Here is a 144,179-nt window from a genome sequence, read left to right as displayed (position 1 = left end):
CCAGACTCCCTCTTCATTGAGGCAAGCCTGCAATGCTCCAGGGAGGGGGGCTTCACAACTTCCCCATCCCTGTGATTCACAGTGAATCACGGCGATCGGTGGGTTAAACTACAGACCAGTGACCTGGTCTGTCAATCACTCCATCAATCACCCCCCAATCCAGCCTGCCTCTTCATTGAGGCAATTAGGTTTTTTAACTATACACATTTTTTAAAAATACACATTTAACCTCAGTGTATAGTAAAAAAAATTCAAAAAAATAAAAAAAATTTAAAAAATAAAAAAATTATATATATATATATATATATATATATATATATATAGTTACATGTAAAAATAATTACCTGCTGTCACGAAAAAAGTGCAAATAAGTATATATGTATAAGTTTTTTTTATACACAATTAGCGCTACCTACAATTAGCGCTGTATCGTCCCAAAAAATTCCCACACGCAAAGAGTTAAAATATTGGCATTATAAATGCCCATAGGGTGCCTAGTTTTAAAAAATTAAGATGTGATGGGGTAAATTGAATTGGCCGGCTTCAAAGATGTCCCAAGTATGGGACGTGGGCACAGAGTGTCCAAATGGCAAAAAAATACACACCTCACAAAGGTGGCCTTTTACCTCCCAAATAACCCAACAAACCCCTGAATGGGGGGTATCACTGCGCTCAGGAGATGTTACTGAACACATATTGGGGGGGGTGTTTGACAGGGACATATACCAGGAGCGGTAAATTTATACCTGAAGTACAATGTGTGTGAAAAAAATACAAAAAAACTTACTACCATAAAGTTTGACAAAGGCTAGTGGTAGAATTAGTGCATGGAAAGGGTTAAAATACCAGCATTTCAAATACCTTGGGGTGTCTAGTTTTAAAAAATATATGATTTGATGGTGTAAATTTCATTGGCCGGCTTCAAAGATACCCGAAATGGCACATGGGGCAGAATGACCAGCTTTGGGGAAAAAATGGTTTTGAAATAGCAAAACGCTACCTGTACTTATTGCCCCATAACGTGCAGAAAACAGCAAAAAAACATAAAAACATTGGGTATTTCTAATACAAAGTAGAATCTATTTAGCAGGTTTTATCATTAGTTTTTGCAGATCGGTAAAAGTTTTTTTGTTTAAAAATTGAGAGAAAGTAATTTTTTAACAAAAAAATCACCATATTTTATCATTTTTTTTTATAGTAAATTAAATGATATGAAAAAAATAATGGTATCAAGAAAGCCCTGTTTGTCCTGAAAATAACTATATATCATATGTGTGGGAGCGTGAAATGAGAAAGAAGAAAATCACATCTAAACAGTAACACTTAAAAATGTTAAAAAAGCCATTGTCCCACGATATACTATGAGTAATAACCCCTATTGTCCTTAAGGGGTTAAATAAGATCACTTTCTCTTCAGACACTTCATTTACACATTTTACACATGAAAGCTTTTCATGTGTTCGTTGCCCCATCTAATGTATCGGGCTACATCGTGCGTAAGTGCAGACAATTGAGAGACGTCACAGTCATATATTTAACAGATAGTCTCAAAAAATTAAACAGATGATTATATAAATAAGTTAGATAAATAATAAATAATAGTAATAATATTAATGTGCAAATATCCATATTTAAAGTGCTAATAATATTGTGCAAAAAATGGATCTTAGCTTTTCCTCTAAACTTTTCAGCACTTATATTCCAAGTTTAGATACTAGTTATTAAATTAAGATATTAAATCTTATATATCCAGAACTTACATTTCAAATTTTAGATAATAATAAATTAATTAAGATCTAGATACATTACTACTTCTCCAAGCTATCAAGAGTATGTTAAATTATAAGTATTAATACATGCAACTCTAAATAAAGTAAGTTGACAATACTATTAATGTGCAAAACAACCAATAATAAAGTGCATATGTGCGATATTTGTGCAAATATATAATAAGCCTTTTTATCTAGTTGTTCGTTAAATATACTACTAATCTAAAAATAAACCTATTGATAAAGTGCAATTTCTATCATATATAGATATGAAGTGTACCAATCTGCATGAATTAATGTGCAAATCCGCAAGAAAAAAAAATATATCACATATTAATGTGCAAATTCACAAAAAGTGAAGGTATGTCCTAATAGTAGTTGTGTGCAAATCTACGAATATTGTGCAAAATTGCAAAAATAAAGTGACAATATTGTAATCTATTTTATAAGAAAAAAAAATATATATATATTTATAGTGCTAAATTTTAATATAGTGTGCATGTGTCAATACTAATTATAAAGTTATAGAACTAAACTAAGAATAAATTAATTATTAACATACTACCATTTCTCTGAGTAACGACATGGCTAGAATACAAGGCTACTCATAAGAACATACAAGTATACTAATACATAAGTAAATAAATAAATAAATAGGTATAAATATGTATAAAAATAGATAAATACCGTATTGGCTCGAATATAGGCTGCACTCCCCCCCCCCACTTTAAGTCTTTAAAGTGGGGGTGCGGCCTATATTCGGGGTCTAGCGCCTGACACCCGGGACGGGCAGGCAGCAGGGTTAGGATACAGATCCCCCGCAGCGGTGCAGGGGACCTGTATCCTACTCTCTGATACGCTCAGACAGCCTCCCCTGCCAACACTTCCCACTGGGGGGAGTCCCGGCACGGGAGGTTGTCTAAGCGCATAGTGCAGACGTTAACCGGCAATGCGCGTACACAGCCTCCGCTGCCGGCACGTCTGCACGATGTGCTTTAACAATCTCCCTTGCCGGGAATTCCTACGGGGGGAGTCCCGGCAAGGGACATTGTTAAAGCACATCGTGCAGACGTGCCGGCAGCGGAGGTTGTTTACGCGCATCGCCACAGCCGGTGAACGTCCGCACCATGCGTTTTAACTCTGCCCCCAAGACTTACCAGAGCAGACTCCCGGGTGTCTTGCGGGGCCGGCGGGGGACATCTACGCAATACGCGTATACAACTTCCGCTGAGTGCCGGCACCGGAAGTTGTATACACGTATTGCGTAGATGTCCGACTGGTAAGTCGGGGGGGGGCAGAGTGGCAGCATATCTCGGGCGGGAGGAGGAGGACAGTGGCAGCATATCTCGGGGGGGGAGGAGGACAGTGGAAGCATATCTCGGGGGGGGGACAGTGGCAGCATATCTTGGGGGGGACAGAGTGGCAACATATCTTGGGGGGAGGACAGAGTGGCAGCATATCTCGGGGGGAACAGAGTGGCAGCATGTCTATTAAAAAACTTTTTCTTTAAAAAAGCACCCAACTTTTAGGGTGCGGCCTATATACAGGGGCGGCCTATATCCGAGCCAATACGGTATATGATTCAAATATATGTTGGGGTAAATACAAAGTATGTATATTTGTAATTAATATGTGCTTGATTAAGTTTATGTGTGTGTATATAGGTATGTATGATAGCAGCAAGCCACTTAGGGGGGAAGTAACAGGAAAGACAGCTGTAAGAAGATATCACACCTACATACTATGTAGAGAAGGAAGGAAATGCATCACCTGGAGATAGGCATGAGAAACATAGTAAGTCAATAACATCACACGGTGGGGTCTTGGGAACACAGCACAGGGACTTAATTTACACATCAATAGAGAAATCCCTTAAAAAGACATAGAAACACATAGAAGGAGACTAGATGGGTGAGTCTCACCCTTTGCACATCACCCACACAGCATACACACATAGCAGCAGATATTAGATAGATGGGATGTTTGTGAGTGGTATGAATGATTGTCATCTGTATATCACTGTAACTCTGGTTTTGTCTTTGCTGTAACATTAATCTGGGTAGATTCTAATTAAAGCTCTCTCTCTGGTAAGAATCTTGGGTTGGCTGTTTTATTGTAATATCAGGTAGAAAACCTTAGTAGAACTAGACATATATATTATCTGGAAAAGGGGATACGGTTATATGTTAGTTCTTGGAGGAGGTAACAAGGGTATTACATTTATCATTAATACACAACGCAGAGCGGATTATTTTCCACGCATATCAATTGGTGGTATTGGTTTGAGAGAGAAGTATATACAACAATATATTGCAAGGCAGAATGGGTTAGCTGCTTATTCAATCGTCGCCTTTTCCGTTAAGGTTAAAGTGGCTAGGAGATCTTCAAGTTCCACAGGATTATTAATTGTATGCGTCCCACCTTCCTTAAATACAATCAATTTAGAGGGGAAACCCCATTTATATTTAATATTTAAGTCTCGAAGTTTCTTGACGCCTTCAAAAAATTGTTTCCTGAATTTCCGTGTTGCTATAGAGAAGTCGGGAAGCATCTTCAGATCTCTATATTGCTCTTTTTGTGTAGAATTTTTATTAAATTCTATTGTAAAGAGATTCTTAGTGTATAAATTATTAAAGCGAACAATTACGTCTCTTGGTGTGTCAGTATTCAAGTCTTTCGGCTTAGGAATCCTGTGAAAGTTTTCAAACATTTGATGACCCGAACAGTCCTGTTTAATAAAGGCTCGTAAGAGGCTGTTTAAGTAGTCGCCCAAGTTAATAGTATCTTCAGGGATCCCTCTTATCCTGAGATTTTTACGCCTAGATCTGTCCTCCAGATATGTAAGTTTCATTTCTATAGCTTGAAATTTATTTCTGAGATCGTTACTCTCTTTTCTAGCAATTTCCAGTTCAAGCTGCAATGCCTGGATTTAATTTGCTTGAGAGATAAGCTTATCTGAGATGGAGACAATATCATGTTTCAAAGAAGCTGTATTTGATTTCATTTCTGTAGTGAGTTTAAAATATAAGTCGCTTATGTTGTTAATTTTAATAGAGTGTGTTAGGTCAGATTGTATAGGCTCAGGACAAGTATCCAGGGAAGAGTCTACCGAAATGTCCAGTGAATCCTTTAGAGGATGTTTAGATGTGATGTTAGTAGTAGTAGTTGATGATTTGGGAGAATAATATGTCGTTAAAGCTTTAGATTTTTCCAAGCTTAATCTCCTGTCCTTTTCTCGCTCTTTATCTTTTTGGGCGGCATCTTAATGATATAGAGATATAGAGATAGACTTTTTATTTTTAATGTACACTCTACGCCCTTAGCCTTAACTTTAGGGCCTTAGGGCCTACCGTTTATATTTAGGACCACTATGTCCTCCTTTTTTGTTCTTCCCTTTGCTCTTTTTCTTCTCCACTTCTATAGCTCTTTATGATTTTCTTCCACCTTCTACTTCATCTTTATGCCTCCTTCTACTCCACTCCTTCTCATTTCCTCCTTTCAATCGGCCCCCCCTCACAGAGGCTGTTGTCTTATGCCTTGTCCTCCCTTTCTATTGATTTATTTCGCTTATATTTCACTTATCTCCAAAGCAATGGTATTTAAATTGTGATTGTATGTGTAAGCGAATATATCCAGCATGTATGTCGTTCCAAAATCCACAATCAATCGTCGAGTAATACAGATCTCAGTATAAGATAGGTTTATATAAAATGTCACTTATCTTGAGAAGAGGTCCGTAGATGTTAAGATCTTATGGAAAAAATCCATGGAAAATTATGGCAATCTTCAGTTCAATACCACCTACCCTGATTCCCTCAAGCTCGCCGGAACGCTCAATAACACGTATTAGAGGTTCAATCGCCAGCTTAAAAAGAAGAGGGGAGAGGGGACATCCTTGGCGAGTACCCCTGCCTAGGGAGAACCAACGGGAGTTTATATTATTCACCGTAACCTGAGCCAACGGCGAATGGTACAATGCTCGAAACATCTGTATGAAAGGTAAACCAAAATGATGGAATTTAAAAAAAACTAACAAGGTAGGGCCAAGAAATTCTATCAAATGCCTTATCAGCATCACAAATAATCACTATAGAGGCCTTACTATTTGTAAGTTTAGCAGTAAGGATAACTGAGATAAGGCCTCTAAAAACAAAACCCGTTTGAGAGGGGGAAGTGAGTTTCATTAGAATAGGTTGCAGTCGAGAGGCCATAATTTTGGTATATATTTTTAGATCTTGGTTCAATAAGGAAATGGGGCGATAGGAGGAAATCAAGGTAGGGTCCCTGTGAGGCATGGGAAGGACTATGATGCGGGAGGCTGTAAATTCCCTCGGGGGAATCTTCCCTTGCAGAAATCCGTTATAAACATCAGTAAGATGTGTCGGTAGGTATGGAGAAAGAAGTTTATAGTATTCGGCCCCTAGGCCATCTGGGCCTGGGGATTTGCCGTTGGGAAGGGATTTTATAGCAGTGGCAATTTCAGGAGGGGTGAACGGTTTAACCAAACATTCGCGATCTGCAGGCGTCAGTTTTGGAATATCAGCCTGCCGAAACATTTGAAGAATCATGTCAGGGTCATTGGATTCTGAGGAATAAAAATCCTCAAAATAATTAGCAAAGAGTTGCGTAATGTCACTAGGTTCGGTCACAACCGAATGGGAAGTATCCTGGAGCCGAGTTACATTATGACATTTAGATTTAGAGTGACGGATAAGATTGCCCAAAAGCTTGCCCCAGCGGAAAAAAGTATTACGAGTATAACTATAAGAAAGCTGTGCCTTTTCAGTAACCCAGGCATCGTAGAGGGATTTAATTTCTTTATATGTTCTCAGGGTATCTGGGCTGTGATAGATTTTATGGGCAACATATGCCCTGGAGAGATCATCCGTGAGTTGGACAAGTTTGGCTTCGGCCTCTCTCTCCTGCGTCTCACAACATAAGCAATGATATGTCCCCTCAGAACCGGCTTAGAAGCACCCCAAAATAGATCAGGTTCATCGAGATGTTCATGGTTATCATCGACATAGTCATTCCATTTTGCAATTAGGAATTGTTTAAACACCCCCGAAGTATATAAATAGTTAGGAAACCTCCAATTACGGGACACCTGATATGAGGAAGCCAGGCAGATATCCACCCAGATGGGGGCATGGTCAGAGATTACTATTTGACCTATGCGGGCATCTTGTAACCTGTGTAAAAATAACACGGGTATGAACAGGTAGGCCAGCCTGGAAAAGGAGTTATGGGGATGAGAGTAGAATGTATACTGTTTATCCGTCGGGTTAGGAAACCTCCAAGCATCCCGCAAACGGAGGTGATCCAGCACAGGTAGGGAGGTGAGTCCGACAGGGCGAGAGGAGGGGCCAGAGACATCTAAAGAACCGTTGGCCACTAAATTAAAGTCACCCCCCAAAATGACGTTGGAGGCCGAAATTTCCAGCATAAACTGAATAAACTTTGGCCAGAAAAGCAGGCGGAGTAACAGGCACGGAGCCACGGAGCTTTTAGCGCATTTTTGTCAGGGTCACACCAATGGGTTTCTTGGAGATAAATAACATCTGGGCGCATACGTTTGAGATGGGTAAGTACTTTCTTACGCTTAACAGGTGTATTTAAACCCTCTACATTCCATGATACAATACACAACGAGGATGGTGCATCACATCTACTATCTGGTTGTGTCATAACCACAATGACAACAGAGCCAGATTTTCACCCAATGCCCCGCTGAGGAAAAGATAAAGCAAAGAGTGAGCCTGAACATTGTGGTTCAGGGAGGTCCCAGCCAGCCCCCCCAAACACCCAACAGACTATGTAGAGAACGAAACTGTACATCACTAGCTGTAAAGAGCTATGCTTCTCCCATTTTTTGTTTTTTTGTATAAACCAGAACGTGGCTCATTGAATTTTGTGCCTAGAAACACAACAGGATAACCAAAAAAAATAAGTATAACTAAGAACCAACAAAACATTGTATAATGACAAATAAAGGTGATCCGGAAGATACATAACCAGACACCAACGGTTTTCAAGGATCTCGAGCCCTAGGGGAGACAGGCGGTAAAGAACGAGGCAGAGAAGCAGGGCGAGAGCGAGAAGAAGGAGGGGGGAGGCCTCAGGCACTGCTGAACTATCATTCGGAGAGGGAGGAGATCTGGATCCAGCGCGAAGAAATTCTTTGGCCGCCATAGGGGTGTCAAAAAAGTAGGCATGCCCCTCATGGGTAATCCTGAGTTTAGCAGGATAGAGAAGAGCGAATTTCACTCGTTTGTTGTAAAGTTCCGTACAGAGTTCGGAGAACTGGCGTCGCTTGACTGTTACCGCCGCAGAAAAATCCTGAAAAAGTAACAATTTATTTTTGTGATAATAGAGTGATGTAACTTTTCTATAAGCGTCCAGGATCTTGACTTTGTCAGTATAGTGTCTTTGTGAATGAAGAGATTGGTGTCAGGAATAGTGTCTTTGTGAATGAAGAGATTGGTGTCAGGGATAGTGTCTTTGTGTGATACAGACCATTACCAGGAATTACGGGCACCTTTACACTTGCTTAAGTGTAAGTATATTTTCACTTGTTGCGTCTCTAGCGCTATATACAATAATACACTATTGGATCCCTGTCTGGTTTTTCCCCTCGGTACATATCCCGCATGTGGACCCTGAGGCCATTCTTGTGACGCATTGAACAACACTGATACACTGTGAGTGTGAAATCTGCGATACGCAGGGCATAGTACACCTGAGATGTAGTAGAAACTGGTAATTGACTAATACGATGCACTCTTTTGATGATCAGTTCACCCTGAGGAAGCACCAAGCCCAAAGATTGTGGAAGCCATGTCGTTACAAGGTCATGTAGCGCTGTGCCCTTAACCTCCTCAGGTAGTCCAACCAGACGTAAGTTATTGCATCTACTACGATTTTCAAGATCATCAATACGTTCCTGCAATGATGTGATTAAATGATCCTGTGAGCAGAGTGATGCAGCCATGGAGACGTTCCCATCTTCTATGTCAGATACCCTGGATTCCAAAGTAGTGATTCTCTGTCCTTGAGAGACCAGTTCAGCGAGAACGGCATTGATGGAATCAGACAATTTCTCAAGCTTGACATCCAAGAGCGGAGATATGACACCAATAAGGTCTTGAGCCGTCAGTGGATCTTTGGAAGCGTTGGACACGGAGGGCCCCTCCGCTACAATAGAGCCCAACCCAGGAGGTGGCGCTGGTTTGAGGGTCGCTATGGATTTATCTCTTGTCTTGCCGTGACGGGTGGATGTTTTAGGTGGCGGATCCATATATTTTTCCATGTGTAGACAAGAGGCCGTGAGGAACTCACCCCCAAAAGTAGGAAAAAATAGGGTAGCACAAGGAGATATAACACAAAACTATAATCTAGTCACAGATATGTTGATAAGATAAAGTATTCAAGCATATATAGACATGTACAGATATATTACAGATTCAGTGAGCGTATCACAACAATGGGTAAGAAAAATAGACCGAGCCCAATCTATTCCACGGTCTAATTAGAGATAGAAACGTCAAAAAGGCGGGTCAGACGTAGGCACTCTGAGATATGGCCTTGTGCACTTAAAGTGTGTGGTGGACCGGCTGGATGTGATGTGCGCACCCCTTCCAAATCAGGCCCAAACCACCCAACCTAACTAGAGCCCACCCGTGACCCTTACCTAGCTAATGATGAGCCCCCCCCAATTTTTTTTTAAAAGTAAGAAAACGTATAATAAGTGTGAGGAGTATCCAGATAGTCCAGCCGAGTATGTTCACTTGGAGACAAATAAGGGGGGGGTCAGAAGGCACAGCTACAACATCCAGCAACTCGACGAGTAATGGAAGTGAGGATAACAATATGTACCCCCCCAAAAAAAACACCCTTTGTTAACCCTTCCCAACCCTCCCAATCTAACTAAATCCCTCCCGTATCCTTTACTAGCTAATAGTCGATGAAAATAAAGATGAGAAAGTAAAAGAACAAAAGTAAATCATCCCTGCAGGTATACTGCCGGGGCCTACCTGACCGTGTAATGGGGTCAGCCGCAGGATGTGAATTCGTGTAGTGTAAAGTAGTGTAGAGCCGTCGAGCAGCAGCAGATGTAGCACGGTCGTCGGTGCAGATCAGCCGGGGACACGCAGAAGTCCTGAAAGCAGGCCGGTCCACGGGCCAAGACTCACCGCTCCAGGTACAAAAACTCCACTCCTCTGCGGGGGGGGGGTCACAGCCTCGGCGTGTAGATGTCCAGGAGCCAGCCCAGGTGCAGAGCAGGTTGTGAGGCTCCCGGGGAGTAAAGGAAAGAGGGCAGCGGATCCAATGAACCCACGAGCCAATGCTGGGTAGTATGTCCACAGCAGCGGTGATGAGTTGGATCTAAATTTATAAGTGTAATGCGTGGATGGATGTTGATTGCGCTAGCCCTCAAGGAGCTCATCTAAAAAGCGGCCATCTCAAGGGCCCGCCTCCCGGAAGTCCGTGTTACTTATTTTTAATAAGCGTGGTTATTTCTTTTGAAGGTGGGGGGTCATTTTCGGTTTCAGTTTCAACCAATTACACAGAAAAGGAACACAGATCACATGGATAAATTTATATTGGTAATTAACATGATTAAGCAGTTCTAACAGAGAAACAAATAATACTACATATGCTTATATCAAACAATTTGTACCATGATTTATGCAAGAATTTTTAACAATTAGAAAATTATAATGCCATGAGTATATTTATAATTAATCGCTGTGGTAAGTAGTAATATGGATTGTCCAATATTTAATGCAATTAACATAATGATCATAAACCTGTAAGACTATTTTCAAATAGTGATTTTTCAGATTTTGACACTAGGGATGTACCGATATATCGGTGGCCGAAATATATCGGCTGAAAAAGGGCATTATCGGCAAAATGCCGAAATAATAAAAAAAAAACGCCTGAAAATAATCATCCGCAGGGGCCAGGCTGCTTTCCTGTGCGTTGGTCGCACAGTGTGCGAGCAGCGTCTCTTGTACCAGCCCGGAGAACAGGAACCCAGCGGAGTCACGTGAATGCACGTCACATGACTCTGCTCCCTTCCTTCTTCCCCTGGGGGTGGGATAAGAGAAGTTGCAGAGGGAAGAAGCCGGGCCCCTGCATAAGTCTGCGAGTGACAGATTTGCAGTTCAGGTAAGGGGGCAAGTGTATGAGCAAGTATGCATGAATTAATGTTTGTGAATGTGTGTGTGTGATACAATGGATGTGTAAATTGGGGGGTAGCATTGCATGGCTGTAATCCACTCCTATCATGCCCAGGTTCTAGCATGTACTGGCTGCCTGGGCATGATGAGAGTGTGATTGCTGTTAGAATATATATATATATATATATATATATATATATATATAAATATTGTTGATTTTTTTTGTCCAATTTTGATGTGTTTACCACACTTTTATTAAAAGTAAGTAACACACCAAAATTGGACAGAAAGACAGAAAAATTCTAATTCACTAACAATATTAAGATATATATATATATATATTTATAAATATTTTTATTGATTTTTAGAGGGGCACCCAATTTAGATTGCGATTTGACTTCTAGCTTCACTCGACCACTAAAAGACAATCATAATAAACATTTTTTTAACAATCAAAACGTTTTTTTTAAAATGTGGCTACTGCACTACATGCCGTGGTACAGGCTCCAAAAGTAGTGACGCAATTACAAACTTTAAATCTAATGTTACAGGAAAACAGTATAACATCAGACACTTAATAACATGTCATACCAAAGGAGTCATTTACCTATTGCAATGCCCTTGTGGCTTACACAAGAGATTGGACGAGCATGTAAGAGCAATAAAAACAAATAAAACCAATCACTCTGTACCAGTACATTTTGCCAGATGTCATCAAAGTAATCCAAAATGCCTTACATATATAGGAATCCAAATTATTAATAAAAATTGGAGAGGGGGTGACTATGTGAAGAAGATAGGACAGGCAGAGATGAAATTTGATCTTAAAACTTTAAATCCTAAAGGCTTGAATCAAGAATTTGATTTATTTAACTTTTTAGACTGATAGACATTTTAGATTGATAACATTTTTTATACAATTTCTTATACAATTTTTTAATACAATATAATAAGATATTTTTCCCTCTCTTTCATAGGATTTATACTTTCATCAATATACATATGTATCTTATATATTTAATAAATATTTAAATCTTATGGATTTTTATATATATATTTATATGTTTTTATATTTTTATATATATATATATGTAATTTTTATATATTTCTATCTATATATATATATATATATTTATGACCTATTTATTGATATATTTTTTATATACCTTTTATGATAAATGTTTGAGAGAGGGGAATTAATTATTTTTTTAAGTATATATATTGGATATTTATTATATGTATCATATTGATCATTCATTGTGTTTATTTATTTATTCCATATATTGCGATATATATCCATTGTATCTTGTAGTTATTTGTTCATGTATTTATTTCCATGTTTTATTATGCATATATTGTGGAATCATGGGCTAAAATGTATATAAAATCCATAAAATGCACTTTATAATTGATTATATCTATATGTATACTTGTAACCAAACAAATCAATACAAAAAAATCAACGTGTTTTGCCGGCAAATTGAGATCATTTTTAGGCTCCATCTTTCGTACCAATGTTTAAATATACCCATAATTGATTGTTTAATCCATTCTACTTTGTATCGGATTGTTGCCACTTAACTGGTTTTAATGTAATCAGAGATAATTAATCACAACACACACGGAACTGAGCATATAAGGAGGGAGGAGAGAACAAGTCAACACGCCACTGAGGAAGCCTGATTGGGCAAAACGCGTTTGCGTGTTGAACGTCACCGCATTATACCTGCAAGTCGCCCGTTTTGGAGGAAACTGGAGAGACTCAGATACGCGAGAGACAGTTTTTAAATGTAAGCATGCTGCACCTTTTTAAATATTAAAACGTATTTATGCCTTACCTTCCTGCCTCTCTATTTTTATACTCCTTGATCCGTGTTACCGTTGCGTGAACGGAGAAAACGCTTGAGGAAGTGATCCAAGGAGAATCTCTGAATACAATCCGATAAGTGAATACGGAGCTGAAACCCACTTGTTGTGTACTTGCGAAGTCAGAGCAAACTTATTGCTCAGTTACATGTGAGTGAGACATCACTTAGGGGAAACGTTTGATTTGTATACATTTATGGAAAGCACTATGATTTTTTGTCTTTCGTTTTTTGTTCTTACATATTGATACATTACCTTGATACAATGGATGGAGACCTAATTTGACAATTGGAAAGCAAATATAAGTATTATTGTTTTATATCTCCATTTCTACATTTTTTTGGTGAAATATTAATAGTCACTTTCACATTTTGACTTATCAATAATTATTATTTTCTTCGGCGCAACACTTTTCTATCTTTTACAACTTTGGTGTGTTACTTATTTTTAATAAGTGTGGTCATTTTCGGTTTCAGTTTCAACCAAGTGAATGCTGAATTTTTGGTTTCGGTCCAGAATTTTCATTTCGGTGCATCCCTATTTGGTGGTAAAACATAACTCCCATCAATACATTCTGAGCCTGACAGTGGTATACCACAACTTCCACAACCACAACGGTATAACTCTTATAATTATATAGAGTGGTACAGTGTATCTCTTATAATTAAAGCAAGACAGACGCAGATAGTGGTACCACTCATCGCCCATCACTATATACTGTGCCAGACATTGATGGTGATACACCATAACTCAATAAAATGTATTTGCGCCAATATAAGACAAGGTCATCTTTTATTCAAAGTTGTCCTATAATCGGACGTCAAATAAAGGTCTGACTATAAAACTAAGATCCAGATCCCCCGCATTGCTGCAGGGGACATGGATCCTCCTCTCTGGCAACCTCCACTGCTGCCAGCACTTCCTCTGGGGCTTTTATGATGGAGCCCCGGCGTGACATGACCTTCCGCCAGGCCAGACACAATACACGAAAGTGTGGTCAAAATCCAAGCCGAGGTCAAGGTTAGGAGCAAGCAGAAAAGTCAAGCCACTGGTCAATACATGGAGATACACCAGAATGATCACTATAAGCCCAGAGAACAGCAAAGCAACTCTTTAATACGCAATGAATGAACAGCTACTGAGTCCTTAAATAGCCCTCATCAAAGAAACCCCGCTCTACAATTGATTGGCAGGTGGAGAAAGAATAGGCAGTATATCCCTTTAGTTTGCGGCTTGCGCAGCAAGTCATTGACTGTGCCAGGTGACCATCTAGGATGTGGCACACGCATGGGCGTTTGTCAGGGTTCTCACCCTTCCCCTGCTCCACTACTTGCTTCTGCTCAGCACACAGGAGCACCTCAGTTGATACTAACAAGCAGCCTTTCATTCCTACATTTCCCTTATTACCTGCTAATCAGCCAGCCCCTTTCCTGGTGTGATCTGGCTATTTAGCTGCAGAGGCTCAGTTACTCTATGCCCTTGTGTGTTCTCTGATCTCCAATAGTGTGCCTGTTGTTCTTGTTGGATTCCTGTGTTTAACCCTGGCCAATTTCCCACTCCAGTTTCTGATCCTGGTTTGGCTTCTGACTTCGCTGCTCTCCGGTATCCTGACTGGTTTTGTGGTTCCTGACAGTGGTAAGCCACCATATTGGATAGTGGAACGCATGCTTTTGGTTGTGGAAAGCATGCGTCAGCCATTTTGTGTGGCGGAACGCATGGTGGTACGCTGTTTCAGGATTCAGTGTGGAGACTATCCGGACGGGAGGCATTGAAGAGAGGGCTCCTGCGTGGGACCTGGATGTGCCAGGTAAGTTCTGACCTTGGGTACAGCGGGCTTGAGGTCCGAGACACTGTGAAATATTGTTTATAAAGCCCATATTATTTAACATATACTTAATAAGAATTATATTTTGGTAATGTTGTATGAAAACTACAAATTCATTTTTTTATATACTTTTTTTTACTACAAATACTGAACAATTAGATGTGTGGGGGGTGTAACCACAAGGGAAGAGCTTAATCAGAAGGAGGTGTGCCATGATATGGAGGGAAGGACCCATGACATATTGTTGCCTGGGGCCCTGGAAGGTCTTAGTCCGCCCCTGGTACCAATAGATGGCCAAAGAGCTTTCCACTTGAGACTCTACAGAGAAACCATGCGGGGGTCTCTGGTGTCCCCTCTTCCTGATCACACATAATGTGGTTAAGGATGCTTCAGGATTTAGTGCGGAGACTATCCGGCGGGGAGGCATTGAAGAGAGGGCTCCTGCGTGGGACCTGGATGTGCCAGGTAAGTTGTGATCTTTTTCCATATCTCTGCTGTCTTTTCACCCAAACATCATACTTGTACAATCTTTGTCCCCAAACAGCTTGTGTGTGCCATTTTTGGCCCCAATTCCCTCGCCCCCCCGCTTACACATCCACTTCCATGCTATAACACACATATAAAATATATATATATTTATTCATTCACACATATGCATTCACTCATTTACTGTCAGCGTCCATCCAGGCTGCGGAGCTGCATATCTTTGTTTTTCCCTGGCTTGCCTCAGTTCCCATGTTTAGCTGTAATCCATTCCTGGATTTACGTATGTTCTGTCCTGAACCTCTGATTCCTTGATTCCAGTCTTGCTCTTTTCTTCAGCTCCTGTTTCTTTTATAAAGTGTGTCCCACCTGTTTCTTATGTTTGTCTCAGTCTGCAGTCTAAAGGTATGTCCTTCGTTTTGTGTTTAGATTCAATATTTGGTTTCAGCTTATTAGTGATTCAGTGAGTGATTCAGTGTTAGGACCCACCGTCATTGGAGTACTTTGGCGTAGTGGTGGGCTAAGCATACTATGTCCATAAAATGTGACGGAATCTCCAATTGTTATCCATAGTCCTAGGCTAGTCCTGTATCCATGTGCGTCTGTATTTTGTGTACCTTTGCCCTCCTTCCCTGAATCATCTGAGGATTTCGGTTCCTCTCTCCTCTACCCATGTCCCAGTTAAGATGTCCTATGCTTGCTTAAAGGAGAAGCGTCCGAGGATTCCAGCTCCTCACTCCTTCCCCTGTGTTCCCTCCCTTGTTCCCTGTCCTATGTTGTGCCCTGTATCATGTATGTCTTGTCTAGTTATGTTCCTTTCTTGGTCTCCCTGTCCCTTGCTTGCTCTGTCCCCCTTGCTTGCTATGTTTCCACTATACTCTGCTTAGCTTCCCTACTCCCAGCCTGCAGCATCCTGCACATGTTTCATGCCTGCTCCAGGGTGCTTGCAGGATATCTCCAAGTTTTGTTTCGGATTTCCACATCCAGCCAAGTTTAGTTTTGTTTTGTTCCGGACTCTTTCTGCTGCTATGTCAGGGCGCTGGTATGTGGCTGCACAACCCTAGTTGCTCAAACGCCTGGAGAGTGCAGTCATCCTGCATCAGGCCCTGTCCAACTCCTCTACTGCGCAATACCTCCTGAACTCCATTTTTGGGTGCTCTGGGTCTTTATAGTCGTCTGTATGGACCCAGTTCTTGACATTTACACACACATTCACACATACTCATTTATTCATTCACATGGCTGGTAGAGTTGCCACCCAGCCTTTGGCAGCCCTAAAGAGAAAATCTAAATAAAGAAGACAGGAGAAGAAGCACAAGATAGGAAGCAAAGCATTCTGCGGAAGAGGTAGGGAGACATTGAGAGAGTGAGAGTGAGTGAGAAAGCATGAGGGTGTGAGTAAGAGTGAGTGAGAGACTGAGTGAGAGTGTGATAGAGAACATTAGTAAGAGTGTGTGAGAGTGTGAGTGAACGTGTGAGTGAAAAAGCTACAAGATGCAAACAAAGATGATGATGATGATGATGATGATGGAAGCTATGCTGCATTAAAGTTAATGTATTTCTCAGTATATAGTGGTGGAATTTATGCTGTATCGCTATCTGCGTCTGGATTCTACATAATTGTAGGAGTTATGCTGTACCCCCTTTAGTGGCTGGATTACTATATAATAATAGGAGTTTTACTGTACCACCCTCGAAATGCTTTTCAGGTGGAGGGGGCAGGATTTGGTGAGGGACTGGATATAAGGGATGAAGGAGAGAGCAGAGTCAAGGGTGATACCAAGGCAGCGAACCTGGTCTGTTGGTTGTGGAGTTGTCAACACTAATAGAGATGTCAGGAAAAGTGGACAGAGTGGATGGCGGGATTACCATCAGTTTGATCTTAGAGATGTTGAGCTTTAGGTAACGGGACACCATCCATGATGCAATTCCTGACAGTCACTGAGGCGAGTTAAAAGAGAGGGGGGAAGGTCAGGAGCAGAAATATAGATTAGGGTCATCTGCAGGTGGTACTGGAAACCATAGGAAGAAAAGTTGTCCGGGGGAAGAAGTGTAGCTGGAGAATAGCAGAGGCGCAAGAACTGAGCCTTGAGGAACACCAATAGATAGTGGTAGGGGAGAGGAGCAAGTTCCAGCGAATGAGACACTAAAAGTCCTGTTTGAAAGGTATGATTTAAGCCATGAAAGAGCCATGTCATGGATTCCATAAGCATGGTGGGTTTGTAGGAGGAGGGGGTGGTCGACTGTGTCAAAGGCTGCTGAGAGGTCCAAGAGAATAACCAGTGAGAATTGGCCTTTTGTTTTAGCTGCGAGAAGGTCATTAGTAATTTTAGTGAGTGCAGTCTCTGTTGAATGCTGTGGATGGAACCCGGATTGTAGTTTTTTCAGTTTTTTATTTCTCTACAATCCATGTGTTTCTCCGTGTTTTCTCTCTTATTTCTGGATTACCAAGATCAGATTTCTATCCTTTAATCCATAACAGATCAGTCCAGATAAACTGCATTTGACTAACAAAAATCTTATTAAGGGACAAAGCAGCTTTGGTTAAATCCATAAGAATTGGGAGGATTTAGGCAAGCTATTACTTGGCTGGGAAAACATGCATTCACAGGCACATCTGCAGTATGTCAAGTTGCAAACTAATGTCCGGATGTATGTATATATATATATATATATATATATATATATATAATTTTTATTTGCAAGATGCTAAAATGTCAATGTCACAGTCCACCTCGTGGACTTTCATGAGGAAATGGCTACTTAATGTTCAGTTAGAGGGTTCTCACTTGAGTTGTGCATTTGTATTTTGTATTTGTATACCAAAGAAACGAACATGGAGGCGGAAAAACGTATACAAAGACACACAACGCGAAGAATCTTCGTGTTCGTCTTCATTAATATCCCCTGTAACGGGTTCACCAAGAGAGCTGTAGTAACTCACAGAGATCACCCACATGTATCCTCCTGTTGTCCCCGGAATCACTTCCAGCACCAGTCAGCATGCGCACCTTGGAAGCCTGCTATGTGTACCCAATAAGTAGACACAACTACCTTGAACTGAGTACAGCAGGAATGAACAGTTTATTGTAGTAAAACATAGACTCATATAGCCACAGAACTTCATTAACATAAATTAACAGATACATGTATTCAACCCAACCTTTAATCCCCAATCAGCAATCCTATTGATGGGATTAATTAAACAATGGAGTCCCTGCCTGTTTGGCAGCCAGGCTGGAGCCATCTCTGAGTACCTTGGGCCCCTGTATGACAGGTCATTCTGTCACATATCTCCCCTTTTAAAAATAAGACTGAACTGGGGCCAGACCCAAACCGGGTCTGCATCCAGTTCAGTCCGACAGCACAGCTCCGTCGCTCCTGGAGTTGTGGATGCAGGGGGCTGGCAAAAGGCAGGGAGACAGGGTCCATAATCTGCGGGTAGCAGGCTTGCTTTCAGTCCTCTCCAGGGGCCCCAGTGATGGACAGTTCCGTCACACACTCCATCACATATCTCCTTTTTCTGGGGGAGACTGACGTCTGATAAGACCCCACACTGTTTGACTCTGAAGTCAGTCTGTATATCTGGACCATCACTGCCAGCCACAAATTGGTACTCCTCAAAACAATTTAACAAAAGAGCAGTACTCACCCGCCTGCCCTCTGCCTCTCCCGAAAAATATAACTGCCGCTGGAGAGAATTGCCAACTGCACCTTCTCTCTGGAGTCTTCTCAGCCGCTGGGGAGATGACAGGGTGGCGGGGGCCCCTTCAATCAAGGGTTGGGGATCCGAGCCAGCTGCCCAGCAATTCTGGGGACCACAGGTGGCAACCACAGTCTCATCCACCTGTATGGGATACGTGTCCCCAAGTGCTGGTTTCGTACCATCCTCTAGTGGAGGGACGTCTGATGTGGGAGGGCAGAGGCCAGCTGCACTCTGACCTGGAGAAATCTCTTTTATAGGGTTTGCAGGCACCTCCAGCGCTGGTAGAGAGGGGCCGTCCTGCCTCTCTCCTGTTGCCAGTATTTTGGCTGGGGTGGTCTGAGCGAGCACTGCGGGAGCGTCATGGTCAGACTCAGGAACAAGGGGGAGGGGTGGGCAGAGAACAGCAGCACTCTGCCCTGTTGCCAGCGCTTCTGCTGGGGAGCGGGGATCTGGGCTAACTGCCAAACATTCCGGGGACCCAGGTGTGGAAACCGCAGCCCCATCAACTACCACAGTCTCTGGGGCTGCCTGACTGGACCCTACAAGGTTGCTGTGGTCAGGCTCGGGAAACAGGGAAAGGAGCAGGCAGATGCCAGCGGCACTCTGCCCCGATGGCAGCTCTTCTGCTGGGTGGGTGCTTGTGGAGACCGCAGTGCCAGCTACTACACCCACAAAACCTTCTTCCTTTTGCTGGGAAGGGAAGCCAATTGCAAGCCCTCCCGAACCAACATCCTCAGATGTAAAATCAATTAAATCCACAGTCTCTGGATCTGGTTGTGGTGTACAATCACATAGTTCCGCTATCGGATCTGGGTTAGCTGTCCAGTAACCCTGTGACTCAGTCCCATCCACCCCTTCTGGGTCAACATCCTCAGGTGACCACGCAGTAAAATCAATGAAATCCATGGTCACTGGGGCATACTGTTGCACATGGTCAAATAACTCTTGATATGCCTGTTCCAGTTCCCATTCTTGTGTGACCAAATAATCCAGGTCAGCCCACAGCTTAGGCACGTATGGGATATCCTCCTCCCTTCGCTCCTGGATGTCTTCCTCCCGACACTCCGATGCACTACCGAAGTCGGGATCCTTTTCTATAATTTCCAATAATAATCCCGGGCCGCCGAAGCCATAGCCCTCTGTGGGACCTTTATCCTCCAGCCCCAGGCACATCTGTGCTGCGTACCACCGCAGAGCCCGATATCCATCGTCCAACCTCAGCTCTGTCTGGACCAGCACCTCCAGCTCAGCCACCCATTCCTCTTTGGGCTGCTTCCCCAAGAACGGCATCCGCAACTTCCGCTGGAGCCAAAACCTTTCCTCAAAGGTTGGGAGGCTTTTCCCCTTGTACTTAATTTCCAAGTGGAGAACATCCCTCCAGAGCTTCAGGCGTTTACAATTCCTCTTGATCAGCTCTGCGTAGCTGACTTCCATTCTCTTTCCTGGAGATAGATCCCGTTGCAAAGGACGTGTCCCTCAGACTAGGAGGCAATCCCACCGCTGCCACCAATGTAACGGGTTCACCAAGAGAGCTGTAGTAACTCCCAGAGATCACCCACATGTATCCTCCTGTTGTCCCCGGAATCACTTCCAGCACCAGTCAGCATGCGCACCTTGGAAGCCTGCTATGTGTACCCAATAAGTAGACACAACTACCTTGAACTGAGTACAGCAGGAATGAACAGTTTATTGTAGTAAAACATAGACTCATATAGCCACAGAACTTCATTAACATAAATTAACAGATACATGTATTCAACCCAACCTTTAATCCCCAATCAGCAATCCTATTGATGGGATTAATTAAACAATGGAGTCCCTGCCTGTTTGGCAGCCAGGCTGGAGCCATCTCTGAGTACCTTGGGCCCCTGTATGACAGGTCATTCTGTCACATATCTCCCCTTTTAAAAATAAGACTGAACTGGGGCCAGACCCAAACCGGGTCTGCATCCAGTTCAGTCCGACAGCACAGCTCCGTCGCTCCTGGAGTTGTGGATGCAGGGGGCTGGCAAAAGGCAGGGAGACAGGGTCCATAATCTGCGGGTAGCAGGCTTGCTTTCAGTCCTCTCCAGGGGCCCCAGTGATGGACAGTTCCGTCACACACTCCATCACATCCCCTAACTAATCTCCCTGGTCCCTTCCCCATTAGCCTACCTTGTCTACGCAGCATGCCAAAGGAGGCCCCTGCAGGCGACCAATAGAGTTAACTCATTTAACTCCTGGAGCATAGAGAGGCTGATTTTCAAAATCCTCCTCTCTAGAAAGGCACTACAGGAAGTGCATAACACTCTCACCCGGAAGTAAGAGGATTGCCATGGTGGACGCCACCATGGAGCTTGCGCAGGGCTCCAGGCACCAGAGCATCTCAGCAACAATAGAGTACCAGCTGCTCTGACCCCGGTGAAGTAGAGAAGACACCAAGAAAGGTAAGTGGCGCTGGACAGCACGACACCAGCCAACCGGCTATGGTGCAATGGGTATCCCCTGACCAAGGGGGCTTAGCCCAAGAAGATGGCTCAAGCCGTATAAAATAACAAATGGGGCGACAAGTCCTCCCTATCTGAAATAGGGCAGGAAAAACACTGGGGCTATCTGGGAGGGGTGGGGCTTTTAAATGTTTGAGTCCTGCCCTATCTCAGGTACGGAGGTGGAGTCTATCTATAGCATCACCTGGGATGGCAGGGAAAGAGGTTTTTCAGAGGTTTGAGGCTTCCATGGGTACGTCTGAGGGGGTCTCAGGTGGGGACAGCTCCTGCTTGGGTCGGTGAGAGTCCAGCTACTTCTAGGGTTGGTGGCAGAGGGTGCGGATAGTTCTGGTGCGGCTATAGGGGGTGAGGTTGTTTCCGGGTCTGCGGAGCAGTCTGTGGTACAGGTACCAGTCGATGCTACAAAGAAGATGACACTAAGCAGGTGTCTAAGGTGTCTGATTCGGCCCATGGTGAGGTATATATTTGTTTTGAGGGTCCTTTGGGGGCCCATCTTAAGCCGGATGTGAAGGAGAAAATTTGGAGGAGAGAATATGCGGAAATATTCTCGTTGCTTCCGTTGGAGAGATTTAATCCGGATAGGGGATCTAGGAAAAAATCTCAAGGCAAGGCAATGGTAGTGCAGGATCATATGTGAGAAAAAAAAAAAATCAAATCATATTGTAATACGTAAATACTTAAAGTGAGTGTAAATAACTAATAAAATGTACACACAATTGTAGGTGCAATAAAAGCTTCAAACATGGAATAGAGATCCTCTAGGTTCATGAGTTACTTAATCTCTGTATAAAAAGAAGTATACAAAATAGTGCCGCATATCAAGGCAAACACAATGCATGCTGGGGTAAAGCAATTTACAATAAATCAGCAAGTGTATGCATAAAAGTCCAGCCAAACCGGATTAAAATAGAAACTCAAGCCTCTCTCTCTCTGCGTTTTACCGGATGTAGACGTTTCCAGCTTTATCAGGGGTTTCTCCTCTCGGTATAGTTCCCAAAAAAGAGGAGGGTACGTTTCAATTAATCCATCACCTGAATTGGTTAATGATGGGATCGACCGGGATCTCTGTAGAATTTCTTACGCTGCATTTGATAGCGCTTTGCATTGGGTGAGACATTATAGGAAGGGTGCTTTGCTTGCAAAATATGATGTTGAGTCGGCTGTTGCTGGTGCATCTGGAATGCTTCCACTTGTTGGGTTGTTTTTGGGAGGACAAATATTTTTTACACAGGTGCCTCCCCATGGGTTGTTCCATTTCTTGCGCGTATTTAGAATCGTTGTTTCAGATGTTTTTTAGAATGGGTTGTGAAAGAAGAAGCGGGGGTTCCTTCTCTCATTTCTGAGGTTTGTGGGATGTTTCTTACTACATTGTTTTCCAGAAGTTTGAGGTTCCTTTAGCCCCTAAGAAGACTGAGGATCAATTAAAGTTTTTGAGGATTGAAATTGATGTTAGCATAGTTTTTCAGGCTTCCTGGTGACAAGGTGCAGGATTTGCGGCATTTGGTTGGTTTATGGTTTTGCCCAATCAGTGAGGATACGAAATGATAGCACAACACACAGCAATTTGATCAAGCAAAACTTTAATATAGAACTCTTACTACAGCAGATAGAAAATAGTTATGTGTGTAAAATTATACGTATGTATATATGTGTGTGTGTAAAACGAGTTAAGCAATTGATCAATATCACAGCACTCAATGCTATAGTGTCAAATGTCAATGCAGTAATACATCACCGAGACAAGTAGTTATCACTTCTCTAGCTGATTAGTGCCATCTCCAGCTTTTATATATAGGGGACACAAGGGGAGACAGGGACCAAGGGGGCAATTATAAAACGCTACATATAAATGCTATATATACACTATACAATATATATATACTGTATTGGCCCGAATATAGGCTGCACTTTTTTCCCCATACTTTAAGTCTTTAAAGTGGGGGTGCGGCTTATAATCAGGGTTTAACGCAATTCATATCGCCCGACACCCTGTATATCGCCCGACACCCTGTTGCGGGCAATCAGCAGGGTTGGGATCCAGATCCCCCGCAGCGCTGCAGGGGACTTGAATCCTCCTCTCTCGCAGCCGGTGGAAGTCTGCGAGATGAGCATAGACAACCTCCGCTGCCGGCACTTCTATGACGGAGAAACCCCCTGCGGAAGTGGCATTGCGCAGACGTCCACTGGCTGCCCCGCTAGATACCAGGGAGTCTGGGGATACATTGGTAAGCTGGGGGGGGCAGAGTAGCATTTCTAGGGGGCATAAAGCATATCAGGGGGGGCAGACTGGCATATCAGGGGGTATAAGTGATATCAGGGGAGTAAAGTGGCAAATCATGGGGACATAAAGCATATCTGGGGGGCAGAGTGACATATCGGGGGGGCAGAGGGGCATATCCATAAGTTAAGGTGCATTATGAATTAAGAGGGGGGACCTTAAAATGGCTATTGGTTTCCAAATTTCTGTTTGTATATAAACTATGCTGACTAACTGAAAAAAAAAAAATACAGTATTTGCTCGATTATAAGACAAGTTTTTTTAAGACAAATGCTCTGAAAAATACTCCTCGTCTTATAATCGGGGTGGTCTTATAATCAGACCTCAAATAGGTCTGACTATGAGATCCAGATCCCCCACAGTGCTGCAGGGGACACAGATCCTCCTGTCTGGTAACCTCCTCCCCCCAAACTTACCGGTGATTCTGACTCCCTGGTGTGTAGTCGGGGCAGTGGGTAGACGTCTACGCGATTCGCGTAGGCAACGTCCGCTACAGACGGAAGAAGGTGCCGTTACCAGCGGGGGTTGTCTGTGTCCATTCCCCGTCTGTCAGAGAGGAAAGTTCCCCGCACCGCTGTGAGCAATTCTCTCTGACAGCCTGAGGGTGTATGCGAGATGGACGCAGACAACCCCCGCTGCTCTGGCTGTCAGAGATGCAGGTATACATAAATAATGTATGGAAACATAGCATTGCAGGTATAGATCAACAGAACACACAAACCCTGCATTGCAGGTATAGATCAACTGGAAATCACATGTAAACTCAGCACTGAAGATATAGATAAAATAAGCAACATATGAAAACAGCGCTGCAGGTATTGATTGTCACGGACTGGGTCCAAACAGATGACTGAAAGGCCCCAGCGCGCCCAAAGATTGTGTGCAGGAGTTACGGTGCAGTAGTGGAGTTGGACAGGGCCTGGTTGCAGGGTGGCCGCACTCACCTGGGTGTTGAGTATCTAGGGTTGTGCAGCCAAACACCAGTGCCCTGATATAGCAGCGGATGTAGTCCAGAACAAAGTCAAATCCTGCAGGCACCCTAGAACAGGCATGAGACATCACACAGGACTCATGTGCGGGATGCTGCAGGCTGGGAGTATGGAAGCTAAGCAGAGAAATATAGCAGACACATAACAAGCAAGGGACAGGGAGACCAGGCACGAAACATAACCAGACAAGATATACATGTTACAGAGCACAACAGTGAACAAGACAAGGAATAAACATAACCAGACAAGATATACATAATACAGGGCACAACAGCGAACAAGACAGGACACCCCGCTGCCGGGGGTACAGGACAGACTGACACACATAAATACAGAAACTAGCCTAGGACTGTATGATAACTATTGGAGATTCCGTCACATCTTATGGCCATAGTATGCTTAGCCCACCACTATGCCAAAGTACTCCAATGACGGTGGGTCCTAACGCTAATCCCTGCTGACAAAGATACGAAACAAACCAAATATGAAATCCAAACACATAGCACTGAGACATTCCTTTAGACTGCCGACTGGGGAACACATGGGAGGGGCACACCTTATAAAGGAAACAGAGATGAAGCAAAGAGCTGAAGCAGAAGCAAGGAATGGAAGATCAGAACAGAGCAAAAGGAAATCCAGGAATGGATCGAAGCAAAACAAGGAAACTGAAGCAAGAGCGAGATATGCAGCTCCGCAGCCTGGGTGGGACGTGACAGTATCCCCCTCCGAATGAGCGGCCTCTGGACGCGAACAGGAACATCAACAGAAGGAAGGCCCGCTCTCTGATGCATACTCAGGAATATGAAATCACTTAGGAGTCCTTCGATGACCAGCACTGCCGCTTAGCAGACCAATCTCCTCCAAAACAGGAATCAGCATATCTGATCAGGAATGAGGAAGCCGCTTCTTGCGCACTCTCCTCCGAAACAGGAATCAGCATATCTGAACAGGAATGAGGAAGTTGTCTCTAGCGGACTTTTAGGTCCAGGTGAAGGCAAGGTAGATCAGGTAACCCACTTGCTGGGCAGACACGACAGGTAACCCACTTGTTGGGCAGACATGACAGGTAACCCCTTTGGTGGGGTGCACATGACAGGAAACCCCTTTGGTGGGGTGCACATGACAGGAAACCCCTTTGGTGGGGTGCACACGACAGGAAACCCCTTTGGTGGGGTGCACACGACAGGAAACCCCTTTGGTGGGGTGCACACGACAGGAAACCCCTTTGGTGGGGTCCACAGCTGCAGACTCCACTCCGCGAACTCCTGGCCGTTTACCTGCGGCCATGTGTCACGGACTGGGTCCAAACAGATGACTAAAAGAACCCAGCGCGCCCAAAGATTGTGTGCAGGAGTTACGGTGCAGTAGTGGAGTTGAACAGGGCCTGGTTGCAGGGCGACCACACTCACCTAGGTGTTGAGTATCTAGGGATGTGCAGCCAAACACCAGTGCCCTGATATAGCAGCGAATGTAGTCCAGAACAAAGTCAAATCCTGCAGGCACCCTGGAACAGGCATGAGACATCCCACAAGACGGGATGCTGCAGGCTGGGAGTATGGAAGCTAAGCAGAGAAACATAGCAGACAACATAACAAGCAAGGGACAGGGAGACCAGGCACGAAACATAACCAGACAAGATATATATGTTACAGGGCACTACAGTGAACCAGACAAGGAATAAACATTACCAGACAAGATATACATGATACAGGGCACAACAAAGGACAGGGAACAAGGCAGGACACCCCACTGCCGGGGATACAAGACAGCACACCCAACTGCCGGGGATACAAGACAGGACACCGCGCTGCCGGGGATACAAGACAGGACACCCCGCAGGTACATCACAGACTGACACACATAAATACAGAAACTAGCCTAGGACTGTATGATAACTATTGGAGATTCCGTCACATCTTATGGCCATAGTATGCTTAGCCCACCACTACGCCAAAGTACTCCAATGACGGTGGGTCCTAACGCTAATCCCTGCTGACAAAGGTACGAAACAAACCAAACATGAAATCCAAACACATAGCACTGACATACCTTTAGACTGCCGACTGAGACAAACAGAACACACGGGAGGGGCACACCTTATAAAGGAAACAGAGATGAAGCAAAGAGCTGAAGCAGAAGCAAGGAATGGAAGATCAGAACAGAGCAAAAGGAAATCCAGGAATGGATCGAAGCAAAACAAGAAAACTGAAGCAAGAGCGAGATATGCAGCTCCGCAGCCTGGGTAGGACGTGACATTGATCAGCTGAATAAGACATACAAACCCTCTATTTGCAGGTATATATAAATAATGTATGGAAACACAGCATATCAGATATAGATAACAGAATAACACAAAAACCCAGCTTTGCACGTATAGATCAATTTAAATTTACATAAAAACTCAACATTAAAGGTGTAGATAAAACCCCCTAACTTACAGGCATAGATCACAGGTTGCACACCCCAAAGGCCGGTCCTGGCGCCCACATTGCCAACATAGAACCTGACCAGCACCCAAATTACACACATAGGAAATGCTATCTTTGTCCCCAAACAGCCCAGTGTACGACATCTTTGTCCCCAAACAGCCCACTCTGTGCCATCGTTGTCCCATAAACACCCTGCTTGTGCCATCTTGGTCCCCAAGGCTTAAACACCCTGCTTATGCCATCCACAAATCAACCTTGCCCCCTTTTCTCACTATCTTCCCCCTCCCCCCTTTTCTCACTGTCTACCCCTTCTCCCACTATCTACCCCTTCTCACTATCTAACCCCTCGGCCCCTTCTCACTATCTACCCCCTTTCCCCCCTTCTCACTTTCTAACCCCCCTTCTCACTATCTAACCCTCTCCACCCTTTGTAGTTCGCTTACCTTGCAGAAGTCCTCCGGTGAAGATTGAGGGGCGCGCCGAGCCGACTGGCCTTCTATTCTATGATGCTAGCTGGGCACCCTAAACCTAAACAGAGGTCCTACACCATGTTGTTCTTATGTGCTTGAGAGTTTCCTTATCTATTCAGCACAGTGATCTGTACTTGTTGACATCAAGATGCCAAAGTTACAAGTTATATAACTATACTTAGCTAATTAACCCTGTCGTGACCGGAGTCATATAACTGAAATGCACTACATTTGTTTTGGTTGGTCACCCTGAAGCAGATTCCGTCTTTAATCCCCATTGGCCTTTTTTTTTGTTGACGGATAGCTTTGGTGACGGCTGGGGTTAAGGCTCCGCACAGCTTTCTCCAGATAACCAAGGGGTTTAAAGATAATTTGACTGTTTGGGATGTTTTTCCTAGTGACTTTAATGGTTATTCGTTTTTAACGGAGGATGAGGTGCAGAATGAGGAACTCAGTTTATTCACTGATCCTGCAGGTGCAGAAGGTTTTGGGGCCTATTTGCAGGGTAGATGGAGCACGGATAATTGGGTTGACAATGGATTGGTTAGGAATTTAGTTTCCTTGAAAGTATTCCCCATTGTGGTAGCCGTTGAATTATGGGATGAGTTTTTGAGGAACAGGCGTATCAGGTTCAGGTGCGACAACATGGGGTGGTTACTGCCATTAATGACATTTCTGCTTCCTCTGCTTGGTCTTCTTGGTTACCTGGTTTTACAATGTTTGCAGTTAAATATGTGCATCATGGCAGTACACATTCCTGGTGTAGCTAATTGCATTGCCAATGCTTTGTCCCAACAGCAATGAGTGCGTTTTCGTCAGCTGGCTCCGGACGCGGAGGTATGGGGTCACATTTGTCCAACGTGGCTTTGGAACTTCGGGGACATGCAGATCTAGCTCTCTTGTTTTTTTTTTGTTTTTTTTATGTCAGGGTTAAAGGTCATACTGTCTGTTCATTCGGCGATCAATGACTGATCAACTTGATAGGGGTTTTCAACTTCATTTGGAGGCGCTGGATGGCTCACTGGTGTGTCCCTGTAATTGCGTTGATGATTTTTTGCTGGTGAGGTCTTGTGTTACAGGCCCCTTCTTGATTCATGATGATGGTTCTTTCCTTTCTCGTTACCAGTTTACCACAGTTTTTAAAAAATGCCTTGGGTTGTTGTAATTGGATACTAAGGTGGGGCCTGGATGTGGCGGTTATCAAGCGTATTGGTTGGTGGGAGTCCTTGAGATTTCGTTCCTATATTAGGCCCCACTTGGTTTAAAAATTGTTCAATTGCGCTGTAGTGTGGTTCTATATGTATACTTCGGGATCTCTGCGCATATGTTTGGCTGCTAGGATGATGTGTTGATGGGTATTTGCAATGTATGAGAATGCCATGTCTGTTATGAATACCAGGCATATATCTATATATATATATATATATATATGTGTGTGTGTGTGTGTGTGATCTCCCCAACCAGCCCTGCTCATTGGGGGCCCCCGTGGGCAGTGTGCACCCAGGCACCCATGGTCTGGGTAAGAAGTGTCCAATGAGCATGGCTGGTTGGGGAGATCACAATCCCCCTCTAACCGCCCAACATTAGGGAGCACGAGGTGTGTCACTTCAGACACTTCAGACCTTGGCTTCCATGCTCCCTAATCACTATGTGTATGTGCATGTGTGTGTGTCAGGGCAGTGTATGTGTATATGTGTTTATGGTCAGGTGTGTGTAAAGGCAGTGTGTATGGGCAGTCGTGAGTAAGGGCAATATATGTGTATTTATGGGCAGGTATGTGTAAAAGCAGAGTGTGTAGGCAGTCGCGTGTACGGGCAGTGTATGTGTACATGCATGTTGATGGGTTGCTGTTTGTGTAAAGGCAGTGTGTGTGGGCAGTCATTTGTAAGGGCAACCAGTGTATGTGTGTTTATGAGCAGGTATGTGTAAAGGTATCGTATATGAGCAGCCGTGTGTAAGGGCAGTGTATGTGTGTGTTTATGGGCAGGTATGTGTAAATGCAGTGTGTATGGGCAGTCATGTGTAAGGTCGGTGTATGTGTATATGTGTGTTAATGTGCAGGTGTGTGTAAGGGCAGTGTATGTGTATATGTGTGTTTATGGGCAGGTGTATGTAAAGGCAGCAAGTATGGGCACTCATGTGTAAGGGCAGTGTATGTGTATATATGTGTGTAAGGGCAGTATAAATAAAATAACCTCTGTAAAAAAATAACTGAGGGAGGCACAATTTTCCATTCTTGCCTCGGGTAGCTAGCTATGGTTCTACTCTCTACCTCCAAACCAATTTATCCACAAGTATTAAAAATTACAACCTTAGGGTACTATATAAGGGATGGATGTGGCCCTCTAGAACTTAAAATATATAAAGGGTTTTACATACTAGCACTCAATTTCTATTTGTGAATGCTTCTATGGTTTCAAATGAATGCTCTAAAAAAAAAAGGATGTATTATATAGAAAAGGGGAATATTAATTATACCCGCGTATGGTAAACAAATGTACTTATGGTACCCAAAAACACCGGTCGGGAAGGGGTTTATGATTTTTGAGCTGTAGGGTACATAGTTCTAGCCACCTGGCAACTTGCCACTCTACCTGGAACATGTTTAAAGACCTAATATGCTTTACCAGCTGTATCTTGTTTTGGGAATTGAGACTTGATATTATCGCCCTTGCTGTCTGCATTTCACTCAATACTTGGTAGAGGATATATTTCCTTTTTATCAACAAGTGTTGATAGAACTGTTACTGTCAAGCTGTTGATCACGGTAACCTGAGAATTCTGAGATGATAATGTCTCCTTTTGTACCTATGGAAAGCCATTACATTAGCTTCATAAAACATGTAACATAGCATATCTATATATTGGAAACATTTCAGAGGGAGTCAAGCTTGTAAAGTCAAAATCTGGAGTAAAATTTCATTCAAGGTGCTGCAGCATTAGAAACATTGTCCCTTGCACTACTTATTTTTCAGGTCAAGTTAAGATATTTGTAGACACCTAAGAATAGAAACATACTTTTCCCTATAATTTAACCCAAAATCATAACTGTCACACTGTATGACCTTATATTACTTAGCCCACCACCACTGTCAAAGTACTCCACTGATTCAGCTCGTTGTTAAGCAATATAGCCATGTGATGAATTCTTGCTTTGTTTTGTGTGTTTATTTGTGATTATTATTCTAGTAGCAACCCGAGAATCTGCATGTGAATGCCTTTCATGCTTTTTAGGTTGTGTGCTCCCTTTTCTGTGTATTTTTTTGCTACTATTATTATCCATTCAGTGTCATGGGATTTGTGGTCCAAAAAGCTCATGAGATCATTTTTGTAAATCAAAATAACAAATATTTGCCTCTCACAATTATTAAATTATTATGATAAGAGGGTGTGACAGCTGGCCTTTTTTAGATTTTTGGTTTTACAATGGTAGCAAGCATTCATTTTGGCTGCCAACTGTATGGACCTGTTCGTAGACAGTTTTAAAGACTCAAGACTTCCACAGGGTAATGTAGGAAAAGCATAAAATAATTCAATGAACAATTTGTTTTAGACTAGGAGATACACTGATGTTTCCATAGCAAAAACTACCACTTTTCTAGTACCGTATTTCCTTAATTATAAGAAGACCCTGATTATAAGATGACTCCACACAATTTGAATATTAATTTAGGAAAAAAAGAAAAAGCCTGAATATAAGACTACCATATAGGAAAAAATGTTTTACTAATAAATATTAATTCACACGTAAACTATGTTTTCATATTTAATAAAAGCTATGATTTTTGTTGTTTGTATTTCCTTTTATTTGCCATTCTGTCCCAGTTATGCATATCTGCCCCCCAGATATGCCTTATACCCTCTTATATGCCACTCTGCCTTGCAGAAATGCCTTATACCCCTATATGCCACTCTGCCTCCCTGACATGCCTTTTAACCCCCCATTTGCCACCCCCCCAGATATGCCTTACACCCCTATATGCCACTCTGCCTCCCTGACATGCCTTTTAACCCCGTATTTACCACTCTGCCTCCCTGCTATGCATTTTAACCCCCTATATGCCACTCTGCCTCCAGAAAACCATTATACCCCCTATATGCCACTCTTACCCCCCCCCCCCCACTTACCAGTGCATCCCTAGACTTGTCCCTGTGCTTCAGACTCCCTGGTGTCTAGTGGGGCAGCCGGTGGAGGTCTGTTGCTGCTGGCCGGTAGTTCTGCCGGGGCTTCTATGACTGAGCACCGGAAGGTCATGTCACGTCAGTGCTCTGTCGCAGAAGCCCCGGCGGAAGTGCCGGCAGCAGCGGAGGTTGTCTGCGTGCATCGCACAGCCAGCCACCGGCTGCCAGAGAGAAGGATCCAGGTTCCCTCCAGTGCTGCAGGGGATCTGGATCTTAGTCTTGTAATCAGACCTCTATTTGAGGTCTGATTATAAGACGACCTCAAATATAAGATGAGGGATATTTTTCAGAGCAAATATGATATTTACCTTCATTAGTACCGTATTTGCTTGATTATAAGACAAGGTTTTTTCAGAGCAAATGCTTATATTCTTATATTCGAGGTCGTCTTATAATCAGACCTCAAATAGAGGGACCCGGATCTATTGCTTCTGCCAGCACTTCCTCTGGGAGCTTCTATGACGAAGTGCCGGCATCACATGACCTTCCGGTGCTTCACCATAGAAGTCCTGGCGGAAGTTCCAGGGCTTCTATGGTGGAGCACTGGAAGATCATGTGATGCCGGCGCTCAGTCATAAAAGCCCCGGCTGAAGTACTGGCCACCAGCAGCAGAGGTCTGCATTGCACAGACCTCCACCGGCTGCCCCACTAAACACCAGGGTTTAATGGTTTTCTAGAGGCAGAGTGGCATATAGGGGGTATAAGGCGTACCTGGGGGGAGTGGCAAATAGGGGGTTAAAATGCATGTCAGGGAGGCAGAGTGGCATATATGGGTGTATAAGGCATATCTAAGAGGCAGAGTGGAAGATGGGGGGTTAAAAAGCATATCTGGGGCAGAGTGGCAAATAAAAGGAAATAAAAACAAAAACAAATATTTTTTCTCAATCATAGTTTTTATTAAATAGTTTACGTGTGAATTAATATTTGTTAGTTAAAATGTTTTGCTTTATAAATAATAAAATGTACACATTCATGCTCACACACACATCCATGCTAACACACACTTACATTTCCTTGCTGACACATTCACCCATACATACTCATGCTCATACACACATTCATGCTCACATAAATACTTATACATGCTTACACATACATTTATGCTCACACATCCATACTAACACACACTTACATATCCTTGCTGACACATTTACTCATACACATCCAAGCTCCTACACACACTAACACATCCATGCCACCAGGCCCAGACTGGCCATCGAAGCCCGTAAACAGCCTCCGCTGCCGGCACGTCTGCACAATGTGCTTTAACAATCTCCCTTGCCGGGAATTCCCACGGGGGGAGTCCCGGCAAGGGAGATTGTTAAAGCACATCGTGTAGACGTGCCGGCAGCGGAGGTTGTTTATGCGCTTCGCCGCAGCCGGTGAACGTCCGCACAATGCGTTTTACCTCTGCCCCCAAGACTTACCAGAGCAGACTCCCGGGTGTCTTGCGGGGCCGGCGGGGGACATCTACGCAACACGCGTATACAACTTCCGGTGCCAGCACATCCGCTGAGTGCCGGCACCGGAAGTTGTATACGCATATTGCGTAGATGTCCCTGCCGGCCCCGCAAGACACCCGGGAGTCTGCTCTGGTAAGTCGGGGGGGGGGCAGAGTGGCAGCATATCTCGGGGGGGAGGAGGAGGAGGAGGACAGTGGCAGCATATCTCGGGGGGAAGGAGGAGGACAGTGGCAGCATATCTCGGGGGGGACAGTGGCAGCATATCTCGGGGGGGCAGTGGCAGCATATCTCGGGGGGGAGGACAGTGGCAGCATATCTCGGGGGGACAGTGGCAGCATATCTCGGGGGGGACAGTGGCAGCATATCTCGGGGGGGCAGTGGCAGCATATCTCGGGGGGGGACAGAGTGGCAGCATGTCTCTTAAAAAAACCTTTTCTTTTAAAAAGCACCAAACTTTTAGGGTGCGGCCTATATATGGGGGCGGCCTATATCCGAGCCAATACGGTATATATATATATATATATATATATATATATATATATATATATATATATATATATATAGGATCAAGCATCCGAATCAACAACTAATTATTGTGTTAACAATGCAGCACTCACACACCATACAATATGAAGCACTAAAATACATTTATTACACAGATTCATCATTTTCACCAATAAACACAACATATCTTTACTTAGATTATAGCTCTGCTTATAAACACGATTGAAGCAGATAATTCTGGTATAATGCAGTCAACTTATGCCCAGTATAGTACGTTGATGTGCATGATTTCAATTTGAGATGTACTTGTACCAGAATCAGGTTGGAACCCTTTTGCTGCTGCCCTAGAGTTCCCATTGGCAAATGTCACTGTGATCAGGATCTACAGTAAAGGGAAAAATTTGACATGGAAAGAGTGGACAAAGCCAGGGTCATAACGCCAGAATTAGTAGAGATGTGACCAAGGTCAAATCCAAACAAGTGGCAAAGGTTAAATATGCAGCTGGAGCAACAACTGACCACCTAGCAGGAGGCCTCCAGTGTATCAGTACCAGTAATTATGCAAGTCACACTCATAGCAATAGGAGGTAACCACACACATCACTGCCTGTGAAGATGAACACCCCTTGCATATTGTAAGTATTTACAGGGGACCCATTGAGGTGAACATTGAGTCTGTTTGCTGTGGCACCTCTGAAGTGTATGAAATTTTACACTGACAGACATTCAAAATCATGCCAACATATGAACATATGATATATTCATGTGGGCAAATACATCAATTTACACACTTTTGTGTACACAGTTCAATTTCTTATAAATATATATATATATACACTCGCTGGACACTTTATTAGGTATACCTTGCCAATATCAGGTTGGACCCCCTTTTCAGTGGCGTCTCCAGCTTTCATATTTAGGGGGGCACATGGGGGGCCAGGGACCAAAGTAGGGGGGCCGATTATAAAACGGTACATATACACTATATATATATATATATATATATATATATATATTTATATATACAGACACACACGTTAGACGAGCATTTTTAACTACATAATATGTACTTAGTTATTTTTCAATCTGTAATAGTACCCCGTGCTGACAATATATATATATATATATATATATATATATATATATATATTAGACTCTGCTGCCGATATATACAAATATTACACCCTGCTTCCGATATATATTACTATTAACCCCTGCTGCGGATATATATTGATATTATACCCTGCTGCTGATATACATAAAAATTATATCCTGCTTCCGATATATATTAATATTTGACCCTGCTGCCAATATATATTAATATTAGCCCCTACTGCCGATATATATATATATATATATATATTTATATATATATATATATATATATATATATATATATATTAGCCACTACTGCCAATATGAATATAAATACTAGACCCTGCCAATATCTATCTATCTATATATATATATATATATATATATATATATATATATATATTAGCCACTACTGCCAATATGAATATAAATACTAGACCCTGCCAATATCTATCTATATATATATATATATATGTATATATATATATATATATATATATATATATATTAGCCCCTGCTGCCGATATATATCAATATTATCACCTGCTGATATATATTAATATTATCACCTGCTGCCAATATATAAAATATTAGCCCCTGCTGCCAAAACATATATAAATATTTACCCCTGCTGCCAATATATATAAATATTAGACCCTGTTGCCAATATATTTTAGAGTGAAAAAATTGGACCCTATCCAAGCATTTCCTTGGGCCCCGCTCAACGCTCCCTTGCATGCAATCACTCCCTCCGCTACCACACCAAAAAAAAAATATTTGCCACACTGACTGCAGATCAGGGGAAGACTGAGAGTCTGTCCTGCACTGAGAGGTCCTCTCCTCTGTAATCATCCCCAGAGTCCCTTTGTCCCCTCATTCACTAAACCATACCGCTGTTTTACTTACACCCTGTAGTTCAGGTATAGATCAAATAAACAACACATGGAAACAGCACATGCAACTGAATAAGTATGTATTTGCAGGTATACATAAATAATGTATGGAAACATAGCATTGCAGGTATAAACCAACAGAATTGCATTGCAGGTATAGATCAACTGGAAATCACATGTACACTCAGCACTGAAGGTATAGATCAAATAAACAACACATGAAAACAGCACTCCAGGTATTGATCAACTGAATAAGACATACAAATCCTATATTTGGAGGCAAATATAAATAATGTATGGAAACATAGCCGATACAGATCAACAGAATAACACAAAACCCAGCTTTGCAGGTATATATCAATTGGAAATTACATATAAACTCTGCATTAAAAAGGTATAAACCCCCCTAAATTACAGGCATAGATCACTGGTCACACACCCCAAAGCCAACCCTGGCGTCCACATTGCCCACATAGAACCTGACCAGCACCTAAATTACACATACATAGGACGTGCCATCTTTGTCGCCAAACAGCCCAGCATGAGTCAATATTGTCCCCAAACAGCTGAACGTACGCCATGTTTGTCCCATAAACACACTACCTGTGCCATCTTTGTCCCCAGTGCTTAAACACCCTGCTTATACCATCTTTGCTTTTTTGACAAATCAATAATACACCTATGATTCACAAACACTTTTACAGTCACTCACTAATTCACTTTCATTCAATCATTTATTTTTTCACACAAATTATTTACGCATATTCATTAATGCATCCACACATTAATCTATTAATTCTCTCTCTCTCTCTCTCTCTCTCTCATTCTGACTCTTTATTTCAATATTCTTGCCACCCTCCCTTCTCTCCCTCCCTCCCTATCTACCCCATCCCTCCCTCCCTATCTACCCCATCCCTCCCTCCCTATCTACCCCATCCCTCCCTATCTACCCCCTCTCCCTCCCTCCCTCCCTCCCTCCCTCCCTCCCTCCCTCCCATCTAGGGAATTTAGAGTTTACTTCTTAGAATTTAGAGTTTGTATGACCTGCACTAAGGGGCACTAATATTAGCTTCTGCTCTAGTGATACATATATTGTACTTGCTTCAGCAAAAATGGAGTGGAGTAAACCAATATTTAAATGCAGTTGTTGTAATCCAAGAAAGCAACTACACAAACACTAGATAAAGAAGGTCAATAACTAGCACTGGAGGGTCATTACAGCACAGAGGAAAAGTATGACCGACATGTTCAATGTGCACCATCCAACCCTGTACAGAACACATTTACAGAAAATGAATACCGGTACATAGAAAGTCCCCCACAATGGGGCACAGAAAGGATCCAGTCGTGCATGCCTGTCTGGAAACGGCGCAAATGGAAAATGGGTTGGCAACAACCTATCTACCTCTTCTCACTCTCTATCTACCCCCTCCTAACTTTCTACCCTCTCCCCCCTTTGAAGTTCACTTACCTTGTAGAAGTCCAGCGGTGGGATCACGAGGCCTCCGTCTCCCTGTTCTGCCGTGGAGTGCGCGGCTTCACTGCTGAGCGCTGGATATGACATCATATTCTGGCGCCCAGCTTGAAATGCCAGCACCGCGACCAAGGCAGAGGCCTTGCGGGGAACAGTGAGAGGCGCCGAACGGTTGCTGAAAACGTATTCATCAGCGACCTCTCGGCGCCTCTCTCTTCTCCGCGTCCAGGGGAGGGCTGGCAGCCTAAGGCCTGGGGGGCAAGTCTAGTCAACTGGCCCATTGCGCCATCAAAGCGGCTGCGAGCGTCATTGAAAGCGGCTGCCATGCGGCAGTCACTCCACCAGCGCCTAATGAAATTAAAGCGGCCGGCGTGCACTCACCGCGCCGCCCAATGGCTGTGCCTCAGCTCTTCATCCCACCCTTTTTAAATGTGGGACGAAGAGCTGAGGCATGGCCATTGGGTCAGACTGCCGCACGATGCAGGGGCGTACCTAGAGTATTTGGCACTTGTGGTAGATCCTGTATGTGGCACTCCCACACACACTTTAAAACTGCATAATTTCTGGACTGTAACTGAAAATTCAGCATTCACTTGGCCAAAACCGGAAAAAAACTAAAAAAAAAAAGCAAAAAAAACTTTAAAATACTTTATTAAAAGTAACACCAAAATTAGACAAAAAAATCAATAACAATATTAATATATATATATTCATATATATATATGTATATATATATATATATGTATATATATATATATATATATATATATATTGTGACAGAAAGGCCGGTACAATAGTGGATGGGCGGTATATACGCCCTACTCTGGCTAACTTTGTGTGTCCTTATGTGTAAAATTGAAGTCCCAGGGAAAGATGTTGTTTGACTACAAACTGCATTACTGGCAGTTTGCAAAACATGGTAAGGGTCCCTGGGGCGGAGCATCTGGAAGAGCAGGGTGGGCCAGTGCTCCAACAGCACTAATTGCTGTATTGATCCAATCCAGAGTCTGCATTCTGGACAGGAGCTCCACAGGTGTGGACTAAGTAGCAGCTCACCTGTGGTTGATTAATTAGCAGGCAGAGGGTAAAAGGAACTGAGCCTGATTCAGGAAAAAAAGGCCATTGTTATTCCAGCTGGGAGAGCTGAGGAACTGAGGAGTGTGGTTTCTCTCTGAAAAGCCATTTTGATGGAAACTTGTGACTTGTTGGAAGGTGAATGTTTGGAGCTCTTTTATACTAAGGCAGTGCTCAAGCAAAGACTGTTATCCTGTGCTGCTTATAACTGCTGCTGTTTCTTCCTGTAAAATAAACATTGATACTGAGCTGGATGTATCCTGGGCTTCATTTACCCTAGAAGACTGTGGTAACAACCAAGATCCTTGACAAAAATCCCAAGGAAAAGGGAGGCCTGTCGCATATGGTGGAGATTGCGGGCATCCACGTAAGTCTGTGGGTAGAAGCCATTTACAGCTCACCATGGAGGAAGTTATTAAAGCACTGATCCAGTCTACTTCTATATATATACCGTATTTGCTCGATTATAAGACAAGGTTTTTTCAGAGCAAATGCTCTGAAAAATACCCCTCGTCTTCTAATCGGGGTCGTCTTCTAATCAGACCTAAAATAGAGGTCTGATTAGGAAACTAAGATCCAGATCCCCCGCACCGCTGCAGGGGACCTGGATCCTCCTGTCTCACCCCCCCCATCGTACACACACTTACCGGTGCTTCCTGCTATGTTGCCGGGGCAGCGGGTTGACGTCTACGATCCGCGTAGACAACGTCCGCTGCACCCGGAAGGAGGTGTGGCTAGCAGCGGGGGTTGTCTGCGTCCGTCGCGTAGACCTTCCCCGACTGTCCGAGATCAGAGCTCCCCGCACCGGTGCGGGGAACTCTGATCTCTGACAGCCGGGGAAAGTATACGCGACGGACGCATACAAACCCCCGCTGCCAACTCCACCTCCTTCCGGCTGCAGCGGAATGCGACGTCAACCCGCTGCCCTGGCTGGAAGCACCGGTAAGAGAGGGATGAGAGGGGAGAGAGGGGTGAGGGAGGGGTGAGAGAGGGGTGAGAGAGAGTGTGTGTGTGTGTTAGTTAAATGGGGGTATAGGGTGTGTGTGTGTTAAATGGGGGCATAGGGCATTTCTGGAGTGGCGTTAAGGGGGCATTTAATAGAGCACTCTGCCTCCCGAAATGCCTTATACCTCCCTATATGGCACTCTGCCCCATAATATGCCTTTTAACCCCCTAAATGCCAGCGTGGCATATAGGGGTATAAGGCATTTCTGGAGGCAAAGTGGCACATAGGGTGTCAAAAGGCATACCATGGGGCACAGTGGCATATAGAGGGTTAAAAGGCATATCATGGGCCACAGTGCCATATTGGAGTGGCAAGCCTGGGGGCAGATGTGCGTAACTGGGGGACAGGTTGGAAAATACAAGAAATAAAAACAAAAAAAATATTTTTCTCAATCATAGCTTTTATTAAAAAAAATAGTTTACATGAATTAACATTTACTGGTAAAACTTTTTTCCTTTGGGGTCGTCTTATATTCATGCTTTTTCTTTTAAAAAAATAATATTCAGATTTTGGGGGGTCGTCTTATAATCAGGGTCGTCTTATAATCGAGCAAATACGGTATATTCATATACATATATATATATATATATATTCATATACATATATATTCATATACACATATATATATATATATATAACAACAATCACAATCCTATCATACTCAGGTTCTAGCATGTGCTGGCTGACTTAGTATGATAGGAGTGGGATTGCTGTTTGCAGTTATATATATATATATATATATATATATATATATATATATATATTTATACTGTTATTGAATTATTCTGTCCAATAAAAGTGTTAACACACCAAAGTTGGACCAAAAAAATAATCACACTCCTATCATGACTAGGCAGCCACTACATGCTGCGATCTGGGCATGAAAGGAATGTGATTACAGCCTCCCTATGCCATGCTATCCCCCCACACTTACACATCCATGCTATCTGAAACCCTCATTCACAAACATTCAGCATAACACCCATCACTCTCTCACACTCACTAATCCACTCTCCCTGAATCTTGTCCTACCTTTCCTCTGTCACTGTAACTTTTCCTCCTCCTCTTCGTTCTTCCTCTTCTTCTTCTTCTGGGTCCTGTCCTTCCAGTGCACTGGGCACGGAAGACGGTGGGCGTGGCTTCAGTGTTGTGCGCAGGGATTTGACATCAAGTCCCGACGCACAGCCACAGTTGCGGCGCGCATCGTTTCTGGAGGTGTGCCGGCGTGGTGGCACCCCTCTGATTACAAAACGCGTCTATTACAAAACGCGTCTATTACACAAAAAAAAGATGGCGTTTCAACTGGGGGGCACACGGGGGGGCACAACATGGCCCACCCCTGCCGACGCCACTGCCCCTTTTGCCTTCAGAACTGCCTTCATTCTTTGTGGCATACTTTCTACCAGGTGCTGGAAACATTCCTCAGAGATTTTGGTCCATATGGACATGATGGCATTGTGCAGTTGCTGCAGATTTGTCGGTTGCAAATCCATGAAGCGAATCTCCCGTTCCAACACATTGTTGATGCGAGTTGATGCGAGCTTTGTGACATGATACATTATCTAAGGGGCCCAAAGTGTGCCAAGAAAATTTCGCCCACATCATTACACCACCACCACCAGCCTGAACCGTTGATACAAGGCAGGATGGATCCAAATTCTGACCCTACCATCTGAATGTCACAGCTGGAATCGAGACTCATCAGACATTTTTCCACTCTTCCATTGTCCAATTTTGATGAGCCTGTGTGAATTGTAGCCTCAGTTTCCTGTTTTTAGATGACAGGAGCAGCTCCCAGCGTGGTCTTCTGCTGCTGTAGCCCATCTGCTTCAAGGTTTGTTGTGTTGTCTGTTCAGAGATGGTATCCTGACCATTCTCCTCTGATTCAACAAGGCATTTTCATCCAGACAACTGCCGCTCACTGGAGATTTTCTCTTTTTTGGACCATTCTCAATAAACCCCAGAGATGGTTGTGTGTAAAAATCCCAGTAGATCAGCAGTTTCTGAAAAACTCAGACCAGCCCGTCTGGCACCAACAATCATGCCACATTGAAAGTCACTTCAATCCTCTTTCTTCCCCATTTTGATGCTTGGATTAAACTTCAGCAAGTTGTCTTAACTATGTCTACATGCCTAAACGCACCGAGTTGCTTCCATATGATTGCCTGATAAGCTATTTGTGGTGACAAGCAGTTGAACAGGTGTACCTAATAAAGTGGCCAGCGGGTGTATGTGTCATACACAATTTATATGCTTTAAATTCAGAGCCGGCACAGATCTAATGCTCCTGCTACAATGATTTAGTAGTCATAGTGACCATATGGCACTCCTTTATTCATAGATAAAAAGATAAAATTTGACAGCATATAACCATGGGGCCCATCTAGTCTACCTATTTTTGATTTCAAGGACTGAGTCTTGCCTTATCTTAGATTCAGGATAGCTTTAATGCCTATACCATACATGTATTTAATTACCTTACTGTATTAGCCTTGACCACAACCGATGGGAGACAATTCCATTTATCTACCAACTTCTCAGTAAAGTAAAACTTTCTTATATTAGACCTCTGACCTTCTAGTTTTAGACTGTTGCCTCTTGTTCCTACTTTTCTCCTCCTTTGAAATAAACTTCCTGTACTTTGTTAAATCTCTAAGTATTTTAATGTTTCTATCACATCTACTATTTCTCCTTTTTCCTCTAAGCTATACAAATTTTGCTCCCCTAGTCTTTCCTGATATTTTTATCAAAAAATCTAAATTGGCATAAATAGCAAACCAGGAAAACTAACTATAAAAAGAACATAGTCCCACTGAGCAATGTGCCATGGACAGGAGAAAGCAGGAGGACAGACATACATTACATAGTCTAATGAACAATATAATACATTTATTGCATAAAATAAACAGACTTACTCCTAAAAGCAGCAAGAGAGGCCAGCTTACACAGATGGTATTTGCAGAAAAGGGATATATTCCCTGGAACTGGTCCTCCACAGCAAGAAAAAGACAGCAAACTTCCAGTACATTCTCCCAGGCTGATAAGATGTTCTTATCCAGATATACAGCAGCAAGGAAAACCGGGTCCACATTTCACCAATAAATCATAATATAGAGATGGATATAGAGATATAGAAAGGGACCCCTGTAGCCCTTAGCAGGAGGGGTTACATGACCCTGCCTGCATTAATGAAGGTGCTCGTGTCTCACCCCCCCCTTTTGTCAGTATGCGTGGGTTAATGCCCTCTGGGTGACCCCATGTACTGTAAGGGCAATAGGGGTGGGTCCGCTCAATCGCGGGAATATTCCCGCTGGGAAAAAAAGGGGGAATGTTTCTATATAAAGGGGCAGTTTTTTGGCACAGCTTATTCTCTACAGCGAAGACTACAGAGTGTGATTACCTGCTGTGTGAAGACTCCCGCCCACCCCCACCCTGTTGAATATTTTCAAGGATGTCCGTGAGCTGAAGGGTCCCTTATAAGTGCCAGGTGAGAAAACTCATGAGGGTTTAATATCTGGATTTTGGTTAGATGCTAGAGTTAAAGTTGGTTTATGGTGATGACAGTAGGCGTCACGGCTTAAACCTGACCTGCTGTGTTGAAGAATGACCAGCGGTACCTGGCGGGTGGTTGCTGTGGATAACCTTTGTTTACAAAGTTTATAGTAGCATTAGGGGACCCTACAGCAGGGTTAAAATGGTTATGTGGATTTTGACGTTTATCTGCTATTTGTCTGTTTTTCTCAATAAAGTACGTTGTGGCATTTAGGTAAATGAATGCCGCGGCCATGTCAAAATCCAAGCTGGACTGGTGTCATTTATTTGTATGTGTGCTTTCTTTAGTTAGATCAAACTCTGTCACCGCATTGTATAGGCAGTGCAAGGGTCAAGAAAGAGCACTGAAAATATAAAGTATACTCGCAAACCCAACATGTTTCTAATTAAATGCCCTTGATAGATTGATCATGAACAAGTGTGACCACCTTTATAGAAGCCGATGTTTTAGCAGTTTGCTGGGCTGGAGCATTAAGGTCCTGATAGCCCTGACTCTAATTAGCAGACAGGGCGTCATGTGGTTGTGGGGATAAGGGGTCATATAGAGGTCAGGGTTTAGGGTTAGGTCAGGCAGGTTATGTAATTAAAAAAAAAAAGTGTTAAGAACTTTCTGGTTGCGCTCGCGCTGTTTAGTATTGCCGCCTTTTTTAGTGTTTGTGTGCTCGTGGGCGCGCCGCGCCGCTTAGTTACGCCCCCTCTCCTTGCGCGCCTTGCTCTCGCGACTGTCTCGCGCTGCGCTAAGGGCGGGAAGTTGCCCTATAAATAGTGCGTTCCTGAGGTATACCTCACTTACCTGCGGCGAACCGCTAGCTGTTTGCACTGACCTGTTGCATCTAGTGAGCAGCAGCATAACGGGAGAGCCAAGGGCAGAAGATTTTATCTGTATATTTATGTCGTGGCTTTTATTGAGTTAAGGTTGCCCCTTCAAAAAAAAAAAAAAAAAGAGTAATGAAGGGGTGAACCGGTGGTGTATTGTGCTGTCCTGGCTTTAGGGCGGATGGCATTGAAAGAGTTAAATTTTGGTTGCACTCTGGGGCTTGGGCCAGGAGTGCTTTTTATGATTACAATGTTTCAAGGTTATGTGTGTAAGTTGTTGATTACATTGTAAGCTAAATAAAAGACCAAGGCCTGTTTATCCAATCTGAAGTTGTCTGGTGTCTTTATTGGTTACAATCTTTATTTGGTTGTGTGTTTAATATGTATGGTTTACATCCCTTACAATCACATGTTAAAGCAATGCCAAGGAAGAAATACATCAGCAATGTCTTTAGAGAAGCAATTGTTGCTGTCCATCAATCTGGGAAGGGTTATAAGGCCAAACAATTTAAAGTCTAGAACTCTACAGCGCAAAAGATTATTCAAAAGTGGAAAACATTCAACAGCTGCCAATCTTCCCATGAGTGGACATCCCAGCAAATTCACCCCAAGGTCAGACAATGCTAAGAGAAATTGCAAAAAATCACATTAAAGTTACATCTCAGAAAAGCCTCATTTCTCTAAAAAAAAACATGGCAGCATGGCTTGGGTTTGCAAAGTTGCATTTGAACAAACCACAAGACAGGACAGCATTTGAGTACCAACACCTCATACAATCTGTCAAGCATGGTTATGGAGGGGTGAGGATGTAGGCTTCTTTTGCAGCCACAGGACCTGGGAACCTTGCAGTCATTCAGTTGACCATGGACTCCTCTGTATACGAAAGCTTGGCCGAAATTGGGTCATGCAACAAGACAATTATCCCAGGCTGAAAAAAATGAAAGGTGTTGCAATGGCTCAGTCAAAGTCAAGACCTCAACCCGCTGTGGTAGAACCTTACGAAAGTTGTGCATAAGCAAACATCCACAAACCTCAATCAACTGAAGCAACATTGTAAAGAAGAGTGGGTCAAAATTCATCCACAATGATGTGAGAGACTGATACAGACAACGATTACTTCAAGTTATTGTTTCCACAAGCTATTGAATCATACGGTGTACTTCATTTTCCACACATGGCTTCTCAAATTTGGCTTTATTTTTGTTGGATACATTTTTACCTAATTTGTAGACCTGCTAAGGAACAAATGATTGTTATTATGTCATGATATGTAAAACTACAGAGTTCAAAGAGGGTGTATTTTTCATAAGACTATATCTTTTTTGTGATTGCACAATGCTATTTTCTATTATTTAACTTCCTTCCTTTGCACTTACATTACTTAATTCCTAGTTACACTTCAAGTCAGGGACAACTGTTCTTTGCAAACTAGATTTGTAAGTAGAGATACTTCTGTTTTAAAGAATGGTGGAAAAGCCATAACTGCTCTCCTATGTCAGAATTTAGACATAAAATGTAAGGCAAAGGAAAAATAATTCTGATTCCTTTTGATCTTGCTGCCATTATATATATATATATATATATATATATATATATATATATATATATATATAATGAGTGCAGACACAATATGTCCATGCTTGTATTAATGTTATTAATACAATATGTCCCTGCTTGTATTATTGTTATTATTTATTGATTTGTATAGCATCATCATATTCCTGTACAATTATCAAATAGGACATAACATGTAGTGCCTTACAAAGCAAGTTGGACACAAACAAAAGGTGAGGAGGGCACTGCTCAAACAAGCTTACAATCTAGAAGGAGTTAGGGTATTATTATGCTGTCTCTTACCGTGAAAAATGGAGTCTGGTGGCAGGAGAAAGTTCACACACATGTGCAATGGAAACCAAACCTACTCACTGGAGATGGAAACAGTAAGTAGGAAGGTAAACATGTGCACAAGGGCAATAAGGGCAAAAGGGATTTACCCAGTAATACACATCTCCAGGAGATGGTGGATGAGTTATGGACTTTTAATCTTTGTAACAGTGCTGTAGGTGGTTGCGCCTGCTGCTGTGGGATTGGTGAGGTCTGTAAGGGTTGTTGTACAACGGGTAGAAATAGGGGACCTGAGGTATGACAGGTATATTACAAAAGAGGAAAATGTATTTACATAGCAGAGGGCCACCTCTTTTTAAGACGACATAATGCTTTTCTTTTTAGGAAAAAGTGCACTGACTTAGGTTGGAGGGTAAAAAAGGTTCCTCCTCATCTATTTTGAGAGCTGTAAAAGTTAAATGAGTGGGATATATAAAGCCTGCTTGATTTCTTATGACTTTGGAAGCCCAACCATTTTGTCTTGGTTGAGTCATAGTTTATGTCAGTCAGGACTTACTTCTCATGGGTTGCCTTGATGTGGCTACAATACAGTCCTCATCTAAAACCTCATCTTTACTATAAGTATGAAGGGGTAGGTTTGGATTTGAGCGCTGGTACTTTATTCTTCTTTAAATGCTTAAAACTGTACAATTTTGAAATGGTAAGTATGATTTTGGATCCAGTAATGTGCAGTCATTCATGGAAGGTCAACATTTTGGCAAGCGTGTGGGGACTGAATACACCCATAATCACGTGCAAGCATGGAAGTTGCCTTTATCTGCCTCCAGCTATTTGCTGTGCAGGACATGTATTTGTGTCAACTCCATTCATTCTGTCTCATTCTTCCAAAAACTTGATACACTATATGACCAAAAGTATGTGGACACCTGACCATCACACCTATATGAGCTTATTGGACATCCATTCCAAAAATGATGGGCATTTATATGGAGCTGGCCCCTTAGATCTGTTCTGATCTGTCCAGTTTCACCACACCAAACTTGTCAAATGATGTATTTATGGAACTTACTTTGTGCAGAGGTACAGTCATGCTGCCCTAGCCCTAGACCATTATCACTTCACCAAACTTTACTTTACATTCCGGTTGATAGCACTCCAGATTCATCCATCAGACTTCCAGATAGTGAAGCATGATTCATCACTCCAGAGAATCCACTTCCGCTGCTTTACACCACCCTAGCCAATACTTTCCATTGCCCATAGTTCAGCTTGTGCGCAGCTCAGCCATGGAAATCCATTTCACGATGCTCCCGACACACACTGCTTGTGTTGATGTTGCTTCCAGAGGCAGTTTGGAACTTTGTAGTGAAGCCTTAGGACTAGAAGCTAGAGGACAGGCAATTTTGCTCTTCGGTGCTCAGTAGCCCCACTCTACGAGTGTGCATGGTCTCCCGCTTAGTGGCTGCCAATGTTTGTCTAAGAAGACGGCATTCCGTGTGGCTAAAACACCTAAACTCAATAATTAGGAAAGGATGTCCACATTCTTTTGGTCATATAGTGTATTTTAGACACTCTGCTTCTGAAGATGAGTAGAACTCACCAACTTTTGGAACAGTTGATATCCTGTAGCAACAAATTGGCAGTTTCACTCCACAACATCACAGTTTCCTCTTCTAAGATATGTCAACAACTTTATTATAAAACCATAGCTCCTGGAAACCGACCATATATATAGTCCTGAAACATGGCATTAGATATGCCTATGCTCATCTGTAATGACACATTTGTATTGTCCACAACATTGTAACCTCCTTCCTGGGAAGTAGCCAAAACTATGCCTCCTAATATTAAGGCACTTAAACCATCACTTCTTCTGTAACCACATATTTCCACATAATGGTGCCCAGCCAGCTTTGTCTGATTATCATACAATCTAGAGTATGTGACCTTCCCTGGAATCGGTAATATTTTTCAGTGGTCTTTTCATTATTGTATGTTGTTTTGCAATACAATATTCACTACTGCTGTGCTGTGTTACAATTAGTTACACAGAGAAACAGAAACTGGGAAATTATAACACACTGGCAGTACCACAAGCATCCCCATGTATGTAGCTAAAGTGTCTACAGCAGTATTTATTTAAGCTACGTGAGATGCTGTTATGTCTTAAATACTGGTGTCTTATACTACATTGCAGTTCTTTTAAAGACCACTAGCTCTAGGTTGGCAGTGATACTCCATAGATTGTGTTTTCACTTTGGTTTTTAACCTCACTTGGATACATGGAGATTCTAAAATCCTGCCACTCTAGATTATACCTTTTTGATTTAATAGGTGCCTTTTTTCTTAAAATAGATATTTTTTGCTCTTCAACTGTTTATAACTAGATTGTGTAATGTGTATTAACCTCCTCATGTTATTCAGCCATGAATATTTTTATAACTCTATCATTTCATAATCTGGTGGGATAATCATGCTCTGTAAGGGTATGAAAATATTTTTGATTATACTGAGCAAGACAGTAGTATATAAAATCTTTTTGGAGGAAGAGATTCCTAGTGTCAGAGGGAGTATATCTTCCTCGGGTGTTTCGATTTTCCTTCATTGTGTATTTGCATTCTGCCATATTGGATGGTGGAATGCAGGCTTTTGCTTGTGGAACGCATGCATCCTCTGCTATTTTGTGTGGTGGAACGCATGGTGGAACGCACGCGTCAGCCATCTTGGACGGTGTATCACATGTGTCTGATGCTTCAGGATTCAATGTGGAGACTATCTGGGCGGGAGGCATTGAAGAGATGGCTCCTGCGTGGGACCTGGACATGCCAGGTAAGTTCTGACCTCAGGTATATCGGGCTCGAGGTCCACGACACTGTGAAATACTGTTTCAGCCCATATTATTTAACATATACTTAATTAAAATATAATTCTTAAGTGTTAAAAACTTTGAAAACTTTAAAAACTTTGAAACTAACACTTTGAAAAAGCCTTTGTAAAGGCCTTTGTAGACACCTGCTTTTCCAATATCCTTGGTGGGGATACCAACCTTCAAATTGCTCTTAACCACGATTTTAACCAACACCTGCGTACTACATCATTGCTGCTATTTCATCCTTAGGATTGTATTGCCCATAGCTCCACAATATGTGAGTACCACATTTTGATCTCTTTTTATATATATACCTGGAGTACAAACATACTACACCATTTTGCTGCTTTTCTTTTTTCTATTTGATATTGTTGAAGCGCAACCACTACCCCCCTTTTGTGAATTTCTACTATCAATCAAGCCAAGAAGAGGAAACCTTGGCAAGTGGGCTGCTGCTCTATTTTATGAAGTTTTAAGGACTTTCAAGAATATGTTTTATACGTTTTTTAAACAAAGAATTACCTTTAGAAAGTCCTGTCTAGCCCTTTTCCACCCCCCTTGTTTTATACTACACATAAAGCCACCTTCCAAAATGCAGCTACACCACATCTGTGTCCCAACAGACCCGTTGTACCCACCCCCCCCAAGAACAGAACCCCTTCCAAGGCCAGGGCCCATAGTCTGTAGGGGAGGAGGCTGGCCCCTGGCCCCTCCCCTCTAGGAGCGCAGGGCACAGAGAGATTAGGCAGACCAACTTCAGCCCACCCTGAGTACTTTGGCACATGGGATCAGTCTTTAAGTCTTTCATTTTTTTTGTTTTCATTACATGCACGAAAACCTTCAATAGACTAGGGCAATGTTAGGAAAGGAACATGAACAGGAAGAAAGTGAATACTTTTATTTGATGGGTGAGTGTTTAGTTAGGGTTAGTTCTGGTTTAAGCTTTTTGTCTTAAGGTTAGAAATAAAAAAAGTTTAGTGAGGACATATGTTAGTTTGGTACATTTTGTAACTATTGTGAGATTTTTGGGTAGGTGGGAGATTTTATTAATTTTATTTCGTAAGATTATTTGGTGGGTGATAACATGGGTGGATAGTGCTGTCCCAAGGATGAGGAGACCACAGACTGAATTAACGCTTTAAAGCAGCAAAAGCAAGCCAACTAGTTCGGCAAACAGGGATGATCGATCTGTTGGCAGATTCAATGTTTCTATGTTTGGTCAGGCATTTTAAGATATCGCACAGATTTTACTACATAGCATGTATAATAGACTTGATAACCCCTCATTAATTCTGTTCATTTTAAATGTAAACTTTATAAGCCCCCAAAAATGAGTGGAATAGTCTCTGATAAAAATTCCTAGCTTGAAATCTGAAATATGCATGACTCCATAATTTCCCATAAGTATGACAAACCTATGCATGTAGGATGTTGCTGAACTCAGGGAATGTTGCTGAATGCATTTTTTTGTATGGGCACATGTCCAGTCTAAAATAAATGGTGAAATTTCATTTTTTTGTGTGAAAACAGCTCCATAAAACATGGCAATATGCCCCCAGATAAATATCCTAGTTGTCTAGTTTTCAAAAATAGTTAAGTTAAAATGTGGGACCACCACACAGCTTTAAATGGGACATGGCCCGGTAAATTTATTGGTAAAAATTATGTTTGAATAACAGATTTCAATTTAGACCCCAGAAGAAAGCCTAATTGTCCTGAAAAAAACACTATATGGTTTGTGTGCAAAAATAAGAGAGGGGGAAATCCTAATTAAAAAAAAAGTTATAGCAAAAAGGATAATACAATTTGCATCCTCAAGTGTAAAGTAGTGTAAAATACTTGCGGGGTACATTTTGTTTCAATAAAGTTCCTTTATCTGCAGTCCTGAAAGCTGCTATTGTTTTTAGTCAATAAAGATGGATTCACAGAGAAAGAGAACCATTTCTGCACCTCTCTCCTCAAATTGGTCTCCATTAATCTGGCCTATTGGGACACTTCCGTAAAAGGGTGGAGCCACAAGGACAGCTTCTCCCCATTCCTCCAATTGAGAGAGAGGGTGTTCCCATGGTCTCCGTCCTTTTGGGGAGGTGCACCGGGAGGCCTGGATCACTGAGAAGCAGACTGTGACGGGACCGACCCATACCCTGACTGGGTACACCCGCCAGACACTGCTTTCTTCTCCCAATAGCCACCAGGAATACAAGACTTCAACTGGAGCTAGTGTTGAAGACAACAGGAAACACTGTTCCTCAGGAACCACAGTTGCACTGTTGCATAGCAAAACAGTGCTTTTGTCAGGGTCCACCCTGCCTGCCAAGACTATACAATAATTATTTCCAGTCATGTCTACCTGCAGACCTCTAGTGGCCACCCTTCTTTCACTGGAGCACCCATATCCAATTACTTGGGACAGCTGAGCCTTGTTACCTGAGTTTAACCCTGCCTTTATACCCCTGTTCTGCCCTTCAGACTGGGCCTTTGCATTTGTTTGCCTTGGGTCCCCGTTAGTCTGCTTGCAGCTAAAGATCTGTGTTCCTGTTCTGATTTCCTGTGTATGACCTTGGCTACATTCTCGATCCTGATTTGTGTACCAGACCCCGGCGTTTCCCAGACTTACCTATCTTCCAAGCCGTGTGCCCTGCCTGAGGGCTTTCAAGCAGTGTGCCCTGCCTGAGGGCATCCTTGCTACAGTTCCCCTGTCCTTGCTACAGTTCCCCTGCCTGTGGGCTTCCTGCCATCTGCCCTGCCAGTGGGCTTCCTGCTGCCTGCCCTGCCAGTGGGTCTCCAGTTCCAGGCCTGCCCGACAAGACTTTCTAGTCCATGTGTTATGATTAACAGAATCCTGTTTATGCTTTACTCCACTGTATATACCAGTCCTGTTCCTGTTCATCAATACAATCTATTCTTGTATATCAGCCTGGTGTGAGACTGTTATCTCTTGTCTGTACCTACCTGTCTGTCGATATGCATCTCGGAGTACAGACAGAGATTCAGATATCCCCTGCATTTGGGCTCCTACCTGACCAGCTGGCCAGGGTCCTGACAGCTTTACTGTTCTCACAAGGACAGCACCAAGACTTATTCCAATAACAAGACAGAACTTGTATTGCGGTAAAACAGGAACTGACTTTATTGGGAACAGCACAGATATTTATGGACACAACATAATTGGATCAGGAGCATAATCCTATCCTAACTACCAGACCAACTACCAGACCGCCCAGCAAGCAATGCCCACCCGACAAAAAGGTGTCAATCCCAGGGTACCAGTGGAGAGCTCAGGGATGTCCATAGCAACGCAGTTCCAATTGTCGACAGGCATTGCCGCAGGTTCCTAGGCACCATACAGTTCCATGGATTTGCGGCTAGGTCCCGATCAGGCTCATGGAGCGTTTCCGGACATGTAGAGCCCCCATAGCCGGCTAGTCCATGAGAATCTGGTTAAGGCAGACCAGACAGGGTTTTCCGGTCACCCTAAGACATAATGACATTTGTTGTCCGAAAACGAATAGACCAAAAATGAAACAAAAAAAAGGTGTCCAAATTGTCTACTACTATAGGCTGATCCTTTATTGCTGTTTGTACAACAAAATCCTTTTCTCCGTAGACTTAGTCAATGTTATGCTGGGTGATTAAAGTCGTACACTGTCATGGAAATTGAATTTGTGTTCATTTTTATAGATAATTAACTTTCTCCTATATGTTGTGCTGGTAGAATTGCACAACATATTTTAAATATGTGTTTTAAGATATCGTGCTAAATATTTGGTGGTCAGTAATTCCACCACTTCAAGCTCTGTGCCCATTCCTTTCTGCATGAGAAATCCCTCCTGTAGACAGTTCTGTAGTTCTGATTCCCCTCCCACTTTCCCTGACATCAAGCCCAGCATGCACGTAGGAGCAAAGCAATGCAGCTATCCCTGTTTGATTTTGTTATTTGGATGGCTGTAATTGTAATTTTTTTCCAATGTTACTTTCCACATCCTGCAGTGTTACAATTATACAACTACATGGACAATACGCTTTCATAGATACATATAAATATAAACACATTTGTTTGACTGTTTAGAAAAAAACATAAATGCAAACATACAGTTATTCAGTTATATACAGTTTTGAGCTTCCCATTCAGGGTTATGAAGGAGATGTTGAAATGCCAATCAAACACAAGATGGCTGCTTACATCAGCCAAACATGGAATGGTAAGTTTCTTCATAAAATACACTTTTTTCTTTTTAAAAGGAACTGTATGTCTGAGACTGTTGAACTGAATATGGAAATTTTAAAATGTTAATTTGACAAGACAGATTTGCTGTAAAGGGACACTCATATCCACTTGCAGATCATGCATGGAAACATGTTAACAAGTGTGAAAAAACAAGTGCACCAGTTTAATAGTAGAATGTACCGTATTTGCTCGATTATAAGACGAGGTTTTTTTCAGAGCAAATGCTCTGAAAAATACCCCTCGTCTTATAATCGGGGTCGTCTTCTAATCAGACCTCAAATAGAGGTCTGATTAGGAGACTAAGATCCAGATCCCCCGCACCGCTGCAGGGGACCTGGATCCTCCTGTCGTCGCCTCCCCCCTCCCCACACACTTACCGGTGCTTCCGGAGGTGAAGTTGGCAGCGGGGGTTTGTATGCGTCCGTCGCAAATACCTTCCCCGACTGTCAGAGTTCCAGAGTTCCTGATCTCTGACAGCCGGGGAAGGTATTTGCGACGGACGCATACAAACCCCCGCTGCCAACTCCACCTCCTTCCGGCTGCCGCGGAATGAGACGTCAACCCGCTGCCCCGGCAATCCAGCAGGAAATTGGAAGCACCGGTAAGTAAGTAAGTGTGTGTGTGTGTGTGTGTGTGTGTGTGTGTGTCATTTCTTGAATGCCTTACACCCCTATATGCCACTCTGGCACTTAGGGGGTTAAAAGGCATATTATGGGGCAGAGTGGCATATAGGGAGGTATAAGGCATTTCAGGAGGCAGAGTGGCGTTAAGGGGGCATTTAATAGTGCACTCTGCCTCCTGAAATGCCTTATACCTCCCTATATGCCACTCTGCCCCATAATATGCCTTTTAACCCCCTAAATGCCAGAGTGGCATATAGGGGTATAAGGCATTTCTGGAGGCAGAGTGCTCTATATAATGCCTTTTAACTCCCTTAATGCCACTCTGCCTCCTGGAATGCCTTATACCTCCCTATATGCCACTCTGCCCCATAATATGCATTTTAACCCCCTAAATGCCAGAATGGGATATAGGGGTATAAGGCATTTCTGGAGGCAGAGTGGCACATAGGGGGTCAAAAGGCATACCATGGGGCACAGTGGCATATAGAGGGTTAAAAGGCATATCATGGGCCACAGTGCCATATTGGTGTGGCAAGCCTGGGGGCAGATGTGCGTAACTGGGGGACAGGTTGGAAAATACAAGAAATAAAAACAAAAAAAATATTTTTCTCAATCATAGCTTTTATTAAAAAAAATAGTTTACATGAATTAACATTTACTGGTAAAACTTTTTTCCTTTAGGGTCGTCTTATATTCAGGCTTTTTCTTTTTTTCCTAAGTTAATATTCAGATTTTGGGGGGTCGTCTTATAATCAGGGTCGTCTTATAATCGAGCAAATACGGTAACTTTTAATGAAATCACCCCTATCTATCACTGTCAAATATTCATAGGCATGCATAGTATGTTAGCTACACTTATATATTTTTAATTCGAAAGAGTATATTGGATGAATTAGAGATATTGTTACTAGGAATTCTGTTACTATGTTCATTTTTTAAATTATAATCTGATATATTCCGTGAATAGTTGGCAGTGATTTATAAGGATGATTTTGCATGTTTTGCTTATATTTTATTTCCTACTTTTGGCTTTTAAATATATTTTCTTTTTAGTTTTTCCATATACATTTTCAATTTTGTAGCAATAGATTGATTTATTTTATTGAATATTACCCATACAAATTACATTGAGATAAAAAGAAAAGTTGTGTTTTATTTTGTCCTTGACCGGTATACATTTTCCTCACTTTAATAGGTCACAGCACAGAAACAAATAGAAAGCATGGCTAATATATCACCTCCCTCTTATTTGTTCTACATATTGTGCACCACTAGAAAATGTAGCTGCTAGAGGTTTGCTCTAGTAGTAGATTATACTAATTTAAGTGTATTTAAGGATAGTTGGGCTTCATATGCACATAGACAGTAGTGTATTCCACCCCTGGACCAGTTTGGAGCCAACAAGGCCAAATTAAGGCACTTGGGACCCTGGAGCAATTAGACTAAAAAGGCCTCTTTTCATTGCTCCTTTTCACACAAGGTCCTTTCCACATCCACTGCTTACTTCCCAAATGTCCTTCATAGCCAGTCCTTCACACTCCCTCACTGTAAGTACTGCTCCATGTGCTACGTGGTTAATCTGGCACAGGGAGCCAATCACCCTATTGACTGATTTGTAAATAGGTATATGAATACATGAATTAATTAATGAGTGAGTGTTTGGGGTCAAAACTAGATGGCACAGACAGGCTGTTTAAGGAGCAGAGGTGGCACAGGAGGCTGTTAAGATATGGGGCAGCTATGGCCCAGACAGGTTGTTTGGGGCCCAGCCATTCTGTTTGGTGGAAAAGATGGCTCAGACAAGCTTTTGGGGTGCAAAGGTGACACATACAAGCTGTTTGGGGGAAAGTTGGCACTGTGAAACATAATAAATAATATTAATAAATAATAAATTAATATTTATGATCTTCGTGTGACATGTGGCACTAAAATATATGGGGCTGGTGTTCAAATATTTCCAGGGCTGATTTTCATTCCCAGTCTTGCCCTGATGTATTTTGTTATGTATGTATGTATGTAGGTATGTATGTATGTATATATGTATATGTATATATATATATATATATATATATATATATATATATATATATACACATACACAGTATCTCACAAAAGTGAGTACACCTCACATTTTTGTAAATATTTTATTATATCTTTTCATGTGACAACACTGAAGAAATGTACAGCCTGTATTGGTTTTCCCATCAAAATAACTCAACACACAGCCATTAATGTCTAACCCTTGGGAACAAAAGTGAGTACACCCCTAAATTGAAATGTCCAGATTGGGCCCAAAGTGTTAATATGTTGTGTGGCCACCATTATTTTTCAGCTCTGCCTTAATCGTCTTGGGCATGGAGTTCACCAGAGAACTCACTACTTTACATTGAAGCAAAGTGTTATTTCTTCAGTGTTGTGACATGAAAAGATATAATAAGGGTGTACTCACTTTTGTGAGATGCTGTATATATACTGATGCGATGTAGCTTCCTTTTAATGTAGGCATGGAGTTTACTATTTTGGGTGGTGGTAACATTTAGGTGACACATTCATACACAAGTACCACACTGAGCTGATGGTTTATGCCAATGCTAAGTCATGTTCACCTAACAACGTTCTTCACTCTATAGACATTATTCAGATATTTCTTGAAGGTGATTAACCGCTAGAGTGCAAGCTACACAGGTGACACGTAGCTGGCAAAGTGGGCTCTCTCCCACTCACATTACATTTCTATACTATAGTGTTTTCCTACCTCCCATACATAAGTCTAGCATGTTTAAGAGACTTCTCTTGAAGAGAGTTAACCTAAGACAGATGCCAGAGTAAATGCAAGGCTCTGTCTGGAGAGAAGAGACACTACTGATCTGTCTGCAACCTGTAAAATAAGTCTGATCGCTGCCTTTGCACTTGGCTCCATAGAGCTGGCAGCCAATGTAGCTTTTTGCTACCATGATAACCATGGTTACCAAATGATGTAATGTGAAATGTTAAAGAGCATTCTGCAAGTTGATACAAAAGACCCCCTCCTTAACAAAATGATATAAACATTTCATTGAAACATTTAATAAAATACAAATTAAATAACAGAGAACTGTATTTTCAGGTAAACAAAAAAATGGGCTGTGCGCTCAGACCAGAATACACAAGAATGATGAGAGTTATACCCAACAAAAGCTGGTGAAAAACATGTTTATTCAATGGTGTTTCCTTGGTATGATTTGTTATTTACCCCAACATGATTATGGGCTTCACCCCACTTCCTATGTATGCCTACTCTGCGGTATTGTATTTACTGTGACCTACACGGCTGTATGTACAACCATTGGGGTCCTGGAAGACTTTTAAGAAAATTACTGAAAGAAAAAACTGCCAAACCTGTCCCAGCCTCCCAGAAGAAAAAATGTGTACCAATCTCTTGCACTCTAAGGATTCTTAGTTATTGTCCTGTGATTGTTAGTTATATGTATATATTATGCAAAAAAGTATAAATTGTAACTATCATTAATTTTTGTTTAACACAAACACATGATCCTCGGGTATTTGAAAAGGAAGCTCTTGTGACATGGAATCCTCTTGAAAAACACAACTAATTGTATCATCAGATGCAATTTAATTATCTAAATATGCTCCAAATCATCAAACTTTGTTATGCAGGCTGCGTATTGTACAAACAAAATGCGAAATGGATTCTGTACAGTGCTTTAGACAGCTTAGGCTAATACCACCGCTTAGTGTCCAGCTAGCAAAGGTGACACACAACTTTAGCAAACACTGGATGTACTGTATGTAAATCATGCTGTGGAAAAGAGGAACCAAAGAAATCCCCTTAATGGCAATTAAAGGGGCCTGGCACAACATGGGGTTAAACGGGCTTTGATCAAAGATCGCTTTCTTCTATCACACAGTGCTGCTGTAATGCCCCAATATCGAGGAATTCAGCAAGACAAAAAAATGCTCCAGTGGACAACGACATGTACTATATATAATATGGTGGCAGTCGTCTGCTTTAAAAGCTCGAAAGGTGCTCTTAAAATGCTTTCATACTGAGGCATTTAGTGACACGAAAAACCCACACCATGACGCACTGTGACCGCTCTGGAGAGTGACCACAAGAGAGGTAGATTTTGCCTCTTGCAAGATTGGTGATTCCCAAGAGGGTTTGTCAACCCCTGCAGGTTGAATACAGGTACTGCATTCAACCATGCAAGTCAATGGAGCACAGTTTACTAATCACAATTAATAAAATAATAGATAAATAAAAATAGTTAAAATAAAAATGGGTTAACATGTAAAAATAATTCTCCAGTGATATCACTATCAAGAGAACCATCCACCAAACGTGGACCTCACAAACAACCTAACAAACCTATGGTGGTTTCACTGTACCCAGGAGATGTCACTGAATATATATTGGGGTGTTATTTGGCTGTGACATACCAGGAGCTGTAAATTCATACCTGAGGTACAATGTGTGTGGAGAAAAAACGCAAATAAAAATACTTCCCCAAACTGTGATAAAGGCTGGTAGTAGAATTAATGCACTCTAGTGCCCATGTCAAAATATTTTTTTGGTGGAGTCGCTAATTGTGATTGTAATTATGTTGAGATATCACACTAGCTGAATAATATACAGTATATCCTTACAAGTTATTTTTGTGCCTGTAAATGGCTAAAGGTAATGGCAGTTGTAGTCAAGGACCTGTATGCCTTCCATACCTAATGTAATTTAAAAGGACATTTTTAACCACCTTTTGTAAAAGGGAAACAGTAACAATAATTCTTAAAAACGGTAATTAACAATGCAAAAATATAAGATATAGAAGAATATAGAAGAATATGTGGGTATATAGATATTGAAATAACATATAATATTAATATGTCAGTATGGGCATAAACTAAAAGATTTCTGCTCTGCATTCATAACATCCGGAGTGACCAATGCACTTGAATGAAATGAAGACACAAAGTATGCTGCTTTTTGATTCCTAACCCACTGGGCTGCCTCAGTTGCATAGGCCATCTGCTTTATACTTAGCTTTCAGCATAGCACAGGATAACAATTAAGAATGCACAGAATTAAATGCAACAAAAGGACCAGAGCAGGTGTGCACAAAAAGAACTGGCACTTGCCCCATTATTGAAAGACAGTGGTATTAATTTGTTGAAAAATAATATTATAAAAGTGCTCGTTTCCCCTGGTGCAATGTGGCGTTACATAATACAAACTAATTCAAACAAATACATATTCATACTTTAATAAGGAAATCTGTATATTATATACATATATACATGTTCCCTCTCTAAGGGCTGAACAATTATTTTATATGACCTATCAATATAAGGCTCTTTACTTCTAGCACATCTCTGCTTTTTATCCTATCTCTAAAAAATGAGAAAGTACACTGTCTCCAAATTATCTGGACATATGCTGAGCGTGCTGAACACATCTTGCCAGAGAAATTGCTGACAGGCTGAATTTGTGCTCATCTTTAGGCTCCCCTAAAGGTGTTCCAGTAATGGATTAGTGTCTTAATGCATCTATGCAGCACTTCCCCTTCCCCCTACTTTCCAAGGAGGAAGCCTGGCAGTGAAATCCATTAGCTGCACCTTTGGGACCAAGAACACAATATTGGTAAATTCCTCTCCTCCTGCACTTGCACAAATACTAACTGCCAAAGCTCCATTAAATTTTAGCACTCCGTCCTTTTTTTCTGTTTACTGAGCTATACGTCTTTGTTAGTTTAAAATATAATAATCATTTTTTTATGTAGTTGATTAACACTACTTTCAAATGCTGCATAAAATTAAATTATCTGCATACCTGGGGGTTGGTACTGTAAAATGCATTTTCTAAATATATTTGGATTTGACTGTATTGAATGTGTTTACTAGACTTGGGCGTCGGCCAACTCTTCGTGTTCGTCTTCGAGGGGGAAAAATCCTTGTATTCCACAAATATTCGTATACATTCTTCATGTTCATTTTTTTCTTTGTTTTTTGTAGAAGGGGTTAATACAGGGTTAACGTGGTACGCACTACGCACAGCTTTGGAGGCAGGATTTTAAACTCTTACAGCGGGGAGACAGGCCAAATTTCCTGTTAGAAGTTAAAGGGCCGTACAAGCAACTCTATTGGTCGCCGACAGGGGCCTCCTCTGCCATCAACCAATGAAGTGCACCTGTACTTTATTGGTTGATGCCAGAGGAGGCCCCTGCAGACGACCAATAGAGTTGCCTGTCTCCCCGGTGTAAGAGTTAAAGGTCTTTTACTCCTGAAGGCAAACCTACGGATTTCTGCTCCGTTATCTACGCAGCACCGCAGGGGAGCGGAAATCCGTAGGTTTGCCATCAGGAGTTAAAGGGCCATAAGAATGAATCTGCCTCCTCTGCCATCAACCAATGAAGTGCACCTGTACTTCATTGGTTGATGCCAGAGGAGGCCCCTGCAGGCGACCAATAGAGTTGGTTGCATGGCCCTTTAACTCCTGACCCAGAACTTGACCATTGGTCTCAAGAGTAATGGTCTGTACGAGCGACTTTATTGGTCGCTGGCAGGGAGCAATGCTGCACTGCTGCGATGCTACGTAGATAAGGTAGGCTAGATGGAGAAGGGACCAAGGAGATTAGTAAACAAAGATGAACACTAAGATTCTTTGTGTTGTGTGTGTTCGTCTTCGTATACGTTTTGCCGCCACCATGTTCGTATGTTCGGTATTCGGGCTGAACAACGGAAACGCACCATTCGTGTTCATTTGCATGTTTGCCCGAATACAAATCTAGTGTTTACACTATATTTTCATTGGCTATAACAAATGATTTATCCTATGGATTAGTTGGGTTTTTTTTTTTTTTACATCTATTAACTAATCAAGTTTCATACTGTTTGTGCAACAAAGATCTCCACTGAAACTGGCCCATTTTGCAGAAGGACACTGGGGAGGGGGCTTGATCACTCAAGAGGGTGATCCCTCCACCAGTTTTTTTTAATAGTGGGACTAGACCTAGACCTGCTGCCCTAGTTCTGGTCCTAGTCTACCTAGGCCAGGAAACATCACTGACAGGTGAAGTGAATAACACTGATAATCTTGTTATCATGGCGCCTGTCAGTGGGTGAGATATATATATATATATATTTGGCAGCATGAACATTTAATCCTCAGAGTTTATGTGTTAGAAGCAGGAAAAATGGGCAAGCGTAAGAATCTGAGTAACTTTAACAAGGGCCAAATTGTGACGGCTAGATGACTGGGTCAGAGCATTTCCAAAACTGCAGGTCTTGTGGGGTGTTCCAGGTCTGCAGTGGTCAGCACCTGTCGAAAGTGATCCAAGGAAGGAGAAGAGATGAACTGGTGACAGGGTCATGGGTGGCCAAGTCTGACTGATGCATGTGGGGGGGGAGGCAGGCCCGTGTGGTCAAATCCAGCAGGCGAGCTACTGTAGCTCGTCTGCTGTTAATGCTGGTTCTGATAGAAAGGTCCAGTCAGGATCCCCCATGCTGACTCCTGCCCATTGTCCAAAGTGCCTACAAAAGGCACTTGAACATAAGAACTGGACCAATGGAACAAGGTGGCCTGGTCTGATGAATCGCATTTTTTTTACATCACGTGGATGGCCGTGCATGCACCACTTACATGGAGAACACATAGCACCAGGAGGCACTCATGGAGGCCCCACCTCGAAACTTTAAGGACTTTAAGGATCACAGCACACCTTCAGAGGTCTAACCTGTCGATGCCTCGACAGGTCAGCTACACAATATTCGGCAGAGGGTCATAATGTTGTCCCATTAATGACCAATGATGTGCCATGTGCCATGTCACTGGTCGCTAAGTGACTGGTTTTCAGTGACGTGCCTGGCAAGCTTACAACCGATTTCTTCACTTTAACAGTGTTGCTGTATTCAGTGGCATTCAATGGCCATGTGTGGCCCCTCGCCAGGGCTTCAACATCCGCCTTGCTAAAGAAGCTGAGGGTAAAGGTGATGGACTGGCCAAGCATGTCTCCAGACCTAAACCCTATTGAGAATCTGTGGGGCATCCTCAAACAAGGTCTCTAACATCCACCAGCTCCGTGATGTCGTCATGGAGTAGTGGAAGAGGACTCCAGTGGCAACCTGTGAAGCTCTGGTGAACTCCATGCCCAAGAGGGTTGACCCCTTAAAGACAAAGCCCGTAAATGTATGGGCTTGCAGTACAACGTGATAACGACAAAGCCCATAAATGTACGGGCTGCTGTTAAACAGCTGCATCGCTGCGATCGGCAGCTTTGCGGCGCCCAGCTTAAACAGCTTAGGAAGCGATCAGAATCGCTTACTACCCAATTTTGGTTCATCAGTTGACAAATACCTCATGACTGCAGGTTTCGTACTATGTAGCTCCATATTGTCTATGCTAACCCCACCCCTGCTCTCACCAACCAGTAGCATAAGAAAAATAAATCCCTAAAACTCTAACCCACCGCTCGTTTCACCAAGATGCACCTCGGCTTCATCAGGGCGAGGAATCACTAAGGAGAAAACCCAGCTTTGGGGCCAGGATTTAACCCGGACAGGGAGAGGTTCCCGCCATGTTATGTCTGCAGAGATGGGGATGAAATTAGAAGATTGAAGAGAGAACCGAAGAGAGAAGATAAATGAGTGAGTGAGTGAATGTGGGTACTGGGCAACAAATTCCCTTCCCAAATTAAAAATGCTGCCGAATTTTCAGCCAAACCGAATGGGCAGGGAACATAATTTGTTTCCTGAAAATGAACCAAAAAATTAATCCAAATAATTTTTGGCTCACTTGCACATGTCTAAAATATTTCCTGGTATTAAAGAAATGTTTCTATGATCTAAAGAAAATACATTTAGAGACTTTGAGTAAAAGCTGAATCACCTTGATTCCTTTTCATTTATCCGTTACATTGTACCTGTTGTGCTGAAATAGAATGGCAAATGAGAGGGAATGTCTTGAGGGAATATAATTATTGAAGGGAATTTTGTTTTGCTCAATTTTCTTCAGCAGCATATAAAGTATGTTGTGCCCAATAAAGTTTTTGAGGGGTTTCTTCCTGTCATATAGGTATTTGTTTTTACATTAGAGAAAGAAATTACAAATGTTAAATGTTTATGCAATTCTTGCCCTCAGGTAAGCAGATTTTAGAAATTTTAGATTTTAGTCTAGACTGCCTCTGAGTGACAAACAGGTTACAGAATCCCTATTTAAGAATGTATGATTGGACCCTCATTTAAAATAAGGTTTTCACTAGTATCATTACTAATTTTTCAAAGTTACACATTGTTGTGTATTATATTTGTTTACAATAACCTTACTGAAGTAAAAAAGACTACTAATTGAGTGTGTAATGACACTGAGTGAAGGGTAGACAGAAAACAACCACCTATCATCTAAAAACTAACCCAGTATGCAGTTAAATGGATTAAGTCCTAATCTGCTGTGCACTAATTGGATCAAGTACTAATCCAGTTAGTATGGATCCAGTAGACACCAGTATTTGGTCCTGTATACACATAGGGCGGATGCAAGGATTTTTGCCACCTTATGCAAAACCACATTTTGATGCCACCTTGGGGCCACCTGCTCCTTGTATCCTGCCCCCTCTGTTTAATGCCCACTTATACCCCACTTCTATTACACTTGGAGCTGAGTCAGGGGACAGCATCATACACATGACCCCCTTGTGTTGACAAGGCCTAAATTTACAGTCTGCCACAAAATGGATGAGCTGGAGCCAGGTGGATTTATATATAAATATATATTAAAAAAGCAGACTCCTGACACACTTGGGCAGCAGGATGTTTTCTAGATGCTCAATCATTTAAAGTAGCTCCTCGCTTTCCTCCTTGTCGGGACACAGCAGCTAGGTGCTAGGGTGACCACATTTCCTAACTGCTATTCAGCAATACTCACTTTCTTACTTACTCTCACAAGTGCATTACCACAGACAGTGACACAGCATGACTCATTTCAATATAACATTAGTCTGACACAGATGGTGGTACAGCATGACTCCTATCATTATATAGTGATCCAAACACAGAGGCTGGTACAGCATAACTTCCATCACTTTATACTGAGTCAGGCACTGATGGAGGTACAGCATGACTCCCATCAGCCATACATTGACGGTGGTATAACATTACTCCCATCGCTATATACTGAGCCAGACATTAGGATGTTAAACATCCAGGTCTTGAAGGGGTTAAAATTATCACATGACACAGACATTTGATATAATGTATCTGCGCACCACTGATATAATCTGATATAATGTATAATGCATCTGCGCACCACTTCCGCTGGGGCCTCTATGACGGAGAGCCAGCATGACATGACCATCCGGTGCTCAGTCACAGACGCCCTAGCGAAAGTGGCCGGCAGCAGCACAGGTTGTCTACACCAAACACACAGATGTCCATCAGCTTTCCCCACTAGACACCAGGGAGTCTGGAGCATGAGGGACAAGTCTGGGGATGTATTGGCAAGTCTGGGGGGCAGAGTGGCATATCTGAGGGGAATAAGGCATATCTGGGGGGTAAAAGGCATATTTGGGGGGCAGAGTGGCATATCAGGGAGGCAGAGTGGCATATAGGCGAGTATAAGCCATATCTGGGGGCAGAGTGGCATATAGGGGTATATCGGGGGGCAGTGGCAAGCCTGGGGCAGAAATGCATAACTGGGGGTCAGGTTGGCAAATAAAAGGAAATAAAGACAAGAAATGCATAGAACTATAGACTGGTCCATTTGAAACTTTGTTTGAAGTGAAAGCTTAAACACACAATGAAGTATGTATTGACATTACCATCAAAATTCCTTTGATGTTTTTTGTTTGTTTGGTCAGAGTATTTCAGAAACTGCTGATCTACTGTAATTTGCACGCACAACCATCTCAAGTGTTTACAGAGAATAGTCTGAAAAAGAGAAAGTATCCAGTGAGCAGCAGTTGTATGGACGAAAATCTCTTGTTGATGTCAGAGGTAAGAGGAGAATGGGCAGACTGGTTTGAGATGACAGAAAGGCAGCAGTAACTCAAATAACCACTTGTTACAACCAAGGTATGCATGATACCATCTCTGAATGCACAACACGTTGATCCTTGAAGCATATGGGCTACAGCAGTAGAAGACCAGTGCCACTCCTGTAAGCTAAGAACAGGAAACTGAGGCTACAATTTAGACAGGCTGGCCAAAATTGGACAATGGAAGACTGGAAGAACGTTGTCTGGTCTGATGAGGCTCGATTCCAGCTACGACATTCAGGGTCAGACTTTGGCGTAAAAAACATGAAAGCATGGAACCATCCTGCCTTGTATCAACGGTTGATGGTGGTGATGTAATGGTGTGGGGGACATTTTCTTGGCACACTTTGGGCCCATTTGTACCAATTGAGCATTGTTTAAGTGTCATAGCCTACCTGAGTATTGTTGCTGACCATGTCCATCCCTTTATGACCACAGTGCACCCATCTTCTGATTGCTACTTCCAGCAGGACAATGCACCTTGTCACAAAGCTCACATAATCTCAAACTGGTTTCTTGAACATGACAATGAGTCCACTGTATTCCAATGGCCTCCACAGTTACCAGATCTGAATCCAATAGAGCACCTTTGGGATCTGGTGGAACGGGAGATTTGCATCGTGGATGTGCAGCTGACAAATCTGCAGCAACTACGTGATGCCATCATATCCATATGGACCAAAATCTCTGAGGAATGTTTCTTGTAGAAATGTTGCCATGAAGAATGAAGGCAGTTCTGAAGGCAAAAGGGGGTCCAACACGATACCAGCAAGGTGTACCTAATAAAGTGGCCAGTGAGTGTAAACCTGCCTTTTCTTGTGATTTAATGTTTTGTTTACTGTTTTACATAATTATCTTAATTTGTGAAATTTGTTTATAACTAATATTTCTTCTACTTTCCTGTATTTGTCTGAAAAACATTGGAGAAAAAATGTGTATAGTTTTTGTTGACAGTTATTCAACATTTGAATTGGCTCTATGTGCAAATTGTGAATTATAATGAATTGTAATATATAATAATATAATTATAATGTATTAATAATAATAATAACATAGACAGCATCTCCCCTCTATGAACTCAGGCGGTAGTAGAACCTGTTCATTTACTTGGTCTGCTTTATACTGATAGCAGACTTTATAGAAGTCTTTATAGAAGAAGAGTATAAGAGTATGTATCATATCCCTTAAGGGGAGAGGAGAGCGTTAAGAGAGGGGCTTATACCTGTGTAAAGCTCTATATTTATTCTGTATAACTACACACTACAGATTATGTTTCAGTTCAGTTGTCAGATCATGTCCATATTCAGATTGAAGTTGGAAGCTTAGAATATGTTTGGTAAAGATTTACATATTTCTGTTGAAACGGTCTTCTCTATCTGTTGCTGGGCTACATCCCACATAGTCCCTATCACTCTGTGTGAGGAGTGTTTCAGTCCTTTACATGGAGGACTGCAAGGGCAAGAAAAGAAGTGGAGTTGCAGGGAAGAAGGTGACCTTGAGAGAGAGAGAATTTCCAGAAGAATTGGAACTTTTGTGTGCTTGTGGGGGTGGAACCATTACCACCCCCCCTTTTAGGACACCATTGCGTTTGATGTATTTATATGGTTACAAAAGAAGGCACTACTTGTCCTGACAAAATAATATGTAAAAGCTGGCTGGGCAACCTGCTTATCATTGTGTCCAATGAAACAGCATATTAAGCACAATTCAGTTTATTTAGCAAACAACCTGACAAACCCATGGATGTATGCTATCACTGTACTCAGGAGATGTTGCTGAACACAAATTGAGGTGATGTGTGAAAGTGACATATACAGGTATTCATACTAAAGTACTATTTGAGTGAAAAAATACTATTGCTAGAATTTGTGCATGGAAAGGGTTAAAATACCAGCACTTGAAATACCTTGAGGTGTCTAGGGGGTAAGATGAATTGGCCAGCTTCAAAGATGTCCCAAATAGCACATGGGAGCACAATGACCAGGTTTGGAAAAATTATTTTGAAATAGCAAACCGCTACTTATACTTGTTGCCTTATAACTTGCAAAAAAAGAAAAAAAATCTAAATATTGGGTTCTTGTTTTGAAAAAAAAAATATAGCTTCTGTGGGTGCACTAAATGAGAGAGAAGAAAGTTACAGCAAAAACAAGCACCGCAAATGTGTTAAAACATCCTTGGTCAGGAAGGGTACAAAAAGAAAAAAAAGCAGCCTGGTCCTTAAGGGGTCAACAAACTATTGCATGCTTTTGTGTCACGCAAAGTGTTCCTGGCAAAAATTCTGAACGAGACAAAAATCTTGTTTTATGAGTTATTTCTGGGCAGGGTGTGTCTACTCAAGAGCAGCAATAATGATGTTTCCATTTAGTTTCAAAAGTGTCAATTCAGCATAACAGATGAAACAGCACCATTGACCCTTTCAATGTTAATGTACAGACATAGTGTACTGGGGCTCCTGAAGAGAAGTGGATGCTGCAAACTGGCCAAAAACTATTTGACAGTTTACATGACCCCATTAATGTAAAAAAATACACGCATTTATTTATGTATACATAGATATATACAGTGTATATATTGCATTGCATTTTTGTAAATATTTTACACTCTTATTACACTCTGCTACAATGTAAAGTAGTGAGTAAAGTAGTGAGTGTACAGCCTGTATAACAGTGTAAATTTGCTGTCCCCTCACAATAACTCAACACACAGCCATTAATCGAAGGGAGTCCAACCTGCGGCCCTCCAGCTGCTGCAGGACTACATCTCCCATACTCCTCTGCCAGCCTCTTAGCTGAAAGAGCATTGTGGGAGATGTAGTACTGCAGCAGCTGGAAGGCCGCAGGTTGGACACCCCTGCATTAATGTCTAAACATTGGCAACAAAAGTGAGTACACCCCTAAGTGGAAATGTCCAAATTGGGCCCAATTAGCCATTTCCCCTCGCCGGTGTCATGTGACTCGTTAGTGTTACAAGGTCTCAGGTGTGAATGGGGAGCAGGTGTGTTAAATTTGGTGTTAAAGCTCTCACACTCTCTCATACTGGTCACTGGAAATTCAACATGGCATCTCATGGCATCACAGGCCTCACCATGGTCGACCAAAGAAGTTGAGTGCACATGCTCAGTGTCATATCCAGAGGTTGTCTTTGGGAAATAGACATATGAGTGATGCCATCATTACTGCAGAGGTTTAAGGGGTGGGGGGTCAGCCTGTCAGTGCTCAGACCATACGCCGCACACTGCATCAAATTGGTCATCCCAGAAGGAAGCCCCGTCTAAAGATGATGCACAAGAAAGACCGCAGTTTGCTGAAGACAAGCAGACTAAGCACATGGATTACTGGACCCATGTCCTGTGGTCCGATGAGACCAAGATAAACTTATTTGGTTCAGATGGTGTCAAGCGTGTGTGGCTGCTACCAGGTGCAGAGTACAAAGACAAGAGTATCTTGCCTACAGTCAAGCATGGTTATGGGAGTGTCATGGTCTGGGCCTGCATGAGTGCTGCCGGCACTGGGGAGCTACAGTTCATTGAGGGAACCATGAATGCCAACATGTACTGTGACATACTGACGCAGAGCATGATCCCCTCCCTTTCGGAGACTGGGCTGCAGGGCAGTATTCCAACATCATAACGACCCCAAACACACCTCCAAGACGATGACTGCCTTGTTAAAGAAGCGGAGGATAAAGGTGATGGACTGAACAAGCATGTCTCCAGACCTAAACCCTATTAAGCATCTGTGGGGCATCCTCAAACGGAAGGTGGGGGAGCGCAATGTCTCTAACATCCACCAGCTCCATGATGTCAACATGGAGGAGTGGAAGAGGACTCCAGTGGCAACCTGTGAAGCTCTGGTGAACTCCATGCCCAAGAGGGTTAAGGCAGTGCTGGAAAATAATGGTGGCCACATTAAATATTGACACTTTGGGCCTTATTTGGACATTTCCACTTAGGTGTGTACTCACCTTTGTTGCCAAGTTTTAGACATTAATGGCTGTGTGTTGAGTTAATTTGAGGGGACAGCACATTTACACTGTTATACAGGCTGTACACTCACTGCTTTACATTGTAGCAGAGTGTCATTTCTTAAGTGTTGTCACATGAAAAAATATAATAAAGTATTCACAAAAATGTGAGGGGTGTACTCACTCTTGTGAGATACTGTATATATATAAACACACACTTCCATAATGTAGTATTTTAAAGTAAAGTGTGGGTTGGTGAGTGATTGTGGACTAACCCTGTCACCATACCTGGAAACTCTCCAGGTTTCGCTCAGAGACACCAGAGTGGTAAGGGTGATGGAAGTTGAAGTCCTCAAAAGAGGTGCACCATGTATAGCAAAAAATATATACTTGTGGAAATATGCATTTTCTTCTTACATCTTGTTTCTTTCACTTAATTAATGAATTTAACCCCTTCTTTTATGTGCCTATGCTGTTATATTCCTATTAGGTACTATTAACCATATGGGCTTTGTTGCAGCCTACAGGCATGTATCACTAAGTAAATTTATAAAATGGTGTAATCAGATGTACAGTTTGCTTTAAACTAGGTGTCTCTGAATATCGTAACTTGTCCTGAAAAAACTATAGTTTTCCTTGGTAAAGTGTAAATTGCTTATATGGTTGTCACCTAAATCTAATTATAGAAAAACGAAAAAATGATCCCACAAGGAGACAATGAATGTTTATTTATTCAGCCGGTTGTGAGAACCATTTGGTTGACATGATTAGGGAGTCACTAAAATGTGCACCTCCTCCTTTGTTGTCTTATTTGTGCACAGGCTGCAGCTGCTTAAAGTAGCCAATCACTGACAGGGTGATTTCTGTGCATGGGTACAGGGGGGGGGGTTGCTGAACCCCTTGGAACTCTCATGCAAGTCAGCACAGGCAAGTAGGACATGTGTTTGGCTGAAAACGTCTCCTGCAAACCAAAGAACTGGGGGGATCTGGGTAAAGACTTTCTTGTGTTAGATTAGTTAACATAAAACTCTGTATTAGGATTTACATAGTTCTAGTACAATGCAATACAACTTCTGCTATAACTCATATGTCCTTTAGAATAATGTAATTTTAGCACAATGTAAGGCTTAATAATATTTTTACACGTCCAGTAGACTCAAACATCTTTTACTCTTAGGTAAGTATACAAAAGCTCAATCTGGGTATTTTGTCTCCCCACACAAATGTAATAAATATTTTGGCTTAAAAAGAAAAGAATATGAATTGGAAGGGTCTGTGACAAATAAAACACTTTGTATGTCCACCTCCCTACCCAAGAAATAATAGGTGTTTTCCAATCTACCAGTTCTTATGTACCTTCATTAACAGTGGCCTAAAATTCAAGGAATAATGTTGTTACATCAGAGTAAAACTGTACCCCTAAATATTTCAGCGATATTAAAATGGCATAGCCATCTGCAATGACCAGAGCAGCTCTGTGAGTTTTAGACTTTCTAAAATTAATTTTAAAATAAGAGATTCCTTCATATAACTAGGTAATGAAAGTTGTAGATTAGTCACAAAAAAGTCATATGCATAGGCAGCAATGTTGTGGTTCCAACATTGAGTTGAAATGTTGTGATTTGCTGTTCTTTTGTATATATTGAATATTCTAGTCTTTTTTTACATGTATTATATGTATGTTGCCAAAAAAACCCTTTCCTGTTTTCCCTCCCCTTTTCTTTTGATTTATTCAGACTATTCTGTTCAAGTATGCTTTTGTATTTACTATGTATAATTTTGTATTTGTTATGTTACAATTTTTTTTTCCCTATTTCCTAATGGATCCTATCAATGGTTAAAAGACAGTACAAAAAACAAGGGAGTAAGGGGCGCCCATGTCTTGTCCCTTTCAATTTTGTCAATGAAACAGAGAGAAAGCCATTCACCCTAACACTACAGTATAGGGTGGAAATCCAAGTTGTCATTTGGGGACCAAACCTATACCAGGCTATCCTCAAAAGTCTTTTTTCATCAGTGAGCAGCAAAACAACCTGGCACGACCTAGAGCCCCTAGTCCTAGTGGTATTATCCCATGCATTTCTACCACACACACAAAGCCCACTTGGTGTCCTTGCCAATATTTGGACCTTAGTCAATTACCACTACATGGTACATCAGCCCCATCCTCCTTCAAGCATGCTACTATAACTCCTATCCTCAAAAAGACCTTCCTGGACCTGACTGATCAAATTACCATCCTATCTCTCTCTCTCTTGATTCCACCTCCTTACTTGACCCTGTTCAATCTGGTCTTTGCCCTGGATATTCTACTGAGACCCCCCCTTACTAAAGTTACTAATGACCTACTCACTGCTAAATCAAAGGGCCACTACTCCATTAAACTCTTCATGATCTTGGTCTCTGTGACACTGCTCTCTTCTGCTGCACATCCTACCTTTCTGATCATACCTTAAGCATCTCTGTCTCTAGTAACACTTCCCCTCCTCCTCTCAGTCGGGGTACCCCAAGGCTCAGTTCTAGGACCCCTTCTGTTCTCCTTTTACATTACCTCAGTTGGCAAACTAATCTCAACTTTTTGCTTTCAATACCATATCTACCTATCCTCTCCTGATCTCTTTCCCTCTGTCTTAGACTGTGTAACTAACTGCTTTGCATCTGTCTTTAACTGGATGTCCGCATGCTTCCTAAAACTCAATCTCACCAAAACCGAACTCCGGATATTTCCTCACTCCAATGCAAGCATTCCCTCATCCTTGATGTCACATTCAGTCTCTCAAAAAACAGCTGTTTCCATTTTAAAAACATTGCCAGCATTAATCCCTTCCTAACACAAGATGCCACCAAGGCTTTTTTCCATGCCGCTTGCGAGCAGGGCTCTCTCCACCTAATGTACCAGTTTGTCTTAGTCTGTCAATCCTAGTCTTGTCATACCCCTTGAATATATGAATTGTATTAATTGCTGCGTAATTTGTTGGCGCTATATGAATATCTTCATTATCTTCCACCTTGGCTGTTGTAATCCTGTCTCCCTCTTACAAGTCTCGCTCCTCTACAATCCACCATCAACCATCAAGGTTGAAAAGACTCCTACTTTAAACATGCTGCTAGAACAGTAGGATCTCGTTTGGTAGGGTGGAGGCCAATGGGTCTGTATCTAAATCCACCCTACAAGAACTGAAAAGCCATCTTGCAATAGTGTGCCAATCTTCAGTACAAAACACCATTTCACTGTTCTCAGGGCTGGTGTTTTTGACCCACGAGAGGGTCCTGGGGTCACTGCACATCTCTTGGAGGGTAGCCCATAGTGGAAGTAACATCCCATGTTGAGTATAGGGCGTAGAGTGGGAGCATGGCCTTTGTAACCAATAAAAAAAATCAGGTGCAATTCTGTTTGATGATGAAAGTTGTATGGGGATCGCATGGGCAGGGCACAGCTCTATACAATTTTTTTTTTTTTCATTTCAGACTTATCCTCTAATTCAGGATTTCGGTCCTTGCAAGTATCAGTATGTTTGTAAGGGAGTCTCCACCGGCCAGCTTATCCCTCTGTAATTTGGGAGGGCACAAAGAAAGTGAATAGATTCTATCCTCACTCAGAGGTTCAGAAATCTTACTTAATAATCAATATTGTGGTCATACACCTACAATGATCTGCTATAAGAGTAGTCTGCTATAGACTAGGTAGAATCGGGGCCGGACTGGGAATGAAAAGCAGCCCTGGAAACATTGTGAGACCAGCCCCATATAGTTTATCTCGCGGTCAAGCTCTTATACCCACACGCACCCCTTATACATAACCGAGTCACACTATTTGCCATACAAATAAGTATAAAAAATTATTTTTATCTCATTATTTGTATTAAAATGCCAGAAAGCGAAAGTGTTAAAAGGCCCTAATAAATTAAATACATTAGACATAATGGAATCAAAACATTTGCTACTGCTAAAATTTTTAGATTTTATTCAGTGTAACAAAACAGTGATCACATTATTCTTCACGGTATTCTTGCAAGAAACTTGTATTTCTTTATTAATTCATGTAAACTATTATTTCATGTTTAATAAAAGCTATGATTGAAGTTAATATTTTTTTGTTTTTATTTCCTTTTATTTGCCATCCTGCCCCCCCCCCAGTTATGCACATCTGCCCCCAGGCTTGCCACTCTGCCCCCTTTTTTGAATGTTGATGTGCCAGCCGCCCCCACCCCACCAGGAAATTTCCCGGTATCCCGGTGGGCCAGTCCGGCCCTGGGTAGAATGCTAGATAGCATTTAATAAATATATATGGTCTTGAGTACTCTTTCTTTTGAATACTATTGGACATACATAAAAATAGTATTGATTCTGATGTCTGTATTTATTACACTCTCATTGCAGTACACTCTTAGCAGAACACAATGGTCAAGATTTATAACCTGTTATGATATAATTTTCTTTATTCTTTGCTGGAAGGATCATGCAAAACTACTTCATTTTCCCACTATCATGAAATAATCTTTTGTTGTATATTCTATGAATTCTTTAAATCATGGTAATATTTGAATGTACTAGATTTTATTTATTATTAATTTAATTCTCTCCTAAATCTGGATTTTCTTTTTATAGCATGTGTAACTTCAGGGTTGCTTCAGACACACAGACGTTTGTTCACTAAAGTCTTGAGACTTTGCAAGAAAGTTGAGGTTTCATTGACTTGACTATACATCATGAAGTGCCAATCTCACTGTATTATGCATGGTTAAATCAGTGAAGTTTTACACATTATGCAGAGACACGCAAGTTATTCTTTAGTGGTGTATTTTGGCTGATCTAAACATAACCCTGGGCAGCATACCAGCCACTCGAAGCACTTATCTCGGTATATGACGCTTCAGTGCCGAGTAAGGTTGTATGGAGGTTATGGATATCTGATATCCCCAACTGTAATGCACCAGGGGAGGCTAGTCGCCCAATAGGGTGATCTTCCCTCAGTTATGTGGCAGAGGGTCTGCTCTCCTGTTAGCCAAGGCATGATTATGCCAGTGCCCTTCTTGCTGGAGAAACCTGCCATTGTTGGTCCTTCATAATGAAAAGTGAAGTAAGGGAGTTGAAATAACAAATCACATTGTGATCTTGAGGTTTGAGTTTATAATGTGACTCGTCACAATGGTTTGCATCTTTATAGGCAAGGTATTCCACTTTTAAAACATAATTTTTAGAGCAGGAAAATTAACCAGGGGTGGACAAATCTATGCAGAAGCTCGGAGGCAGACACACAATTTTAGGAATATACCTATGGAATATACCTAAGGCCGGTCTTAGTGGTTTGCAACCTGTGTGGCCACACTTCAGAGGGCGACACTCCAGAGGGCTCCTTGGGGAGATCATCAAAAGATCTCCCCTCACCAGACCTTTCTCTGTGGGGCAGCCAGGCAGATGCACGCAGGTGTCCGCCACCCTGCCAGCACTGGAGTTAGAGAGCCGCTTGGGGATTTAATGAATCTCCCTCTAACCGGTATAAAATAAAGGGAGAGATAGCATAGAATATGTAGTAAAAATGGAGTGATAAAGAGAAAGATATAGGGGAGAGATAATGAGAAGAAGAGAGAAAGGGGAGAGAAAGAAGGAGAAGATAATGAGAGAGGAAAGTTAGGGAAAGGGGAGGACATTTAAATAATGAGGAGGAGAAAAGGGGACAAATGGGAGATAAATAGAAAGAAGAGAGATAGAAATAAAAAGGAGGAGAGATAGAAAATTTTAATGGAGAGATGATATATAGAGAAAGGAGAAATATGGGGAGAGATAACGAGAGGGGGGAGATGAGGAGAAAATTAAGAGCTAAAATGGAAAGAGGAGAAGCAAGAAAGAGACAGAGGAGGACATAAACAGAAATGGTAATTGGTGAGGTATAGAGAAAGAGGAGGGGAGATAAAGGGAAATGTGGGGAGATAATGAGAATAAAGTGAAACAAGAAAAGGGGAGAGACATAAAGGAGAGATAATGAGTACACGCATTGGCGTGCACTTTAAACAATAGGCTAAACACAACTTTATTAAAGTAAAGGAATGGTTATATATAAAATTATATGTAATATTATGTTATAAGAATTTTGGATCAATAAGCTGCTATTTAAGCTAGGAAAACAATGTAACCACTATCAAGATTAAGGAGGAAACAAAGGGGCAAATGCGGATTAAATAATAATGTATTGTCCTGCTTTATGTATTTATATATTATGTAGTGTATGTATTTATATATTTTATAAAATAAATAAAAAATAAATAAAATAAAAACAAAAAGAAGAGAGGGGTAGGAAGAAATGGGAGAGATAATGGGCAGTAAAGAGAAAGGGTAGAAATGGACAGAAAGGCAGAGATAATGAGAAAGAAGAGAGAGTGTGTTTGTATGCAAGTAGATATAAGGGCAAGATATAAGGGCAAGCAAGTGTGTATGCAATCTGGGTGCTGGGCCAAGCCATGTGGATGCAATACTGGTACTGAGCAAGCCCTATGGACGCAATCCAGGTGCTTGGGCAAGTTCTAAGTGAGCAATGTAGATGCTGTTCATATGCTAACCTTTTGGGTGTGCAAACCTGGATCTATGCCTGCAATTTATGGTTTCCATGCATTATTTATTCAATCTATACATTCAATGCATGTTTGCATGTGATTTTTTAATTGATCTATACATGCAACATAATGTTTTCATGTAATTTAATTTAATTAATTTAATTAAATTCCATTTTATTACTCTTTACTCGCAACACTGTCTTTCCTTGTGTTGTGAGAGAGGCGTGGTACAGTGAAGGAGGGGACAAATATTCTCTGGGTGTGATGATGAAGGGACGTCACAGGGTACCCGAAAACCTAAGGCTGGCCCTGGATACACCAATGCAGAGTAATAAAAAATAGCTAGCTCTAAAACTGTAGGAGCTATGGCTACTTGGCACCTGTGTTCACTCAGCATTTTGGAATATAAGCTATAGAATTTACCTAATGAACCCATATATAAAGCTAGGTTGGGTGCTTTTGGTACACTTGTTGGGTCTAGGCCAACCAACCTGAATTTTAGATTTGACATTATTACCTTCTGCACCAAGGCACTGCATTTTTTGCCATATAATTGATTGTGTTTTCACTAAAATGAACAATGTGCATACTAATACAAGCAAATGTGGCGCTGATCCACATAAAACAAAATAAATCATGCACATCAAAATGTTCAAACGGTCATTGGTGTTCTTAGTGTCCCAAAATGTTATAACTGCAGTTGTCACTTGAATTCTGCTGGTGTCTGAATTGGACCCTTTTATTGCTGGAACGACTTAAACAGTCTTTGCTTCAGTGTTCGTTCGTAAAGTCGCTGACTTATTTACTTTTCTTGTGACAAGCAAGCATCTCACCTGTTCCTGTCCATCATCCAGATTCCTTCCACCCCTACCTCCCCCCACCTCGTATAACGTCCGGTCATGCTTAATTCTAGGGAGTATGACTAGAACAGCTGATGGGGGAGGGGGAGGAATCAGTTCTGTTCCTTTTGTCACCCCAATGCCCCTAACAGCTGTCAAAGGGGGGGTTGGGGTATGGAGCAGGAGGCAAGGAGTTGAAGCTGTGATTGAATGTAAGAGTTGTAAGCCCTACAGAAGGTATCACACTGCAAATAGCAGAGCTCCTGTTCTCCTCCACCCCCTATCCTCCCTCCCTTCATGTCCCTCTCAGGCACACGCATGGCCAAAGGGGCTTCTCTTCTCTGATCAAGCCACCTGTCTCCCTTACCACCCCCATCCCACACCCATCCTGGACCCCCTCCTCTCTCCTAGCCCAGCTGTCCCGTATAGACTCACAGATCCAGGCTGCCCCGGTGTCTTCATATCTCTCTGCTACTCCTCTTGGCAGACGCTGCTACTAAAGAGCACTCCCTGCCCCATATTTATATCTATTCCCCATTCATGTCCCAGCTTCCCCTGTGATTAGTGAGATACCTTCTGATATCCTTCCTCCCTTCCCCTACAAAAGTGGACCCCACAACAAGGGTTGCTGCTCACAGGGTGAGCTCTGACAGGAGCATGTTTGGTGTATACTGCATGGAATATCCTTATCCAGTTGTACAGGTAAGGCCTCTTTATTATACTCATTACCTCTAACTTCGTATACTATTTTAGATATTTCCTCTGATTGTTTTCTTCTTCTTCTAAATAAATCCAGTTATATTAAAGTTCCCTCAACCTCCAGTACAATTTCCTATCATTAGACATTCATGACCTATATGAGGATATTATTTTCCAAATTTCTTCCCCTTACATGTAAACAGAAAAAGGTTCAACGTTTTCTTTATTCTACACTAATGTTAATTCTTGATCCAACTACCATGTCTCTGACACCTCAGTCGTGTATAAAGGGAATCCCCTCCTCTACTAAAGCTCACATGGCTAAATCTGGATTCTACTCTGGGATGCATGGATTCTCCTTGAAGACCAACTTATAGTACAGCCTTGAGCATTACTACTCATTTTTGTAAATCTCAGTTCATCTTATTTTAGGTACACTTCATAAAACATAATATTTATGAGTGAAAATGTGCTTTCGACAACTGAAAGAAAACTTGTCAAAGTAAACTGTTCATCTGAAAGTCCTCACACTTGTCCTGTATGTGTCCCTAAGGTTTTGAGATTCTTGCTGATCTTATTTCATCGCTGAGCTTTTTTAAGCATGATTATATAAGGCAAACTGAATATTTGTTTACAATCTTGTTGCATTTCTTTAGATGTGCAAACCATTAATTTCTTTTCATATTAATGGATACTATACTTTTTAGTCTGCATTAATATAAACTATATTAAGTTAGACAAATATATATTTGTATATATTTGTGTGTGGATGTTGAGTGATTGTAGCACCTGTGAAAGCGTACTAGTGACCTCTCTTTCATTGGCCTAATGGTAACCTAACTCTGGAGAATGTCCTGTGGCATGAGATTTGACGCTATAGAACTGCACCATGAGTAACTTGTCCTTGAAAAACATTGCCCTTGGATATTTGAAGAAGCACCAGTAAAAAGTTATAGGGAGATCCCTTCTTCAGATCTTCTTCAGTTATTTGAACAGGCCGCTTCACAAAAATGTGAAAAATCCCTATTCTTTTATATATATGAATTTAGGATTACCTTAAATGTGTGATTTTGGCTATAAAAAAAAACACTATCTTAAATGTATTTGTTTAAAAAAAAAAGAAAAAAAAATTGTGGCCTACGAGTAGCAGTTACATAATCTCAAATTCAATAACTAATTAATAATTTATGGGATCAGTTGAGGGATGGCAACATTCAACCAAGGTGGCAAATCCAGCCAGGTGGCTCAGTAATAAAAACAATGAAAAACACAAGCTCTCTCCAGTACTGTTAAAAAAATGTATTTTCAGATTGAATAGAAAAACCTATAAATGGAACTTAAAATTATCCATTCGTCAGTATCTAAAATCTTAATTAATCTTGGCACCCTGGTGGATATTTGTAGAATTTAAAAAAAAAACCACAATGTTTCATGTAGTGGCACACATTCTTTACAACAGAGCAGTCAATGGAGGCAACTGTCCACTGGCCAGCCCTGCCTCATATTATGTGTTCTGCATGAAGACAATAAGTAAAGAATAGTGAATAACAAACACTGTGGATGGGTACTTATACCTAATGGGGTTTCAAAGTAGGATTGAATTTGAGGAGCTCACTCCAGAAAACAGATGCAGGCAGTGCGCTGTGATCAAAACAGCAGTGGGCTAGACAGAGACTGGTTCTCTGCATTAATGTACAGACTGATCTACTTTGATTGCAGACCTTTTTTCCTATACCAAAGCATGGAAAGTTTCTCATTCCATGGCTTGAATATAGAGATAATGGGGGACCCCTGTCTACAGCTAGTGGAAACTCCACCCTGGTAAACAACCTTTCATCTTGGATCTGGGGTAAGCAGGAAACACTGAACTTAGACTTGGGGTCTATTAACTAAGGGGAGACAGTTTCATCACCTTGACTTCACTATACATTATTAAGGCCCATGCCCAATAAGCTTCTGCTGTAGTAAGAACTTGACTGGCCCTGTATAATCCACAGTCGAATCAGTGAGATTTCTCCAAAGTCTCCTCACCCATTATTGTATTCGTCATGCAGGGCCAGCTTAGCTATTGTAGCTTCAGGAACCGACCAATGTTGATGCTTTCTAATTAATAGTGAAACGCATTATACCAGACCAGCCAAGCTCTTCATACAGCAGGAGCTTTTGAGGACCTTCATAATATACACCGATCAGCCACATTATGACCACTGACAAGTGAAGTTAATAACACTGATAATCTTGTTATCATGGCACCTGTCAGTGGGTGGGATATATTAGGCAGCAAGTGAACATTTCATCTTCAAAGTTGATGTGTTAGAAGTAGGAAAAATGGCCAAGCAAAAGGATCTGAGACTGACAAGGGCCAAATTGTGATGGCTAAACGACCGGGTCAGAACATCTACAAAACTGCAGGTCATGTGGGGTGTTCCATGTCTGCAGTGGTCAGTACCTATCAAAAATAGTCCAAGGAAGGAAAAGCAGTTAACTGGCGACAGGATCATGGGTGGACATGACTCATTGATACACGTGGGGGGAAGGCTGGCCCGTCTGGTCAAATCCAACAGACGAGTCACTCTAGCTCAAATTGCTTAAAAATGTAATGCTGGTTCTGATAGAAAGGTGTCTGATGCCCATGTTGACCCCTGTCCACTGCCAAAAGTACCTACAATGGACACATGAGCATATGAACTGGACCACAGAGCAAAGGTGGCTTGGTCTGATGAATCACATTTTCTTTTACATCACGTGAATGGGCGGGTGCGTGCGTCGCTTACCTGGAGAACACATGGCACCAGGAAGCATTCATGGAGGCCCACCTCATAGCTTACAGTACTTAAAGGATCTGCTGCTAATGTTTCAATGCCAGACACCACAGCACACCTTCAGAGGTCTAGTGGGGTCCATGCCTTGATGGAGCAGGGCTGTTTTGGTGGCAAAAGTGTGATCTACATAATACATGGCTGGTAGTCATAATGTTATGGTTGACCGATGTATAATGAAGTCAAGGAGCTTTAACCACACCTATTTTAATGAATAGACCTCATTGTGTTTAAAGGAAAAAAGTTTAAATATTCTATGACCCTATAAATGACGATTAGCTGATCTTACAAGACTGAAATAACTATTAAGGTGGAACTATCTGCCCTATTCAAATCTGCCCTCTGCTACGCTCAAAGTAGCATACATTTGAAATCAAGGGGCCCTGTGCAAAATTGAGATAGAAATCAAAATGGGGTATACCTTGAACCTTTATTTGTATGTCTTCTCCAGTAATCCTAAAATTGCATTGGAAACTTTGCATGTTCTGGATTCACAGGAAGGAATGTTTTTAGACATGTCCGTATTGATATAGGTTTAGTTGGTATCTGACTGTCTGATAATTGCAGTGCTCATTGACAGTGTACTTTAAATGCCACAGAACACAACGTTTATCATGTTCAATCTAAGCATAATGGAATCAGAGGAGCTGAAGTGTCCTCAGACACAATCGTGAAGTTAATTACTGTTATGCAAGCTGCTAGGACCATTTCACATGTCCATGGTGATTGCAGTGTGGCCTCTAAAACAGCTCCTGTAAGAACACACCAGGTTTCATAAATCTTAATATGTACAAGTTTACAAATTGGCAAATCCACAAATGGAGGTAGCCACTACTTTACTAAAAGAAGAGAAGTCTTAAAATAAAGATACATAAAGAAATACTTAAAATTAAGTAAAATAAGCGTGGCATTAGCAACTGTCACATTCTGCATTATTAAGCACTTATAAAATGTTTCTCCTGTGGTTCTTTATAGAACTGCCAAGTGAACATATTTTAAAATAATAATATTAACACTACAAGCTTTGCAGGTAAATCTCACAGTAAATTGCAAATTGTGTTTTTATTACACTAAACATACAATGTGCTTTGAAATGTGTTAATTACAAATTCAGTTGTACATTGGTATCAAACTGTTATCTTGTTGGTCACAAAAATATATATTCATGTTTGCTATCAATGTAATCTGTATATAAGGCACAATTTTATATTGTTACTTTTCTTTATACTGATTTTGCTTGTTTACGGCATTATACAAACATTGTTATGTTCCACACTGGGATAATGATGCGATGTCACGTGTGGGCAAGGGTGCTTCACCTACATAAAGTGCCATTTCTCCTTTCCTTTTGCAACATTCCGTTCCTGATGCAGGCACTGTACCTGCTAAGCTGTCATGGCCATTATACCGTATTTGCTTGATTATAAGACGACCCCCCAAATCTGAATATTAATTTAGGAAAAAAAGAAAAAGCCTGAATATAAGACGACCCTATAGGGAAAAAGTTTTACCAGTAAATGTTAATTCATCTAAACTATTTTTTTTTAATAAAAACTATGACTGAGAAAAATATTTTGGTTTTATTTCCTTCTATTTTCCAACCTGCCCCCAGTTATGCACATCTGCCCCAGAAATGCCTTATACCCCCTATATGCCACTGTGCCCCATGATATGCCTTTTAACCCTCTAAATGCCACTGTGCCCCATGATATGCCTTTTAACCCTATATGCCACTGTGCCCCATCATATGCCTTTTGACCCCCTATGTGCCACTCTGCCTCCAGAAATGCCTTATACCCCTATATGCCACTCTGGCATTTAGAGGGTTAAAAGGCATATTATGGGGAAGAATGGCATATAGGGAGGTTTAAGGCATTCAGGAGGCAGAGTGGCATATAGAGGGTTAAAAAGGCATTTCTGGAGGCAGAGTGGCATTAAGGGGGTTAAAAGGCATTTCACAGAGCACTCTGCCTCCAGAAATGCCTTATGACCCCATTTGACACTCCCCCGGCCCCTCCCCAACTTACTGGTGCTTCTGACTTCCCTGTCATGTAGCCGGGGCAGCGTGTAGATCCCACGCACTTACGCTGCAGCCGGAAGGAGGCGTGGCTAGCAGCGGGGGTTGTCTGCGTCCATCGCGCAGACCTTCCCCGACTGTCAGAGATCAGAGTTCCCCGCACCGGTGCGGCACCGGCACCAGTGCGGGGAACTCTGATCTCTGACAGCCGGGGAAGGTCTGCGCGATGGACGCAGACAACACCCGCTGCTAGCCACACCTCCTTCATGCTGCAGCGGAAGTTGTCTACGCGAATCGCGTAGACATCTACACGCTGCCCCAGCTACACACCGGGGACTCAGAAGTACCGGTAAGTGGGGCGGGGGGGGGGATTAGACAGGAGGATCCAGGTCCCCTGCAGCTGCGGGGGATCTGGATCTTAGTAGTCTCATAGTCAGACCTGTTTGAGGTCTGATTATAGGACGACCCCGATTATAAGACGAGGGGTATTTTTCAGAGCATTTGCTCTGAAAAAAACCTCGTCTTATAATCGAGCAAATACGGTAAATGGCTGCAACATTTTGCCTAGCTTAATTTGGGACTGTTGTGAAATGGGTCAAACCCACTCATTTATATGAGGACATCAGCCAGTGAAATTAAGTATAAAGTATAAAATATAACACCTTATATTTTGAACTATATGCTTATTGGTATTTTCCTGATGCATTAATGGCTTTTTGCCGTCTCTATAAAGCAAGCTAGCCATGTGCAAAATAGTTTTTGAGGGTGCTACAGGAGACAAATGGAGGAGCAGCATTACCCAAAGCTTCCTTTTTCTTATTTCTACCTTTTCATATTCATGTTTAATACATTTTAAGCATGCCTCGCCAAGGTGTGTGTACTGTGTGCGTGGCAGCAAAGTCTACTAATACTTTTGGCTGCTACTGCCAATAGTCATATAAGTTATTTTGCAAAATAATAATGTAGATTACCCTTTTCTGTTTGTCTTGACACAAAAAGGTGTCAGTGCTGACAAACTAGGAGTAGCTTGTGGCAAGGCATGGGACACTTCAAGTGTTTATTTTTGCCTGATGTCATTGCCCTGATTCTGCACCAGTGTCCCTATGCAGCCGAATGCTGCTGATGTCATGCAAGGGCTCTAGACAGTGGATGTGCCAGCTCTAGCACCACGCACATGTTCCTTTGCACCTCTTTAGGAGAAGCCATGTGCCTCACCATAGTTTAAGCTCCACCTTCCAAGCATTTTTATGTTTTTCCCTTAAGTGTGTGGGGGACCAGTACTACTTATTAAATATGGTGCAAACAGGGTCTCTGTGTAGGTCATGCATGTGTATTCAATTATATATTTCATGTCAATGCTTATGGAGGTTTTTTTTGCATCAATTAAGACATAATTCATTCTTTAAAATATGTGTTTATTATGTACAGCTATTTGGGTCCGGCGTTCTGGAAAATTACCAGTGGTCATTGATTCAATTTTGTTATTTCTCCTTCGAAATGTGCAACATGGGCTTACACATTGTGTATTTTCACAAGTACAGTCACGGATCATCCATCTCACAAAAACCATCTATATATTTGAACTATGAGCAGAGATCGGTGCATACAGTCCCCTTTGTTTGTGCTCATAATGCTTATTATAAATATAGCACTGGATGTTTCATTGCTGAGTTTTCATAGTGTCTTTTGGCCTGCTAATGGAACTCCTCCTCCTTCTATGCTGTGAAACAGCTTCCAGTCAAACTGAATGCAGCTCATATCTGTCTCAGCTCTGCTGCATTATCCTCTGTTGGAGGCTTGGCTAAGACATAAAAACTGCTGCTCCATGAATAATTTACCTCTGCGTCTAAATTAAAATTGTGTATTCCTGGCCCTCAAGGCAGATCTTTATCAGCAGCACATTGTAGTGCTGAACATCTGTGACCTGGCCCTCCCCTTGAAAAAGTGATATTTCTGGAAAAAATGGATACTGCAGGGCTGCATTAAAATTTCTGATACAAGACTTGAGAGCTGATTGTATAAAATAAAATGTACCAGATTTCCCACGTGTTCACTAATCTCCCATGCTCACTTAAGTCTTATGCGTGCTTGCTGTGATCCTTGCTATGTCATCCATAAAAGAAACCGCTTTAGCAGGCCAGTTACCCTTCTAATCAGCACTGATGTCTAAACATCTTTAAGGTATGTGAAAACTAGGTATCATTTTAAGATTTAATAGCTTTTCTGTGTACTTAGGAAGAGGTTAATGCAAATAAAATGTTACTGTTCATCTTCTTGCCAGGGCTGTTGCTTTGGAACAGTTTTGTGCTGGAGGTCCTTGAACTGTTTGTATTTTGTGTGTGAAGCACCTGTATAAAACTATTGAGGAAAGAGTGCCCGTCGGGTATTTCTATTTTTAGTCTTTGAGGCCTGCATCATAAATTATAGAATTACTGGCTTCACCACAGATCTATCGTATTAATACTCAGTATTGCATAATTAGTTCTTAAAAGCAGCTTGTGTTTGTTTTTAGTGAGGTATACAGGCCTAGGGCAGCAGGTCCAGGAGGCAGTAGTCCCCCCCAGAGCAAAACTTGGGAACAGATTGCCTTATAGTGAGATCACACCCCAGCTGCTGCAGCTGCTGAACGGGCTGCAGTGTTGGTCATTCCATTTTTCAGTAAGGATAAGGCAAGCACATTGTTCTGCAGTGAGAATTGGTGAGAATAATCAGCCCGCCTCACCTTTGGATGGAACCGGCTCTTGTGCCAGATGGCCAGTCCGGCCCAGCTCTTGGCCCAACATAACAGAAAGCTTACCTGTTTTATCTACACAGGTGGCCGGAATATGCAAAAAAAACAAAAAACAAAAACAGTACCTCTCACTTTACCAAAACTTACATTTTACAGTTCAATAGACTTGTACACATGTAATACTAATACTATATATATATATATATATATATATATATATATATATATATATATATATATTTTCACACAAATGTAAATATTTTTATTTGATGCTACATTGGTGAAATTAACATGAGATGTTGCAAAATAAAAACAGAAAACTTGATTAGTAAATGCCCCCCCCCGTTTTTTTTTGTTAATCTTGTGGAAGTGGTCTAAATCTTGTTAAAAGATCTAAAGATCTTAGTTAAACTGCTTTAATGCAAACTCATGTCCTTACATTACAATCGCCCTACTATAAAGACAGACTAGAGCACACCTAGTTGTCTTTTCCGCAACCAATGCAACACCTGTCCTATGAAATAATTTAACTCTGACACTTTACCGTATTTGCTCAAATATAAAACAAGTTTTTTTCAGAGCAAATGCTTTAAAAAAATAAAAATAGCCCTTGTCTTATATTCGAGGTCATCTTATAATCGGACCTCAAATATAGATCTGACTGTAAGAATAAGATCCAGACCTGGATCCTTCTCTCTGGCAGACGTCCGCTGGCTGCCCCCAATAGACACCAGGGAGTATGAAGCATGGGGGACAAGGCTGGGGATGCATTGGTAAATCAGGAGTGGGGGCAGAGTGGTGTATAAGACATATCAGGGGGGCAAAGTGGCAAGCCTGGGGGCAGATGTGCATAAGTAGGGGGCAAGTTGGCAAAGGAAATAAAAACCAAAAAAATTCTCTTTTCGCAATCAGTTTTTATTAAATATAAAAGAGTTAACATGTGAATTAATATTTACAAGTAAAACTTTTTCCTATAGGGTAGTCTTATATTCAGGCTTTTTCTTTATTTTCTCAATATTCAAATTTTGGGGGGGTGGTCGAGCAAATACGCTAGAGGTGCGGTCTCGGATTATTCCTTCTTTAGCTAGTCCAACATAATATCACAAAAGCAATGCTTATTCTATTTTCTGTGTGATCAGAGTGTGAAAAGGGTCGTAGGGTATGAGAGCATCTGTCCCTTTAATTGACTTTGCATGTGTGGTATTGGTGTACTCTGAGAAGTTACTAAACAGATATAGCTCTTTCAATTATGTTTAACAGTCACATCTAAAGAAATCCAAGGGTTGTTAGAAAAATGCACATTTTCATGTTTGCACACACTTTAGAATATATTTGTGAGGAATGAGGTAGTGAGCTAAAGTTTGAGACTCTCCCAAGCAGGGAGTTAACATTAGACAAGCTATTAAAGCATTGTGTGCTCTACACTTAGATGGTATTTTATTATTATTATTATTTATTGGTCAGGAAATGGCTGCATATTATTTATTGTTTTATAGTGCGCCGTCATATACCACATAGCTGTACGATGGACGTAATGAGTAGTATAACAAAACATAACAATTTCACTTATGTAAACAACAATTGATGAGGGACCTCTAGCGAAATGTCCATTGTTACCCCATGAAGAGCCAATACCCTCACCAAGGGTTCAAGAATTGAACAAGTCTGTGCGACCCAACCTACAGATCCAATTGATGTAGTGCCAGATAGGAACATCCCTGACCCTACAGGTAAATCTGAGCATGATGGTCAGATTTACTCCTCTTATAGGGAGGAGGGATAAGGCCTTCACTACGCAGCAAGCAAAGTAAAATACTAAAAGTCCACGTGTGTGTATATTTAAGACCTGTTCTGTTGGATGCCCGTCACCGCATGCATCATTGCATGGAGCTATGGCCAAATTTAACGTAACAGCACAGCAGAAACCTTTCATATAAATTATTTTATTACATTCAATACAGACTTTGTTGTTTACCTTATGCAATGCCCATGCGTATTCGATGAACATGTCGACCCCTAAAATATAGAATACTGGAACATCAAGCAAATATAAAAAGAAGATATACTAATCATACCGTTCACTATAATAGCTGTCCACTGTTCAGTGAAAGATGTTTGTTTCAAAAGAATATTATTCATGTTAAAATGCATCAGTTATATAAACAAATCAAATGAATCATGATCTTTTTCAATATTAACCCTTTCAAATCAGAACATTAAAAAAAATATTTGTTTACTATAGCACCATATTATATTGTGCAGCACCGTACAATGGTAAACAGGACTTGACAAGTAGTATATAACATAACAATTAGGATTGCAGAAACGGGCGAGGAAGGCCCTGCTCAATGAAGCTTACATTTAACTATGTCAAAGCAATAATCATGTATATAAAAATACAGTATTCTAATTTGATAATACAACAAATTAAATTGTAAAACTTTTATCAATCACATTTTTCATGATCAAGCAACATTTGACTTAAATAGGACATAACACTCTTTACTGGCTATTGTATAATTTATATCTCTACGACTGGATACTTTTTTGTGCAAGTTAGATAGGGTGGTAGTTACATTGTAATGAGTTTTATCTTATTGGTCTGAACAATGTGACCATTACTTAAACATTATTAGCCCCTGCAGTTGGTTTGCAAAGAAACATAAAGGGCTATTTTTTCTTCTACTGATACTTTGCATATTCTGGCATCAACAGAATAACGCGTCCTCACTCCACGTCTGGGCTGCCTCCATTACATCTACGAACATATTCCATCTGTCCACTTGGCTTGAATGGCATTGCTCCCACATTAGGATCCCCTGTAGGCACTTCATTACTACATCTTACCAGTCCACATAAGGAGAAACCTGGCTAGGAATAACTTGTTTTACAAGTGTTGATGCTGTAGATTAAGTATTTTGTGTGGTTTTTCTTTTTATAATTTATTATATATAAGAACCATTTCCACTTTCTGTGAGTTTTCTATACATGCTGATATCGTGGTACCTTTCAAACAGAAATATTGCATGCAGAAGCCAGTGGACTATGGCAGTCTACCACCATTTTTTACACTTGCACTTAACTTGAATAAAAAAATGCTACGCAAAACCAAAGCGCTTTTGAGAAAACAAAACAAAAGCAGTCGACTCTTGCTGGTGCTTTGTTGTTTTAATATGTTAAGGGATAGAAACGCCTCTTTGTGCACCATCATGTGCATATGAAAGCAGAGTATTTCCTTTAGTTTTTCTTTCCTCCTTACAAATGCATAGAAGGATTCATCAGAATCCTCCCTGCGCTTGTGCTCTCTCTCTCTCTCTCCCTACCTTCTTCCCTGCTCCTTGGCTTGCAGGAGACAGTTCAGCCAAACGCATATCTTGCTTCCCAGTGTGCACATGGCCTATGCTCAGAGACTGTTTTCCAGAGGGCTTTAAACAACCAAAGATGACAGAAGGTTGCAACTTCTTCTTAAAGTGCTTTTATTCTTTCAGTTAAAGAATGCATAGTAAGCCATTTTAAAGGCATCCTCACCCACAAAGAATGCAGGTACTTAGAATGCGGAAGAAGAAAGAGTGACCTGCCTTTAGGGTGCATTGCTTGAAGGAGCCAATTAATGACAGGGCCACTAGTGATTAAACCAAATGGTAGGGGAGCGAAAAAGAAAAGAAAGATGAGAGCGGAAAAGGAAAGAGAATATGTTTGCATAAGGAATAAAATAACAACATTAGGACATCTGTGTGCATCTTGATAGTTTGTCCATTGCTCTTTTGTTGTGGGCCTTTGTGAAGGGAATAGAATGATTAATTCCAACACATTTTAACCATGGGGAACTATTTAGTATTAATTAAAAGTTTTTAAAAAAAATAAATTCAAGCGGCTTTAAAACAGGTGTAGGTACCGACATGGTTAATGGCCGACATGTTTTAAAGTGGAAACAGCTATCACATGCAGTGAAGTGTATCGGTTAGTGGAGTGCCCGTTTAACGCTTTGGACATCTTTAGGTCATACACTAACAGACTCCGAGTTGGTAATACGTACAATATATCCTTACAGCCTTTACACAAGTGTCTTCCGTTTCTTGCTTCCTGGGGTTTTCTGCTTTCGTGGACTCTCTGTTCTCGTGGATTTGTAGAAGTAATACATTTACTACGATTTATGTATTTCGATGTCTTACGCCGACCTGTTCTCTTTCTATCTCCTCTTCTAATACGTGCGTTACGTAGTTAAACTTTGTCCAGTTCATCACTCGCTGCCATGTGAATTTAGACACATACCTTTTTCCAGTCGCTCAGCCAGCTAAGCAAACGATAAGGGGGAGGGGAAAGGAAAAGACGCGAGAGGGAGAGCTGGGAGGGGAGGAAGGAGTGGTAAAGCAGTGATAAATTACCCCTGGTGTCAGAAGGAGGAGCTTGATCCAGAGAGGGAGAGAGAAGGGTGCAAAAAAAAAAAAAAAAAAAAAAGATAGGAAGAAAGAAAGGAAAAAGACGTACACAAGGACAAAGCATTGTCCGGGATCATAAGCAGTACCCCGTCTATAGCACAGCGAGAGGTGATCAGATTGCCAGCGCGGCCCATCAAGGTCTTTTTGCCCCTCTCCACTTCTGCTGGTTTATGGAGAAGAATAAAATGGTTTCGCAGGTAAGGGTGATGTATGTTTTTTTTTTCCTGTGTCTGTATTCCTCTCTTCTTGGTTTGCGGGTTTCCCACCCCCTTCTTCCTCTCCATTTCTCACCATCCTTTGTTTTTTATGTCTTTGTTTCTCCTGGTAATTAGTACCATGCGGATGTTTTCTGGCGATGTGTCCCAATTTTAGATCTTAATGTTAATAGGGAAAGTAATATGAGCTCATTACCCTATGTCTTCTAACCCATTTTTGCATTCAGTAATTTCCAGTGGGGCTTTTCACTCCATTCTGTCAGCGCTCTCCGTGACCAATGTTAAAATGAACAATATGGTAATGGGCTGCATAGATAGACGGTACCAAATATGAATCCGAACGAGCGGTGATGCATTGTAAAATGCACACTTCCCAGCTTTGAATTATTGCGTGTGTTCACTGCAGTCGGATGCAGTTCGATAAATAACACAGATGGCTGTATAGAGGGTATATGTGTGTGTGTGTTGTTTGTTTCTTTCTTTACCATATAAATTACAACGGCAAGCGATCGATTTAGATATCAAAAGATATGCTTTCCATTATTCTAGATAGTGCTAAATATTTAAGGATGTCCTGTTTGCGGCGGCTAAGATGGTACATTATAGCAGTCCTAGTAATAACATGGCTTTGCATATTCAAGGCTCCATATAAGGTGCCTCGCGCATAGGTTTGCTTACACTGGGGCATTCCCAGGATATTGCAGAACATGCAGGGAATCCTGCAGAGGGCCCCATAGCAGGCTAATTCGGTTTGAGAATGCTTTTATATATACCTTACAGGGACGGAAGCGGGAGGAGTAAATCAGGGGTGACTTCTGTGATCGAGCAGCAGACCAAATGAATGCCTTGTTTGATTTGGAGGCAACAGACATATTTTACTTTTCGGGTTTTCCTCCTGCTGCATGACTCGTTTAAATGAGAATGAGGGCTGTGTGTCTGTTCATTTGCAGATTAGCCTCTCACAGAACTGTTACTAATTCTGATTGAGTCAGTGAAATGTATCTATACCTGGGCACAACGTGGGTTTGTTGTCCATGGCCGTTAGTATCTGTATTCGGTTCAGTGTTTTGTGGACATTTTTGTGTTTTGGTAAAATGTATTCAATCAGCGATTTAAAATCAAATAATATATACTAAATCTGAATGTAAATGTTGTGTTTAGCGCACGATGCAGAATTGCTTTTTTATGTGTAAATTGATGCATGTATCTAGACTAATTCTTCACGATAATGCTAGTCTGGCATCTACCTTTTGTGTTAGTATATGTGTCCAAAAAGTGTAGCTATTTATTAATAATAATATTATTATTATTATGTGCAGGAAGAGGTTGGTATTTCAGTCTGTAGCCCAGATTTACCAAACTATGCATATATCTTCTGTGTACTTATACATAGTATTTTCCTTTCAGTCATCAGGTATACCTGTAGACCCCCTGCTTGAATAACCACTCATATCTTGCAAGGCGGAGATGCTTACAGACTGCAGATTTTTCAGCTTAAAGTCCCTTTGACCTTACCTTGCTTGTTCTCTTAATGCAGCCACCAAAAAAAGAGATGATGTATGCTTTACATAGGGGCTTACTGAACTAAAACAAAAGAGCATTGAAAAACAAGAGAATGATTTTAAATGTGCCAGGGAAGAGGCGAGCAATATTAAGATTTGGGTCCTAGATACATTAAGAAAAAATTCCAATAATTTTTTTTTCTTTCTTTCTTGTAACGCTTCATATTTATCTTTGTATGCGTTCTGGGCCTGTGGGTAGATTATCTTTCACCTTTAGTTTACCATACAGAGTAGCCTTTGTAATGTTAAGGCATAGGTGGAGTTATGTATATGTGCATCTAATACAATTTTGTTAAAAAAATAAATATCCTAACAACATAGTAATTTAATGAGGATACAACTGTGTTCTTTTCAGACGAGCGTTCCTATTTTGAACGGCTTGCTTGCACATGTATTCAAAATCCTTGTACATTAGTATATCATGATTAGCCCTCTTCGTGGGTTTTTGAGGTAGAGAAGTTGATTTTTATTACATTTATTTGTATTGCAGCAGATTCTCTAGCGTTGTTGCAATAGGGGGCAGTGACAATTTAGAAATGTTTGAAAATAAAAAATGTTAACTGTTTTCAGGCCTACATTTTTTTTCAAAATTATGTAGCCACATTTCATTATTTAGAACTATATGATGGTAACTTGTGAAGAGCATCTGGACTCCTGTATAAGGGGTTTCTCTTGAGCTAAAGGACTGCAAGATTAATCTGCCTTGCCATATAAGTGAAATGGAGTGAAAAATAATTTTTAAGCTACACATGAACACTTTGTCAGTCTTGCATTGGACAATTTAAACAAACCAAAATCTTATATATGCTAAATTGAGCAAAGACTGGAAAATCAGAGTTCCTTGTCAGTTTGTGCACTTGAGGCATAGAGGTCGACAAGCCTGCCCTAGCAAGATCATTTACATGTCTATGTATGTATGTTCAAAATCAATAAAACCTAGATTGTGTTTATACATGATGAACTGATGTGGCCTAATATATATATATATATATATATATATATATATATATATATATATATATATATATATATATGCTATATAAATATAGCATATTTTATAAGGAGATTGAGACATATTAAGCTGTATTATCAAAGTAAATAATGTAATTATTCAAGTACAAACATTCCAGTGGTTGGCATGTTTATTGCTCCAAATTCATTACTTTTGGGTTTATTCACTTAAAAGAGAGTTGGCAGGAGAGATGTAGTTTAACTCTCTCCATTATTCATTATGAAGAGGCAAAACCTGACAAGTTTCTCTGGTGTGAAGGGCTGAGCTGGCCCTGCATAGTGCACAATTCAACATGTAAGGAGACTTCACACATTTAACTGTATATTATATAGTTATTTCTGTAGCAGAAGCTCACTGGGGTATTTTAACTAAACAGCTGAAACACAACTCTACCTCACTCTCGTGTGAGCTCCCCCTTTAGTGAATAAGAATAGCTTTTTAATAGTTTTTCTCACCTTCCATTTTTTATTAGTAGCTGGTCAATAGTTCTTTCTAGTAATGAAGGCAAGCTTGTCTATGTACAAATACAGACTGAATCAGCTACATTTTGGTCTTTTATTTCTTTGAAAGTGTCAATCACTATAAGTGGTTACATTTTTCAAAATTGTAGGATGTGACCATAGTGCTTTAAATCATTGTGAATAAGTAGAAATTCAGTTTCAATTTTAATTTAGTTCCCATGTAGTTTTCGGACGAGAGTTCTAAAAGTACTAATGTGCTTGGGGTGGAAAAATAAATCTTGCTTGGCTCTATACTTGCATCTTTCCCTTTTCACTCTGTTTTATCTGCTCTTCCAGGCAGGCCTGTTTCCAATCTCAAACCGGAAAGGGAGGGGGTAGGTGGAGAGAGGAGAGCTGTGGAGGAGGGGTGATGAGGTGAAGAAAGACAGAGCTGTAGGGGGAAGGGAGAACTGGATCAAATTAGCTGTTGTCACTTTAAGGACATATTGGCTAGGAGGGGGATCCTTTTCTAAAAGGGTCAGATACTTTGTTTTTCAGTGACCCTCCTTTTGTCCCTAATGTAGAGGGGAAACGCTGTGGGCACACGTCTTCATCTGCGGTGGCTTTTTATGTCTGCCTGGAGTCTTACACGTGGGTTGCAATGTGTGTGGAAACCACAGGAATTCCAATCAAAGTTTCATACATTGGCAGACTGTTTCAGGTTATATTAAATTTGAAAATCCATTTATATAGTGATATACTGAAAGACTATGCGGCACACATCAATTAAGTTTGGTTGTCCAATAAAAGTTACATTACTCCAATATTATTAGGGGAGAAATGTGAAAGACAGTCTGTTTCGGCTGTTACTAAATGTTGCTTAGATTTTTTGGCCGTTTTGTGAGTCACCGGAGTTGGTTTATGAAGCTTGTCGCAGAAATTAAAGAAATGTAAAAAGCGAGAGACTGTGATTCCACCAATGTATGAATGTTTATCGTTTTGTTATTAAACTATTACTGGAGCCGCTGATCATCATCATCATCATAATGATAATAACAATGAAAAGACATATAATCACGCCATAAGCAGTTGCCCATACCATCCGTAAATATTTGTCTGGTTTGTGTTACAAAAATGATATTAACCTTCATATCTGAGCATGCCATGAACAACAAATGTTATGGCACAACCAGAATTCTTACATTTTTATTCCTATAATATTACGCGTCTTGCCCTTGATGTGTCTTGAGAAATAATGTGTATATATATATATATATATATATATATATATATATATATATATATATATATATACCTCCTAAACACCAAAATAATTGGCTACAGAAGTTTTCACCAGTTCAGATTATTTTACAACCCTACCTGCTCGTCAATTAAAAACTTGTAACATACTGTAGTGTCACTTTAATAACGTGGACATCTAATGTAGAAAGCAGACATTTGCTTTATGACAAATTTGTCCCTCTGAGCAAGGGTGGGTTCCAATTGAAAGTTGTTGGGGTTTTTTTTGGGGGGGGGGTTGTACTGCTCCAAGACCAGCATTAGCTGTGTACTTGCACAGAAGGATTGGAGGAGGATGAGGGGGGAGACTGGGAACACACAGTGCATCACACAGACTCGTGGCAAGAAGAGAGATGTGGGGGAGGGGTCTGTCTTAGAAGAGAAAATATAGCTGATTGGAATGCAGAGGTGCAGTTGAATCAGAAAATGAAAAAACAAAGCGGTCAGACGTATAACTACTCAGGCATATATTCACTCCTTTTGTTAGGTTACGTTCAGTTTCTTCCATATAAATGTAAAAGGGGATCTGTCTAACTTCACGTCATTTAGTACAAGAAAATTAATTTGTGTATACTTAACCATGGCTTACACTTAAAAATAGCATCAAATGGATCAGAAATACAGTTTTTTGTTTTAAATGACTATTGTGGCTGGAAACGGCTGATTTTTTAATGGAATATATTTATAGGCGTACAGAGACCCTTTACCAGCAACCATCACTATTCCAATGGCATGTTGTGTTCACTAATCCAGTTTAAGTTTAAAAGGCTTATTGATCGTTAGAAAACCCTCTGGCAATTATGTTGGCACAGCTACAAATTTCACCGTTTTCCACAAAAACGGCTAAGTGACCCCAGACTTTTTTGCTATATATATATATTGCTTTTGCAACACCATTTGGCACAGAAGGCACATGGTATATGTAATTTTATTGAAGGTTTTGACTAAACATATTCATTGCTCTCTCTTAATTTAGTCAAATAAACCTTAACGCAGAGGTGCACAGACCCAGGGCTGCATGTCAGAATGGACATAACACCTCTGTCTCCTGCCCTGATCGGTTTTTTGGTGTCTGATGGAATAAAGGTTCTTCAGATTTTACCCCGCTCTTTAGTTCTATGTAGTTTTATACAAAGAATTCCAGACCTGTTTGCTGGCCAAAGACTGGAGCTGTTGCATCACATGACTAGGTCATGTGTGTGTTGAATTCACATATTTCAATAGTTCTAAAAGTGGTTATAGTGATAATTCCCATTGAACCTCTAGCAACCTTGGATGAACATAGCCATCGCAGTGGGTTGAGAAGGCCAGTTATGTATCTCTTATGGGATTTTCAGTTTGAGGGCATCCATGGATCAGAGTCTGTAATGTCACAAGCGTAGCCCCAATGTAAAATTATGCTTTATATAAATATATTAAATGTTTTTAATAACTAAAATCTGACAAGCTTTTAGGACCAAAACTCCCAGTGCTGTTCTTGTGAACATATCTATGTTGTTATATTTTGATCGACACAGTTTATCAAATTGAACCTCTTATGTGTTCCTAAACTGTATTTCTGTCACCAATGTGGGCTGCATATGCAACTAATCTACATATATGTATAAGCATAGATAAGTTTAACGAGAGTTTGCGCTTTTAAGAAAATTATTTAATTTCCATCGCTGTTACAATTGGTTTTGGAATTTGTCACATTTTTCTTATTTTTAACTAATATATAAAATGTGATGTACGGTTTTCAATAGCCTTACTTGACTATTTTCTATTGTAACCTTAATGTAAGGATAGTAAAAATACGAAAATTGGCCTGGCCTCTCATGGAAAAAATGTCAACCGCACTCAAAGGGTCAATCTGCTTAGTATGTAATAGAGTTTTATATGTTACCGCTACACTACAATTTATTGCATTTTCATTGTTGCGGTGGTGAAGTAATGGCAATATAGTACACCAGTAAATCCTTTTTTCTCTACTGTTATATCAATTAAAAATGGGTGTGTAAACTCGCCAATCTTCGTATAATAAAGCATTTAGATTATGTCCCAGTGAGAAAAATTGTCTGTTAATTACTTTTCCCCCTATAAATTAGTGTCCATTCTTATTAGACCTATCATGTGATAATCCATATTTTGATTGTAACATTAGTTGTTCTGCTAAGAAATAGAAACTGCAGTACATAATTTGTATACAAGAAAGAACCTCTGGGATTAGGAAACGCAAAGCGATTCTTTCTTACCCAATCTCGATCCACTAAATTTATTTGGAATATCATCTGTGGGCAAGATCTATTAACTGCAATGCAGATGAAAACATTGTTTGTTTTATGTAGGACCCATTTCATTTTTTTTCTGCTTTCCCTTTGCTTTTTTTTCTTGATTTAGTTCTCAATTCATTTATTCTTTTTCCAAAATGAAATCTATATTTTGTCTCAATAAAGGAACGGATAAATGTCCCAAACAGTCTCAGCAATAATATATTAAAGTGCTTTATAATATGCATTATTTATCCAATAACACCCTCTGTGCTCTGCTATTAATGTCAGTTTTAACTGCTGCAGCCAGTCAAGGGTGGGAAGTACTCTAGTTGAATTGCTTTCTGTCCATGTGCACAAGTGGTCTCATTAGACCGCTGGGAAATCACATGCAAACCCTTGCTGGAGCATCCACGTATGCACTCTATGGCACCAGGTATGAGGTTCACCGAATACAAATCCCACAAAGCATATAACTGAGGTGCAGGAAAACTAAATCCATGGGGGTAGTTCTGATAAATCCCTCCATACATTTGTAAGGGGGGAAAAAACATTAACTTAAAGATGACACTTGGCCATAGCTAACTTTCTCCTTTACTCCCAAGTAGTCCTTTGCTTTGTTACCCTATTATCAGAAGACATTTAGTTTTTTTATTCTTTCTGTCAGGCCTAGCTGACTAGTTCTGATAGACAAAAATAAAATGTTTTCTCTTTGCTGTTGGAAGCTAATAATATAAACTATTCAGAACCAATTTGACACTAGATCATCCATAGTGATATCACTTGGTTGTGGAAAATGTAGTGGCCTTGTTTACATCATGATTATATCATATCTTACATGTTCTTCCTTTGTGTCTTTCAGGTGACTTATTTTGCATGTTGCTTTTCCACATTTTTTTTTAATCTCTTTATTTTCATACACTTTTTGTTGAAAGCTAGATTCTGCCTTTTGCCAGCTGGTCTCACTTCTGCCCTTTTTCATTCACCTGTCAAAAATCAGAGATGTGTTTTTTATTATTTTTGCTCAAGGTCAAGTGCTCCAGATGAAGCAAATTAAGATTTGAAATGTTTGTATATATCGGTCTGTGTCCTATATTTAGATAACGCTCATACACATTCATTGAAAACTTTCCATAACCCTTTAGTTCCTAACAGGTATAATTACCCTTTCTTTCATGAAGTGATGAAGCAGCTTATGATTACATTCACTTTCTAATACCCAATACTATTGCATTATCTTCCACAGTGACCTTATTTATTTTCAGTGATGTGATTTCTATGTGTGTTTATATATATATATATATATATATATATATATATATATATATATATATATATATATATATAACAACACATACGCCTGTCTACTTCTATCCATTGCACATATCTGTGGAAGTCGCACACATACAGCCGTGTGAAAAAAAACATAGAATTCAATCATCTGCTCCTTAGCAGGTCAAAAAATTAGGTAACTACAACTTCAGATGAACACGACAACATGATATATTACACATGATTTATTCAACAAAAATAAAGCTAAAATGGAGAAGCCATATGTGAAACCTAAGTACACCCATACTCCTTCCATTAAGACAGGTTCTGCTGATAAAATGCCCTTGATTAATTAATCATGAGCAAGTGTGGCCACCTTAATATAAACCTAAGATTTAGCAGTTTACTGGTCTGGACCATTCAGATGTGTGTAAATGCAAAGCCAAGGAGGAAGGACATCAGCAATGATCTTAGAGGAGCAATCGTTGTTCCCCATGAATCTGGGAATGGTTATAAGTCCATCATTCTACAGTGAGAAAGATTGTTCAAAAGTGGGTAACACTCAACACAATTGCCAATCCAGGGGTGGACGTCCCAGCAAATTCACCCTACGGTCAGAGCGTGCTACGCTCAGAGAAATTGCAAAAAACCCAAGTGTTAGATCTCCGACTACAGGCCTCAGTTAGCATGTTAAGTATGGTTTGTTTTGGAAGGGTTGCCATGAGAAAGCGCCTTTTTTCTAAAACCGCTCACGTTTGCAAAGTTGCATCTAAACAAACCACAAGACTTCTGGAACAATGCCCTTTGGACAGACTAGCACAAACACCTCATAACAACTGTTACGCAAGGTGGAAGGAGCCACAGGACCTGGGAACCTTGCAGTCATTGAGTCGACCATGAACTCCTCTGTATACCAAAGTAGTTTAGAGTCTAATGTGAGGCCACCTCTCTGACTGCTTGACCAAAATTGGATGAAGAAACAGGATAATGATCCCAAGCACACCAACAAATCTACAACAGAATGGCTGAAAAAGAATGAAGGTGTTGCAATGGCCCAATCACACTCCAGACCTCAACCCGATTAAAGTGCTGTGGTGGGACCTTATGAGAGTTGTGCATAAACAAATGCCCACAAATCTCACTGAATTCAAGCAATGTTGTAAAGAAGAATGGGCCAAAAGTCCCCCACAATGACTTTCATACAGAAAACTATTACTTCAAGTTATTGCTGCTAAAGTTGGCGCTACAAGCTATCGAATCATGGGGTGTAGTTTATCACGCATGGCTTCTCTACTTTGGCTTTATTTTTGTTCAATAAATCATGATACAGTATATTATGTCATGTGTTGTTGTTCATCTGAAGTTGTATTTGCCTGCTTTTTAGACCTGCTAAGGAACAGGTAATTGTCCTGATATGTAAAACCATAGAATTCAAAGAATTCTTCACAAAAAAATAAAAAATTATATAATGCCTTTAAAAAATTGAAATTTCCCAGAAAGGGTATCTTTTCTGAGAAGGGAATATTGCTTTATCATTATGTTGGTGCCTGATGTCTGTTTATCTGACAGATCATTGCAGAGAGATGGTCACTTGATACTGGGGGTGAAGTACAATATGCTCAGAATATTCTTTCTTTGTGCTTGCATTTTTTAAAAAGAAATTGATCATAGCAATTGGATGAGTTCGCTGCACTGACAAAACATATCCAGACTAAAATGCTTTTTATAACTGATAACTAGACAGTGTAAGTAGTGCCTGCACAGTATCTGATCTTTCATCACATTTTGCTTTTATTTGCAGACCATACATGCATTATTTGTCTTAATATATTTTGCAGCCTGTTACATTAAATAAACAAAATAACTATTCTCTAAGTAATGGTGTTCTAAGGTTAAAAATAACTATATCTACATATTTAAAGGTGGCAGTCTAATGTTCCTGGCATCCCTACTATAGAAATATTTTTTATATGCGTTCTTCCAAAATAGAGAAAGAAAACACTTACTTGATACAGAATTTGCACCCCTGGTACAAAATCTGAATTTCCCTTCTCCTCAATCAATGACAGTGAAGTACTTCCAATAAAATCAGTGGGCGGTTTCCTGTTGCTGATTGACAGTATGAGAAGCCAGTCAGTGGCAGGAAAGTGCTTCATTGAAATCCATAGCACTGCTTTAGACCTTTGCACTGGGCTCTGCATGTAGCGTTCAGCAGAGCCAGCACTGGTTCTGACAGGGGGTGAGTACATCATGTGCAGGGAGATGCATTCAGCTTAATGTGTCTACTGCAGAGAAATTAGCTTGGGGGGAGGGGCAAATGTGTTTGGGTGGGATTCTGAAATTTTTGGTTGTTGCAAAGGCTCAGAAACTTAATGGACCATTTGAATTGCCTTAGGTTTAAGATGCACCTATTCTATTCCTTTCCAAGTTTCTCTTTTTCATAAAAGTTGATCTGTACATTTTCATAAGCACCTATAAATACATTTATATTCTCTTAACCCCTTCCCACATTTATGAGGAATTATGTGAATGTGAAAGGGTTAATGGAAAAACCAACCCACCAGCTCATTTGCTACGCTCCCCACAGGGCCCAGAGCCACTTTGCCTTAACACCAAACCTGTTCACCCCACGACTCAAAAACCTTTATCGCTGCCGCTATTATTATTCTTTTATATAGCGCCATCAAACTCCGTAGCTCTGTACAATGGGTTGACAGGACATAACAAGTAGTATGTAACATAACAATTTGATTTACAGAGACAACAGGTGAGGAGGGCCCTGCTCAAACGAGCTTACAGTCTACCTAGTTCTACCTCTATAAAACCACAATTTGTTAAAGATAAGCATTTTTACTTCTAAGCAGTAAAGTGTTAACTCCAAAAGCTGAGTTCAAAATTAGAGCACAAATACAAAACTGGTTAATTTTATATTGAATCTGAACAGAATATCACAGTGCTTATACAAAAATAATGGTAGTAGAGAACATACAAAATGAATACAAAACAGTTAAAATAGGGATAAAACACAAAGTTCCCAAACTTAAAGTAAAATAATGTGGGGGAATCTCTCAGTGTTACTGTTGCTTATACAAATATAAAGGAATCTCTCCCTTTGCCTCCAGGAGATGCCCATTTGTCATCATGTGGGGAGGGGTATGTGTTGCCCAGGAACTTTATGACACTCCTAATGTGCTGGGTCATAAACCCTTGTAACAAACTTGTGCTTGATATTTGAATACATATATTGTTGTGATGGTATCTTGTACTCTAATAACATTGGGTTGATCACATTCCCCATGTTATTGCCAGTGTATACACCCACTATCTATCTGTCAGCTATTCACTCATTGCTATTTCTTAACCCCCTCCTGCCATGTTTCCTATTATTCTGGAGGTCACACAGAACTTCTCAATTTTATTAAACATATCCATATTTCTCAAATCACAACTCTGAAGATGCCAGTTGCGACATCTCCTGTGTGGCCCCAGTGTCTGATTCCCTGTAAGATTTTATGGGACCCAGGACAGGTCGTCTGTCGTCTTTGAAGATGCCCTGCTTGGATGTCGTATATATATGTGTGTGTATATGTATGTGTGTATATATATATATAATGTCATGAGCTCCATGTCTTAAAGACGCGCAGCACCATGTAATCCAGGCTATGGAGCTCTGCTGAGTCGGCATAGCCTCCATAGCATAAACCCACATGGCTTGCCTTCCCCTGGACCTTTTAAATCCAAAGGATTTAGGGAACAATATGTATAACACAAAATCCAAGTAGATCCTTAAAACAGAAGCATAGGCTCAGCCATAGAAGAATTAGTCTGCCTTCAGCCAGTCCAAGTTATGTGTTATTCTACTGCAGTATACAACATAAAGGGTTATGGTTATAGAAATATAGAATTTGACCTAACCTTAATTGATCCTTGGGCTTAGTATTAGGAATAGCCAAACGCCTATCCCATGCATGTTTAACCCATTCAGCACTGGGGGGGGGTTATACCCTAATGCAGGCATGTCCAACCTTTTTTCGAAGAGTGCCAGATTTGATGAAGTGAACATGTGCGAGGGCCGTCCATTTTGCCTGACATTCTTTGAACCATTAAAATTAAATGCAAATTAACTATTTTATGCAAAGTTTATTGAAAACGGCATACTTTTAATTTTGTGACTTGGATGACAAATCTAAACAGGTGTTAAATCACTCTGCCTTTAATATCAAAAAACAGATCTATATTTGGGCAACTTATCTGTGGGGCCTTATCATGTCCGGAATTTGGACATGCCTGCCCTAATGACTAGACTTGCATACATATTTTTTTGTTCTAAAGGGCCACATGCTTTCTTTACTGATTACCCTATATTTTTATTGTTAATTATACTGTGTTTGGTGGAATTTTTTTTCCCACCATTCCTAGGGCAAAATGGAATAGACACTTCTTTGGGATCACCACTATACTTGATCTATAGGCAGTAAAATGGTTATGATGGCTTCTGCTGACTGGGGAGAGTCAGCAGCTGCAGGCAGATTTACCTGTGCATCAACAGAGGTGTTAAGCGGTTACTGTATTAACCTTTTCTCCTCGGACACTTTTCCTCATACTTTACTGAGAGAAGGGTAGATAAAACTTTCTTACATGTAAGCCTTTGACCCTCTTTTCGTAATATTTATCTTCCTTTTCAATATACTTCTCTCCTGTGCTTTTTAAATCCCTATATGTCGTAAATAACATGACAGTGGAACCATCTGATACCCTCCAAAATGAATGTATATTGTATATTGATCAATTTCACAGAGACAAAGCATTTTACTTCATGCAAATTGGAACATGCACCCATTAGTTATGTGAGTTACGTGTAAGTTCTTGCACATGCTTATTATTGCTCACATTGAAGTCATTGATTCCTCTTCCAGCTGCCTCTACTGAAAGCAGGGGGCTTTGGAAATAATGGCAGCAACAGCAGCCAGCCGAATGTATGTTATCAGAACACTGATGTTTTGCTAATATACATGTGGTGATTTCAGTGGAAGGTTAGCCCTTATCTGCATCCCTCTAGCCTGTGAAAGACACCCAAAATATCACTGACAAACACTACGCTGAGGTGATTCGTTATTGCTGCGCTAATGAAGTGTGTTCCACCATAGACTTTAGTGAGTGTCCATTTCAATGTTTATCACAGGCAATCTCGTAGGGGGTCAATGTGTTTGCCTAGAAGATTAGGCTAAAATAACAGCTAGAATTTCTACACAATAACTTGTATGCAGTAGTCAGGCAATAATATTAGAGCGGTTTTAAAAGAAAATTGCACATGGCATTTTTGAAAACATATTTTGAATCTGATACTCCTAAAACAAAAGCACTGACTTGTTGTTAAACCACTTTATTCATTTTGGCTTTATACCCTTTTTTTTTTTTTTTTTAATTTATTTGATTTTTCCGAAGAAAAAATGTTTCACCTTCTGACTCTGCAGCTCATCGTTCTAGGACTCCGTGTGTGTGATAAGGTAGGGTCTCCCACTACTTAGTGTTTCCAGAGGTAAATTCTTTTTCTGGCTCTGACTCATGCAGAGGAGAATGCCTGACTGGGAGTTTGGCCATTCTGGTAGTAAAGTGCGCTATCATTGAGTTCTATTATACTCGATAAGCCAGCACAGAGCATTCAAATACGGTATGTTAAAGAAAACATATGAATTGATTTTGAAAAAAGTTGGATTAAAACTAAATACAACCACACACAATTATTAACCAGCTAGTGAAAATGGGAAAAGATACCAAAATATTTTTGATTTGGAAACCACCCAAGTCTGTATATGATTTTCATTTTTTTTTTCTACTATGGAATTGTAGAATATGGGATTTGGGAAAAGTGAAAACTGCTGCTTGGCGTTGGTGCATAGACTGATTAGACAACAAATCCCGCATAAGCTTTTTCGTTTTTACAATAATCTGATCAAGTTAATCATGATCTGCTGTAATCTTTTACACCATGATTAAACTCTGAGCCGGGTAACACGGGCAATACAGCACATATAAATTGGATTTTTTCAATACAAGCTTTCCTTTTGTCTTCTGCTCTTTAAAAGTGTATATTTTTATTTTGTAGAACATGCACAGCGTTGATATTCTTTAATGCTCTGGTAATGGGAGATTTATCTGTTAGATATTTAGAGCCAAGGCACGCAAGTTCACCTCTCACTAGTAATACAAACAGTTTGATCGGGTGAGGGGTAAAGAGAGACTGGAATAAAATACCTTTGAGTGTATCCTCTTGACACTCTTCTCTATTTACCTAGTGTTCACCCTGTAAATGAAGAACATGCTACGCATCCACTTTTCCAGCATCATAACATCATTAGTGACATTCATCATCTATATAGAGCTATTTATTTCTTTTAATTATATTACATGTTGGCTGCTTAGATTTTACTCATAGGGAAATGCCCAAAGAGATAATAAACTCCAAATGAAACATCAAGGTTCAAGGACGTATCTAGAGTATTTGGCACCCAGGGCGGATCCTGTATGTGCCCCCCCCACACACACACACACAAAATTAACGTTGGCAAGAATATTTATTTCACAAATTGTCAAACTGTTTGTCAACTGAAAAAAATTAAATCTGGAAAAATAAATTAGTTTAAACAAAATTTACTGAACACCACTATATACTAAGGTGACGTGGTAGGCCTCTGCCCCATAAACAGCCTGCCTGTGCCACTGCTGCCCTTGAAGCAGCCTAACTGTGCCACCACTTACCCTAAAGCAGCCTGCCTGGGCCAAGTCTGTCCCCCAAATCAGCCTGCTTGTGTTGGGAAAAGGTGCTATCATACCTGGGAATTTCCAGGCTCTCACATTGTGATCAGATTGGCCATATTATAATTGTAGACACTAGATATGTAGTGCTGTTTCCAAAGTGAAAATAAACAATATGTTATATTCTCCCTTTCTTTCCCTCTTCATGTCGCCCCCCCCCCCAATATTTTATCTCTGGCCTCTTTGCTTCTGTTTGCTGTAAAGTTCTGCTCACCTTACAGGAAATTGTAAAATAATGCTTGCTTTGTTACCCAGAGACTCGGATATCAGGAGGTGACTTTTTAAAGGTACACTCTGCTATTAGCACTTTAATGCTTGAAGCAGCGAATCCGCGCCACATAGACATTAGTGATTATTCAAGTACTCAGAAAGTAGTTTAATGTTCCAGGCATCTCTAAAGAAGAATGTGTATTAAACTATCCTTTTAAAGGATGATATATGAAATACTTTGCTGTGCAGTTAAAGGTTAAAGAGCTGGCTTATCTCCTTCACAACCAGAGATATAGTATCTTCATAGGACCAGTGACGTACTTGGTACATCAAGAGTACAAGAATGCTCCCATGTTGCCACAATCTTGGCATTCTCAGGGCAATGCTGCTTTTTGACGAAGGCCAAGCGGAGCAGCAACAGAGCCCCTCGACCATTTGATCACTTCTACAGGAGTAATCATGCAGACTCAGCGATTGTGTAAACCGGCAATCTGGTCCCAGCTGCCACAGGACCTTCAGTTCAGGCTTGACACTCCCCTGCTGTCTGATTGCTTAATGAGAGTGATAGTACAGCATTAAACCCTTCAATGCTTGGCAGACCGGCTATAGCAAGAAAGAGCCCCCTTGAGCCTTGATTGTTTTCACGGGATTGATCATGCAGGCTCAATGCTGAAAATGTTTTTTTTTTTTATTTTAACATATATAATTTTTAACATTTTCAACCTTATAAAATGCTCGGTGACCGCTGATTGCATAATAGCAACTACATCACATATTTAGAACTCAGGCTCTGTGCATTCACTCAATTCTCCGGCCGCACAAAAAGAAAATACATACAAACCTATGGCCACACCTTGTTGTGTTTCTTGGATTTCTATTTTGTTTTAATGATAACATTAACTGCCATGAACAAGGGTGGTCCTGCAGCGCAGTGATCAATTACAGAGACCTGCTTGTCTTAATTGCATTTTTAATTTTATGTGAGTATATTAGTATATGTTATTTTGACCTGTAAACAGAACACTCATACTGCCTGCAGACAAGAAGCTCTTCTTACCCTTTTTAATCTAACTGCTTTTATCACCAGCCTGCAATATTTATGCCTCTGCTGAATGATTTATAGTGTGTCCAGGAAGGGGAGATGGGGGTGTCATTCTGTCACCTGGAATCAGATGGGACTGAAAGAGAAAGTAAGGGGAGAGGTCAATAGAGACAAGAGAGCAAAATGTAACCATCTACACAGTGTACAACAAATTAGCATTTTTTTAAGTGGGAAAACATTTGCAAGAAATAAGTCTATGAGCATTATGTACCTTGATCAAACTGTATGACATATGTCCAACTTTTTTAATAACACTGACTTTTATGTGCAGCAATAACTGTAAAAAGAGAGTGATACTTAATTTTCTAGGTAAAACAATGACTTACCACCTATAAAGTTTAAGTATTTTTTATTTTTTATTTATTTTTTTTATTTTTTATTTTATTTAAATACAATCCTTGATAGACTTGATTCCATCTATGGTAAATATGTATACACACGATAAAATTAGTTAATTTAGTTCAATAATATGTAATCTCTAGAGAGAACACACAGGGCTGGGGATTTTCATACCCAAATGGCCATCCTAAAACAAAGCTTTTGTGTGAAATTTATTGACTTAAATGATAAATTGCAATTAATTGTGCTATGTATGTTTTGATTGAATTTATTATGAAAAAAGCACTTTTGCTGCCTTGTACGATTGGCATGTGGTTGTGGGGATAAATAGGTCAGTGAACGGTCATTATGTAAGGGAATATAAAGGTCACAAGGCAATAGTTTTTAATATTAATATATATATATATATATATATATATAATATATATATATATATATATAATTAGTAGGTAACTTCTAGTTTACATTCATGCTGCCCCCAAAGTGGCAGGGATATATGCTGTAAACATATTTACATGTGTTATGTGGTGGCAATGCAGTGCCCAAGGCAAATTGCTAGCTGTCTGTACTGACCTTAAGTGTCTGGTGAACGGCATTGAGGCACGAGAGCGCCGAGTGGCAGCACGGAAGAGCTGCTGAACAGGTGTCCGTCCTCCCAGCCCTTTTATTAATCAATATATAACATTAAAAAAGGGAGAGTTAAAATAATATGTTGTGGCTTTTATCGGGGTTAAAGTTACCTCCCTAATATGAAGGTGTGAACTGGTTAATAGATAAATTATGCCAGCTGGCTTCTTTGGGTAGTTGTCTGGGTTTACATTTTGAAGTTGTTTATTAAGCGTTATTGGTGTGTTGACGTTTTTATGTGTTTGTCATTTGGGTTGCTATTGGTGAGGGCAAGCCCGGTTGGTTTTTGCATCCACTTCAATTTAGTTCATCCTAGAACATCATTGCACACTGCTGTGGACACCTGTCTATTGTAGGACATTTCAGTCATTGTGTGGAACAGGATATTATCAAATGCAGCAACAAGGGCTGGGGCTTCTTCAGAAGTAGATACTGGAATATCCTGACTCAATCTGTTAGAGAATTGTAACCCTAATTATGCTTGAATAACTGTGTATTTTAAAGCATTGTGGACCAGTGTGATGGGAGTCAGACTACTAGACAGTGACCTCAAGTGGTATGATGATGGGGAACAAATCTCCAGGATTTAACATTCCACTCTTCACCTGATGATGTGTCCAGCTGGGGAGAGTTGTTGATGGGTGTGTTGGGCCCATTTATTGTCCCCTGTCCAATAATACATTTAAAAGGCAACTCCCACCATTTATTTACTAGTAAGAGACTGAACAAAAAGTAGTCTTTTGAAATGTTATCTTTGAGTTCATTTTTGCATAATGTTTTCAGGCAGCTGCATATTAGCCATTTGTTGTGCTGTGTTATCGGCCAATCTACTAAATAAACACCTCTAATCCCATCGCATTGCCCGTGGTAAACAATACAATGGCTCAACCAACCAGACACAGACTAATTAAAGTCTGTAGAGGGACTGACTTCATTAGCAATGCAATAAAGAAGCTGCTCAGTGGGGTGTTTTTAGAAGGAAAAGTCACTCAAAATATCGCATCACCAACACCAATGGCCTCCAGGTCTGCAAATAAGATATTTTGCAAGATATTGGAACACAATGAGATAAAATCATTTTTTGTCAATGCTAACCTAAATTACTGTAAACACTATTTTATGCTCAAGTACAAAAAAATTTCCATGGCACTGTAAGCAAACATGCAACTAAAATCCTTGCGTTTGTATATTCCAGGAATTTAAATACATCTGAAAATGGAAGGGGTATGAAATGTAAACAAGCAAATCTAACGTACAGTTAAGATAATGGAATTTGACTCTATGTAGAAATATTAAAAATATGCATTTACTAAATATGCACAAAAAGAAATTACAAAAAAATACGCAAAAACCCTAAATATCCCTTTTTTCAGCCATTCTGATGTAGATTGCCTGGTGTGCTTGGGATCAGTGTCTTGTTGTATGACCCAATATCTGCCAAGTTTTTACTGTCAAACAGGTGGCCTCACTCTACAATACTTTTGGTATACAGAGGAGTTACATATAGTTCATAAGGTTGAAAAAAGACCTAAGTCCATCAAGTTCAACCCTTCTACCTAACCTTCCTATTCCTCATCCAAAAGAAGGCAAAAAAAACCCCTAATTAAGCTCATTTGAATTCTGCCATCAGGGGAAAAAATTCCATCTTGACTCATGATCATTATCAAGGTTCTCAAATCCTGTGGCTGAAAAACAAGGCCAAATCATGACCCCTCCAACAGATTGCTGTAAAAATCTCACTATCGCGAAACTCAGCAGAACTCTCAGAATGCAGTTTACGTTCTGTGTGGACTGTAGATTGCTCATAGATTTTTTCCATGTGTTAGCATACATGCTCCTATTGACTTCAATTATAACGCTACAGCTCATTTGCAGGAAGTATGCTTCCTGTTTACCAGGGCCGGACTGGTGATCATAGATGGATATGTGCGGCCACACACTGCATTATTATGCTCGTGTAGTGTGCAGACTGGCCTCCCCAGTCACTGGATCTGGAGTAACAGGCTGATCGCCAGTCCAGGCTTACTGTTTACCCTTCCGGATTTCAGTAGGGAGCCTACCAGAAAAGTTAAATTAGACAAGAAATGCCTGAACCAATTTGCATGCAGTATTATGCAATTACGTCCATGGAAACTTCAATATATTATGCATTATTTATTTACAGGTTTTAGACTGTTCCTTAACCCTTAGAGGACAGAGTGTAGAAAGTGATCTAAGGCAGTTCTTTCGGCAACACTGAAAGCTGCAGTAGGGGCCCCAGAGCGTCAATGTGCAGCATATTAACTATGGTGCCGTCCACTTTAAAAGAAGTTAGGAGGTATTCAGCGACACCAAAAACCCACCCCAGGACGCACTGAAACCCCTCCGGAGAGTGGTCACAAGCACCATAGCAAGAGACTTTGCCTCTCACAAGATGGTGATGGCCATTAAAAAAAAAAAAAAAAAAAAGTTCCCAAGACCTTTCCAAGAACTTTGCATGCTGAGTACAGGTACTACATACCTACATTAAATTAAAAAAAAATAATTCCCACTAATGTCAAAGTACCACCAAAATGTAACAACCCCCCCCCGTCAAAAAAAAAACATAGTCCTGAATTTACCGCTTAATACAAAAATCCTGGCATTTGAAATGCTCATGAAGTGTCTTGTTTTCAAAAATGTATGGTTTGACAAAGATGTCCAGATAACACAGGAGGCAGGATGACCACATCTCAAAATTAAAAACAAAATGCACCTCCTAACTGTGGCCCTGTAGCCCCCAAGCAATCTGACAAACCTATGCATCAGGAGATGTTGCTGAACATATTGGGGTTTTGTTGGACAGCGACACATTAGGAGCTGTAAATTCATACCTGCATTCTGTTTACTGAATATTTTGCTTATTCCGTTACCCAAATATACAGCAATTTCTTTTTTTTTCAATAATTACTTGCTCATGTTTTCTGTTAACATCTTTAGCCATGGATCGTTGTTCCAATCATCTCCACATGCTGCAGTTCTCTTGGCTCTGCACCTCTTCCCACTCCTCTCCCTTGTCTTGGTTCTCCCCCAATCATTCTCAATTGTGTTGATGATATTTTGCTCTCTACTTCCTATCCACACAAGGGAGCATAGTACATATCTCCATATTCAAATGCTAGTCTTCATTCTTCATCATAACATTGTTCTTCTCATTTTACAGGGTAACCAGGAGCCAACTGCTACTCCTGACACAATGGTTCAGCCTTTTGCTGCTATCCCTTTCCCCCCTCCACCACCCCAAAATGGTCTAGCCACAGATTATGGGAGCCAGCATGCAGAATATGCTGCCACATCCACTGACCATGGGCTTCCTCTGTATGGAGGTGGGCAAAGCCACACAGAGCACAATGCTCCTGCAACCAGCACAGCCAACGCTTCCAGTACGGTATGTGACCTACTTGCACGTGTGTACTTTTTTTCCCCCTTGGGTTCCGTTCTGTTTGTTCCCCACTCTTCCGTGATCATCTCAGTTTTCACTTTTACTGTAATATCACAAGTGTTGCATTGTTTTGTCCCTGTTGTAGTATATTGTCTCTTCGGCAGAATCACTTCACCCAGGCAAGCCCCTGTGTACATCTTAAAGGTAGTCTGAAAAGAATGGTTGAGCTGATCCTGAATAATGCATTGTGTAATTGAAGAAACTAAACTCCGTAAATTCAGCACCCTTAAGCCAGGAAGTCTTCCCTATGACAGTTAGTATTATCCCCAATGTCAGGGGTGTATTTGTCAGAGCTAGGTTACTCATCTGAGGGTTCAGTCTCAATCATAGCATGCTGTGTTACCTATATTTGCTTTCAAAGGGTACTGAATTTGCTACTCTTACATATCTTCCCATAGCAGACAGATGGAGCTCAAGCAGAAGGACAGCAACCTCAAACACAAAACAGTGATAATGCTGAATCCAAACCAACTCCAAAAAGGCTTCACGTCTCAAACATCCCCTTTCGTTTCCGGGACCCCGACCTTCGTCAAATGTTTGGGGTGAGTATGCCTATCTGTATATTAGTCTTCCAGGCATTGCAGTTGGCTTTCCAGATGACTAAATATGTACTTAACGATTGATTGGAAAGTTTGCTAAATACTTGGTCGAATATAAGACAAGTCTTTTTCAGAGGTCGTCTTATAATCCGACCTCAAATAGAGGTCTCACTATAAGACGAAGATCCAGATCCCCCGTGGCGCTGCAGGGGACCTCCTTCCTGGCAGCCGCTGAACGCCTGCGCAGATAACCTTTGCTTCTGCCCAGCATTTCTGCTGGGGCTTCAATGACGGAGCACCGCTGTGACATGACCTTCCGGTCATAGAAGCCCAGCCAAAGTGCCGGGTAGCAGCAGAGGTTGTCTCTGTGCATCATGCAGATGTTCACCGGCTGCCCCCACTAGACACCAGGGAGTCGGGGGGTAGTCTTATATTAAGGCTTTTTCTTTTTTTCCCTAAATTAATATTCAAATTTTGGAGGGTCGTCTTATAATCAGGGTCATCTTAAAATCGAGCAAACATGGTAATACTTTACAAATCCATGAAAATGTACTTGTGTGAAGATAACTGTTTTTTTGCATGCTTGAATATGTTCTGTTTTCTTAGCTACATATAGATACTTTGGGCAGTTTCATCTTGGCAATATTCCAAAAGCACAAGTGCTTCCTTGCAACTACTGTAAATGCAGGACTTTATACACACACACAAAACGTTTGAGCATTTTTTCCGTACACTGTTTACATGTTTAAAAATATAAGTGGGGTGTTTTTCTTTTGGGTTGATAATAATTGTTTTAATGTTTACCTTCCTCTTATAGCAATTTGGCAAGATACTCGATGTGGAAATTATATTTAATGAACGTGGATCCAAGGTAAGCGTATATTGGTTTTATTTTAATTTTATCACAAGCATACAAGTAAAACTAATAGTTCAGGATTTTCTTGCTCAAATACTGGATACAGGCATCCTATGAAAGTTTGACAGGATGGTTCTTTACTCATGAAATAACTTCACTCTAGAATCATCATTACCTGTTTTTTTTGTGTGGTAATCTTGTACAACATTTGTACATGTTATTTTCTTTAATTTTAACCCAAACATTTCATGGTTAATGCTATAATCAACCTTTCATAAGATGCTGTTTCATAAATTTAAAGAAATCTTGAAGCTGAGTGTTTGGGGAGGTCAGAACAAACCATATTTTAAACTGGCTGAGGTCAGTGGTTCACAGGTCTCAGTTATTGTGTTGATGTTTGTGAATACGTGTCTTGGTAAATGCATCTATATTTTCCATATATGAGATTAAGTGCACCTTAATTATTTTATCCATCTCACCTCGAGATTTGTGTTTGTAGGAACCTTGATACAATAGTTGCCTTGAGAACACCACTGAATAGATGATCTGCATAGAAGTACCAGCAGATTCAGAAATGAAATCTTAAACGTAACATTGTTTAGTTATAAATGAAAATGTTTTTAGTCAAAACACTGCTAAAAAAAACCCAAGTAAATTTAATTCTTCTATTTAACTCTAATTTTATTCATATTGTTTTGTTTTAAATTTAATTTCCTGCAATAATTCACAAACAAAATTAGAATATTTTTTATATATGTGTTTTACAATACCAGTATGTACATACTTTGTATTGTCTGGTAATCTTTAATAAAACATAATAATCATCACTGTCAATGTTTGAATATTGAGTTCCCTGGGGCTATTCAATGAAAGATTCCCATTTTACAAGTGAGTTTCAGCTCCTTCACTCCATACATCAGAAAAGGAGAACCTCATATAGCCTCTGCTCCAGCAACAGCTCCACAGGGCCGGTCTAATGCAAAGTAAAGCAGTGTAATTTCTTCAGTCTCCTCGCACATTTTATAATGCCTTATTCATGGCCAGCTCAGTCTTGGTAGCTGGTGGAACCTCATGGTGTTGGCCACAACTCCTCTGCAAACTCTCAAGGACTGGGCAAAGAAATAGTTGTGATATATTTTTCTAATAGAACACTGGAGGTTTTTTTTGTTTGTGTTTTTTTTTAAGAAAAAAAATACATTTAATGTTGAATATTTTTTCACATTTGATCTTAATATTTTTCTCATCTGCATTCATCTTGTTTGAGACATTTTCTCTTGACCCCACACTGTAGAGATTTTTTTTTAGCATTATAGAGTCTGGTTTCCATTTCCCCACAGAATATAGAAACCAAAGGAAATTGTGGCTTCCCATGCATTTTCAGCAGTGTTAGATAGCTGCGGACCACATCATTAACCAAAAAAAACAACCAATAATAAAGAACTAGTGATCAGATATGAAGCCATATTATATTTGGCATCTATTTTGAAGACAAATTGCACTAGCTTGTTTTACAACTAAACAACTATTTTAATTGTAGTTTTGTTGTTTTAGCATCTGTTCAGCAGTTTAATGCATATGATAGCTGTGTGGTCCCTTTAACCTTTTGATGTGTTCCTTATGCATATATATATTGGGGATTCTGTAGAATCCTGCCATATGCATCTGTGCTTTCCCCCACCCCAGCTATTTTCCATGCATGAGGAATGTCCAGCTAGTCCTCTTCTGCACTAAATTGTTGAATGCTGTGGGTGGAAAAAGCACATAGAAGGTGCTGCCATTGATTTCAATGTGAGCCCCTTCTTGCCACTCCTTAAGCAGCCAATCAGTGGCAAGAATTGTTGGACCATGCAGGAGGAGGGCAGCTGCAAAGCTGCGGCTACTACACCTGGTAAGCGATTTCCTGTTTCTTCTTCATTTTTGAAGAATACGTACACCCACAGAGTACTTTAGTATTAATTCTTCTTTAGCGAGGCTGAAGAGGACAGTAAATTGTCCATTTAACAATATTATAACCTGTGATGCTTAAAACATAATCTGCAAAGGAAAAGTGAGCCACAAAGGATAGAAACTTCATGTGTAAGATCTGACAATGTTGAATTCACTTGTGAAGTGAAAAACACAACAGGCAGTTGAAAAGGGGTGCCAAGGAGGCTGTAGGAATGGAGAAACCTAAGTTCTAACAAGGATAAAATATTTATTCTCATGTGACCAGCTTTATTTTTTTATTTATTTTACTCTCCTTTTGTAATTTTAAACTACATCCAATGATAGTGGGCTGCACATTTCTAAAGCATGGCAACTTTAAAGACACTGGAAAAAATGATTCATGCTTTTTATTATTTTCCTTGTGTTGTGTTTTATTAATGATGCAAACATATTGGGATAGTTTAGTAACTGTCCTGGCACTTCCCCATAATACCGGTATATACTTGATAGAAATTATGTATGCGGTGTGTGTATAATATTAGCCACCTTCAGGTAAGATCCAGGGACTTTGTTTTACTTTTAGATTCTGAAAGCATTGATATTTATATGTACCTTCTTTTAGCTCCTGGCTTCTGACCTCCTCAGACCTTCTTCAGCTTTCTATTCCTAACTAAGTTGAGGGGCACTTAAAAATACATGTAAAGACTTGGAATAATTTAAAGCATAGCTTTAGCCCTAATGTAAAAGGCAATGTGTTCTGTGGTTAACAAAAAAAAATAAATAAATCTTTTTTTCCATCCACATCTGTTTTAATTTAACAGGTTTAATACTGAGCTTTCCCTACTTTTTTTTTTTAACCCTTTTGGATTTGTGAAAAAGAATGTGATACGTGGCAGTTTGATACTTTTAACATTCTTTTCCGTTTAAGCATTCAGCACTTTTTAGACTCTGGAACTAATCAAATTGTTTCATAAAGTAATACTCTAACCCAAGGGATCACATTACTCCAAAGAGGAACCACACATTGTAATAACTTAATGCTGTCTACGGTGTATTTTCCTTTCTGAACAGACGGCTAGGCAAAGTCATTTGTCTGTATAACTTAAGTTTGGAAGATATAGAAAAAACACAAAAAAAAGTTCAATACATAGATTTTAGCATTATTAAATTAATAAGTTAAACATACTGACTGAAGGTTTCTTGTATACACTTTTATTCTACCAGCCTGGAATTATTAGAAATTGATTTGTATAGTTCCACCATATTCCACTGCACTGTGGGAATAAACCTCCAATTTCTGTGGTTAACTTCTACTAAATGGAAGCAAAAGTCACTTAAATATCAACAACAAATTACCTTTTAAACCGCATAGTAGTATAGGCATAAGGTGGATTTCTGTTATAACACATTGTTTGTTTGCATATAAGTTTACTGTAAAATGAAGCGTTTGGGAAAGTGATATCTGCTTTTTCAAACTACATCAGCATTGCTATCCTATTTAGATACTGGCTGTTTTTTATGTTTCCTTATATGTTTTCAGAATATTAAGAAATGTGGTAAATGCCACACTTGACCTATAATTTATGCACAGGAAACCTTTTTTTCAATTCCCAAAAGGGTTAAAAAAAAAATACCTATTTGAATCAAATTGAAAAACATTTTTTTTGGTGTTGTAACCCAATGCATTTTGACTCTTACAGTGTTCATTTTCCCTACTTTAATTGGTGCTTGGATTAGTTCCCAATCCGCACTGACTTGACTATAAAAGGTTATTACATTCAACTCTGCTGCTTATTATTTTGTTCTGTTGTGAAAGAGATTGGGTGCTTTTCCAAGGCATAAGGGATTCATATTTTTTTCTTCTTCAAAGATTGGAACATTGATTTAAAAATGTTTTTAGTTTCGCATTTTTGGGGAAAATGCAATACAGGAATGAAAATCTAAAATACTTGTCTGAAATTAAACCTATTATTACAACCTGTGAAAATGTGCCAAGAGCAAATGCCCTATAAACGGTTGCTGATTTTTTAACTATTTGTTTATTATATCTTTGAGTATGCTATGGTAACAAAACATTTATAGACGTGTGTATTTATATATATATATATATATATATATATATATATGTATGTTAAATGTAGGCCAAGTTACATGGCTGCTTACTGGTATCAGATTATTTTTTCTTATTGTTTTTGCTGTATTTTTTAGAAGTGAAAAAAGTGTTAACTGTTAACTCTTGTTGTTTCTTTATGTTCTTATGTTTTTTGATAACATTTTGTGTTCTGAACAGTCCATAGGAGGCGGCAAACCCTTGTCGGTTATAAATTAACATGTACAGTTTCATGGTAAATTTTTACTTTCTCGGACAGGGAACGTACACACCCCTCATTTGTTTTGTTTTGTTTTGTTTTTTTTTTTTGTTTCCTTTCACATTTATATTTTAATTTTTATATAAGATTTCATTATTATTCATGAAACCTATCCATAAAACCCTAATTTGCAGCTGTAATTTGATAACTAAGGCTGCACTCAATAAGATTAATGCTGGTGATGGGTATTTCAACTGGCAAAGAGAGCGTGGTCTTGTGTATTGGCATGTGGTTTCAGCATTTACATAGCAGGTGATGTAAATAGTAAACTGCTGGTGGAAGGTAGGGGATCTGAATGCTAACTACTGTTCTCTAAGGGAATACCTGCTTAACAGTAAAAAATCAACAGCCGTTAATTAGTACATCACTTGACACCTTGTCATAAAAGTGTCCATTTGGATAGTTGCTTTGCCTTTAACTGTAGGTGGTGGAAAGTGGTATATCCTGCAAATGTTATATTTCTCTTTTGCTGCCACAGCGTCTTTGCATCAGAGGTTAGAATGCTCAATTGATCAGCGCTTTACAACTAAAATGCCAAATCCTGCTTAAACGCTGGCATTTAAGTCTTTCATTTAATAGTAATCTGTACCAGGGTTTCTTTTTCACTTCTATCTGCAATTTAGAAGTTGCAAACTTGATGGCAAATACCAGTATTTGGCTTTACTATGTACAGTATCTGTTAAAATAACTAATTTTGCAACATTTAACTATCATTTTGAATGTAAATTTTTTATAATATATTCCATTGCTCATTTGCATAGGGGGAGTTGTATCATCATGTCACCTAGTTATATGAAGTATCTTAAGTTGTGTGATATGTTTATTTAAGTAGTAAGACTTCAATTTAAATAGATTCAGAGACGGACATAAAATGTGGCAGTTTGGATTTAATAATTATGTATGGTTCTAATCCAGAATTGGAGATACCTGTCACCACCATCAATCTTGCTACGCCCATGTCATTGCACATGGATCCTCACATGTCTTGAGGAAGTTTTGATAAAATATGTATATATATATATTTATTTATTTATTACCCCCTACCTCTCCCTCCTTTTTATTTATCCTCCTGCAGAGGTCTCCTCACTTTCACTACTCCTTCACACTGCATGTGTCTGAGCAGCATCAATATGACAAATTAGTGCTCTGTGTTTTTCTGATCTTTACTGTTGCCAAGTTTTAAAAAACATAAATAATAAATCTTTGACATTATTTTTTTTTCTTTTAAGTTTCGATTCTGGCTCTCTGGCGGCTGATGTTTTCTCGTGCCCCCTTCACCCTCTCCTGGCCCCCCTCTCTCTTTCCCCCTTCCCTTCTCTAATGATTTGCATGTATGTCTCCCCTTTGCACGCAGGGTTTTGGTTTTGTAACTTTTGAAACTAGCGCGGATGCTGACCGGGCCCGGGAGAAATTGCACAGCACGGTGATTGAGGGGCGAAAAATCGAGGTGCATGTCTTTACCTGAAACTGAAAGATTGCTAAATGGCAAAAGCTGCACTCCCCCACTCCTTCTTTCCTCTGACTCTACCTATCTTCTCCCAGACTATTGTTTAATATATATGTTTGTGTGTATACATACGTGTTGTGTGTGATTGAAATTTACACACATACACACACATATATGTGTATGTGTGTATGTGTATGTGTGTCACTCATTTAACATACACTTTATTCAGATCTCTGTAAATGCATGTCAACTCTTTTTTTTTTTTTTTTTTTTTCCTTTCCACTTTTTAATACTCTAGTTCTACATCTTTGTACACTTCTATTTTTCATTTGTTATGAATTATTCCTGTGTTATGTCTATAACCTTTATGTTTCATGTTCATTTTAAACATAATTACCTCCTCCCACATTTACTCCATATCCTTTTCCACATACTTCTGGTTATTTTACCTAATTCCTCCTTTCACTGTTCTCCACTTGCATGAATTTGTAACACACCTTCAGTTCCCTTGTAATTCCACTGACATTGCCTCTTTAGTACTATAGCAGACTACTTTCAATGAACTTTCTGTTGTGCTGTCCTACACTATGCTTGTGTGAAACTCTGCTTTGCTTCTTTTTTATTTATTGCTATTTCTTTCATTGTATGTTTTTTTTTGTCATTGTAACTACTTTTCCCTCCCCTTGTGCATATGATCATAAACTTTTCTGTATCCTGCTTATCTTTCTGCTTACACGTTATCTACGCTTTTTCTCCGTTTCGTATTCCTCATTTTTATTTTCTCATTTTCCCCTTTCTCTCTTCTGCATATGCACACGTTTTTTTTGTTTTTGTTTGTTTCTTACAGTTTATGCACATAGTCCTTGGCTCATGTATCAGTCTAAAACCACTCCATTCTTACCCCAGGTTTCCTACACATACCATTCTCTAAACTGACCAGTTTTTTATGATGCCTTGCTATTTGGGTTTTTCATTAATACCCCAAATTAACAAAGAAATTGGTTCACCATACCCTGGAGGCATAGTAAAACTAGCTCTCCATCGTCCAGCGAACATATGAAAGGTACACGTTCAGTTATGCTTAGGGACATTCTTACAAAAGTCTTAGATTTGCGAATGCAAGCATAATCAGCATAAATGCATTTTACAATTTGCATTCCTTAATTATGGAGTAAGGTAATTTTATATGCAATTTCAAAAGAGCATTTAGTCAAGCTAAACTCTAATAAGTTATCATTAGAAAATGTAGCTTTGGCTCTGTTAACCCATTTAAAATGAGATTTCCCAGCAATATATGTATTCAAACTATTTTGCGCTTAAAGGGGTTAAAACCATATTGCACTATTTTCATTCAACATCCATTCCCTATGTTTTATCTTTCCCTCTCACTTTTGTCTCTGGCCCTAATGTTTCCTGCTTTCTATCGCTTTGTACCGTAACATTTTATTTAATATTCTTAAGGGTCTTGTTATCTGCATGCAATCCTTACTTACAACTTGTACCTGTAGTACTTATCCTTTTCTTATATTTTGTTCATCTGAAGATATTTGTTTCCCTTATGTTTTGTTGGGGGTCATGGGGTGGGTGGGATGGTGGGTTGGTTATGCAACCGAGTAGAGAATGTGTCTGTATGAGTGGTTAGCTCTTATTCATTTTCCTTTTCTGTTTTACTTTTATGTTTTAAGAATAATAATTTGCTTATCCAGTAGAACAGCCACCCCTCTGTATTCTCCTTGTGTCTTTGATGTGTGTGGTGGGTTGTTTTTAATCCTGCTTGCTGTGCATATTGGCTTATGTTACTCCTATTGTCTTATTCTGTATGCACAGATGTGCTATTGATGGCTGTTTCATCTTGTTGGATGTGTGCGTTTGTCCTGTTGCTGAACATTCCCATGGGTCAACTCTGCCCCCTTTAGGATAGAACTAGGGTCCTATTGCTTCATGTCCATTGTGTGGGTGCACTTTATTGCTTCCTACTACGTACCATAATGGGATTCGAAGGGATCTGTTAGTGGGCTCCTGTGCTCTCCTATTTGCCTCCTACTGGGGGTGTTATTGGGCTCCCAATATTATCCTGTTTGGGTGCAGCCTTCCTTCTATTTTGCCTGACTTCTTTTTGTGTTTTACTTTTTTCTGCTTATGACATTAATTCTCACTTTCCTTTACTTTCTGTTGACATTACACAATACATTATTTTATTAATAGAAAATGAGCTCAACCTCTTACCATTATACCTTTTACCAAAATCTTCATTCTGATTACATAACATTGGAGTATATGTGAAGAGCAATCTGGCTCGTGTTGCTAGTTGTACAAGCTCAAGAGAGGCAAACAATGGCCAGAAGCAGAATTTTTTAGACATTAAACCTGGACCCATTCAGATTTGTGTAGACACATTAAAAAAATGTACCTAATAGCTTACTAAAACTCACAGCATGACCCTCTATTACTGCTCAACCCTGTGGCTCATGTATTCTCTGTTGTGTTGCCCACTTTACTTTCCTTAAACCTAGTAATAGACTTCGATATGACCCAAAAAATAAGAATAAGCCACACCACTGGTCTTTTCCAGTTGTCCATAGAATTATATACTTATCAAGTTGTTTCTAGACCGGTACATATTTTAGATTTGTAACCTAGACAAGATAAAACACACACACATTTGTTTGTATTAGAATGCCATTAAATATCATCTGAAGGAAAGATGCACACTTTATTTAGTATTTAAAAATCCTTTTCAAACTTAATATATGTCCCCAAGAGCATTTCATTCACTGCATGCCCTTACTCCTTTCATTGTCCTTGTGTGAATGTGGTGTGTGAAAGAATTAGAAGTGACAATATGATACCACGATTCTGCAAAGTTTTGCAGTTTACTCTGGCATCACAACGGTCACTTGGGCTGCTGCATATGTATTTTGGATGTTTCACAGTTTGCTAACTAGATCTCTCTTCCCTCCTGGCAAATGGGGAACTTTGTTAGGTGAACAATGCAACAGCTCGTGTGATGACAAATAAGAAAACTGTGACTCCTTATGGAAATGGTGAGAGTCTCATTATTCTGAAATTAAATAATCACAGATTACCATATATTATTATTACTATTATTTGCAAATATTGTACATATAGCAGTTCTCTTTTCCTTTCATCAAAATGAGAGCATATTTAATTACATTACTAACATTAGTCGTAAATGCAATCCATGCACCCTAATAATTTCTTGGAGTATCTTGTAGTCATCTATGTCAAATCAATCACAATACTAATACATTAATTTTCCTTCAAAATACTGCTCACCCTAGTGAATTTTGGTGATATTTTTGCACAATATACTTTTTTCAGGTTGGAAGCTCAGTCCAGTTGTAGGAGCTGTGTATGGACCAGAGCTTTATGCAGGTAAATATCCAACAGAATAGTAAAAAGTAGAGGGCAAAACCAAGTCAGATTATGGTTGTCTCTAAACAAACTGGAGTAGCATTTTACTAGAAGGAAAGATCTTTTGAAGATCTATGGGGACACCTAGTGGTAATTTGATTGAAATACAGTGGTGATGTGGCACTTCCATATAAGACAATCGGGATACTCAGGGGCTACCTCAGAGGGAGAGGTCACTACATGTGTGATTACATATTTGTATATATAATAAATGTGTGATTTCGCAAACTAGCATGATGTGCTTCTAGCTGTCTGCTTTATACAGTTAATTGTTCCCTATTCTGTTGACTTAATGCTGTTCCCACCTTTAATGCATGTAGACATCTTTTCATGAGAATTTCATGGACAGTACTTTGTTTCACTTGCAAATATCAAAAAAAAAAAAAAAATAGCCTGGATGTAGCACCCAATTTACAATAATAGATACAAACTATTAATTTGCTATTAGTCCACTTGCGGTCTGAAGACCTTAAAACAACTTTTATTTTCTTACGAACAATATTGTAGCATTAGTACAGTCAAGCAAATGGAAATTATAGTAGAGTATAAACAGGCACATCTGTTTAGGCCTTAACAGGTTTTTCCTTTTTGTTAAATAATTTTCCATCTATGTGAACGTAAGCTCTGCTGTTTCCCCAGACTCCAAATTATATACGCACTACATAATCAGGGGGCAATGCAATTTATGTTTTAATCTAGGTATATGTTGCATTGTTGACCATTGACTTTGTTTTGCCCTCATCCAGTATGTACTGTTTGTCTAAATGTCTGCTTTTTTGCATGATACTGGGGGTGACCTTTTAAGGTAAAGATTTTCTTTCCTTTTCATTATATTTCTTTTTTCAAACTTTTTTTTATTTCTTTATGTATTTTTTTTCTTTTAAATTTCCAAACAATCACCCCAAAGCTGCACCAGGGCTCCAAGCTGACGTCTCTCTGGCCACTGAGGCTGGTGTCCCCCTACCTGGACCACGGGGGGTTAACACGTACATTCCGTTGATCAGTAAGTAGGGAGTGGAATGGGCCCTTTAACTTTCCAGAATCCCTGTGGCAACTGTCCTGTCTTTCTGCTCGTTCTTGCACGTGCGGGTGATGTTATTTGCACTGGGGTTTGGGGGTGGAAGGGAAAAACTCATACCTGTTCCATAAAGACACGATCCTTACTTAAAACATACAAGTTTTTTTTGTCATCGAAGAGAAAAATCAAGGTCTTATTATCAACGGCAGATTCTTCTTGGAAGAACTTTTTTGTGGGGGGGCAGGTATTTTGTACTTGATATGATTGTCTCGTATGGATGCAAAACATGGTCTATTGCATTTGTTTCAGTGATAACTATATATGGGGAATTTCTGGAAATTGATTTTTTTGTCTGTAAAATGTCACATAATATTTTATTTGATAAGAAACAAAAGCCATTGCCAGAGTTATTGTTTGTTGGTATTTTGTTTGATGTAGTTGTTAATACAATATACACACATATAATTTCTCAAAGTTCCATTTAGCATGCAATCTCCTGAAGCTTGTTCAATGTAAATGCTTTAATTACTTTATCGTGCAACCAACTTGCAGTGCGTGACCACATTTTGTCATAATACAGTTTCAAAAATGAAGCACAAAGCGTTTTGAGGAATGTAGTACATAAGTGGAGTAGCATTTTAGCAGAAGTGGTAGAGGTTAAAACAGTGAATGAAAGAGAGGATCACGGTCCAAATGAGGTTTGAGCTTTTTACAGCAGATGACAATTTGACTAAATGGTTCTTAACTGCTGACAAGTTTTATGTCTCTGCAAATATGCAATGTTAAATTATGTCAGATCTCTCTGCTTGGCCAAAACAATAGCTTCTCTTACATTGGTTATTGCTGTTCCCGACTGCACATCCAGATAAATACTCTTATGACGAGAAAAGGATTGTGTTTTAGCTGCTGGCACCACTGAGTTCTTCCCAGTGAATTTGTCCATATGTACTATATCCATTTTCTGAAGTGAGTGTTTACTCATTTGTGTGTGTGATAAAGAAACTTTGATATTCTTAGTGCTGCACTGGCCGCAGGAGAAAATATTTTGAGAGGATTTAAAGAGTTATAATATTGATCAAACCCAATATGTTTTGCATATTTATCAGTTTTGAAAACAAATGGCTGCTTCAAAACTTTTCCCTGTTGTGATACTTTGTTAAACCATCGTCAGTTGGTTGCAGCCGCATGACAGTCCCATTATGCCCAAGCATGGCATGAAAGGAACCAGAGTTGTTTTGAAAACTTCTAATTTAACTTTTTCGTGCAATTTTCATATTTCACCTCTTGTCGTCCCCCCTCCACCGCCAATTTCTTTTCTCAATGCTCTGTCCCCTCCATTTGTCTACTATTTCTCTTCTCAACAGTTCCTGGCTTCCCCTACCCCACTGCAGCAGCCACTACAGCAGCTGCCTTCAGGGGGGCACACCTGAGAGGCCGAGGGAGGACGGTGTATGGTGCAGTGAGGGCAGTGCCTCCTACAGCAATCCCCACGTATCCTGGGTAAGTGAATGGGTCGTCTGCTAAGGAATTTAGAGACGGGGGATTTCCTATTGGCAGGAGATGGGGAAATTGTTGCTAGAAGAAGCAGAGTTTAACTGTAGAAATGATTATATATACCTTTTAAATATATATATATATATGTATATATATATATATGTATGTGATGTAATATTCATATACAGTGCCACTGACAGATTACTTTTCACTTAAGCTCACAGACAGAGCAGGATTTTCTATAAGAAATGTAGCATGCTTACACGCAGTTATACATGTAGGCAAGAAATATATATACGGTATATACATATACACACAGAGGAATTATCTTACATTACTGGTCACTTGGCACTTGAATAAACAGAATGCATCAATGTAGTAATATAGTTTTAAGTGAAATAATATCAGTGCAAGGCACATGCATACACTTTATAAAATACACTGTCTATCATGTGCTGTATTTGCCTGTAGCTCTCCCCCCCCCAACACAATTAGAAGTGAAAGAATGAGAAAGGATGGATCCAATTTATGCTCTGTGCCTTTCTGGGTAGAACAGATCCAGCATTATTAGAGGAAGGAAGAGAAAGGGATAATTCACTTTACACGGGGACATGCGATAATGTGCTAGGTTGTGGGGAGCGGGGAGGAGGCTGATTTTGGAGCTTGTTAATAACTGCACCTGTGGGTGTGGGCGTGTGTGTGTGTGTGACCAGTCATAGCTGACACGCATGAATCTTGGCCTCATACATAACTGGGTGAGCATACTTAGGTGATGTATGAATAACCATAACTAGAAATATTAACATCCACTCCTGGCCAAACCTATACATTCACAGTAAATGTTTACAACAGATGTGGATTAAATGAATTCCATTACAGGAAGGCTCATTGCAAATAAAGCTGTACTAGCAGTGTTTACCTGTGCAAAAATTCTTCCACGTGTTTACAATGTTGACATTAATTGGGGTATAATGTATATCAGTATCATTGAACGTAAAGGTTCTGTTACACTTAGACAAAACATTGAGCTCTCTAGCTCTGGATAGATATTTTACAATACATCGCACTTAGAATCATGTTAAGTAAAAGACTAGAATACAAATGCAGCGACTCATTTAAACCCCACCATTTTCTTGAAAGGGGGCAGTAATACATCCATTTTTATAGGAATCGTAACGCAAACTATTTGCTTTACTGATTGTGGTCATAGCATTAAATGATACTGTTTAACAACTTTTCCTTTAACTGACAAATTAGAATAGATTACACAGACCGTGGGTGGTACTTATGTTTTTATTTTTCATGTAGCATTGCTATATTGTATAATGCCTCAGACTTTATGGCAAGTGGGGCTTGTTTTTTAGTAAACAAACTTGTAATATATAACTTAGTTTTAGGTAGCCATTTTAAATGCTAGAGTGTTTTTTATTAAATGCAATTAAAATTGTTACTAGATTTAAGCAGTTATGTTTATACAGTAAGCTAATAATCTTTTTTAAGTTAGATGCCAGAGCGGGTGTTTCTTTTTTCTGAAGACATTGCAGCTTTGCAAACCTAGGACAATGTCATAACTGCAGATACAAGGGGGTGGGAGTAAAAAAGGTTGGTTATTCATACATCTCTCTTGCCTGCGTATGATTTATATGGCATGGTGCATGCAGCTGCTGTTAATAACCGGAATGTGTTTTGTTTTTTTTGTTTGTTTGTTTTTTTTATTATCATTTTATCCCCCCCTTTCCTGGTGTGATTCTATAGTGTGCTATATCAGGATGGATTTTATGGCACTGAATTATATGTAAGTATGCAATGATAAACCACAAAAAAATACAATTTATTTAAAAAAAAAAAAAAAAAAAAGCCAATCAGTTCTAATCCTGCCCTGCTTTCTGCTTCCCGTTTCCTCTTTGCCCGTGCAAGCCAGCCTTAATTCCCATCCATATCACATCTTTTGTCCTTTTTTTTATTATTATTTCTCATTTCCGCGCCTTATTACTTCCGTATCTTTTTAATTTTCATTGTAGTATTTTGTTATCATTTGTAACATCAGTGAAGTGTTGTGTCTGGGAATGCAGGCATGCTGATTTAAACACTGCTCTGGCCGTTGGAATGGTAGATTTTGAGATTAAGGTGTTGTGGTGGCAGTGTGGTAGATCTTAATGTTTTGGGGGTTTTCAGATAATGCATGCAATGGTGTTGGTCGCCTCCCCGCTACCGTCAGACTCTTTGGCTCCAACCTGACTTGACTTTTAATAAATAAAAATAATTTATTATTAATTCTTGTGACTGGTTTCCTCCTTCAGACCAGAATTTGTGTGCAAGAAACAGGAGACTGGAAATTTTTCTTTTATTTGGCTCATGATGTAGGGCAGTTTTTACATTTTTTTTTTATATTTTTTTAATTTTTTATATTTTCTTTAAGGGTTTGCCTGGGATTTGCCTTGTTTCCCCTTCCTTACTACCCTTTTACCTTTCTGTCTCACTTTTTGTCTTCTGTCTCCTCTTGTCTTGGCCTTCTTTTTATTCACCTGTTTCTCTTTTCTCCTCTGAACATCTTTACTTTCAGAAGCTGTGGTTTGATCCCACTGATTCATAAGTTCTGAATTGAGGCTTAGGGGAAAACTGGGGTATATTTCAAATGTCATGTCATACTATTGATTTGGTACACAGGCTGGCTTGCCCCCACCCAATCTTTGGATCCTGAGGTGGGCAATGAGTGGATGGGAAGAGAGGGCACGGTCCCTCTTTTGTCTAATCTCCTTCTCTCTACAGGCTTGTTGTGTTATTCATAAGTTTTTGTTATATATACATATTTCGGACATTTTCCCCTCTGGGTTTTCAATATTGTTTTTGTTCTGTTATAGACTAGTCTTACAGGAACCAATTCTAAACCCTAAACTACCTCAGGTAGGCTCCCTCCCATGTGGCCTCCCCCCTTTTCCTCCTGCAAACCAATCAGAGTGCAGATTGCTGTGAAGATTAAAATTACTAACCTTTAATTAATGCCTTGTTGGAGAAGGGAACAGAGTCCACATCATAATTTACAATCATAATCGGATTCCTGTATGCATTTGGGCATTGGGGCCTTTAGTGAGTTTGTTGGTGTAAAATGTATAATGTCACACTTATAAAATGCAGTTAGTTTTATACAAATATTAAATTTAAACAGCAGATCTATATTTTTTTCTTGCCCATCTAGTCCAATCCCTGACAATTTTCCCCCCATTCATATCCCCGATGTTCAACTATTACATTATTTGGAACATCTATGGAATTTGATGGCGCTATATAACACAATAAATAATAATATAATATAATAATCAAGCAGATTTGAGGTTTCTACATTGAGTCAAAATTCTCCTTACTGCTTATTGGGCAATAATTACTGTCAAGATTACATCATTCTTAAAGGGGAACTGTCACCTACTACAGTTTGGAGCACCATATTTACTTATAGCTTGTGTTTAGTTTTTAGTCAGTGTAGCTGGGTTGGCGTTATTTTTATTTTATTTTTGAGCAGGATAAAGTATATAAGTGTAGCACCATACTCTAGCTACATTGGATTTCACATTCGCTTTTGGTGAAACACTCTAATTGAACCCATTGAGCATCAATAAAAAAAATTTTTTACCGTATGCTAGCTTCGCAATTTTGTTCCATAATTTTTGGTTCACCCATGAAAAGTTGTTTAATTTAAGTCTCTGTTCCCCTCACAACATAGTGTATTTGTCCTCCGACTGAAACCTCTTCCCTTCTTATGTCTCATTTTCTTCTGCTCACAAGAAAAAAAATCTTTCCTATCTTTAAGGCATTAGTATAATGACAACACCACCATTTGTTTGCAAATATAGGTTTAACACATTGTCAAATGACTTAAGGACATTCCCACTGTGAAATGATTAACCAGAAAACTTGTTACTCTAACTTTTCAATGCTACATTTTTAAATATTCACTTAACAATATCCCCTTTTCATTGGAACTCTAGAGAAGCAGTGAACTGCTAAATAACGGTCTTCATTAAAAAGCCTTGTATGCTAATATTTCTCCTATATCGGAGCAACCTAGGCATCTTCCTAGATCTTCCTTAGTGCTGCGCTTTAATAATTTAGCATGTTTTGACCTAAAAGGTTCAGATATTACACTGGTCATGTAGTTTATGTTAGTATTCAAAGAGAATTATCTATGGAAAACAATTTATTTGAATGCCTAAAGAGCAAGGAATGTTCAAATAATAAACATACAGCTTGACATATACATATACTACATTATTCATTTATTGGGAGCATCCTTTTAATTATGGACCGACCAGACATTTCTCTTCCTCAACCAAAAGGAGATACCATTACTTTAATGCTATACATGCTAAAAGAATATCTATTGTCTTTTCATAAAGTTTGATTAGTTTGAATAGAACAACCACAAACTTCAGACTGTTTTTTCCCTTCCTCTCTTTATTCAATTTTTCTCTCCTACTGCTCTAGTTCCTTCTCCAGTTTGGCTTGGACATTAACCACCTGTGATGTTGGTAGCACCGGAATAGGACGGTGTTACGCTCAAACATTAACCTCACATTGACGTGTCTACCCCTAACTCAATGCACGTAATAGAGGAGTCCCCCTTCACCCAACCTTGTGTAGATCTTGTAGAAGATTTTTAGGGTAATAACTTTTCCCTCAGGAATGCAGGGATAGTCCTAACAAATGGAGTTTAAGATTGTTTGTTTGTTTTTTACGCTTTTGTTTTCATGGCTGTCAAATAGAGCCTCATATGTTCACTTCCTACATTCACTTCCTTACAAATATACAATTTATAAAAGTGGATCATTAATAAGCATATTTTATTAAATTAGTAACTTCTGTTTGGAATGGACTTATTTCTAACTAAGGTTATTGCTTATAGACCCTCAGACATCCTTGTGGCTGTGCATGGGTCGTGCATTCTATTTTGAAATGTTTCTGGTTTATGTCTTTAGCACTATTTGCCTTATTATAGGCCTGCTTTTATACAGTAAAACCTTATGAATGAGAGCTATGGTACAAGACCACCTGTAAACGTAGTTGTTTGTATTCTTTATTATGATTCTTACATGTGTACAGTACTTTCTAACATACAAACCTGTTTCGTGGGCAAGATGGTACACATGTTCTACTGGAATAAACCATTCTATAAATATGTGCTTCCTGTATTTCAGGATAGTCACATAATTTAATATACAGTCTCATAATAAAACACAAGGGGGGGGTTAACTGGTAATTTTATAAAGTTGATGCAATGTCTTTTTTTGGGGGGGGTTGTGGTTTACTTACTTTGTATTGTAGTCTTCATGTTAGGTCGAATTGGTGAGTTATATCACTTATTTAATTTCTCTATTTTGCCTTATCTAATGCAATTTAAAATGGGAGTACACTTCTAAAAATAATACAATGCTTCTTTGCAGCAGCAAAACCCTCTGAATCTAGGATGGAAAGCTGTTAAGGTTTCAAAATGGTTCTGTAATATGGAAAGCAAAATTTGGCTTAAGAATACCACAGAGTGTGCAGCTTTCTCCCACGCATTCTCACCCCACTGAATATTTTTTATTCACATTTTTTCTAATGGTCTTCTTCTACACACAGGGTGGATATGCAGCTTACAGATACACGCAACCAGCCACCGCAGCAACAGCTGCCACAGCCGCTGCAGCAGCAGCTGCAGCCTATCAAGACGGGTATGACCATGTAACACGGTTTTCTTTTGTCTTTAGTACAATTTATATTGCTGTCATTAACATTTAAATGTGACGTTGTGGGCAGGCAGCACCTTTCACATGGCATTTAGGCACCAATAAGTTGCCTTGGCACAGGCACCTGTGTCATACATACATACATACAGTCGTGCGTGAATTCTTTGGTTTTACACAGGACACAATAACAATCATCTTCACATTATGATTCAATTGCTTGTAGAACCAAAGATGTACCCGTTCATATAGCAAGGTAAAATCGCTTTCAATAAAATAGACGTGTTAAGAGTTTCTTTTTATCATTTAACAAAATCCAAAGTGAGTCAACAGAAGAGAAGTTGATATTTGTGGTTACCATCCTCAATTGCACATTCAAATTTCTGCCTGAGAGAGACCTTGCTCATGCAACTACCTTGTGGTTTGTTGCTGTGCTCAGTCTTGCCTTGGTGTGACTTTTTAAATTAAACTCTCTTTAGCAACCTCACCTTGTTAGTGAGTTTGGCTGTTCCTCATCCATTTTTATTCCTCCTACACAGCGTTTTCTGTTGAAATGAATGATTGTGTTTCAACCTACATATTAAATTGATGATCATTGGCACATGATTGGTAATATTGTTTAACCATGCACCATTAACTATATGCCTATAAAATCTCTAAATTTGTGCAAAAATACTTGAAGAATTAATTCTGTTTTGAATGCTAGGGGCAGTCACACCAAGTCTTGATTTGGAAACATAGCATTATTGAGAATGTCCCCTTTAGTATACCAAGACATTTTGGACAATGCTATGCTTCCAACTTTGTGGGAACTGTTTGGGGAAGACCATTTTTTATTCCAGCATGACTGTGCCCCTGTGCACAAAGTAAGGTCCATAAAGACACAGTTTGATGCGTTTGGTGTGGAAGAACTTGACTGGCCCGCACAGAGCCCTGAACTCAACCCCATCAAACTCCTTTGACATAAACTGAAATATATTGACCTCACAAATGTACTGGATGAATCTGAAAAAATTCCTACAGAAACACTCCAAAATCCAAGCCTACCCAGAATAGATGAAGCGGTTATAGCTGCAAAGGGGGAGCCAACTTCATATTAAGGTCTATGTATTTAGAATGTGATGTCATCAGGGCCGGCCCTGTCATGGGGCAATTGCCTCAGGCAGCACTTTTGAAGAGGCGGCACTTTGCCGCCCCAAGCAGAGGAGAGAGGGGCGCAGAGTGGTTTTCGCTTATCAAGTCGTCGGTACCCGCTCGGCGCCCCTGTCTCTCCTCTGCCGTCTAGCTCGGTGCCGGCTTGTAATGCTGAGCGCCGGAATATGACGTCATTTCCGGTGCTCAGCAGTGAAGCAGCGCGCACCGCGGCAGAGGAGGGAGACTCGCCACAGGACTGCTGGAAGGTAAGTGAAGTACAAAGGGGGGGAGATAGGGTAGATAATAGGGAGGGAGAGGAAGGGTAGATAATGTGAAGGGAGGGAGAGGAAAGGTAGATAATGAGCAGTGGTGTTGGCAGGGGGGGCGCCATTTCAAACCTTGCCCTAGGCCGCACTATGTCTTGGGCTGGCCCTGGAATGTCATAAAAGTCCCTGTCGGTGTAATTGTGAGTTTTCCCCAATACTTTTCTCCATAGTGTGTGTGTGTGTGTGTGTGTGTGTGTATATAATATACATACATGCATACATACATACATACACTCACTGGCCACTTTATTAGGTACACCTGTTTAATTGCTTGTTAACACAAATGGCTAATCAGTCAAGCCAGCAACTTTTACATTTAGGCATGTAGATGTGGTCAAGGCAACTTGCTGAAGTTTAAACCGAGCATCACAATGGCGAAAAAAGGGGATTTAAGTGACTTTGAACGTGGCATGGTTTTTGGTGAAAGACGGGCTCTGCTGGTATTTCAGAAACTGCTGATCTACTGGGATTTTCACGCACAACCATCTCTAGGGTTTAGAGAGAATGGTCCGAAAAAATAGAAAATATCCATTGAGTGGCAGTTGTGTGGATGAAAAGGCCTTGTTGATGTCAGAGGTCAAAGGAGTATGGGAAGACTGGTTTGAGATGACAGAAAGGCAACAGTAACTCAAATAACCACTCGTTACAACCAAGGTATGCAGAATACCATCTCTAAACGCACAACATGTCGAACCTTGAAGCAGATGGGCTATAGCAGCAAGAGACCACACCAGGTGCCACTCCTGTCAAGCTAAGAACAGGAAACTGAGGCTACACTTCACACAGGCTGACCAAAATTGGACAATGAAGGACTAGAAGAACATGGCCTGGTCTGATGAGTCTAGATTCCTGCTGCGACATCCAGATGACAGCGTTAGAATTTGCCGTAAACAACATAAAGCATGGATCCGTCCTGCCTTGTTTCAATGGTTCAGGCTGGTGGTGTAATGATGTGGGGGACACTTTCTTGGCACACTTTGGGCCCCTTAGTACCAATCAGGGCCGGCCCTACAATGGAGCAGAGTGGGGCAATTGCTCCAGGCGGCACTTTTGAAGGAGCGGCACTTTCCCGCCCCAAGCTCCCCCCCCCTTTTTTTAAGGGGAGAGAGAGGGGCACCGAGTAGTTTTTGCTTACCCGATCGGCGCCACTCTCTCTCCTCTGCGAGCCCTCTTGCTCGGTCTCGGTGCCGGCTTGTAACACTGAGCCCCCGGAAGATGACGTCATTTCCAGTGCTCGGCATTACAAGCCGGCACCGAGACCGAGCAGGGAGATTCGCTGCGGGACTGCTGAACGGTAAGTACAAGGGGGGTAGATAATAGGGAGGGAGAGGAAGGGTAGATAATGGGGGGGGCGGCAGAGGAAGGGTAGATAATGGGGGGGCGGCAGAGGAAGGGTAGGTAATGGGGGGGCGGCATTTTAAACTTCGCCCCAGGCAGCATAATGCCTTGGGCCGGCCCTGGTACCAATTGAGCATCGATTTTAAACGTGACAGCTGAATAATGTTGCTGGACATGTCCATCCCTTTATAACCACAGTGTACCCATCTTCTGATGGCTACTTCCAGCAGGATAATGCACCATGTCAAAAAGCTCATATCATCTCCAACTGGTTTCTTGAACATGACAATGAGTTCACTGTACTCCAATGGCCTCCACAGTCACTAGATCTCAATCCATTAGAGCACCTTTGGGATGTGGTGGAATGGGAGATTCGCATTATGGATGTTTAGCCGACAAATCTGCAGCAACTGCGTGATGCCGTCATGTCCATATGGACCAAAATCTCAGAGGAATGTTTCCAGCACCTTGTAGAATGTATGCCACGAATAATAAAGGCAGGTATATCTAATAAAGAGGCCAGTGTGTGTGTGTATGTGTGTGTATGTATGTGTGTGTGTGTGTATTCATTATTAATTTTCCCGATGAATCTTACTGCAAAATCACCTAAACTATTTTGTGTATCAGTCACATATAGTGTTAATACGATTCAATTTTTAGTAGCTCAGATAATTTTTTCAGAAATTTAGAATGTTTTACCTTGCAAATTGTGTATGGGAGCAAAAAAAAATTAGTGCCCAGAATTGTATTTTTAGTTTTTTGATGTGTGTTGTAGTCCATTCTGTGTGTATTTTACTGAAATATCTGGGAAATCCTGCATTTGGTCTGGTGTGTCTGGGTAAGGCACTGCTTCCCTGTGCTTGAGCAGGGACTGATCATGTCCATCTCCTGCCTAGTGTCCACCTATTTCTTCCCATTGCAGCCTACTTCCAATCCACCCTCTGAAGACTAGTAGTGGCTGCAAACACACTCCTGACACACACACTTAACACTGTATGTTGACTGTGTTCAAATTAGACCATGCATTATTTAGTTATTGGAGTTAAATAAGATGGCCTCACTATCTAAGTCCAATAACTAAAGAATGGATACGAGCGCTGATTTGCTTACAGTAAATTGTGATGGAGTCCATGCAAAAGGCACTTCAATACGCATTTGACATGAACATAGGGCTGGAGTGTTATTTTCCTGACTAAATTTACAATGTTATGCATTTATTGGATACAATGAAATCACATTTTGTTTTATTTTACATATTGTTTCTTAAAACAGGTACGGCAGAGTATATACAACCGATCCGTACCATGCTTTGGCCCCTGCTACCAGTTACGGAGTGGGAGCTGTGGTAAGTAAAGAACCTACATGCTTAAGCAATCAGCAGTGTGCTTGGTTGTTTTTAAAAAGTTTCTGCATTGGCAGAGTTTAGTTTCCAGTACCTTAATGACGCACTATGCAAAATGCACTACATTAATTACATGTAAAACTAAAGCAGGCTGTAAACAACCTGATTTGTTTAATTATACGTATAAAAGTACTGTACAGCAGTAGGTAACGCTTATATACATAATGAAAGGGAATACTCATTAGCTGCAAATTGATATCACTGGAATTTTGGGAACTAGCCATCTTGGAAATTGTCATTTGACAATTATAAGAGCCTCTGATCTCTCTCTTTTGAGCAAGTATAGTTTGTCTGAGGTAGAGGGGCTCTAAATATGTGGTGAATAATATTGAGAATGTGTTAACCTAGTGACAAAGTATTATTGGCCTACATTGTATATAGTTAAAAATATAAAAATATGAAATTAATAATAAAATGTTTCATCTTCCACACCACTGATACAGAAAGTGACAAAGACACAAACACAGGCAGAAGACAAAACTTGTGAAACAATGATAAAGCAGAGACATGCAGGCAATCACCCATATTACATATATACATGCTGAGACCCCCAAGGTTTTTGCTTCCCTCACATCCATGTAGCAGCATACAAGCTTGGGTATGTAAAGAGGTAATTGTGGTGAGGCGGGAGTTGTCGCGATGGCCTGAAGAACGGAATACAGCTCACCAATAGCCTTTATATTGAACTTGTTATAGTTGGCACAGGTGTGCAGGAAGCAAATGTGCTCAACACAAGCTTTGGCTGCCCAAATGTTGTCATGGTTCTAGTGGAATGTGATCTCAAATAGGGGGTCAAAGATGCAAAGTACATGTATACATATAGTAAGGTGCATAATACAACAACTTTTATTAAAATGAATGTTTTATATAGAGTACATGTACAGCTAGAGGCTGCAACTCACCAATTTTGAAAATTATTATTATACTTATCTGTATAGCAATCTGAAACTTGATATAATGTGTAATGTAAGCCTTTTCCAAATCCTGCTTGAGAGAGATTTCTAGGAACTGTGGTGTCCTTTCCAACATTTTGTGCTTAACAAGGCCTACCAAATCCAGAACAAGTCCAACCCCTTACCTCTTAATGAGAACCCAAGATGGTAGTTGGACTCTTTCTTTATATATAATCAGAGAACCATCCAGGCTGTAATGCCATTCTGCCATTCTCTCTGCGTGATGTTTGTTGAGGGATTGAAAATTAGCTATCTTTGCATTCAGTCTTGCTGCCATCAAATCTATTTTGGGCTTTCCTGTTTGGGCCATGATATTCTGGAATAGTTTACAATCTAGCAATGTTTTCCCATACCCTATTCACCCTGCTTTGGTAAATAGATCTTGCTTTGGAATATTCTTTTAAAGCCCAGTCATAGACGTTTAGAATCCTGAGACAGTCTTGTTGTTAAAACTGTTGTCATTATTATGATTATGGTCAGGTCAGGAGGGCCCTGCTCAAACAAGCGTACAATCTAGACCATCTTGGTAAAATTCATGAGCGTGTAGGAGAGACAGAATGGTAATGCCCTGAACTGTGGCAAATCATACTGTTCAAATATATTGAAAATTGAATATCATGAAATCTTAACACAGGCGGTACCTCTTCGATAACCCTTTTTTCATAGTAATTCTTGTACCTCATCTCCACTGTCTGAAGGCTCAGAGACTTGGTTACTTCCTTTTGGGAAGACATGAATCCAGATCATGTAATTAATCATGTGTAATACACAAACCCCCTGGTGTTAAGTGACATTTTACCATTATAGAAAAGAAAAGAGCCAGTCATCCTACCAACAGGATGTTGACGTCACCTTGTGTTTCACAAGGTTTTCACTTTTTCTTGGGGGGAAGGTGAGGCAATTGGATCGGCCTGTCTTGCTGGTTTTGTATCTCTTTGTGATGGGAACGACCTGTACCCCGACAGGGTACTCCCGCCAAACGTTTCTTCCTTCTCCCCATGGCCACCGGGATACCAGCGATTAACCCCTTCACCGCCAGACAGAACCAGCGTTGCAGAGAGAAGGGGGGACGCTGCAACAGGGCTGCTTTACCACTGTGGCTAGCCGAAGCTGAGCTACGTGTGGCTATTGTCCTGAAAAGGACAATAAATTATCCTAGCTGCGCCGGCACTGTGGCTAGCCGAAGCTGAGCTTCACAGTGTGACTATTGTCCTGAAAAGGACAATAAGGGATCATAGCAGCCCACCCTAAGCATCAGACGACATTCATGTTGAGGTGAAAACAGGACTCGGTTTATTTGGAAACACACACTCTTATATACAGTCTGGCGTACAAGGGACATGAATCACATTAACATATTCCCACCCTACCCAGACAGCCCAGCACCATACTCAGGGCACCAAGCCCCGCAATGTCCGTATAACCTTAAGTCGTCGTTCTCGGGCTGATCTCGAAGGAGCAGCGGCGATCCCGGGGTACCGATGGATACTGAGGATATCCTGTCCAAAAAGCGATGCAATTGGCCAAAGGGGACCCCAAGCGGCAGCAGTTCAAAGTTTCCCCGGGACAGAGGGCGAGGTAGCTGGTGTGCGTACAGTAACCACGCTGGGTGATCTCCGCTCTCCTGGAAGTCCCAGCGACCAGGGCTCTACAGTAGCCTCCCTCTCCGAACCACCCCTGGTCCGTACCCCACCACCTGTGGGTTAACTCTATTGACCTGGATCGACCTTGACATAAGATCCAGAAGAAAAGATTATGACAAATTCTGATGCAACCCATTTGAAGATCTCCAGACGCGAGTTGGTCTCCTCTCCTCAGAGTGATTTACATATGATCGTCTTAGGAGCATTCTAAAGACGGTGGTCGAGCACCCAGACTTCAGCATGCATCACAATTTAGTTGCCTACCTGCAAACTCCTTTCTATATAAAACATGCTATTCAAGTATGCTACAAAGCTCTTGTAACACAAAACTATCCTGACAAGTTACCATATATGAAGCAATGGGAGCAGAAACTCAATACTGAATTTTTAATTGTGTGGGGTCTCTAGATGCTGCAACACTTCGAAATGCAACACTTTTCACATGGTAAATGGTACCAACAAGACTGACTGCTGCCATCCTGACATGTAGTAACATCTGTTGGAGATGTTTCTGGGCACCTGGAACCACATCTCACATCTAGTGGCATTGTCCTCTTTTACACAACTGCTGGAGAAGTATCTTTGCCCTTCTCAACTCATTTTAGTCCCCTGTATATTACCATCCCTGTCTATAGCACTGTTATCTAGACTTGGCAACAGTGTGCAATGCCAGTCAGCAGCTGCAAAGGCCAATAGGTTTTGGGCATGTATAAAATGGGGTATTGATTCACAGGAGGATGATATCATCTGTTCTCTTTTATAAGTCAATGGCAGCACTTCACCTTGAATATGTAGTGCAGTTCTTAAGAAAGGACATTGTGGAACTAGATAAATTGCAAAGGAGGACCACAAAGTTAATGAGGGGATTGGCATATTTTTATTTATTTTTAGAAAAGCTGAACCTAAAAGGCTATGAGTGATTAGAATATAACATTAGTATGTTTAGAGCTTCTTGATCCAAGGAGAAATCTGATTGCCTTTTTTGGAGTCAAGAAGGAATCAAGAGGTTTTCCTTCTTTTCGATCAAAAGCAGTAAAGATAGGTAGAACGGTTGGACTTGATGTACTTCAGGGCCGTTATAACAGCATTGTAGGCCCTAAGCAAAGCAATGCACTTGGACCCCTTAAGAAAAAAAAATATGTGAGGATTAATCAACAGAAGCAGAAGTATGCATTTATTTGTAGAGGCAAGGGAGAACAGGGCTAGCTGCATTGAGTCTAGCAGGCAAGGATATGTTGCGCAGTGGATGCCCATACATACATGCACTGCCCTTACAAACCTCTGCTGATTTTATATACACACACACACACACTACCCATATCCACTGCCCTTACACATACACATCGACTGCCCGTAGACACCTATTCACCCCCCTTAAATACACATACACATACACTGCACATACACATACATTGCCCTTACACATGACTGCCCATTCACATACATATACACATACGCCCTTACATTTGCCTGCCCGTACAAACACACATGTACACATACAAAGTCCTTACACGCCTGCTCATACACACACATATACATGTACACTGTCCATACACTCCCCTTACAGGTGCCAGGCCACACACTGCCTTTACTCATGCATGCTTACAAGCACACATATACACTGCCATTACACACATACACTACCCATATACACACAATAACACTGCCCACACACATTACACACAAACATACCGGGTCACATTTTCCCTTACAGCACCCCTTTCTTCTCATCTCCTGCCATTTCTTACCTTTCTCCTCCTCCAACTTCTATCTTCCATCCTATCCAGACCTCTGCTTTGATACTCCCTAATCACTATGTGCTGGCAATTGATGCAGAATGCCGAGATGTCATATGCCAGCGCTCTGCATCAATTGCTGGCAAATAGTGATTAAGGATCTCAGAAGCAGATGTCTGAAGCGACTGACTTCGTGCTTCCTAATGTGGGGCTGGTTAGAGGGAGATGGCGATCTCCACAACCCGCCCTGCTCAGTGGGCGCCCCTGTGAGTGCCTGCTACCCACACCAGTGTTCATGGACCCTGGGTGCACACTGCCTTAGGTGGGAATTTCCATTTCAAATTAGTTAAATTAAAACAATACCCACAAAGCTCTTTGGTTAATAGTGACATGATAATTTGGGAATTAACAACTGTGACGGAACCCTCCATCACTGGGGCAACCGGAGAGGCCTGACTGCCAGCCTCCTCCCTATTGACTATGGGCCCTGGGTTTGTAAAGACTTCTGTGGCTACCCCCAGCAGTATCATCTCATCACTGGCTGAAGGGATTATCTCTAGCAGACAGCAAGGATCTGCCACCAGGGAGTGACTGCCATTGTTTTAATTTAATATCAGACCCCCACCCCATGGTGCATTATTATGTTGTATAAATAAGTCCCCCCCCCCCATTGTATTGTTATCCAGTTACTGCCCCGTTGTCTCTGGGAGGCAGATTAAGGGGGCGGTTTGTATCCCAATATCTTGTTTTATGTTAATGTGTGTTTTGCTGGATATATCCAGCCCTGTGTGTCTAAAATAAATCAGTCTTCGTTTGGTTTTACCCTACACTGAGTCTCGGCTAGTGACTGGGGAACCGGGGAAAGTGTGTTGTCCCAGGCTAAGGGAGCACAAGACAGCGGAGGTAGTCGGTCGGACTAGCCAGATCCGTGACAACAACATTTACCATTTTTATTATAAGTATTTAGATGGTTCAAAATCTTATGTGATCTGACATTTTGTTGCAATCTAAAAATATTCTTATGGTTTATTGTAAATAAATTTTATTCTCTCCCCAGGCGAGTTTATACAGAGGTGGTTACAGCCGATTTGCTCCGTACTGAAGTGACGTAAGCCTACTATACCCCATTGAACCAGGACAAAACTGACCTTCTTCCCATCTTCCTGTTTCCCTGTCCCTCCACTATCAAAGTTTGTGAGGCCTGGCTTTTGCAATACTTAAAAAGAAAACAGTCTACAGGAATTTTCTAGCAGTGCAAGATGGGTGGATATGACTGAAATATATACAAAACTAACATAAAGGACATTTTTTATACCTCAACCTACTATTCAAATCTGTAATTTTTATTTCTTCATTTTTTAGGGGGTGTGTTCATTTTGTTCCAAAGATTGTGTTTATTTTTTATTTTTAAACTGTGGTAAAAATGTGTGTATATAATATTTACTTAAGTATGTGCTGTGAGCTTTTTTATTATTATTTCTAGATTTGGAGTGGAGATTTACAAAAAGATAGGATGTATGAAAGAGAGGGTTGGATTTGGGAAAGGAAAGAAAGGACAGTGCTCTGCATTTTTATATTTTTTTTTCCATTCGCTTGTATAAGGCAAAACCTTGACATGAAGTTGCACGTAGTAACAGTATTTATCCATACTTCTCTATTATAACTGTCTCAGGCAAACAGTACAAACTTTTCTTGTGGCTACTGAGCAAAGTATATCAGTTAGTTTGCTTAGAATGGCAATTATAATTCAAAATGATTGCTGCTCAGTTTTAGTTATGGTGCAGTTCAATTTTACATAAAGAACAGTAATGGTAATTTTGTATGTATTGCAATATACCATCAAAATGGTTAAAAATTCAGTAATGTAGACTGAACAGTTATAATCTAATATTATTTTGCAATGTATAAATAAATATGTAAATATATGCAAAAAAACCAAGATTGGCTGCGGAGATGAAGATGGCAAACTTAAACATATGTATGCATATACATATGTTGTTACATCACAGTAATAGATATTTTGATCCAGGAGCTGGGGTTGGGAAATTGCCCTGGGGAGTGCTCTTGTTTTGAGGGAAAGGGTTTTCTTTATATTGCGTGTGTTTTCCTTACTAGTCCTTCTATACCCCCACAATGGCTAAAATAAGACCGTATGGCAGCATTTGCAACATGATAGAATCCTTTCTGTACTTTTTTATTGAATGTGATGAATGATATGAAAAAAAAGGAAATGTTTTGGGTTTAATTAACTATTCATCCAGGTTTTCATCTGGGCTCAGCTGTCCCTTCACAAATTACATCATTTTGTTTAAAATACCTTAAAGGTGTGCTGTTCCACATACCATGATGACTATATAGTCCATCAAACAGAATATATCAAAAGTATCATGCCTAATCGCTCCACTCTCTCCAGAAATAACACTAATTTTTGCAACATTCAGATTTTTCTCAGGGAATTCTTGATTTGTTGAAAATGAAGCTAGTTAAAAAGCCTTGGCAACAAAGCTGTTTCTATGCTGTTTTTATGAGATTAATACATTAAACAAGTAAGAGAACAGATGTGCTTAACTTGGTTTGCCAAGTCTGCTAAAGTAGTGAGCAAATGTTTTGTCTAGGTGGAACAGCACCTTTAGTAATCTGAGAACAAACATTTGAGTATTGTATTTTCTGTTTGTTTTTTTAAAACTAAATTATGAACTGCAATGAGATACAGGAAACCTTCTGTGACTCGCCCACATATTGCTGTTTAAGTATAATATATATACTTTAATTAGCCAACACCAAAATATGTCATGGATTTTTGAACTTTTTTTTTGCAAACCAAGATTTCATATATTAAGTTCCAGGATTTATTTACTTATACATTTACCATATGATTAAAGGTACAAAAATCATGATTGGTTTTTTCTCTCTCTCTCAGTTTAAGGTATATTGCTATGTTAATTACATATGTTCTTTAATATGTGGTCCAGTGGCTGATTAATGCACCACATAAAATGTTCATTTCAAATTTTTCTCAAAATATTATAACAGCTTTCTGTTTTAAATGTATGCATATTTTCAACTACTTAAAAGTGGTTCAGTCCTCTACATAATATACTTTTTCAGGCCAATAGCGATGAAAGGCAAACCGCGCCTTCATAGTAGACTGGTAATGTGTCCTCGAGGAGCCACACCTAATGTATGTTTATGAATTTCATGGCTTACTTTTAATTTCAAGATTAACTGTTATAATCCGGTTTGTTCCCTTACATGACATGACATCTGTCCTGGAGAGCAAATCCTATATCAAATTTTCAGCTGTTGCATTATTATGAACACTACGACTAAGTATAGTGTAATCATGCTCATCTGCTTAGCACTATATTTGTTTTGAGGAACTTCTTTAGTGTCTGGTGGTCAGTTTTACTGTCACTGGAGGGAATAATTATCATTATCTCTGTAGAAGTAAGAAGAAACCATGATAATATCTTATTATATGTTTTCTAAAGTATTGTACCTATTTAATGGTCAGCCAGGTAAAAGTTCCACATGAGTGGACTGTAATTGTCTTCCTATGTGTACATATGTTATCTAGCATATTCCAAACTCAGTCACAGTCGTAGTGGATAATTCAACATATGAGGTAAGGAAGTGCCACTATCATTAATGCTGAATTTTCCATTACTTAAATTATATAGATGACCCGTGATTAATTGAATTTTGGAATTTGCATATGTTGGAATACAGTATTTCCTTTTTAATGTATTAGGCTTATAGCTACCTTTTTATATGAAATGTAATGGGAATCTCCCAATATTACAGTAGTTAATTTGCATTGTGAAATCTGGTTTGATACTTTATATAGAACAGAACATGTTCTTTGAACCCAAACTGAAATGAAAATGTGTTCAGTGTGATTTAAAAAAAGGTTTGAAACTTACAATGTGCTATCAAAATATAAAGCAAATGTATAGATTAGAAGAGTGGGTAAAAGTTGTATAAAATCTGTCTTTTATACACCATGTAATGTGTGTATTTTGTGATTCATGTTTTCTTTTTCAGCCCACTTGTATGCATTAGTAAGAATTCTGTTTTCTACACTTGCTTTAGTTCATTTGATTATATGATCCATTATACCTACATAACTAAAAAGAAAGTCCTAACAATTTTAATTTCAGAAATCTCATTCTGAAAAGTGAACTCAGTAAGAAACTATAACATCTAGAATCTAAGCTATGAAAAGAAAAGTAATATTGTTACGCACAATTACGTAAAACATATGTCATGATATGACCTAATTTGAAAATGTATGCTCTTTAGGTATAATATGTATTTATCGCTTGCTTAAGTATGTGTAAGTAGCTATAGGCCATGACACGGAGGTAATACAGTAGACCCCATACCTTCTTTTTTAACCTTTTATGATGAAACATAGATCCAATGATCCTGAGGGATAGCAGGTGTGACAAAGAAACAGTTTATAGGCATACCCCACAATAACGTACAAAATGGGGTCCAGAGCATGTATGTAAAACTAAAATGTACTTAAAGTGAATCACTACCTTTTTTTCACTTAATGCGTGTGCTGCACTGCAATCATCAGGTCATTTCTACCACAATTATGCTTGGAAGACAAACTGGCGTGCTGGCGTCATGCTGTTAATATGTCGGTTCTCGCAAAGCGGGTGCCCGTAAACAGGGGAATGAAAAATTTCGCTTTTGAATCCGTCTTGCTGCTTCATGTAGGTCAATTTTCAAATAGGCATGCATACCGATTGCCTGTTGGCTGTACTATTAATGCTAAGCCCCTGCTTGGCCTATGCACTCTATATCCTTACTCTTGTGTAGCCACGGTAATAAAGACAAAAGCATTATAAAACTAGTAATTATTCCCTGCATGTTTCCTGTGTAGTCATAGGTGTCCATCTTAGAATAAATGTTAACCTCAACACTAATTATTGATGTATTGCTAACATGAAGTCTACGTTTTTGGGGGGAGGGGGGGGCACTGGCCATTGCCAAACTGGTACAGTGACTCTTTTTGTGTCCTAAAATGAGTTGCTTGAAACTACAACTGTGTTAGGATGTTAACACCACGTCTAAAGCTAGTATGAAAAAGTAAAAAGGCCGAATTTTGATGCAAGTGCTGAGTGTACTGTATTGGAATCCTACTTTTATCCAATTGGTAGAAACTAGAGTTAAATTTGTTATTTTGGTCCATTGAACAACATATTGTTAATGTGTTGGTTTTTATTTATTTGTGCAATCGGTCCTGTATGCAATTCCCTTTTATCTGTCGCCACCATCATGATTTGTGATTTTTATGTCATTTTGCAATGCTTCTTTGTGTGGAAAAGGAGATCATTATTCTAACCGCTTTCCCAAAGGAGTATGGCATATCTGTAATCAATAAGAAAATATCTACTATTTGAAAGCAAGTTTAAAAATGTATTGTTTTGTGAATCAGAAAAATCATCTGTTCATATTGACATACGTATATTGAAATATATATTGAGACTCTTGTACATAACGATTCCTATCCTTTGAAATAGCCAGCTTCGATGACTCACATTTAAATTTTAACATAAAACATTAACCATGTAGAAGTGGGACATGGTAATATAGATGATAAGGCATGCTTTCCAGATGTTTGGTTCGGGAGATATGCTGTGATAATTAACACATTTCCTAAAACTAAAATGTCAGTGTTCTCTCCTTACCAGTCAGATTTTCACTTCAGTTCTCTTTTTTTTTTTTTTTTTTTTTAATATTTTTTTTTATTTTTAATGTGGTTTTCTAACAGCATGACAATCCTTTATTATCAATTATAGGTCCTACAATCTTCATAACAATTTACATGAATTACATTTTACTGTAAAAAATGTTCTTAATTGCTTTATGATCAGTGACTCTATGATGAGCAGAATTGAAGGAAATGATATAGGAGCTTCCATGTAATGTACAAAAAGCACTTTGTTTACATAAAGCTAATAAAAAGAGTATAATTTGCTAAAGTGGTAATGGATAATGTGCATGCACAAGGTATTCCTGAATCACCTGAAAAAGCTGCAAAGAAGTTGCATGATGTTTTGCATGGATATCATTATAACCAACCAACTAATGAATACAAGATAATTTAAATAAATTAAAAAAATAAAAAAGCACGACTATCAGCATTAATTTTCCTACTCAATCCATTGCTTTGATGATAAAGCACTAACTTAGAGTTCACAAAAAAAATATGTTCACCATTCAATGTCCCGAATGTCCAGAGTATAACTATTTAACCGAAATGTTTATCACTCCTTGGAGTCACAATACATTGATCCATTATGATATTTTATATATTCATTCTTTTGTGGAAAGAAAAGTTCCTGACTAAAATAATGCGATCCATTCACTAAAGGGAGACCTGATAGAAGAGAGGTCAAAGAGCTGTGATTTCTACTCCTTTATTTCCATTCTCATAAGTTTCTGCTGTAGAAAAAAATGGCTGACTAAATCATTAGGATTTCTTCAAGGTCTCCTCAACCCATTACATTTTTTTTAGGGTCAGTCCAGCCTTTCAAGTTGTAGTACCTTTGCCAATGCTGGACCTTCTTAATGAAAAAGAAGGTGAGGGAGTTAACAAGAACTACTCCCTTGCTCATTTCAGCAAGTAAACCCAATGAAATGCCTAATGATATGTTAGACCATTCCACATCTGTTGGAAGGTGTTCTATGCATCCATACTCCATTTATGTGGAAAATAATATCACAGTGAAACCCCCATATGCGAAAGACTCTATACCAATTATGTGTTTCTTCGTTTTAAAGAGCAATACACGCATCTTTTTGTCATTATGTACTCAACTCTAAAAATCAAAAAGGGCATACTGGCCATACTCTATAGAAGAAAAAAAATAGGCACAGTGTATGCGTACATTTTTTTTAAGGCTTCCGTTCTGTCTTGTCTTTTAATACATTTTTATAGTTAACACATTTATTGCGTTACTGGCAAATAAAATAATAAATTTTGAAGACTTCTCTAATCCACATGCAACACTGTATGAGTCACAGTTCCACAGTTATCCACCATATTTACAGTGTATAACCTCAACACATGAAGGGAATACTGTATCATAGTTGATGTACATATTCTTATGTTTTTGTTTTAACAGTGAGGCTGCTTGGAGTCACTTTTTTCCTAGTATTGCATTTAATGTCCTACCAATAGCACGTGTTTCTGGTTTATTGTTTGCTAATTATTATAAATAGACAGCTTAAACAATATTTGTAATTGTTGCTTCCTAGAGAATATAAATATATTATCCCAACTTAAACAGGTACATTTGAAAGTGAAAATTGTGGCTTTGGTTTATATTGATAAAATATTTTCACTGTAAAACCGTTCTTTAAAAATAATATTTTATAGGCAGTGCAGTAAATGGGTTTTTCTCCCCAGCTGGTTGTGACAGCTCAGAATATAATGTGTATGTTATATATAAATTATTGATCATTTTTGCTGGCTTTTATAAATTCAAAGCAAGGGAAGAGAGGAATGGTGTTGGTAGCCTTTACTCTCTCGCCATGGTAATAAAGTGCTGTTTTCAAATAAAATTGAAACATTTTCCTACAAGTTATTTTGTATGAATGCAAGTAAGCATTGGGATGTAAGAGACCTTGATTATACCCTGGCAAACATTGTTTATTATAATACACTTATTATTTTTTATTTAATTTAGATTAAAATGGATTTTTGATGAATTTTGCAACTTTTCCTTTTGCGCTTGGGGTTCACATGCGCATGTGCTCCTATGGCGGAGCCTCCACTGACTATATCACAGATGATGCACTCCTGTGTGTCTGCTGACAACTGCTTGATTAACAGAATCACACAACATTACTCATGGAGAGTATCTACATGGGTACAGCTAGTGTGCAGAGTGAGTGAGAGGTTCTCCTCCCCCCACTTCCTGTCATTTCACCAGTAGGGCTGCTCCTGTAATAGCTGCCATGATTTCTGTGCTACATTCTTTAATTTTCCTATACCATCTAACATATTGTTCCCATTCTAATGTTATAGGATTCTT

At 40.2% G+C, this 144,179-nt stretch overlaps 1 protein-coding gene across 9 annotated transcripts; it reads left to right on the top strand.

The window, feature by feature from the left end:
* Positions 1 to 75,838: 75,838 nt before the first annotated feature.
* RBFOX2 (RNA binding fox-1 homolog 2) lies at positions 75,839 to 139,019 on the top strand. 9 transcript variants are annotated; one of them, XM_053469076.1, is made up of 13 exons: positions 75,839 to 76,186; positions 108,514 to 108,738; positions 109,194 to 109,334; positions 110,149 to 110,202; positions 115,837 to 115,929; positions 118,913 to 118,973; positions 119,272 to 119,325; positions 120,272 to 120,367; positions 121,747 to 121,882; positions 123,632 to 123,671; positions 127,490 to 127,581; positions 131,664 to 131,736; positions 137,183 to 139,019. In XM_053469076.1, exons 1-13 carry the CDS (start codon positions 76,142 to 76,144, stop codon positions 137,225 to 137,227), a joined length of 1,155 nt encoding a protein of 384 aa, XP_053325051.1. In that variant the 5' UTR covers positions 75,839 to 76,141; the 3' UTR covers positions 137,228 to 139,019. The 9 variants fall into 9 exon arrangements, with proteins under 9 accessions (XP_053325051.1, XP_053325055.1, XP_053325057.1 ...); XM_053469074.1 differs by lacking the exon at positions 123,632 to 123,671 and adding an exon at positions 124,738 to 124,780 and having other exon boundaries at positions 75,846 to 76,186; XM_053469075.1 differs by having other exon boundaries at positions 75,846 to 76,186; positions 109,191 to 109,334.
* The last annotated feature ends 5,160 nt before the right edge of the window (positions 139,020 to 144,179 follow it).

This window comes from Spea bombifrons, chromosome 6, assembly GCF_027358695.1.
Source record: "Spea bombifrons isolate aSpeBom1 chromosome 6, aSpeBom1.2.pri, whole genome shotgun sequence".
NCBI lineage: Eukaryota > Metazoa > Chordata > Amphibia > Anura > Pelobatidae > Spea > Spea bombifrons.
This window is presented reverse-complemented; position numbering and strand designations above follow the sequence as displayed.

Coding starts and splice junctions, on each gene's coding strand:
- RBFOX2 (XM_053469073.1), top strand. CDS start 76,142: ATGTTTGGTGTATACTGCATGGAATATCCTTATCCAGTTGTACAG. Junction 110,203..115,836: donor TTAATGAACGTGGATCCAAG/GTAAGCGTATAT, acceptor CTTTGCACGCAG/GGTTTTGGTTTTGTAACTTT. Junction 124,781..127,489: donor TAAACCCTAAACTACCTCAG/GTAGGCTCCCTC, acceptor TTCTACACACAG/GGTGGATATGCAGCTTACAG.